The following is a 144,179-nucleotide window of genomic DNA, read 5'->3' as shown; positions in this document are numbered from 1 at the left end:
ATGAATTGACATCATTAGACTGCAAGACAAATGACATATTAGACATTTCCCCCCTGGCCCTAATTTCAGGGTCAGAGGTACTGCAAGGAAACATAGAATTATGAATCATATCAGATTCTACCACAATCAACTTAAGATCCTTACAGTGGCCTGGGTTCTGACCCGGCCCAATTTGCTTTATGATGTTGAGCTGGGACCTGGAGTTGCCCCTAAAAAAGGCTCAGGCTGTTTTCCTGGAGATACCAATTTTCTCACAATGTCACTCAACTGGGCCACTTGTTCTGCCAGCTGATCAAACCTGTTTGGTCTGGGCACATTTTGGTTTTGCTGAGCACCCTGGTTATCGGTAGGTGACCTACTCCTGGGTGAATTTGAGGATTCCTGCCTATCTTCCCTCTGTTGTCTGGGTCTATTATCCCAGCGCCTGTAACCCTGGTAATTCCTATAGTTATAGGGCCCGTACCCCTGGGGGCCTCTATTGTAATAGGGACGGTAGTTAGACCTCCCATTACCTGAATTATTCCCCTCTGATCCATTAGTATTTTGGGGTTTGGTCTGTTTGGGCGGTCCTACCTGTTGTTGCTGGGCTTGTTGAGCAGGTCCTGTAGACTGAGGGAACCTTCGTGGCTGGCTTTCAAATCCCAAACTAGGGTTTACCTTAGTTTCAGCTACCTTTTGCTCTGGGGATTTTTTAAACCTTCTCTCCTCTGTTGCATGGCACTCACTGATATTATACAGCGTGGTGGCAGCCGTCACCAACCAATCCAGGGGGGCATCAATATCCAGATCTCTGGCTAAGTTAAATTTGATCTGGGTTGGCATAGCATCATAGAATAACTGTTTGAATTCTTCAGATTCCCATTTTGGGGATCTATATGCTAACCCATAGGCATTTTTGAGGACAGAGAGGAATTCACGGGGACTCTGATTGGGTCTACATGTAAGGCTATATATGTCCCGTTTTGCAGCAGTGGTGGTTCGGTACGGTCCGAATTCCAATTTAACCTCATGCAAAACACTTGGCCAATCTTGAATGCCTCTCTCCCCAAATGAGGTAAAGTAATGACGATACTTATCATCAAATGCCCATGGAAGGAATCTGATCCGGTCAGCATCAGAGTATAATTTTAAAGAATCCATAGTGGATTCATACAGTTCCAAGTGATTGGCTATCTGAGAAGAACCTTTCTTGGAAAATTTGGATACTGTAGTATTCAAAAACTTAATTATGCTGGAGGAGCTCTGATCCTTATCTGAATATTGGGAATTTTTATTCCTAGAAACCACCTCAGCATATGTTGGTCGCCTATGATCCTGTGGCAAGGAATAAGTCACATGCTTACCCACACCACTGTCAAACTCACATGCACTTTCACAACTTTCATGAGACTTATACGGCACAGGTGATTTAACCCTAACATCTCTTCTCAGGGGAACATGTGGAGAGGAACTTCTAGGGGCTTCCATGTTATTGGCACCTAGTAAGGCGGTTGCAGTTTGGAATGCCCGACTTAATTGGGTGAATGCCTCCCGTGTAACCATGCCAACACTTTCAGGTTGCTGAGTATCTTGGATTGGGTCTGCTTTAAGAGCATGTGATGGCATGTCTGGATAGTGGGGAGTAAGACATGGAGGGTCAGGATATCCCACAGCGTTAGATGGATCCCTTTCATCATTGACTATATTATGGGCTGATCCATCTGTCTGTTTAATTTTGGAATACTGGAGATATAAATCCTCTAAATCACTTTTTGCCTTTTGGTATGCATCATGGCTGTGACTAAGGTTGTACTCTAAGTCTTTGATCTTCGCTTCTGAGGATTGTAGTTCTGATTCTATCTTGGATACATATATTTTTGTACCCATTATAGACTCATACCTAACTTTTGAGAGAGTACTGACTGCCAACAATGCATACAAAACAGGTGGCAATGCACATAAGAGGTGTTGGTCCCTTTTGGTATTATCAGTTGCCAAATCCATATATGTCAGGTATCTATCAACCATGCCACCTAACTTCCATATATCTCCACGTTCTTCATAGGCTCTTGCCTGCAGCTCATTAGTCCATTCATCTATATTTTTATCTAACTTCAAACGGGAATAAACATATTTGATAACCTTAGAGATTATCTTATCTGGGTCAGATGGACTATCTGCTAAAACCTGGCCATTACCTGGGTCGCTGCCTGTTACACTCATGATTTTGATCAATAATCAATAACAACAACAATTTGACTTGCCAATAAGGAATTAAGGAATATTTTCACTAATTGCACAAATTGGTCATAGAAATATCTCAATCAATCTCAGCAGTGCCTCCAAAATATGTCGGGTATTTATTTCATATAAGATATGAAATCATAAAAATTATGATTTCATATTTTTATGAAATATGAAAAATTAAAAATTAAAAATTTAATTGGCGGACATATAAACGCCAGTTCTTTTATTGATGAGATCTAAAGTTAATTTGTGCAGATAATGAAACAGGGTGCAATTAATTATATAAAATATAATTTATTACAAATAAATACATGCAGTAAAAATGGCATACAAATGAATATAAGGATAATATCAAAATTGACCACAAGATGATGCTCACTTAATTTAGTACACCAAGTACAATACAATGTTATTCAAATTATTATCAAATTATTACCGATTATTGAAATATTATAATGTAACAATAACAACAAAACAATAGAAGTGAATCTGTGGAAAATCCCTCATGCTCAATCAAAGAATATGGCAGTAAGAGACACCTTATAAATACGCCCGTTGGCCTAACTACGGATAATAATATCCGATCAGAGATTCTACTCTGATATCAATATTACAGGAATTCTAATGATGTGCACGTTCATTAAAATTTCCCATAAAATTATTGTTTTAACACTATTGACCCACTAATAATGGGGTCTCAACTATATGCCAATTGGAGCGATTTATAATTACTGCAAATGAAATAAATTATACATTACCCCTGGCTTTGGGATAAAGAGCTTTTAGAATGGACCCAGCTTTCCAAGGTTCAGATATGTCCCGTCCTATGGTATGTTCCTGACGTGTGAAGTGATGCTGATGAATGAATCTTTGTAAAGAGTTCCGTTGTGAAGAAGTCCTTGTGAAGTTTTTCTTTTTGTGAAGTTTGTGAAGTGTCTGTGAAGAAGTGTGCTGATCTACCCAAAAACTGGATCAGATATCCCCATCCTTATATATGCCCATCCCCTCTTGGAATAGGGATTACCAATTAGATAAGGTGGGTGTGACGTATGTTAAACATGGGAATGATGTCACTTAACTGACATTCCTCAGAAACTTCTGCCCATCTACCACTTGATGGCACTGTTGTATCATATAACAATTTTGAATATTTTAAGAATTAACATATATACAGATTGTTTTATTACTACTTAAACTTTGCCCTTTCACACCTTAAATCAATTAGGAGGGGTTCTTTCTGACACTTTGCTCAGACTGACTGGCGGTATCAGAAGTTTTCCTAATCCCTGAATTTATGGGGCAGATAGGAGTCAGGATGGTTTTTCTGGTTTGTGTACCTTAACTGTCTTCAGCTATTGAGTGATGATGTTTGAGATAACATCAGCTCCTCTAAAATAAACCCTATTTAAGAAATTTCCACTTAAACACATTTTATATCCCCTGGAATATACCCTCTCAGTGAGATACAGACATATAAAGATACATTAATAATATTTGGTTATAATACATCAATATCACATAGTATATATGAATCATTAATAAGTTCAAACGCTAAATAAATGCACACAGGAATATATCTATATGCGAATATATGAATAGATATCTGTTCCACACCAGATGTGTTTTATGGACGTCTCTTATCAGATCATGGTTTAGCCATGAAACACCCATTGTTCCTCAGACAGACAAGTTTAGAGAAACCTGTGTAGATAAATCCATGTCTCTAAACAATAATAAAAGTATAGTCTTCTCTATATATTCACTTTTAACACATTGAACTTGCTATGAACCCATCTTGGTTTTTTTCAGGTTCATGCTGATCACATGTTGTTAAAGGCAATGATCATCCATATTGAATATGGTATCATCAGATACATTGTACACTTATGAAAATGCACAACAGGTGAAAGATTGATGGACATCGGCTGCAGGTGCCAACTGTGGTCTTTCAGCAGGAGACTGGGTGGGAGACAATGTGAAGGAACTGGATCCACTGTCAGCAACCCAATCTACTATCGCCTGTACTTGTTCAGGCCTCACCATTCGTAGAGCAGCATTAGGCCCCACCAAATACCGCTGCAGGTTTTGTCGCCTACTCACACCTGAGGAAGGGGTTTTACTTGTGCGTGTAGCTGGCACAGATCGACCACATCCTCTCCCTGCAACAGGAGCTCTACCAGCAGCACCACGACCTGGGCCACGTCCCTTATTTGACGCTCTCCTCATATTTTTTTGAATTTAGGATCTTGCCCTAAATGGGTGTTTAATTAATAGTAGAAAAGAACGACAGTATGTAAAGGGTGTATCTCACACGGCCTGAACCAGACTAGGCCTCATTTAAAGATTTCTTTGCACAAAATGGCTGTATTTCAAATGGCTGCATTTCAAATCGCTGTATTTCAAATGGCTGAATCAAACCCCTGTATGTATAGGGGGGAACTCACACGCCCTGAATCAGTGTAGGCCTGAATTAAAGATTTTTTTGCACAAAATGGCTGTATTTCAAATGGCTGAATCAAACCCCTGTAAGTATAGGGGGAATCTCACACGCCCTGAATCAGTGTAGGCCTGAATTAAAGATTTATTTGCACAAAATGGCTGTATTTCAAATAGCTGCATTTCAAATGGCTGAATCAAACCCCTGTATGTATAGGGGGTTTCTCACACGCCCTGAATCAGTGTAGGCCTGAATTAAAGATTTTTTTGCACAAAATGGCTGTATTTCAAATGGCTGTATGTCAAATGCCTAATTCAAACCCCTGTATGTAGAGGGGGTATCTCACACGTTCTGAACCTCTGTAGGACTGAAGTAAATATATCTTTGCACAAAAAGGCTGTATTTAAAATGGCTGAATCAAACCCCTGTATGTATAGGGGGGATATCACACGCCCTGAATCAGTGAAGGCCTGAATTAAATATTTATTTGCACAAAATGGCTGTATTTCAAATGGCTGTATTTCAAATGGCTGAATCAAACCCCTGTATGTAGAGGGGGGATCTCACATGCCCTGAATCAGTGTAGGCCTGAATCAAAGATTTATTTGCACAAAATGGCTGTATTTCAAATGGCTGTATGTCAAATGCCTAATTCAAACCCCTGTATGTAGAGGTAGTATCTCAGAGGGCCTGAACCTCTGTAGGCCTGCAGTAAATATATCTTTGCACAAAATGGCTGTATTTCAAATGCCTAATTAAAACCCCTGTATGTAGAGGGGGGATCTCACAGGGCCTGAACCAGTGTAGGCCTGAATTCAATATTGGTGCACCAATTGGCGGTATTTAAAATCTCGGAATGTAACCCTTATGTATTAAGGGTGTATCTCACAATGACATCTGCATCAAAGGCTGCCAACAAAAAATTTTGTGCCCAAATGAGTGTTTGTTTAAAAACTGAATTTGACAGCAGTATATAAGCCTGTAATTTCACACAAGCTGATGCTGCAAGGCCTGAAAATAGTGGTTTTTGTCAAAAGAGTGTGTTTTTCAAACCCCAGAAAATGATGGGTGTATTTCTACCTTAAATTGCACACTGACTAATCCAGATGTTGTAGATTGCCCAAAAAGTCTTTTTTTGCTAACAGAATATGAAATCTGTATATATCAAACTTGAATTTAACACTTGCAGATCTGGAAAATACAGTTTTTTGTTTTTTTAAAAAGTGTGTTTTTCAAACCCCAGAAAATGGTGGGTATATTTTTACCCTAAATTGCAGACTGACTAATACAGATGTTGTAGATTGGCAAAAAATTATTTTTTTGCTAACAGAATATGAAAGATGTATATATTAAACTTGAATTTAACACTTGCAGATCTGGAAAATACTGTTTTTTGAAAAAAATAGTGTGTTTTTAAAACCCCCAAAAATGATGGGTGTATTTCTACCTTAAATTGCACACTAACTAATCCAGATGTTGTAGTTTGCCCCCAGAAAATGGTGATTTACAATGTCCCAAAAGCTCAGATGCAGTGCTGGTGCACTGAGCATGCATAAAATGGCCGCTGCAGCCACCCACCTAACTAACAGAATTCTAAAAGTTAGTATTTTTTGGTCAATGATCTCATGGCAGGGTAAAACGATAGTGCCCTGCACCCACACAACTATTTGTCTGTAGATCGCTGAGTTAGATTCTCTTCTATGCTCTCCCTGAAATCATAAGTCCAGCAGCATCCTCTCCCTACACTTGTAACAGCAGAGTGACGTGCAGCGCTATGTGACTCAAGCTTATATAGAGCCTTGGTCACATGTAGCTCTGGCCAATCACAGCCATGCCATTAGTAGGCATGGCTGTGATGTCCTCTTGGGGCAAGTAGTATGACGCTTGTTGATTGGCTGCTGTGCAGCCTTTCAAAAAGTGCCAAGAAAGCGGCGAACACTGAACCCGAACTTTTACTGAAATGTTCGGGTCCGGGGTCCAAAAATCCTAAAGTTCTGTACGAACCCGAACTTTACAGTTCAGCTTCGCTCAACCCTACTAATAAGCCCTTTTTCCCACTAATAAAAACCAAAAAAGACTTTAGAACATATAACTGCACCGATGAACGGCAGATAATACTTTTTTTGTTGCCACTAATACTCGCCAAAAAGGGCTGTAATTTTCTCACTTCACCACACAATGGCTAATAACAATGGCTAATAAGATGTAGAATTATTTCCTAGTAATACACCCTATTAAGGGCTGTATCAGACAGCACTTGTACCCCAATAAAAGGAACAGTTTGCTGGAATTACAAAGGTATCATCTTTTGCAAACCTAAAAGCATCAGTATAATAGCAATTTGGATCCCCGGTCAGTGCAGTAAGGTGTAATTGGATTGCTCCTATTACCCAGGCTGTACACTCTCCTATTGGACCCTGTTCTGCTTCAATACTATGGAAAAATTCCTCCCTATCCTTACCCTTCAATTCTAATGCTCTTTCCCTGAACGTCTATTCAGCAAAATAACAGTTTTCAAGTCTTTCCTAGCACTTTCCCTAGCGCCTGCTGACATCTCTCCCTGCACTAAGTACACTGGAAAATGGCTGAATCCAAAATGGCTGAGGCTATTTATAAGGCTGTGACATCACAGGGCTGGCTGGCTGCTGATTGGCTGCATGCATGGCATTGTGGGTGATCCCTCATTCCCAGAGTTCTTTGCTCCATGTCCTAACATGTGCAGCAGCCATTTTAGGAAAAAATGTGATTCGTAACCACGAAGCATGAGGAAATTCGGATTCAGTGCAAAGCAAATTTTTCCCGAAATTCGGATCAAATTTCAACTTCATCAACTTTAATTTGCTCATCTCTAATTTTTGGCTTACACACGCCTATGAAAACACATTGGAAAGAGATTTATTTTACATTAAACCTCACAAAGTCATGGAATTATGCTATAAAACTAGGGGCACACAAATTTTACTTGTTAAGATATATAAAAAAAACTAGCAGAAGGACCCGGCTTTGCATGGGTATATTTGATCTATTTTATTTAATGTTTGTGTGTGTCATTAAAATATATTGACAGTATCCACTATAACAGTGACCTCCACAGCCCCCCACCTCTTATCACTGACCCCCACAGTTCCCCTTCTCCTTAAAATGGGACCTCCACAGAAGCCCACCCCCTTAACTTTGACCTTCACAACATCCTGCCCGTTAACAGTGAGTTCCATAGCATCCCACCCATTGACAGTGACCTCCACAGGGGTCTGCCCCTTAACAGTAACCGTAAATTTTAGACTTGTCCCCTTATCTGACCTCCACCATTCCCGGCCCCCCTTAACAGAGACTTCCACAGCGACTGCCCATTTAACAGCGACTGTAACAGTACCCCGGTTCCTTAACATTGACTTCCACTGTACCCTGCTCAATTAACAGTGACCTCACATCACCCCGCTGCCTTAACAGTAACCTCACAGTACTCTGCTGTCACTTTAATAGTGGCCTCCACAGTCCTCTCCTCCATTAACTGTGACATACACAGCGGCCTGCCCCCTTAACAGTAACATTCACAGCGCCCTCCCTTTTAACAGTGACCTCCGCAGTGGTAGCCCTTTTATTAGTGACCTCCACAGTGCCCCATCTCATTAACAGTGATTTCCACAATAACCCATCCCCTTAACAGTGACCTCCACAAAGCTCTGTTCCCTTAAAATGTGACCTCCACAATACTCCACTCCCTTAACAGTGACCTCTACAGCACCCCACCTCTTAACTTTGACTTCCATAGTGGACCGTCCCCTTAACTGTGACCACCACCTTTCCCTGCCCTGTTAACAGAGACCTTCACAGCACCTGCCTCTTTAACAGAGACCTTCACAGCACCTGCCTCTTTAACAGTGACCTCCACAGCAGCCTGCCTATTTAGCAGTGACCTCCACAGTGGCCGCCCCTTTATTAGTGACCTCCACAGTACCCCATCTCCTTAAAAGTGATTTCTACAGCACCCCGCCCCTTAACGGACAGGGTGCTGTGGGATGGACCATCCCTTTAACTGTCAACTCTATAGCAGTCTGCCCCTAGGGTGGCCAGAGGTCCGGTTTTATGCCGGACAGTCCGGCTTTTAGACTCCCTGTCCTCCATCTGGTGCAGGGCCTGGAGAGACACAGGGATGTCCTTTAGAACAGCTCACTCTTAGACAGCAGCACTTTACTGTCTGAGCGTGAGCTACAGGGAGAAAGTCAACCTCCCTCCCACCCCTGCAGCTGACAGAAGTTGATTTTTTTTCCTTCATTTTTTCAATCCCTGTTGGCTGCAGAGTGGGAGGGGGCGTGACCTAACCGGGTCAGGGCATGACTTAGCTTGACCTGGGGGTGGGGTTTTTAAGTCTGTCTTTTGAGGGTGGCCTAAATGGCCACCCTACCTGCCCCCTTAACTGTGAACTCCACAGCACTCCGCTCCCTTAACAGTGTCATCAACAGCGCCCTTCCCCTTTAAAACTGACCTACAGCAGTGAAGAAAAATGGCTGGGTTGCTATGGAAACCTGGTGTAAAACTGTGTATGTGGAGACTAAGGGCCTGTAAACTTCTATTGGCTGATAAGGGACATGTAATCATGTGTATGGCAGTTGGGATATGAGGAAAAAGACTTGTAGGCTTCTATTGACTAATGTAGGTAATGTGTTGTGCCATATTTGCATTTTTTTTTTCGGGAATATCTCAGGAACGATATGTCCTAGAGAGCTGAGACCTGGTCTAAAACCTTCCCCGACACCTGATGTTCCTATGTGCCAAATTTACATACATACATCCAGTTTTATATATTTGATAATAAAATTAATGGCGGAAGTAATAATATTCAAAAGTGAAGGGAAATGGGAAAGAGATATAGGTGTAAGAGGTTAAATTCAATGGGGAAAGGTATATAAAAATATTAAAGATTATTCTTTGTCAAAAAAACATAGGATGACCCAATTTAATATCCTGCATAGATTTTATTATACCCCTAAATTACTGCACAGGAGTAAGTTGAAGAATAACTCTAAATGTCAGCGTTGTCAACAAGAACTGGCAGACTTCCTATGGGCTTGCCCTAAAATAAGGGAATATTTGAACCAGATTTTTCAGATAGTGGAGAGAAAGATAGGTGTAAAATGTCCTGATACACCAGAAGTAGCAGTGCTTGGTGACGTGGATAAATGTATTAAAGCTGGAAATAAATAAAAATGTATCCTACGAGTGCTTTTAACAGCACAAGTTATTATTACCAGAGTATGGTGCTCAGAAAAATCCCCAGATATAAAGTAATGGTGAGGTGTGTTGAATACGGTTATTATTTTCAGAGTATTAACCAAGAAGTCAAATGGAATAAAATTTGGTGTTGGTGGATGGGTTATGGATAAGAGCCATAAAGGTAGGGAAGTGAGAGAGGAGGATAAAGGAAATGTGTATGTGTTTATGTGTACATACATGTATATGCAACTTTTTTTCTCTCTCCAGATGGCATCCACAGGGGGGGGGGGGGGGGGGGGGGGGCGCGGCAGGGTTGGTGTGGTGTATAAAACTCTTTATAAGGTGTATTATAAATATAGTGCTAACAGTGATTATATGTAAAGTGAAGATTAAAAAAAAAAAGAAAAGAGCAGGGGTCCTAAGACAGAGCCTTGAAGGAGATATGTCGAGCTAAGGCTTAGCTAAACACTGAAATGCCTTCTAAGAAGACAAAAAAAATGATATACATAACAACAAAAAGGGGCCCTGAAACTAAACTGAGGATGATGCAATATACAGTAGACTACCCTTTCACGGCTGTTCTATAGCTGCATCAACATCTCGAACACCGTGATACCTCCATCTCTCTGTCCCTGTACTCTTTCAGTGATTTGCACAAACGTTCTTCTTAAATGAAGGGTTTAACTTATGTTTTATTTTCATGGATTGAGAAACCTCAATTCCCAGGAAAGCACAAAGCAGGGTTTTGGAAAATGAAATGACTAATTGACACTTTTCCTCTCAACATAATGACCATCTCAATTGGTTTCCTATTTTAATGGTTGAGGAGAAAAATTATCAACAGAAATAATATATTGCCAAGGTTTATTGTGTGGGCAAAGTCTTCACACTATATGTTTATATTCAGCTATGGAATGTTCATTTGTTGATTAGAGAATTATAGAATAAATAGATTTTGCTTACTAAAAAAAAAAATGTCAGCACATACAGATTTTTTGTATGCACATTGAAGTCGACATTAAAAGTTGCAACAAATTCATAGTCAAAAACAGACCGAGTTCAGAGTAGGCAGAGTTTGTGCAAATCCATGAAAAAGTCCAAAGGTCAGGCTGCACAGAATCAATACGGAGAACAGGCATGGTTCAGATCAGGTGGCAGAGAGTCAGAATCCGAATATCAGGCAGAAGTTGGTATATGGGCAGATGAATGATTTATAGCATCTTAGCAGGATCTAGCAAGCTACAGAAACCTATTGCTCAGGCATATCTCCCCAGAGAGAAACACCCTAGGTAACCACAGGAGTCCAGCCATTGGCTGCTGCAGATTCTATACAGGTGCTCTGGCCCTTTAAGAGCTGGGGAAGACACATGTGCGTACTTTTGGGACACGGGAAGATACCTTGCAGCTGGGCTGTGTTCTTCAGCATGGGACACAGAGGTCCAGGCCAAAGGTGAATGATGCAGCGCCCATGCCTGCACTGGATATCCAGATGGCTGCGGACACAGAGCGCTGCTATGACAGTGCTGTGGATACAATGATATGCTGCCACATCAAGTTTGTGAAAAGTTATAAAACAAGGGAATATAACTATGAAATGTGTTCTAGTTTAGCTGAGATACTATGCACAGTGCTGCTCCTATTTTCCTTCATCACTGACATCGATGGACAAAGCACCACAGAATCATGAACTAAAGACATAGTTCTTCAAAATCAGAGCGAAGCTTTTAATACAAGAAATAAGTAAAAGGTCATGTGGTGTGAAATCAATAGAAAGCACCGGAATTCATGTTGTGAGGATAAAGAGTAAAAGAGAAAATTCAACAGGTATTTTCATAAAGGAATAGTCATATTGTGTATTTTGTAGACAAGTAATTAAAGATTAGGGTTGATTAAGATGACACATGACTGGAAAAAGCCTTACATAATGATACATTTTATTTTTAGATATCAGATCAAAATCAGTATTGTCATATGTGGCATTTACAGAGTTCACAGGTGCATGAAATGTTTATTAGTTCCAAGTGAAAAATGTCAACTAAAATCCTATTTCTTCCTAAGCTCTAATTAGTTATATGCAACATTATACATTGTTTTCTATAAATTCAGTGGGCAGTCCTAATCAGTGATTGACAGCATTCCCGGTATTCACTGGTAGCGATCAATCACTGTTAGAATCACCCTCTGGACAAGAAATGAGCAATGGTTTAAATGAAAATAAATAGTTATACTGATTATTTTCCCACAAAACTGTATATCAATCTACTCAGCTACCCCATCTCTTTACCATGCTGGACCCGGATAGGACTGCAGGTATAACTTGAGAGTTTCCCTTTAAATGCTCCTGCACATCCCATTTATATAGTGTACTAGCAGAAGGACCCGGATTCGCACGGATATATTTCATCTATTTCATTTTATGTTTCTGTGTGTCTTAAAAAAATATATACAGTTTCCCCCATAACAGTGACCGCTACAGTACTCGCCCCTTTAACAATGACCTCCACAGTGCCCGCTTCTTTAATAGTGATCACAGTGTCTGCCCCTTTAACAGTGACCTACACAGTGGCCGCCCCTTTAACATTGACCTCCACAGTGGCCGCCCCTTTAACAGTGACCTCCACAGTGCCCACCCCTTTAACAGTGACCGCATCTTTAACAGTGACCTCCACAGTGCCCACCCCTTTAACAGTGACCTCCACAGTGCCGGGCCCTTTAACAGTTACTTCCACAGTGTCAGCACCTTTAACAGTGACCTCCACAGTGCCCACCCCTTTAACAGTGGCCACCCCTTTAACAGTGACCTCCACAGTGCTTGCCCCTTTAACATTGACTACCCCTTTAACAGTGACTTTTATAGTAGCTGTCCCTTTAACATTGACCTTCACAGTGCCTGCCCCTTTAACAGTGACTTCCTATCTCCTATTGCTGCTCTGCACAGACCTCCGGCCACTACTTCTCGTATGAATCCCCCTCAGAGCCTCTTCACCTACTTGTTGTGTTCACCCCTCTTGTCCATCCAGGGCCCCGGACCCCTGTCTCACTCCTCTGCCTCTCATTATGGTGGTTTCTAAACCGCATTCACCATAAGGACCTTCTAATGTCTCAGGGTCATGTGACTGTGCCCCCTTATAGACTGTATGGCAATAACTGTATCCACTTCTCTGCCAACGCCACGTTTTTTAGACCTGGCATGAGTGGGGAAAATTTGCAGATTGCGGTGCTAAGGACCTTTGCGCCACAATCTGTGTCAGAAATACGCCTAATATAGATGTAGTTCTGTTTAATAAATGACCCCCTAATTGTATTATTATTCCAGGGTAGGGCTAATATCTTTATAGTATATAGATTCTAGTGTATTATACTGTGCCATGTATTCCCAATAGATAAATGATCTTTGGGAAACAGTCCTCACCCCTGACCACCAGGACCAGGTTGTGCTCTGTGACCCGCTGTGTACTGGTGCTTATTCTGACACTAAGGTTGGGTTCACATCCTATTTTTGCCATCCATTTAATGTATATCTAAAATGTATACATTAACAGATGCCTCAGACTGATGCCGTACTGTGGCGGCCATTCACCACACAGTTTCATTGTAAAAAAAATATATACATTAACGTATGTATTTTTTACTGGACTCTGCAGGATACTAAAATTTTCTGGGCCCAGTCAATTCTAGCTACATCACTGCACAGCTCCTTTTCTCCTTCAGGCCTGGCCCAGTGGTGACGTCATGATGTGCGTCTCACTGCAGCAGCGGACCTGAGGAGAGAAGGAGCACAGGGAGATGAGCTGTGGTTAGTGAATGACAGGACCACCGGCTCCCCAACGCTCCAGCAATGATAGGTATGTGAGGGGGCCACTGGGGGGGTCATTACACTGTGAGGGTCCCTTACATAGTATAATTACCCCCAGTGCCCCCCATTTAGTATAAGGATCCCCAATGACTCTCCATTCAGTATAATGACCCCCAGAGCCCCTATTCAATATAATGAACCCCAATGACCCCCCAGTGTAAGGGAATTCAGTATAATAACCCCTGTTCACCCCCTCCATACAGTATAACCCCCAGTGTGAGGGCCACTGAGGGTCATTATTCTTAACGGGGGGCGACTGGGGGTCATTATTCTGAATGGAGGGCCACTGTGGGGTCATTATACTGTGTGGGGGGCCACTGGGGGTTATTATACAGTGTGGGAGCCACATGGGGATTAGTGATGAGCGGGAGGTGCCATATTCGATTTCGACGAAATTCGGGAATATTCGCTTGAATATTGGCTTGAATATTCGTCGAAATTGAATATTCGTCATTATTCTAGTTATCGCGATTAATATGCGATTTAAATAATTGCGTATTGCGATTTAAACTTAAGGTAACTTTCTTATTGGTTTGATATCTAGAATTAGCGAAGAAGAGGAATATGACGAATGTATTCGTCATATTCCTCAAAACGAAGATAACAAAGTATTCTCCATCTTCGTTTTAGCTCCATATTCGTCAACTTCGCTAATTCTAGCAATCAAATAGGAAAGTTGACTAGAGACGGCTACATTTTTAATTCGCTATGCGATTATATTACTTAGCTTTTTTTTTAATAAAGAAAATAATTATAATACTTGATAATTATAATTATTCTATTTATTAAAAAAAAAAAAATAATAATATAATCGCATAGCGAATTAAACACAGCTGTCTCTATAGTCAACTTTCCTATTTGATTGCTAGAATTAGCGAAGTTGACGAATATGGAGCTAAAATGAAGATGTAGAATACTTCGTTATCTTCGTTTTGAGGAATATGACGAATACATTCGTCATATTCGTCATCTTCGCTAATTCTACCAAGCCAACCATAGTAAACCAGGTCTAAGTTGAAATCGCAATGTGATTACTTCAAGTTATATTAATCGAATTGCGATTTCAACTTAGAGCTGTGTTTCTAATGGGTCTGCTTGCTAGAATTAACGAAGTTAACGAATATGGAATATAGCAGTGCTAAGTTGAAATCGCAATTCGATTAATATAACTTGAAGTAATTGCATTGCGATTTTAACTTAATTCTCACATCCGACAGTACATTCTAGTATGGAGGCGTTCCCATGGTGATGGGGACGCTCCATGAGCACGGAAGTCGGCAGAAGCGGCAAAAGGCACTGACTGGAACAGCCAGGAAGTCAGGAATCCTCAGGACAGGTAAGAACTACTTTTGGGAAGTGGAAAAGAAAAAAATATAACAATAAAAAAAACAAAAAAAACAAATATTCGAAATAGCGAATTTATAGTGCTATATTCGAAATATTCGCGAATTAGCGCAGTGCCAATATTTGTTAAAAAAATTTGCTTTTTGAATATTCGCGCTCAACACTAATGGGGATATGTAAATGTAAAAAAATGCCTCAAGGGGGCCCACTGGAATTTATCGCTCAAGGGCCCACATGAACCTAGAGCCTCCAGGCCCCTCTTGAACTGTGAGTTCCATAGTCTCACTGCTCTTACTGTAAAGAATCCTCTTCTATGTTTGTGTACAAACCTTCTTTCCTCCAGACGCAGAGGATGTCCCCTCGTCACAGTCACAATCCTGGGAATAAATAGATGATGGGATAGATCTCTATACTGACCCCTGATATGTTTATACATAGTTATTAGATCTGCCTTAGGCGCATTTTTTCTAAAGTGAATAAACCTAATTTTGATAATCTTTCTGGATACTGTAGTCCACCCATTCCAGTTATTATTTTAGTTGCCCTTCTCTGAACCCTTCCCAGCTCTGCTATGTCTGCCATACTTATTTTAACCTGAAAAAAAAAAAAAAATTAAGTCTCATTATTTGCGATAAAAAAATAAAAATAAAAGATTACATTGAATCTCTAGCAAAAGGCAATTTATAGATGTGTCAGCCAATCAGAAACTTTAACTCAGAGGAAACATGCCAGCCATTATTATCTCTTTTCATTAAACGCAAGAGCAACATAGCATAATGCTTTACAGAACAGGGCACGCTGAGGGTGCAGGGAATTGAATGAGCATAATAACTCCATATTCACAGCACACACAGTAATTGCTTTCAAGTAATTTGTTAAACTTTCCGCTGACCGTTTTAAATAACAAGGTTTATCAAACTACATTCCCTTTCATCAATAGAAGGCTATCCCTACAGAAATGACGGACCAGCCTTAATGTATCACAAAAAACGTTTCCAGCTTTATTGTGAACAGTCTGAAAGAAAATATTAAAGAGTTGTACTTGGGAACAAGATTTTTTATTTATTTTTTGCCTGGAATAACCCCTTAAAGGGAAGCAGTCACCGGGATTTTGTGTATAGAGCTGAGGACATGGGCTGCTAGATGGCCGCTAGCACATCCGCAATACCCAGTCCCCATAGCTCTGTGTGCTTTTATTGTTGGAAAAAAACGATTTGATACATATGCAAATTAACCTGAGAAGAGTCCTGACTGACTCATCTCACATACAGGACACATCTCAGGTTAATTTGCATATGTATCAAATCAGTTTTTTTACACAATAAAAGCACACAGAGCTATGAGGACTGGGTATTGCGGATGTGCTAGCGGCCATCTAGCAGCCCATGTCCTCAGCTCTATACACAAAATCCAGATGACAGGTTCCCTTTAACAGGTTAGGAAGAGTAGAGGACACTGCACTATTCTCTTCTGCTTTATTCACCATGCAATGCATTCCCCAAACATTGTGCTGTCAGGTTCATGGAGCATGTCGCTGTGCGCACCTTCATCTATAAATGCAACACTTCTTTTACATGAGCGATACGGATTGTGTCAGGATCTGTTCAGGGAAAACATGATGGTTTTGCACGCAAGTATAAACAGTTTTTGGATTGCATGCATTTTTCCATGCGCATGAAGAAAAACTGAAGAATAACATCAACATCTCCTAGAAGCCATCAGTGAAAAACGCATTGCATCCAGATGCCTTCTATTTTTTCATGCAAGAACCAATATATACACTGCGTGCAGAATTATTAGGCAAATTAGTATTTTGACCACATCATCCTCTTTATGCATGTTGTCTTACTCCAAGCTGTATAGGCTCGAAAGCCTACTACCAATTAAGCATATTAGGTGATGTGCATCTCTGTAATGAGAAGGGGTGTGGTCTAATGACATCAACACCCTATATTAGGTGTGCATAATTATTAGGCAACTTCCTTTCCTTTGGCAAAATGGGTCAAAAGAAGGACTTGACAGGCTCAGAAAAGTCAAAAATAGTGAAATATCTTGCAGAGGGATGCAGCACTCTTAAAATTGCAAAGCTTCTGAAGCGTGATCATCGAACAATCAAGCGTTTCATTCAAAATAGTCAACAGGGTCGCAAGAAGCGTGTGGAAAAACCAAGGCGCAAAATAACTGCCCATGAACTGAGAAAAGTCAAGCGTGCAGCTGCCAAGATGCCACTTGCCACCAGTTTGGCCATATTTCAGAGCTGCAACATCACTGGAGTGCCCAAAAGCACAAGGTGTGCAATACTCAGAGACATGGCCAAGGTAAGAAAGGCTGAAAGACGACCACCACTGAACAAGACACACAAGCTGAAACGTCAAGACTGGGCCAAGAAATATCTCAAGACTGATTTTTCTAAGGTTTTATGGACTGATGAAATGAGAGTGAGTCTTGATGGGCCAGATGGATGGGCCCGTGGCTGGATTGGTAAAGGGCAGAGAGCTCCAGTCCGACTCAGACGCCAGCAAGGTGGAGGTGGAGTACTGGTTTGGGCTGGTATCATCAAAGATGAGCTTGTGGGGCCTTTTCGGGTTGAGGATGGAGTCAAGCTCAACTCCCAGTCCTACTGCCAGTTTCTGGAAGACACCTTCTTCAAGCAGTGGTACAGGAAGAAGTCTGCATCCTTCAAGAAAAACATGATTTTCATGCAGGACAATGCTCCATCACACGCGTCCAAGTACTCCACAGCGTGGCTGGCAAGAAAGGGTATAAAAGAAGAAAATCTAATGACATGGCCTCAGTACACCTCTCTGAACAGTGTCTGGGAGGCTGTGGTTGCTGCTGCACGCAATGTTGATGGTGAACAGATCAAAACACTGACAGAATCCATGGATGGCAGGCTTTTGAGTGTCCTTGCAAAGAAAGGTGGCTATATTGGTCACTGATTTGTTTTTGTTTTGTTTTTGAATGTCAGAAATGTATATTTGTGAATGTTGAGATGTTATATTGTTTTCACTGGTAAAAATAAATAATTGAAATGGGTATATATTTGTTTTTTGTTAAGTTGCCTAATAATTATGCACAGTAATAGTCACCTGCACACACAGATATCCCCCTAAAATAGCTAAAACTAAAAACAAACTAAAAACTACTTCCAAAAATATTCAGCTTTGATATTAATGAGTTTTTTGGGTTCATTGAGAACATGGTTGTTGTTCAATAATAAAATTAATCCTCAAAAATACAACTTGCCTAATAATTCTGCACTCCCTGTAGAATGTGCTGCAATTTTTCCTGGACGGAAAGATAAAGCATGAAAAATGAAGGTTATGTGCACTGACCCATTAAAATGAATGGGATTCCGACTGGATGCTATGTGTTCGCTGCAAGTATTGCATCGGGACAGAAAACTCACTTGTGTGAAAGAGCCGTTATTTCATGCGCTCAGGCTGTGGTGTGTTGCCAAACTCTGGGATCCATTACTGTATTATGATTCCATGCACCAGCCAGTGGCGTACTTCCAGTAGAGGAAGACCACACAGTTGCTGTGAGGCCCCTGTAAGTCCATGTCATAAGAACAGTCCGGAGGCTCAGAAAGCTAAAGGACCTATGTTGATGTCATCAAAGGTCCTGCACATCTATTTACCCCTTAAGGACCCAGCCATTTTTCACCTTAAGGACCAGGCCATTTTTAGCAAATCTGACATGTGCCACTTTATTTGGTAATAACTTTAAAACGCTTTTACTTATCCAGGTCATTTTGAGATTGTTTTCTCATCACATATTGTACTTCATGACAGTGGTAAAATTAAGTAAAAAAAAAATCATTTTTATTTATAAAAAAATACCACATTTACCAAAAATTGGGAAAAATTACCAAATTTGCAAATTTCAATTTCTCTACTTTTATAATAGATAGTAATAACTCCAAAAATATTTATTACTTTACATTCCCCATATGTCTACTTCATGTTTAGCTTATTTTGTGAATGACATTTTATTTTTTGGGGACGTTAGAAGGCTTAGTTTAGAAGCAAATCTTGAAATTTTTCTGAAAAGTTCCAAAACCCACTTTTAAGGACAGTTCAGGTCTGAAGGCAGTAGAAAACGTAGGCTACAGCAGCATCTCCAAACAGTTACCTCTTTATTCAGAACTCCATGGCACGGTGATGGAATCACACAGCAGTACCTACTTAATGTGTATACGCCTCTCTGGTTCACCTGTGTAATCTTCACATGATCACGGCTATGTGTCACGACCATGGTTATGGTCGTGACTCCTGACCCGCATGCAGTTGCCTGCGGTTTGGTTTTTGTCAATCACATGGTGAGGGCGGCTGGATTGTTGCCTCACATGTGGTTGCCGCTGACAACATGTTTGTGCTTGGCAGCTTGCTGCAATCTGCATGCGGTTACACCTGGCAACCTGTCTTTGTAGGTGTGCCGTTTTATATGTTTGGTGTGCACGAAGTTTGGGTGTGTGCACTGTGATAGTTTCCCTTCACTTGTGGCTGCCCGAGGTAACGTGTTGTATTCTGTACATGTGGTGGCAGTGTCTCGGCCTTCTGGCTGACTCCCAGGACACGGTTGCCACACAAGTCGTTGCCTGCGGTAACAGCTGCAGTGTGATATGGGTTTGTACACTTCCCCTGTATGTGGCTGTTTTCCCTTGCCTGGTCTAGGAAGGGTTAATTCCCTTCTGTGTGTGTGAACACTGGGTGTGTCTGCGTGGGTGTGGCTACTTGGGCCTATATAGCCTCTGCTGAGAGCAGTAGTCAGAGGGGTACTTCAGCCATGGTCTGCTGGAGTCATCCTCCTACTTTTATACCACCTGCCAGTGAGGGCCACCCTTGTGGTCATAAGCAAATGTTGTTATGTGATGTTAAGTTTATGTTTATGTGGTGTCTGTTATTATTGCAGCTATGGTTCTGGCTTCCTGTGTGTTTATGTGTGCTGTGTCCTTTTATGTCTGTGTGTGGACTTCAGCACTTGTGTCGAGGGATCCAGTCAGTGAGTCTGTGGCAGGTAGGGGTGGAAGTCTTTCACTCTCCTGCCATATCCATGGTCAGTTTATGTTTATATCCCCTTGCAGCTCGGCCAGTTTAGACTCCTGTTTCTCTGCATCCAGGAGGAACAGGTGGTCTACCCAGCTCCTAGTTCAGGGATCGTCGGAGGGTGAGTAGGGATCCGAGGTTCCTGAGCATGAGCCCTCCTACCATCAAGGTCGGTTCAGGCAGCTAGGAGTCAGGGTCAGATTAGGGGTGCGTTAGGAGGTGACCTGCTCCCTAATTCTACTGTTCTGGCCGAGCAGCGACCTACCATCTCCTGACATCGCACGGCTGAGGGTTTTCCCCATCCTCAGCCGTGACACTATGCGAACCTCGGCGTACCTCTCGAGTGACTGCGCATGTCCGAGTACGTAAATTGTCCGCGACAGTGCGAGAGTTAATCAAATCTCGCGGGCTTTGACCAGCGGCGTCAACAACCAATGAGAGACGCCCGCACCGGCGGCATCATAGCCGACGTGCAAGTCACATGACCGGTGATTCCGATCACATGACTGCTGTTTGTATATATGATATCAATAGCCACTCTGCAGTGCTATCGCAAACTGTCACGGAGAATACAAAACTACCCGAACAGGACCACAAAGTATATTAGGTACTCATAAGGAGGGAAAATCAAATGTCATAAGCTGTAATGATGATTGGCACTAATTCTATATCAAAAATGCCCCACACAAGTCGGGCATAGGGATCATTACATAGATTTACCTCGATCAATACAATGATTTAACAGGGGGTGCATCTAAATATCCAATGTAAAAACAAATATATCAATACTTGTAACGGATGAAGGCCTAACTGATCCCAGCAACATTGAACTCAAGGTTGAGTCCAAAGGGTTGCAAGGACCTTAGGGTACATATCCATTTTAATTATTTTTTTCTAAGCGCAGCGTCTGTCTCCCCCCTACGTAAAGCACCCACACTATCTATCACCCTAAAGCGCAATTGATTGACAGAGTGTCCTGCCTCCACAAAATGTTTAGCTTCTGGTTTGTCCAAGTTTGCCTTGCGAATTGTACTTTTGTGTTTATTAATCCATTCACGGATCTCCATCGTAGTCTCACCAACATAGATGAGACTACAAGGGCATTGTATAACATAGACAACATCTCGGGATCTACATGTATAATAGCCATTGATCTTATACTTCTTGCCACTATAAGGATGAAAAAAGTGGTCCCCTTTAGTAACATAGTAACATAGTACATAAGGCCGAAAAAAGACATTTGTCCATCCAGTTCGGCCTGTTATCCTGCAAGTTGATCCAGAGGAAGGCAAAAAACCCTGTGAGGTAGAAGCCAATTTTCTCCACTTTAGGGGAATAAAAAATTCCTTCCCGACTCCAATCAGGCAATCAGAATAACTCCCTGGATCAACGACCCCTCTCTAGTAGCTATAGCCTGTAATATTATTACACTCTAGAAATACATCCAGGCCCCTCTTGAATTCCTTTATTGTACTCACCATGACCACCTCCTCAGGCAGAGAGTTCCATAGTCTCACTGCTCTTACCGTAAAGAATCCTCTTCTATGTTTGTGTACAAACCTTCTTTCCTCCAGACGCAGAGGATGTCCCCTCGTCACAGTCACAGTCCTGGGGATAAATAGCTGATGGGATAGATCTCTGTACTGACCCCTGATATATTTATACATATTAATTAGATCTCCCCTCAGTCGTCTTTTTTCTAAAGTGAATAACCCTAATTTTGATAATCTTTCAGGGTACTGTAGTTGCCCCATTCCAGTTATTACTTAAGTTGCCCTTCTCTGGACCCTCTCCAGCTCTGCTATGTCTGCCTTGTTTACAGGAGCCCAGAACGGTACACAGTACTCCATGTGTGGTCTGACTAGCGATTTGTAAAGTGTTAGGACTATGTTCATATCACGGGAATCTATGCCCCTTTTGATGCAACCCATTATCTTGTTGGCCTTGGCAGCAGCTGCCTGACACTGGTTTTTGCTGCTTAGTTTGCTGTTTATTAAAATTCCTAGATCCTTTTCCATGTCAGTGTTACCGAGTGTTTTACCATTTAGTATGTACGGGTGACTTGCATTTTTCCTTCCCATGTGCATAACCTTACATTTATCAGTGTTAAACCTCATCTGCCACTTATCTGCCCAAGCCTCCAATCTATCCAGATCCCTCTGTAGTAGTATACTGTCCTCTTCAGTGTTAATTACTTTACACAGTTTAGTGTCATCTGCGAAAATTGATACTTTACTATGCAAGCCTTCTACAAGATCATTAATAAATATATTGAAGAGAATAGGGCCCAATACTGACCCCTGAGGTACTCCGCTAGTGACAGTGACCCAATCTGAGTGTGTACCGTTAATAACCACCCTCTGTTTTCTATCACTCAGCCAGTTACTTACCCACATACAGATGTTTTCTCCCAGTCCGAGCATTCTCATTTTATATACTAACCTTTTATGCGGTACAGTGTCAAATGCTTTGGAGAAGTCCAGATATACGACATCCATTGATTCGCCGCTGTCAAGTCTAGAACTTACCTCCTCATAGAAACTGATTAAATTAGTTTGACATGACCGATCCCTCACGAAGCAATGCTGATATGGCGTTATTTGCTTATTTCCGTTGAGATGCTCTAATATAGCATCTCTCAGAAAACCTTCAAACAGTTTACCCACAACAGATGTTAAACTTACCGGCCTATAGTTTCCAGGCTCTGTTTTTGGCCCCTTTTTGAATATTGGCACCACATATGCCACGCGCCAATCCTGTGGGACATTCCCTGTCAGTATAGAGTCTGCAAATATCAGAAATAAGGGTCTGGCTATGACATTACTTAATTCCTTTAGGATACGGGGGTGTATGCCATCCGGTCCTGGCGATTTGTCTATTTTAATCTTTTTAAGCCGCTGATGTACTTCTTCCTGGGTCAGACAGGACACCTTTAATGGGGAATTTATTTTTGCATTCTGCATGTCATCTGACAATTTATTTTCCTCAGTGAATACATTGGAGAAAAAAATATTTAACAGCTTTGCTTTCTCCTCGTCGCTCTCTGCGACTCCCCCCTCATTACTCTTTAAAGGGCCAACACCTTCAGCTTTATACTTTTTAACATTTATATAATTGAAGAACATTTTAGGGTTAGTTTTACTCTCTTTGGCAATTAATCTCTCGGTCTCTAGTTTGGCCGCTTTTATTTGTTTTTTACATGTTCTATTTTTTTCCTTATAGTTTTTCAGTGCTTCCGTGCTACCCTCCTGTTTTAGTGTTTTATATGCTTTCTTTTTGTCATTTATTGCTTTCTTTACAGTTCTGTTTATCCACATTGGTTTCTTTTTGTTCCTTAACCTTTTATTACCATACGGTATGTACCTCTCACAATGAGTTTTTAGGATGTTTTTAAAGATATCCCATTGTGTGTCTGTATTTGTGAGGACTTTGTCCCAGTTAGTTTGGCCTATGGCCTCTCTTAGTTGGCTAAATTTAGCTTTTTTGAAGTTTGGTATTTTTGTTCCTCCCTGTAGAAACGCTCTTTTGAATGATAATTGGAAGGTTATTACTTTATGGTCACTATTTCCCAGGTGTCCCCCGACCTGCACGTCTGTTGTTCTGTCAGGTCTATTGGTTAATACTAAGTCCAGTATGGCCGTCCCTCTAGTCGGGTCCTGAACCAGTTGGGAAAGGTAATTGTCTTTGGTTATAGCCACGAACCTGTTTCCCTTATGAGATATACAAGTTTCAGTTTCCCAGTCTATATCTGGGTAGTTGAAGTCCCCCATAATAACCACCTCATTATGATTTGCCGCCTCGTCTATCTCGTTTAGTAGTAGATTTTCTGTGGACTCTGGTATATTAGGTGGTTTATAGTAAACTCCTATTAGTAATTTATTGTTGTTTTTAGCTCCATGTATCTCTACCCACAGTGACTCCACATGTTCATGTCCCTCACTTATATCTTCTCGGACTGTGGGCTTTAGACAGGACTTTACATAAAGGCAGACCCCTCCCCCTCTCCGGTTTTGACGATCCTTTCTAAACAGACTGTAACCTTGTACATTAACTGCCCAGTCATAGCTATCATCCAGCCATGTCTCAGTTATTCCCACTATGTCATAGTCCTCCTCACACATCACTAATTCCAGTTCACCAGTTTTATTAGTCAGGCTTCTGGCATTAGTATACATACATTTGAGAGGTTTATGTATATTTTTTACCCTACACCTTTCCTTCTGAATTGTTCTAGTCCCTCCTTCCATATTACCTTGCCCCCGGTCTCTATCTGCACTATCTTCCCCTCCTATAACGTAATTACCCTCCCCCCCAGTCCCTAGTTTAAACACTCCTCCAACCTTCTAGCCATCTTTCTCCCCAGCACAGCTGCCCCTTCCCCATTGAGGTGCAGCCCGTCCCTACGATAGAGCCTGTTGCCGATAGAAAAATCGGCCCAGTTCTCCAGGAACCCAAACCCCTCCTTCCTACACCAGTTTTTGAGCCACTTGTTAATCTCCCTAATCTCCCATTGCCTTTCTTGTGTGGCTCGTGGTACAGGCAGTATTTCGGAAAATACTACCTTTGAGGTCCTTGCCCTCAGCTTTTGACCTAAATCCCTGAAATCATTTTTAAGGACTCTCCACCTACCTCTAACTTTGTCATTGGTTCCGATATGGACCATGACCGCTGGATCGTCTCCAGCCCCTCCCAGTAATCTGTCAACCCGATCCGCGATGTGTAGAACTCTAGCGCCAGGAAGACAGCACACTGTTCGGCGATCACGGTCTTTGTGACAGATTTCCCTATCTGTTCCCCTAATAATGGAGTCTCCCACTACCAGCACCTGTCTGGCCTGCCCTGCTCTCCTGGTTCCCTGCTTACTGGAGCTGACATTCCCCTGACTGGCAGAGGAAGTGTCTGGCTGCAGCAGTGCCGTCCCCGGACTGACATCCCCCTCATCTGCCAAACGTGCAAACTTGTTGGGGTGTGTCAGATCAGGGCTAGCCTCCCTGGCACTCTTCCCTCTACCCCGCTTTCTAACTTTTACCCAGCTAGCTACCTCACTTTCCTCAGCCTCCTCTCTGTCACCCTCCCCCTCATCTACCCCAAAGAGTGCTTGCTCGGTGAGAAGCAAACTCTTTTGCAAATTGTCAATGCCTCTCAGTGTTGCAACTTGCCCGTTTAGAGACTCGATCTGCGATTCCAAACGGGTAATTTGCTCACATCTAGAACAAAGATATACACCCTTGAGAATATTACCGCAATTGCAACAAGACAAACAAGCAAAAGTACCATTTCTACGTGGGGCCAGAAGCCTTTGCGTACCCAGACCTGGACTACCAACGTCCGTCTTTATAAGCCTGTCACGCAAATTAGAGTTCCTCTTGTAAGCCATCATCGGCGGGACCCTAAATTCTTCAATGTCTGGCAAACCTCTTTGTAGTATGTGCCACTCCTTTCTAAGGATTTGGGCAATTTCTCCACTGTCCCGACCATACACAGATACAAAAGGAACTCTACCTGTGGCCTTGGCTTTAGATGATTTGTGGAGTGCAGAATCTCTGTCAATCAAAGACACCCTCTTTTTTGTTCTGTCTAGGAGTTTCCTGTGATAGCCCTGTTCAGTGAATTTATCACACATGGCATCCACCCTTTGTGTAAAATTGTGGTCATCGGATACAATCCTTCTAACTCTTAATAGTTGGCTCCAAGGTAAGGAGTCTAACATCCGACGCGGGTGGTAACTGTCATGTGTGAGAAGGGTGTTTCTATCGGTAGGCTTCTGGCGGAGGTCTGTTCTAATTTCACCCCCCCACTATATAGACACGCACATCCAAAAAGTGGAGTTCACTTTCAGAGGACGTGACTGTGAACTGTAACCCAGGTGCACCTGCATTCAGGTGTGAGTGAAAATCTTCCAACTCCTCAATTGTACCGGTCTAGATCATAAAAATGTCGTTGATGTAGCGCCACCAACACAGGACCCTCCCAAAATATTGGGAATGGTATACAAGTCTGTCCTCCACCAAGTCCATGAAGATGTTGGCGTAGGTGGGGGCCACATTGGACCCCATGGCCACACCTCGCCTCTGCTGGTAGAAGGTGTCCCCATAGAGAAAGTAATTCCTCCTCAGGACCACCTCCAAGAGGCGGAGGACAAAAGATGTCCTGGTAAAGACGGTTGTTGGTAGTCCAGGTCTGGGTACGCAAAGGCTTCTGGCCCCACGTAGAAATGGTACTTTTGCTTGTTTGTCTTGTTGCAATTGCGGTAATATTCTTAAAGGGGACCATTTTTTTCATCCTTATAGTGGCAAGAAATATAAGATCAATGGCGACTATACATGTAGATCCCGAGATGTTGTCTATGTTATACAATGCCCTTGTAGTCTCATCTATGTTGGTGAGACTACGATGGAGATCTGTGAATGGATTAACAAACACAAAAGTAAAATTCGCAAGGCAAACTTGGACAAACCAGAAGCTAAACATTTTGTGGAGGCAGGACACTCTGTCAATCAATTGCGCTTTAGGGTGATAAATAGTGTGGGTACTTTACGTAGGGGTGGAGACAGAGACGCTGCGCTTAGAAAAAAAGAATTAAAATGGATATATACCCTAAGGTCCTTGCAACCCTTTGGACTCAGCCTTGAGTTCAATGTTGCTGGGATCAGTTAGGCCTTCATGGGGCATTTTTTATATAGAATTAGTGCCAATCATCATTACAGCTTATGACATTTGATTTTCCCTCCTTATGAGTACCTAATATACTTTGTGGTCCCGTTTGGGTAGTTTTGTATTCTCCGTGACAGTTTGCGATAGCACTGCAGAGTAGCTATTGATATCATATATACAAACAGCAGTCATGTGATCGGAATCGCCGGTCACGTGACTTGCACGTCGGCTATGACGCCGCCGATGCGGGCATCTCTCATTGGTTGTTGACGCCACTGGTCAAAGCCCGCGAGATTTAATTAACTCTCGCACTGTCGCGGACAATTTACATACACGGACATGCGCAGTCACTCGACAGGTACGCCGAGGTTCGCATAGCCGTGATCATGTGAAGATTACACAGGTGAGCCAGAGAGGCGTATACACATTAACCGCCTCCGGACCGCCTAACGCAGGATCGCGTTCGGAGGCGGCAGCCCTGCGCAGAGTCACGCATATATGCGTCATCTCGCGAGACGCGAGATTTCCTGTGAACGCGCGCACACAGGCGCGCGCTTTCACAGGCGCGCGCTTTCACAGGTTCGGAAGGTAAGCGAGTGGATCTCCAGCCTGCCAGCGGCGATCGTTCGCTGGCAGGCTGGAGATGCGATTTTTTTAACCCCTAACAGGCATATTAGATGCTGTTTTGATAACAGCGTCTAATATACCTGCTACCTGGTCCTCTGATGGTCCCTTTTGTTTGGATCGACTACCAGAGGACACAGGTAGCTCAGTAAAGTAGCACCAAACACCACTACACTACACTACACCCCCCCCTGTCACTTATTAACCCCTTATGAACCCCTGATCACCCCTGATCACCCCATATAGACTCCCTGATCACCCCCCTGTCATTGATCATCCCCCTGTCATTGATCACCCCCTTGTAAGGCTCCATTCAGATGTCCGTATGATTTTTACGGATCCACGGATACATGGATCGGATCCGCAAAACGCATACGGACGTCTGAATGGAGCCTTACAGGGGGGTGATCAATGACGGGGGTGATCACCCCATATAGTCTCCCTGATCACTCCCCTGTCATTGATCACCCCCCTGTCATTGATCACCCCCCTGTAGGGTTGCATTCAGATGTCCGTATGTTTTTTACGGATCCACGGATACATGGATCGGATCCGCAAAACACATACAGGCGTCTGAATGGAGCCTTACAGGGGGGTGATCACCCCATATAGACTCCCTAATCACCCCCCTGTCATTGATCACCCCCCTGTAAGGCTGCATTCAGATGTCCGTATGATTTTTACGGATCTACTGATACATGGATCGGATCCGCAAAACACATACGGGCATCTGAATGGAGCCTTATAGGGGGGTGATCAATGAAAGAGGGGGGATCACCCCATATAGACTCCCTGATTACCCCCTGTCATTGATCACCCCCCTGTCATTGATCACCCCCCTGTAAGGCTGCATTCAGATGTCCGTATGATTTTTATGGATCCACTGATACATGGATCGGATCCGCAAAACACATACGGACATCTGAATGGAGCCTTATAGGGGGGTGATCAATGACAGAGGGTGGATCACCCCATATAGACTCCCTGAACACCCCCTGTCATTGATCACCCCCCTGTCATTGATCACCCCCCTGTAAGGCTGCATTCAGATGTCCGTATGATTTTTACGGATCCACTGATACATGGATCGGATCCGCAAAACACATACGGACATCTGAATGGAGCCTTATAGGGGGGTGATCAATGACAGAGGGGTGATCACCCCATATAGACTCCCTGATCACCCCCCTGTCATTGATCACCCCCCTGTCATTGATCACCCCCCTGTAAGGCTGCATTCAGATGTCCGTATGATTTTTACGGATCCACTGATACATGGATCGGATCCGCAAAACACATACGGACATCTGAATGGAGCCTTATAGGGGGGTGATCAATGACAGAGGGGTGATCACTCCATATAGACTCCCTGATCACCCCCCTGTCATTGATCACCCCCCTGTCATTGATCACCCCCCTGTAAGGCTCCAATCAGACATTTTTTTGGCCCAAGTTAGCGGAAATTATTTTATTTTTTCTTACAAAGTCTCATATTCCACTAACCTGTGTCAAAAAATAAAATCTCGCATGAACTCACCATACCCCTCACGGAATCCAAATGCGTAAAAATTTTTAGACATTTATATTCCAGACTTCTTCTCACGCTTTAGGGCCCCTAGAATGCCAGGGCAGTATAAATACCCCACATGTGACCCTATTTCGGAAAGAAGACACCCCAAGGTATTCGCTGAGGGGCATATTGAGTCCATGAAAGATTGAAATTTTTGTCCCAAGTTAGCGGAAAGGGAGACTTTGTGAGAAAAAATAATAAAAAATCAATTTCCGCTAACTTGTGCCAAAATTTATTTTTTCGATGAACTCGCCATGCCCCTCATTGAATACCTTGGGGTGTCTTCTTTCCAAAATGGGGTCACATGTGGGGTATTTATACTGCCCTGGCTTTTTAGGGGCCCTAAAGCGTGAGAAGAAGTCTGGGATCCAAATGTCTAAAAATGCCCTCATAAAAAGAATGTGGGCCCCTTTGCACACCTAGGCTGCAAAAAAGTGTCACACATCTGGTATTGCCGTACTCAGGAGAAGTTGGGCAATGTGTTTTGGGGTGTCATTTTACATATACCCATGCTGGGTGAGATAAATATCTTGGTAAAATGCCAACTTTGTATAAAAAATGGGAAAAGTTGTCTTTTGCCGAGATATTTATCTCACCCAGCATGGGTATATGTAAAAAGACACCCCAAAACACATTGCCCAACTTCTCCTGAATACAGCGACACCACATGTGTGACACTTTTTTGCAGCCTAGGTGGGCAAAGGGGCCCACATTCCAAAGAGCACCTTTCAGATTTCACAGGTCATTTACCTACTTACCACACATTTAGGGCCCCTAGAATACCAGGGCAGTATAACTACCCCACAAGTGACCCCATTTTGGAAAGAAGACACCCCAAGGTATTCCGTGAGGGGCATGGCGAGTTCCTAGAATTTTTTATTTTTTGTCACAAGTTAGCGGAAAATGATGATTTTTTTTTTCTTACAAAGTCTCATATTCCACTAACTTGTGACAAAAAATAAAACTTCCATGAACTCACTATGCCCATCACGAAATACCTTGGGGTGTCTTCTTTCCAAAATGGGGTCACTTGTTGGGTAGTTATACTGCCCTGGCATTTTAGGGGCCGAATGTGTGAGAAGTGGTTTGAAATCAAAATCTGTAAAAAATGGCAGGTGAAATCCGAAAGGTGCTCTTTGGAATGTGGGCCCCTTTGCCCACCTAGGCTGCAAAAAAGTGTCACACATCTGGTATCCCCGTACTCAGGAGAAGTTGGGCAATGTGTTTTGGGGTGTCTTTTTACATATACCCATGCTGGATGAGAGAAATATCTTGGCAAAAGACAACTTTTCAATTTTTTTTATACAAAGTTGGCATTTGACCGAGATATTTATCTCACCCAGCATGGGTATATGTAAAATGACACCCCAAAACACATTGCCCAACTTCTCCTGAGTACGGGGATACCAGATGTGTGACACTTTTTTGCAGCCTTTGTGAGGCATTCATAAACAGAAACTACCCAAACATGACACCCTTTTAGAAACTACACCCCTCAAGGTATTCAACACTGATTTTACAAACTTTATTAACCCTTTAGGTGTTCCACAAGAATTAATGGAAAATGGAGATGAAATTTCAGAATTTGACTTTTTTGGCAGATTTTCCATTTTAATCAAATTTTTTCCACTAACAAAGCAAGGGTTAACAGCCAAACAAAACTCAATATTTATTGCTCTGATTCTGTAGTTTACACAAATACCCCATATGTGTTTGTAAAATGCTGTACGGGCACACGGCATTGCGCAGAAGGAAAGGTACACCATATGGTTTTTGGAAGGCAGATTTCACTGGGATAATTTTAAGCTGCCGTGTCACATTTGAAGACATGCACCTCTAGAGTAGAAACTCCCAAAAAATTACCCCATTTTGGAAACTACGGGATAAGGTGGCAGTTTTGTTGGTACTATTTTAGGGTACATATGATTTTTGGTTGCTCTATATTGCACTTTTTGTGAGGCAAGGTAACAAAAATAGCTGTTTTGGCACCGTTTTCATTTTTTGTCATTTACAATGTTTATCTGACAGGTTAGATCATGTGGTATTTTTATAGAGCAGGTTTTTACGGACGTGACAATACCAAATATTTTTGAAAAAAATGATTTTTTTAGTGTCTCCATATTCTGAAAGCCATATTTTTATTTTATTTTTTGGGCAACTGTCTTATGTAGGGGCTCATGTTTTTCGGTATGAGATGACAGTTTGATTGGTACTATTTTAGGGTGCATATGACTTTTTGATTGCTTGCTATTACACTTTTTGTAATGTAAGGTGACAAAAAATGGCTTTTTTTATGGTGTTCATCTGAGGGGTTAGGTCATGTGATATTTTTATAGAGCAGGTTGTTATGGACGTGTCAATACCTAATATATGACCATCAGCAACATGTGACCTATGTTGTCACACCTCCTTTTACCCACTCCATTCTACCTACCAGAAGGCTCTCTCCCTCCAACTCCAGCCTTACAGCTCCTGTCTTGTTGAGACATTAATTAGGCGCTGTTGTGGAGGCATTTTGAGTTTTATTATGGCATATGTTGCTGTTGGGGGAGGTAATGCATGTCCTTGACTATGTGATTAGGCATTTTTGTGGACCATTTTTATTTCCTTTCTTGTATTGATGGTTTACATAGGAACATCACCAAGTAAAGAAAAATTCACTTCTGCAGTATTCATTGCACGTCATTATTTTTATGCAATATCACATGTGGGGTTTGTGTGTCAGGGCTGTTTTGTAAACCCAATCTAGCCCTGATGGCACACTATATAACATGCAGCAGCAAGAACCATTCTTGGAGCAAGGAGAGGAGCCAGGAATGGGTAATGGGAGCGGTGAATGGGCATGGGGGCCCAATTTAGATTTTTGCTATGAGGCCCAATGATTTCTAGGTAGGCTCCAGCCATGAGCCACATATTTATTTCCAAAGACAAGATTGGATCTCATTCTGGGAAATTAGGAAGGCCTTTCCCAAGTCTTTCTGAGGGTTTACTAATCTTCTGGTAAGGAGAGCAATCCCAGGTTTGACGCTATACAGCATATGCATGACACTAAAATATGGCTTGTTCATGTGTCTTCACATATTATTTTTCAATATGTTAAGTACAGGTCTAATTATACTTGTGGAATTTTGTTATTGTATATATCTCTCTGAGTACTTCCAAATAGAGAGTGCTGGTCTATTTTAATAATTAACGTTTTGTTTTTTGTTTTGTGACTGGGTGAGTCAGTTTGACATTAAGCACCTCATACATGAGAGCTGACAGGTGAGCCACCTCAATCTTTGTATCTAATTAGAACTAGTGTTGGGCGCGAATATTCGAATTGAGAATTTTAATCGCAAATATCGCCACTTTGAGAATTCGCAAAGTTTTAGGATATAGTGCTATATATTCGTATTCTCAAATATTCTAGATTTTTTTTTTCATCAGTAATCTTCCTTCTTGATTGTGGGCCAAGGAGAAGGCTGCAATGTCTTTGTCTGAGCTTAGCAACATCCCTAGCAACCAATAGGAAAGTTGCCTACCCCTTACTATATAAGAACCTCCCCAGCAGCCATTTTCTGCTGTATTATGGAGTTCTGAGAGAGACAGCAGTGTCATTGCTGTGCTCTGTGCTTTGTTGTGTCATTACATTAGATTGTTAGTTAGCTCATATATATAATACAGATAGTTAGTGGGAGATAGTCAGTGTAGGTTAGATAGTGATATAGTGTAGCTGATATGTTCTGCTGTCCATACATACATGCTACAGACATAGTGCTGTGATGTCACAAGTTCACAACAATACTTAGTGCACCAATCACTAATAAGTAGTCAGACCTGCTAGAATGTGAAGTTGCACATATTGAGCAAAAATATGTGCATCATTAATTACCGATTTGCGCAATCGCGAATATATTGGAGCACTCTATCTGCATATAAAGCTATTGTAATGTTCTGCCGTGCCAACCATTTTCTCCAGTCTCAGGAAACTTCTAGCAGCTTGAAAAATGTAGCAACAGTGACCCACACCTGTATTGCTCGCCCAATACGCGCATATTACATTGCCGATTTTCACAATCAAGAAAATAATCTTGAATTTGCGAATATATGATGAATATTCACCCAAATATTGCAAATTTGAATATTGCCCCTGCCGCTCATCACTAATTAGAGCGGAATGTCATGTTCCTTGTGAATTTGCTCTCAGCTATCTCCAGCATCCTCATAGAGTTGAATGGAGTGGCAAATGCACATGCATGCCTGGTGCTCTATTCAAACATGGAACAGGGACTGTCACTCTCATGCAGGTTCTCAACTTCGGTCCTCAGGACCCACCTACTGGTCAGGATTTGAGAATATCCCACAGAATGAATTCCTGTGGTAAGTCCTGATGCATGGATACTAATCACCTGCTCAATACTAAGGAAATCCTGAAAACATGACTGGTACGTGAGTCCGGAGGACCGGAGTTGAGAAACCCTGCTCTAGTAATTGGCACGGGCCCCCAGCAATTGGACCAATCAGACACTTATACCCTATCCTGTGGGATACATTGGTGTTGTAGGTCAGCCCCTTTAATGACATGTCATTCCCAATTCTGCTTAAATTATTTTGAGTATAGGGGGGCGTGTCCAGAAGTGGAGTTGAGTGGTCGGACATCTGCTTAGCTCCAAGTCTGAAAGACAATCTACTCACATCTGCCCGTTCAGAGTGCTGGGACCCGAATAATTTCATCCTAGACATGTAGCAAATATTGTGAGCTACATTTTGAGTTAACTCTCAAGCGGCCAGACCAAGTGTATCCAAAGTTAAGGTTTGGGCCTACACAAGAGGAAAAGCCACGGACGGAGTGAAGGTGAAGGTGGTCACCAGACCAAACAACGAGACTCACCCGTAAAAGCCTTGCATGCTAGTAGCGGGTCCCCGGACAGCCGTAAAGAGACTACCCCATCACCACAGAAAACATATAGCTCGCAGTGAATTCCGGAGCACCCCCGCCTCCTCTCCCCTTTTCTGTCTGACACCTCCAGGCAGTCCAAAAACATACTTACAACTCCACAGATGTGACCTGAATTTTTCTGGATCCCCTGCCTCTAGGTTGAGGTCTGCTCTATATTGCTGCTTCATTCCTTGAAGGGCCATTGATCCAATTTTTATTTGACCTCTTTACAAGTATCCAGAGGTTTGACAGCACTATTATTCACTAAGGGCCTCAGACCCAATTTTTAATGAAGACGCTAGACTTCTTTACCTATAATTAGAGATTCGCCCAGTTACTTCCACTTAAAGGGCCACTGACCCAATATTTTTTTACAAACGGAAAATGCAAATGTGATCGCACACTACATCCAGCACTCTGCCCTCCATGCTGGATGAGACATTGGTTTATATTTTGGCCAAAGCATAGTAAGCCACTCACCGCGTCAAGGCTGTCTCATGAGTGGTCCCTAACTCTTGTTCCTACCTGTTCATGGGCCATGACAGCCACATAAAATCCAGGGAATGCAGGTCAGCATGCAAGCCAAGTACACTTTGCTTGTAACCCCGTCCGGTGCCATTACAGCTTTCATCGGATCCAGGGATGCAAGTACCAACATGCATGCTGAACCTACCATATACTTCTCCTGGAGCCAGATGGCCAATGGTAGGTTCTATACAAGCAGACTCAGTTTTATACTGACTTTAAAACCAGCCTCAAGGACAGATTAACTGGTCAGGTGTGCAATGACTCCAAGGAGATCGCCACGCCTCCAATATATACTACAAAGAAAAAAATAAGGGGTTGGGTCAGCACAACCTGCTGCAGGTGCAGATCACTATGGCGAAATACATATACAAACGGAAAATGCAAATGTGATCGCACAATACATCCAGCACTCTGCCCTCCATGCTGGATGAGACATTGGTTTATATTTTGGCCAAAGCATAGTAAGCCACTCACCGCGTCAAGGCTGTCTCATGAGTGGTCCCTAACTCTTGTTCCTACCTGTTCATGGGCCATGACAGCCACATAAAATCCAGGGAATGCAGGTCAGCATGCAAGCCAAGTACACTTTGCTTGTAACCCCGTCCGGTGCCATTACAGCTTTCATCGGATCCAGGGATGCAAGTACCAACATGCATGCTGAACCTACCATATACTTCTCCTGGAGCCAGATGGCCAATGGTAGGTTCTATACAAGCAGACTCAGTTTTATACTGACTTTAAAACCAGCCTCAAGGACAGATTAACTGGTCAGGTGTGCAATGACTCCAAGGAGATCGCCACGCCTCCAATATATACTACAAAGAAAAAAATAAGGGGTTGGGTCAGCACAACCTGCTGCAGGTGCAGATCACTATGGCGAAATACATATACAAACGGAAAATGCAAATGTGATCGCACACTACATCCAGCACTCTGCCCTCCATGCTGGATGAGACATTGGTTTATATTTTGGCCAAAGCATAGTAAGCCACTCACCGCGTCAAGGCTGTCTCATGAGTGGTCCCTAACTCTTGTTCCTACCTGTTCATGGGCCATGACAGCCACATAAAATCCAGGGAATGCAGGTCAGCATGCAAGCCAAGTACACTTTGCTTGTAACCCCGTCCGGTGCCATTACAGCTTTCATCGGATCCAGGGATGCAAGTACCAACATGCATGCTGAACCTACCATATACTTCTCCTGGAGCCAGATGGCCAATGGTAGGTTCTATACAAGCAGACTCAGTTTTATACTGACTTTAAAACCAGCCTCAAGGACAGATTAACTGGTCAGGTGTGCAATGACTCCAAGGAGATCGCCACGCCTCCAATATATACTACAAAGAAAAAAATAAGGGGTTGGGTCAGCACAACCTGCTGCAGGTGCAGATCACTATGGCGAAATACATATACAAACGGAAAATGCAAATGTGATCGCACACTACATCCAGCACTCTGCCCTCCATGCTGGATGAGACATTGGTTTATATTTTGGCCAAAGCATAGTAAGCCACTCACCGCGTCAAGGCTGTCTCATGAGTGGTCCCTAACTCTTGTTCCTACCTGTTCATGGGCCATGACAGCCACATAAAATCCAGGGAATGCAGGTCAGCATGCAAGCCAAGTACACTTTGCTTGTAACCCCGTCCGGTGCCATTACAGCTTTCATCGGATCCAGGGATGCAAGTACCAACATGCATGCTGAACCTACCATATACTTCTCCTGGAGCCAGATGGCCAATGGTAGGTTCTATACAAGCAGACTCAGTTTTATACTGACTTTAAAACCAGCCTCAAGGACAGATTAACTGGTCAGGTGTGCAATGACTCCAAGGAGATCGCCACGCCTCCAATATATACTACAAAGAAAAAAATAAGGGGTTGGGTCAGCACAACCTGCTGCAGGTGCAGATCACTATGGCGAAATACATATACAAACGGAAAATGCAAATGTGATCGCACACTACATCCAGCACTCTGCCCTCCATGCTGGATGAGACATTGGTTTATATTTTGGCCAAAGCATAGTAAGCCACTCACCGCGTCAAGGCTGTCTCATGAGTGGTCCCTAACTCTTGTTCCTACCTGTTCATGGGCCATGACAGCCACATAAAATCCAGGGACTTGGCTTGCATGCTGACCTGCATTCCCTGGATTTTATGTGGCTGTCATGGCCCATGAACAGGTAGGAACAAGAGTTAGGGACCACTCATGAGACAGCCTTGACGCGGTGAGTGGCTTACTATGCTTTGGCCAAAATATAAACCAATGTCTCATCCAGCATGGAGGGCAGAGTGCTGGATGTAGTGTGCGATCACATTTGCATTTTCCGTTTGTATATGTATTTCGCCATAGTGATCTGCACCTGCAGCAGGTTGTGCTGACCCAACCCCTTATTTTTTTCTTTGTAGTATATATTGGAGGCGTGGCGATCTCCTTGGAGTCATTGCACACCTGACCAGTTAATCTGTCCTTGAGGCTGGTTTTAAAGTCAGTATAAAACTGAGTCTGCTTGTATAGAACCTACCATTGGCCATCTGGCTCCAGGAGAAGTATATGGTAGGTTCAGCATGCATGTTGGTACTTGCATCCCTGGATCCGATGAAAGCTGTAATGGCACCGGACGGGGTTACAAGCAAAGTGTACTTGGCTTGCATGCTGACCTGCATTCCCTGGATTTTATGTGGCTGTCATGGCCCATGAACAGGTAGGAACAAGAGTTAGGGACCACTCATGAGACAGCCTTGACGCGGTGAGTGGCTTACTATGCTTTGGCCAAAATATAAACCAATGTCTCATCCAGCATGGAGGGCAGAGTGCTGGATGTAGTGTGCGATCACATTTGCATTTTCCGTTTGTATATGTATTTCGCCATAGTGATCTGCACCTGCAGCAGGTTGTGCTGACCCAACCCCTTATTTTTTTCTTTGTAGTATATATTGGAGGCGTGGCGATCTCCTTGGAGTCATTGCACACCTGACCAGTTAATCTGTCCTTGAGGCTGGTTTTAAAGTCAGTATAAAACTGAGTCTGCTTGTATAGAACCTACCATTGGCCATCTGGCTCCAGGAGAAGTATATGGTAGGTTCAGCATGCATGTTGGTACTTGCATCCCTGGATCCGATGAAAGCTGTAATGGCACCGGACGGGGTTACAAGCAAAGTGTACTTGGCTTGCATGCTGACCTGCATTCCCTGGATTTTATGTGGCTGTCATGGCCCATGAACAGGTAGGAACAAGAGTTAGGGACCACTCATGAGACAGCCTTGACGCGGTGAGTGGCTTACTATGCTTTGGCCAAAATATAAACCAATGTCTCATCCAGCATGGAGGGCAGAGTGCTGGATGTAGTGTGCGATCACATTTGCATTTTCCGTTTGTATATGTATTTCGCCATAGTGATCTGCACCTGCAGCAGGTTGTGCTGACCCAACCCCTTATTTTTTTCCAATATTTTTTTGTCCACCAGGCAGATCTCAATGTGCAATTTTTAACCTCAATAAGAGTGACTGGTGAACCGCTTCTTTCCAGCTCTGGTAGACCACCCAGACAAGACTATGCTATAAAAACACAAAGTTTGAAGGGGTAATCAAGGGGTAACCGGAGTTTGTACCCCCAGCACATATAGTGAAAGTAGGAAGATATAAGGGCTACAGCCAGGAATAGTAAAAGCCCTCTAAAAACCTGACTCTAGAACAGTCAGACCTAAACAAATATATCATGAAAAAGGCTCAACTACAGCCTGGAATGCAGTCTGTCACATCAAAAAGCTCTTTGACGAGTCAAAGGCCAGAACTACAAGAAAGAGACAGTGAAGAAGATGAAACTAAAGACACTGCATCAGATCTTCCCATTTTGAGGTCTTTCATATCGCAAGCTCTATCAAAAGCCCTGAATCCAGTTCTGGAAAAATTGTCAGAAATCAAAAAAGAGATGAGACAGATAGGTCACAGAGTAAAAGCACTGTAAGCTACCCAGACTGTGGTATCAAATTACACGAAACAGAACACGGACGCACTAGCTACTTACCAACAACACATCAACCATCTATACGATAACATCGAGGATCAAGACAATAGAGGCAGAAGAAATACCATCCGCCTAAGAGGATTTCCAGAATCGGTAGCAGCTGATGTGATAACAAAAGTAATTTGCTAAACGCTACTGGGAGATGACTACACTGACCCTATAATCATAGAAAGGGCACCTAAATAAAAATCCAGTGAACCACCAAGAGACATCATATGCAAACTCCTTAATTTTGCTCAAAAGGAAATTGTAATGAGAAAAGCCAGAGAAGGAGGCCAGGTTGAATATGAAGGATCAACTATACAACTGATTCAAGACCTCGCTCCCTCCACTCTAACTAAAAGGCGTATCCTTAAACCACTGACAGACTACCTGAGACACAAACGCATCCCTTACCGGTGGCTGATCCCATTTGTGATGTTAATCACTTGGAGAGAGAAAAAATACATAATCAGAACACATAAGGACCTTCCGAATATACTTACTGCCATAGGAATTGAAGATGTGGACATACCAGATTGGTCCGCAACAAATGATGTTAACATCCCTACCGAAATCAACACCATGGGAGACAGTTACCACGAGCAAAGCACAGAGGATCAAAAAGAAGCAAGGCAGACTGACGTCACGCCGTATCATCACAGAAGAGGAGTAAAGGTCTAGATTGAACTAGTTTTGGTTAGTTCCCTACTTGGAAATAGACAGACCTATTTACTGTCACGGCCTTTTAAGGCCGTGGTGGGCGTCCCTGTTTCTCCTAGTCGTTATTGTATTCTGTTTACACTGAGCCTGATGGATTTTCATCCTAGGTTGGGAGACGCGGCCGCGGACCTAATTCATATGTTCTTTAAATGCTTAATTGCAAATGTTCTAATTTAGTTAGCCAAAATTACTTATTTGAGGTTACTTGAAATGCAGTACCCCTTCATACTTTATTATGTACATTCAGTGCTCTGTATTTTCAGTGTGCTGCCCTCTTCTGACTAGACTCTGAAGGGCATACCTAAGTTGGTACATGATAGAACTAAACAAACCTCCTTGGGTTACAGTACATTGGAGGATTATTTGCAATAATGTTTATGATTGTTTCATGTGTGCTTCTCCACTCAAAAGACAACTAAGAAAGGAATACCCACACTGGGGTATGTATGCAATTTACCTTATACCACTTGTAACAGGTCATGGCTGAGCTACTTATAGCCTCATATAACATAAGAGACTTCAAAACACCTGCTAAGAGGAGCCAAATCTTACATCAACTACATAAAGAAAAAAATAATATTATTTTCATTCAGGAAACCCATTATAAACACAATAGGATTCCCAAACTTTCCCGTTCCCACTACAACTTATGGTTCCACAGCTCCTCAATACATTACAACAGATTAGGTGTGTTAGATGTGAGTATGGGATTTCACAAATACACAGATTTCTCCTTGACAGATCTAAGAACAGATAGTGGGGGTTGTTTCCTACTAGTGAAAGGGAACACACACAATTATATACCTTTGCAAACATATATGCCCCGAACTCAGCACAGAAACAGTGATTTGTAAAATTTTGGGAGCACCTAGAAGAGTTTAGAGAGGGTGTATTGGTCCTGGTGAGAGATTTCTATGTATCTCTTAACCCTCAGATAGACGCTTCTTCTGGCCAATCCAATGTACCGAAGAAAACACTGAAAGATATAAAAAAAATTGATGAATAAAAACGCACTCAAAGATGTTTGCCGCACACTCAACCCCAATATGAGGGATTATACACACTTCTCTTCACCCCACAACTCTTATCATAGATTGGACTATGTTTTTCTCCCGACAGACCGAATACTTTTCAGTACAGAGGCACAAATTGGCCCGATAATCCACTCAGACCATGCCCCAATATTCCTCACCTTTAAACCACCAGACTCCTCTCCCAAGGTATTTAGCTGGAGATTAAACGAGACCTTATTAGACAGATCAGATATCAAAGAAAAAATAAATAGCAAACTGAAAGAATTATTTTCTATAAATGCTACGGATGATATATCACTTCATACAGTCTGGGAAGCGCATAAATCGGTCATTAGAGGGGAATTTATCTCACTAGTTTCTCACTTAAATGAGAAGAGAAAACAGATAATAGCGCACCTATACTATAAAATCTCTATACTAGAAAGGGCTCATAAATGGTCACAATAAATAAAAAGAGGCTCAAAGATCTACTGACAGCTAGAAATGAACTAAAGAATGTGCTAAACACACAATCCGCCAAATTATATTTATCGCTAAAACAAAAATTATTCGCCCATGGGAATAAACCCACAAAATTCATGCTAGCAATACTGCGCCAACGTAAGCGGAAATCGAGAGTACCAGCTATCCTTCAACCAGTGCACACATTACTAAAAGACGATGATAGTATTGCAACTGCCTTTTGAAACTTCTATTCCGACCTTTATAACATAAACGCAACAGACACGGGACACACCATAGCCAACAAGCTAGAACTTACACAAGAATTTTAAAAGAAAGTTAATCTCCCTGCCATAATCAAAGATCAAGCAGCCAGGCTCGTCCTACCAATCACTATAGAAGAATTTACTTCTACCATGAAACAAATAGCTAAAGGGAACTCCTGGACGGCCTCCCAGCTCTTTACTATACTACCTTCAAGGACTCACTATTCCCATATATGCCTAAAAAATTGAATACAGCCATATCTAGCTCCCCATTTTCACCCCAAACTCTGAATGCCCATAATACACTTATTCACAAATCACAAACAGAAAGACCCGACATTATGCTCCAGTTTCAGGCCTATCTCCCTATTAAACCTAGACCTAAAAATTTATGCCCGGATTCTATCAGCTAGGATAAAACCCCTGCTTAAAGACCTGACTCACCCTGATCAATCAGGATTTATACCAGGGAGAAAAGGGCAAAGACAATACATATAAAATAGTAAATTCCATTGCTCTGGTAAAAAAAAGGAATGATTCTATGGTCTTACTAGGAACAGATGCCGAAAAAGCCTTTGATAGAGTGACTTGGCCCTTCATTAAATGTATGATGTCCCAGATGGGGTTTCCAGCTCCCTTTATCAGAGCAATATTCATGATGTATGAGAAACCAAGCGCCTATATCCGAGCCAATGACGCCCTTTCATTAGCAGTGAACATTAACAATGGTACCAGACAGGGCTGCCCCTTATCCCCAATTCTCTTTATACTGACAGTAGAACCCCTCTTACAATTCATAAGACAATTCTAAGAGATAAGAGCCTTAAAGTGTAATGGGCTTGAATTTAGACAAGCTGCATATGCAGATGATTTGTTACTGATGGTTACAAATCCCCTACAAGCCTTTCCAGCTATCGTGGACATATTCCGGGAATTTGGTTATATATCCCATTTTAAAATTAACATAGTTAAATCCCAGGACTTAGGGATAAATCTGACACCTAACGAAATGCAAGCCCTACGCGCCAACTCACCGTTTAAACGGACCACAAACTCTCTAAAATTCCTGGGCGTTAATATACCTTCAGATACCAACAAATTATATGATCTCAGCTACCTACCGCTACTAAAATCTATCCCAGAGACACTTAGCTCCTGGTCAACTACTTTCATTTCATGGATAGGACGTAAGAACGTATTTAACTCTCTCATAGTCCCCAAAATAACATAACTACTACAAGTGCTCCCAATTAAACTCCCCCGCAGTTTCTTTGATTTATTCAGCAAAATCTGCTCCTCCTACATTTGGGGTCCAACAAAACCAAGGATTTCACACAAGATCCTCCTACTCCCTTTCCATAAAGGAGGAATTGGCCTTCCATCTTTAAAAAAAATATTACAGAGCAGTACATCTTAGCAGAATAGTAGACTGGATCAGAGAAGCAAAACACAAACACTGGATTGTATTAGATGAATGCTTAGCGACGCACTCTTTGAGGAGGCTAGTCCTGTCTGACCTGACGGACAATATACAGATATTTTGAAACTCCCAGAAGTAAGAGAATTATGCTCCAAACTCCCCTCCCCTTTATTAACTATAGGAAACTGTTTGAGTAGATCTACAACTCCGAAAATCAGAGGCCTCACCAGCAGAGCTCCTAGACTCAGATGGAGCAATATTAAGTAAACAGGCTATTAGAGACAAGTTTCACTTAGTAGCCCTCAACGAGCTGCAATACGCTAATATTCACATCTCCATTAAGACAGCCCTAACGCACAAAACACGGTCAAACAAGCTCACTTGGTTTAAGGAGTTATTGACACAAACGAAACAACCTACTAAACTGGTCTCTGTTATTTTCAAAAATTTACTTACAATAGAATCCCCAGCTTCTCTATACTTCCTAAGAGAGTGGCAAAGAGACTTAGAGATGAAATTCTCCATTACAGAAATAAATAACATTCTGATATCACCCAAACTCTCATCGAGATGCACAACTATCCAGGAGAATACATATAAAGTAATCTCCAGATGGTACTTAACCCCTGCAAAACTAAAGATGATGTATGGATCTCCCTCAGACCTCTGCTGGAGATGCCAAACTAACAAGGGTTCCTTTCTACAAATATGGTGGTCATGCACAGCGATACATAGCTTCTGGGAACAAATTTTCGAAAATATAAATAAAGTGTTTGAATTTGAGCCCAACAAATTACCTTTATGCCCGAAAACATCGCTACTAAATTTAATTCCAGACATCCTCACGCACACACAAAAGTGTTTGATGAGGACTTTGTTAGCAGCAGCAATACTTCTGATTGCCGCAAACTGGAAATCTAAGGTGTCCCCTACTATCACCAGTTGGATTGACAAGGTCGAATCCCTTTCCAGACTTGAGGAGCTCTCGCACTGGTAGCACAGGTCTCATCATAAATACTCAGCCTTTTGGACCACTTGGTCAGATTGGAGAAATGATAACAAAGTATGATATAAGCTTTCTTATACATATTTACTCATACATGGACCCTCCTCTCCACCTCTACTCAGAGTCCCGGAGATGCATAACTACCCAATTGAGCTAGAGTGAAGTCGATAAGCAGCTCGCTATGCATTTATGCAAACAGCCACAGAAACTTATGATGTGTTATTTCATCCCCCCCAGACTTCATTACATTTGTTGTTCTGCTTCCCCTCCACACCTACCCCCTATACCCCTTTCTCTTTGTCTTCTCCCCAGTTAAATTGTTCTTGTTTAGTGTTCATGTACAATCCCTGCCTGCCCATTCTGAGACACAGCAGTTGCTACTAGGAGCATTTCTGGTCCTCCCAGGAACTACAACTACAGTAGATACTTTCAACTCGCTACTGGAATTCCATGTTTATTATTATTTCTCTTTCTCTGCAGAATATGTGATCAATCACCATATTGTATTGTGACATCTACATTTCCATCTCATGCTCCTGTTCGAGAGCATCATAGGATGCTATTGTAATATGTTATTGTAAAACGTGATTGCAATTTGTTATTGTAATTTGTATACATTTAAAATTAATAAAAATATTTAAAAAATAAATAATTTTAAGTATAGTAGTTTTATAGCCATAATTCAACACATTTCACTCTTATAATGTGCATCAGCAAGACAGCTTTCTTTCTGCACTATCATCCTTTAGTCTATCTCCCTCTGGCATGTTCTGTTACAGTAAACTGCAAATACGCGTCGTAATGTTATACGATACATCCAAGGAATGATTTACTACAGGATATTCTTTCTCTTTTGTTACATTTTAATCTAAAATAATTTTGTTCTGTATCAGAGCTTGTCGTAAAACTGAAGGAAAAGTTACAAAAACTACAAATAAAAAAAGATAAATTGTGCAGTCCCGAAAGCGATTTCGAAATTGATAGATCTGCAACTTACTTTCTGTCAGACAACAGAAGACATATATCTGTGCCTTATGCATTCACTGCCATTGTTTATAATTATAAGTTAGGCTTCTATTACTTTAAGTAGATAAAGTTCTGTACATTTGGTCATTTTTCTTTTTTCTTTTCTATTTTTTAATTGACTCACTAAATTTACTGTATTTTAAGAATGTAACCATATTGATCATGGGGCAACTTATGAAAAGTTCAGCTAACTTTACACATGAGCAGTATATCAAAATTTAAATATACTTGTGAGCTCACTAGTCCTGTTTCCGCAAATACAGTGGCGGAAATAATTATTTGACCCCTCACTGATTTTGTAAGTTTGTCCAATGACAAAGAAATGAAAAGTCTCAGAACAGTATCATTTCAATGGTAGGTTTATTGTAACAGTGGCAGATAGCACATCAAAAGGAAAATCGAAAAAATAACTTTAAATAAAAGATAGCAACTGATTTGCATTTCATTGAGTGAAATAAGTATTTGAACCCTCTAACAAAAAAAGACTTAATACTTGGTGGAAAAACCCTTGTTTGCAAGCACAGAGGTCAAACGTTTCTTGTAATTGATGACCAAGTTTGCGCACATTTTAGGAGGAATGTTGGTCCACTCCTCTTTGCAGATCATCTCTAAATCCCTAAGGTTTCGAGGCTGTCTCTGTGCAACTCTGAGCTTGAGCTCCCTCCATAGGTTTTCGATTGGATTAAGGTCCGGAGACTGACTAGGCCACTCCATGACCTTAATGTGCTTCTTCTTGAGCCACTCCTTTGTTGCCTTTGCTGTATGTTTTGGGTCATTGTCGTGCTGGAACACCCATCCACGACCCATTTTCAGTTTCCTGGCAGAGGGAAGGAGGTTGTCGCTCAGGATTTCACGATACATGGCTCCGTCCATTTTCCCGTTTATGCGAATAAGTTGTCCTGTGCCCTTAGCAGAAAAACACCCCCAAAGCAAAATGTTTCCACCCCCATGCTTGACGGTGGGGACGGTGTTTTGGGGGTCATAGGCAGCATTTTTCTTCCTCCAAACACAGCGAGTTGAGTTAATGCCAAAGAGCTCTATTTTGGTCTCATCAGACCACAGCACCTTCTCCCAGTCACTCTCTGAATCATTCAGGTGTTCATTGGCAAACTTCAGACGGGCCTGCACATGTGCCTTCCTGAGCAGGGGGACCTTGCGAGCCCTGCAGGATTTTAATCCATTGCGGTGTAATGTGTTTCCAATGGTTTTCTTGGTGACTGTGGTCCCTGCTAATTTGAGGTCATTAACTAACTCCTCCCGTGTAGTTCTAGGATGCTTTTTCACCTTTCTCAGAACCATTGACACCCCACGAGGTGAGATCTTGCGTGGAGCCCCAGAGCGAGGTCGATTGATGGTCATTTTGTGCTCCTTCCATTTTCGAACAATCGCACCAACAGTTGTCACCTTCTCTCCCAGCTTCTTGCTAATGGTTTTGTAGCCCATTCCAGCCTTGTGCAGGTCTACAATTTTGTCTCTGACATCCTTGGACAGCTCTTTGGTCTTTCCCATGTTGGAGAGTTTGGAGTCTGCTTGATTGATTGATTCTGTGGACAGGTGTCTTTTATACAGGTGACTAGTTAAGACAGGTGTCCTTAATGAGGGTGACTAATTGAGTAGAAGTGTCTAACCACTCTGTGGGAGCCAGAACTCTTAATGGTTGGTAGGGGTTCAAATACTTATTTCACTCAATGAAATGCAAATCAGTTGCTATCTTTTATTTAAAGTTATTTTTTCGATCTTCCTTTTGATGTGCTATCTGCCACTGTTACAATAAACCTACCATTGAAATGATACTGTTCTGAGACTTTTCATTTCTTTGTCATTGGACAAACTTACAAAATCAGTGAGGGGTCAAATAATTATTTCCGCCACTGTAAGTTGCATCACTCTTATATGCATGCCCTTTTCACAGTAGTTTTTCACTGTTGTGAGAACACATTTTTTGCAAACTGATGAAAAAAACAACCCACCACAGCCGCATTGTGTGAACACAGCCTCGAAGATTTAATACAATAATCCCCCTGGCTGATTGCCATCAAGTACTCATTCATAAGAATCGACTTTAATTTTGAAAGGAGAATCACAAGACATACAGACCATAGTATGACAAAGGATCCAAGGCCATGCAAGGGGCAAGATAAAAATGATTGCCAAATCCCAAATCAAAAGTAATGTAAGGTTGATTAAAAAAATAAATTACCCCAACCCTATACACTGACCCATGACAATCTCAATGCCCACTACTACATAGTATTATTGGTTGTATTTGGTTTAGGTGACACAGTTATAATAGAAATGTGACCATTCAATGTACAGCACACTTGGCCAACATTGTTGCAAAGCTTTAAGCCCAAAGGGTTAAGTGCAAATGCCCATATGCAATTCAGAGTCGGTGGACCATTTACCATTCAGTGGAAAATCAACCATTATATTGTTGTAGAATTGATGAGTCAAAACTCTACAGAGGAAAATTGGTTCTGCTTCTTAAAATAGGTGACCCAGACATCTATAAATTCAGGCTTCAACGAGAAAGCTTGTAAAATGCTCCATAGTTGTTACCCAGTGCCTGAAATAATTTCTAAAATATTTTGTAACCTTCTAGGAGATTGTTTTAGAGATGCCATAAAATGTCATTCCTCAAGAATGAATATAGATGCTCAAAGGCTGCTAGGTTGAAAGTGTGATAAATCTACAAACCAAGTAGCTGTTATGCTTGACTTCCTGAGAGGTCAAAAGCTATACAGAAGTATAGCTTTTCGAAGTAAAGCACAGTATCAATATACACAATGTAGGTACTATAGGAAATGCAGGTTGCTTCTTCTGAAATGTTTAATTATGAAAAATGTAGTTATGCCGGGAATAGATTGTGTTTCCTATTACTAAATTAAGAAAATTATAAGATGCCTCCAAATGTTCTGTCAGGATTCTGAAATTATTCTATCAATGTGATATTCCCTATATTAACCAAGTAATCACAGAATGTCTGCTGTTTAGTCCTCGCATTCTTTTCTAAGGCAGTGAGACTTTCTAAGGGCTCTTTCACACTTGCGTTGTTCTGTTCCGGCATAGAGTTCCGTCGTCGGGGCTCTATGCCGGAAGAATCCTGATCAGGATTATCCCCATGCATTCTGAATGGAGAGAAATCCGTTCAGAATGCATCAGGATGCATCAGGATGTATTCAGTTCCGGAACGGAACGTTTTTTGGCCGGAGAAAATACCGCAGCATGCTACGCTTTTTGCTCCGGTCAAAAATCCTGAACACTTGCCGCAAGGCCGGATCCAGAATTAATGCCCATTGAAAAGCATTAATCCGGATCCGGCCTTAAGCTAAACGTAGTTTCGGCGCATTACCGGATCCGACGTTTAGCTTTTTCTGAATGGTTACCATGGCTGCCAGGACACTAAAGTCCTGTTTGCCATGGTAAAGTGTAGTGGGGAGCGGGGGAGCAGTATATTTACCGTCCGTGCGGCTCCCAGGGCGCTTCAGAGTGACGTCAGGGCGCCCCACGCTCCTGGATGACGTGTCGCATGGATCACGTCATCCATGCGCATGGGGCGCCCTGACGTCATTCTGGAGCGCCCCGGGAGCCGCACGGACTGTAAGTATACTGCTCCCCCGCTCCCCACTACTACTATGGCAACCAGGACTTTAATAGCATCCTGGGTGCCAAAGTAACACTGAACGCATTTTGAAGACGGATCCGTCTTCAAATGCTTTCAGTTCACTTGCGGTGTTACGGATCCGGCGGGCACTTCCGGCAAATGGAGTACACGACGGATCCGGACAACGCAAGTGTGAAAGAGGCCTAAGGGTACTTTCACACATAGAGTTCCATCCTAGGAGCTCTATACCGGAAAATAACTGATCAGTTTTATCCTAATGCATTCTGAATGGAGATTATTCCGTTCAGGATGCATCAGGATTTCTTCAGTTCAGTCTTTTTGACTGTTCAGGACGGAGATAATACCACAGCATGCTACGGTTTTATCCCCGGCCAAAAATCCGGCATTTTTTTCTATAGGAATGTATTAGTGCCGGCAGTGCCGGCAGGCATTCAAAATACCGCAATGACGGATCCGTCCTTCGCAGACCGAAAAAAATGTGACAAAAATAAATGCCAGATCCGTTTTTCCGGATGACACCGGAAAGACGGATCCGGCATTTCAATGCATTTGTAAGACGGATCAGGATCCTGATCAGTCTTACAAATGCCATCAGTTGGCATACGTTTTGACGGATCCTAAATTTACCAGTAATAAAAGTGAAAAGGCTCCTGAATAGTGGGACCTGAAGCAAGAAGTAGTGACTCTGACTTAACAATCACAAGAAATTCAACCCTGCTACACTGAAATATTTAGTCACACAATGTGTCAAGGCCAAAGACTCCATGTAGCCCCAGCCTTAGTGGTGGATGTGTTTGTGACCAAACTAACAGAATATAGAACATGGAGATAACCTTTATGCAGTTAATACACATACAGTTGCAAGAAAATGTATATGTGAACCCTTTGGAATGATATGGATTTCTGCACAAATTGGTCATAAAATGTGATCTGATCTTCTTCTAAGTCACAACAATAGACAATCACAGTCTGCTTAAACTAATAACACACAAAGAATTAAATGTTACCATGTTTTTATTGAACATACCATGTAAACATTGACAGTGCTGGTGGAAAAAGTATGTGAACCCCTAGACTAATGACATCTCCAAGAGCTAATTGGAGTGAGGTGTCAGCCAATTGGAGTCCAATCAATGAGATGAAATTGGAGGTGTTGGTTACAGCTGCCCTGCCCTATAAAAAACACACACCATTTCTGGGTTTGCTTTTCACAAGAAGCATTGCCTGATGTCAATGATGCCTTGCACAAAAGAGCTCTCAGAAGACCTACGATTAAGAATTGTTGACTTGCATAAAGCTGGAAATGGTTATAAAAGTATCTCCAAAAGCCTTGCTGTTCATCTGTCCACGGTAAGACAAATTGTCTATAAATGGAGAAAGTTCAGCACTGCTGCTACTCTCCCTAGGAGTGGCCGTCCTGTAAAGATGACTGCAAAAGCACAGCTCAGACTGCTCAATGAGGTGAAGAAGAATCCTAGACTGTCAGCTAAAGACTTACAAAAGTCTCTGGCATATGCTAACATCCCTGTTAGCCGAATCTATGATACGTAAAACACTAAACAAGAATGGATTTCATGGGAGGATACCACAGAGGAAGCCACTGCTGTCCAAAAAAAACGTTGCTGCATGTTTACAGTTTGCAGAAGAGCACCTGGATGTTCCACAGCAGTACTGGCAAAATATTCTGTGGACAGAGGAAACCAAAGTTGAGTTGTTTGGAAGAAACACACAACACTATGTTTGGAGAAAAAGAGGCACAGCACACCAGCATCAAAACCTCATCCCAACTGTGAAGTATGGTGGTGGGGGCATCATGGTTTGGGGCTGCTTTGCTCTGTCAGGGCCTGGACAGATTGCTATCATCGAAGGAAAAATGAATTCCCAAATTTATAAAGACATTTTGCAGGAGAACTTAAGGCCATCTGTCCACCAGCTGAAGCTCAACAGAAGATGGGTGTTGCAACAGGACAACGACCCAAAGCATAGAAGTAAATCAACAACAGAATGGCTTAAACAGAAGAAAATACGCCTTCTGGAGTGGCCCAGTCAGAGTCCTGACCTCAACCCGATGTAGATGCTGTGGCATGACCTCAAGAAAGCGATTCACACCAGACATCCCAAGAATATTGCTGAACTGAAACAGTTCTGTAAAGAGGAATGGTCAAGAATTACTACTGATCGTTGTGCACGTCTGATCTACAACTACAGGAAACGTTTGGTGGAAGTTATTGCTGCCAAAAGAGGTTCAACCAGTTATTAAATCCAAGGGTTCACATACTTTTTCCACCTGCACTGTGAATGTTTACATGGTGTGTTCAATAAATACATGGTAACATTTAATTCTTTGTGTGTTTATTAGTTTAAGCAGACTGTGATTGTCTATTGTTGTGACCTAAATGAAGATCAGATCACATTTTATGACCAATTTGTGCAGAAATCCATATCATTCCAAAGGGTTCACATACTTTTTCTTGCAACTGTATTCCCCAAACCATGAAGACAAAAGAATCTCTCAAACAAATGTGTTATTATTAAGTACCAGAAAGAACATGGATACCAAATAATATCCTGGTTATATCCTTTAGAGCAGGCGTAAGGAACCTCTGGCCCACGGGCCGTATGCGGCACGTGGGACCATTTCATGTGGCCCCCTGCCAGAACATATAGTCAAAATGCTAATGACCGCTTCCATTATGGGGTGGCGCAGGAAGGTGAGAACAGCGCATTGCTAGCTCTACTTACCTTCCCTAATTGCTAGCTCTACTTACCTTCCCTGGTCTTCATCCGGTCCACGCTGTGTCCTGACACATAATGTGTCAGGACGTAGTCAGTGGCGGATTACAATAGGGACGTTCGGGTCGGCAGCCCCGGGCCCAGCACCACTGGGGGGCCCAACGCTGACCCGAACGCCCACATACTGAGGCGGGCACGGGAGCGCATAGCTCCCTGTCCCGTCGCCGATCACCGCCTTAGGCTTCAGGCCTTGTAGGCCTGAGGCCTATGCGGTAGTGAAATCCCAGCGCAGGCGTTCGTGATGACGTCATCGCGCGCCTGTGCCGGGACGCAGCACTGTGACGCTCCTGACTCATCCCGCCTTCCTCTGCGAGCAAGCGCCTGGCCCTGGACATAGGTGAGTATTTATCTTTTCAATTTTTGTTCATTTTTTTTTTTTTTATTTCATGTGCCCACTTTGGGGGGGACACACAGGAGGACATATTAGGGAAGATAAATCGAGTACAGGGGGGGAATGTGGGGGCTGTATGGGGACAAATAATTATGAGAGGGACTACTATGTGGGGGCAAATTACTTGATGGGGCAGTGTGGGGGCAAATTGCTATGTGGGGGCAGTGTGTGGGCAAATTGCTATGTGGGGGCAGTGTGGGGGCAAATTATTATGGGAGGGAATACTATGTGGGGGCAAATTACTATGTGGGGGCAAATTATTATGTGGGGGCAAATTATTATGAGAGGGACTACTATGTGGGGGCAAATTACTATGTGGGGGCAAATAATTATGAGAGGGACTACTATGTGGGGGCAAATTACTAGATGGGGCTGTGTGGGGGCAAATTGCTATGTGGGGGCAGTGTGGGGGCAAATTGCTATGAGAGAGACTACTATGTGGGGGCAAATTACTAGATGGGGCAGTGTGGGGGCAAATTGATATGTGGGGGCAGTGTGGGGGCACATTATTATGGGAGGGACTACTATGTGGGGGCAAATTTCTATATGGGGGCAGTGTTGGGGAAACTATTGTGTGGGGGCAGTGTGGGGGAAATTGCCATGTGGGGACAGTGTGGGGTAATTTCTATGTGGGGACAGTGTGGGCAAATTACTATGTGGGGACAGTGTGGGGAAATTGCTATGTGGGGGAAAATTACTATGTGGGGGCAGTGTGGGGAAAACTATTGTGTGGGGAAATTGCTATGTGGGAACAGTGTGGGGAAATTGCTATGTGGGGCAAATTACTATGTGGGGGCAGTGTGTGGGCAAATTACTATGTGGGGGCAGTGTGGTGGAAATTACTATGTGGGGGAAGTGTGGTGGAAATTACTATGTGGGGCGGGGCAGTGTGGGGCAAATTACTGTGTGGGGGCAAACTACTATATGGGGCAGTTTGGGGGAAATTACTGTGTGGGGGGAAATTACTATGGGGGGATTACTATGTGGGGGCAGTGTGGTAGAAATTACTATATGGGGGTGTTGCTATTGGGGAGGCACTGTAGGGACAATTCTATTATTTCTGGGGACACTATACAGGGATTATTACCTGGAGCACAATATAAGGTGTTATTATTACTGGGGGCACTCTAGGGGACATTATAGCTGCTGTGGACACTATAGGAACATTTTGGGGTAATTTATCAAACTGGTGTAACGCAGAACTGGCTTAGTTGCCCACAGTAGCCAATCAGATTCCACCTTTCATATTTGACAGCTCTTTTGGAAATCCAGTTCTACTTTACACCAGTTTGATAAATTACCCCAATTATGTCTATTAGGGTCACTATTTTTTCAGCAGTATAGTTCCTGGGGCATTGCGGGGCACAACGGGCACAGTATTGGGGGTGGCAGGATGACACTGTGGGGACACCAGGATGAGGAGGTTGATGGAAAAATTTAGAAATCTAACGTGTCTGTGTTACAAACTGTAGAGACGAGATGCGGCTAAAAGAATTTGCCATGGTGGTCTTGGTCAAATGGAGGAGAAGAGGAAAGAGAAGGTCTACATGACAGGAGATGTCCCTGGATGTAAGAGGTATGTGGTGCTGTATTCTCCTCCATGTCTTTTTTATTACAATTATATGTATTTTAAATTTGGCGACCAAATTTTTCAGTTTAGGACCCAATTTGGGGTATTTTTTTTTAGTCTGAAGATGTCATATGGCCTAAGAAGAGACTGTGGCGCTCATGAAGCACCGCAGCCTCTTCATACAAAAAAAATAAAAATAAACTAAAATGGAGGGTGAAGGGGGGGCCCAAGTTGGGTAGACAGCCCCGGGCCTATCATGCACTTAATCCGCCCCTGGACGTAGTGCACGTACATGCACACTATGACCTGAAGATGTGCACTGTCAGGTCACAGTACAGCGCAGCAGGAAGAAGACCAGGGAGGGTAAGGGAATCTGCCAAATGGCAGCACCGTCCAAAGCTGGAGAGGTAAGTTTATCGTTTTATTTAGTTATTTTAAATGTCTGATGGGGGATGATCTGAGGCTGGGAGTCTGATAGGGATATGATCTAAGCCTGGGGCCTATTGGGGGTCTGATCTGAAGCTGGGGGTCTGATCTGAGGCTTGGGGGTCTGATGGGGCTGATTTGAGGTTGGGAGGTATGATGGGGGTCTGAACTAAGGCTGGGGAGGGTCTGATGAAGGTCTGATCTGAAGATGATGTAGGCTGGGGGGTCTGATAGGAGGCTGATTTGAGGCTGATGGAGTTGGGAGGCATATCTGTGGCTGAGAAAGGGACAAAGGCAGGGACAGTTGCAAATAAAGAGGCAGGGACAGTGGCAGTTTAGCTTGGCTGCCATTAATGCCAAATAAAGAACTAAATATATAACATTCTCAACTTAAAAATTAGACTGCTATATGTGGTCAAAATGGTGCCCGTACTATTTGTAATAAATAGTGCAGGAAATACAACGCTCTAGATTTTTTAAATTGAAGTGCAATTTCTGTAACTTACCTCTAAGTCACTTTTATGTTTGACCAAATATAGCCGTCAAATTTTGAATTTGAGAATTTTGTATGGCCCCCAAACGATGTTACAAATATCCAAATGGTAAAAAGTAAAAAGGTTCCCCACCCCTGCTTTAGAGTATAGCGGAGGCTGTGTGTGCAGCACACAGTAGAGATCAGCTCTCCCATATTTTTATATTTTTTTTAAATAAGCCAAGATTTGGTCCTCTATTAAATTTTAAATCACATATGGGGAAACAGATCTCCCAAACTTGATGAAAAATGGGCCTTAGTCAATCATAAACATCATGGCAGCACTCTGAGTCTGTTAACAATAGGCTGTCCTCAAAGGTAAGCATTATTGAAAGAGGTCATTAGGAGACCACTGAAAAATAGGGAGGAGTTCCAAATTTACCTAGTAAAGATCTGGTCTCCATTACTAGAGATGGCCTTGCGGTTTGCCTGGTGGTCGATTTGCGGCGAATTTTGCTCGTTCGCGATTCGCCGAACATGCGAACATATAAAGATGTCCGCCAGCGCCATATTCTTTTACATTCTGAAGAACTTTGACCCATGACACATCCATCAGGTGGTACAGGAAAGCCAATTGAGACGTTTCAGCACATGGACATACCCCCTACCTTATAAATAAACCTGATCTGGCCGCCATTTTACATTCAGTCTTTGGCCAGTGTAGGGAGAGGTTGCTGTGTGGAGCAGGGACAGACTGTTATGGACACCAAATGCTAGCTAATAGGGCCACAAAAGTCCTTTTAAGAACTGGTATAGGTGTGCTATCGATAGGTGTGACTTACTGAGGGGTGTAATATACTTATAATATACTTTCTAAGGCTACATTCACACGTCAGTATTTTTCTATATTCCGATTTTCGGTCCGTTTTATGCGGATCCGTTGTTCCTGAAAATGTTTCCGTATGTCATCCGTTTTTTGCGGATCCGCAAAAAACGGAAACATGTCCAAATTTCAAAAGGCAAATAAAGTTGTTTGGATTTCTTTGAAAAAAAAATAAAAAAAAATTTAAATGTAATTTCCAGGAACGGAATCCGCATAAAACGGATGACATACGTAATGACATCCGAATGTCTTCCGTTTTTTGCGGATCCATTGACTTTGTATTGTACCAGGATCCGAATTTTGCGGAAAAGAATAGGACATGTTTTATATTTAAACGGACATGTGGAACGGAACAACGGAAACGGACAGCACACATTGTGCTGTCCGATTTTTTCCAGGACCTATTGAAAATGAATGGGTCCAGATCTGGTCCAGATCTGTTCCGCAAAAAACGGAACAGATCAGGAAAGAAAAAACGGACGTGTGAATGGACCCTAACATAGAAAGTATATTATAGTGCATTTGTATTGTGAAGCACTATAATATAATATACTGAGTGCCAAACGCTATTGGAACAAATAATTTCTACTAGTGTGATATACCAGTTGCCCCCCAAAAAACCTGATTGAAGGGGTGTTATATACCAATAATATACTTTCTACAGTATTTAGCTAGTGCAGCATTTGTTTGCGGTTTTGCTGCGTTACCTCAGCTGCAGATAGTGACAAACGCCATTGGAGCAAATAATTTCTACTGGTGTGATATAATAAAAATCACTGCAATTGAAGATTTCTTTAGTTTGCGATTTATTTTGTGATGATTAAATGCGACAATAACGTGTTAACGCGTTTTCGGCTGAATTAGCCTTCATCAGACACTATAAGAAGAAAAGCAGTAGTGTCATTTATACATATACAGATAAATCAGTGAGATCAAATATTATATGTAAAGCTACAATCCTGTAGCTGCAAAGCGTCACTCAAATGCCCACAATCGGATTGGCCCTTGAATTGTATAGTTAAGGAGAACGACCTACATAGATTCGTATAGTTCCAGTGAAATATCAATTTGTGCTCGGATCGGCTCATGATGAGAGGGTCCCCTACCTAAGCCTATACTCCCCCTTCCCTACCTAGAAGCAGCAGAGTTATGCCGGAACTGCTTATCGAAGGGTAGCCTAAAGGGGCCAAAAGAACCATGCATAGGAGTTTGAAAAAACTTGATAACAGAAACTACAAAACCAAAACTCGAAAGCCAGTGATATTTCGTATAAGGATCCGGGATATAACGCATGGAACACACGGAACTGCGACGACCCAACCGTTTGATGACATGTACTGGCACCTTATGCATGGACGCCGCAGCTGCCGCGTCCATGCGGAAGGAATGTCCTGTGATCCAGAGAGGACCGACCCCTGAACCTGTCAACTAAACCTGAATGTACATAAGAAAGGCCGCGGTGGTTAGCCGGGCATTGCCTAGTTAGAGTACGGGAGAACATACCGCTTGGACTAAATACTACGCAGCCAAGCCTCCAAGGCCTGCACCGGACACCATCTGCTGTCCGCGGGAAAGTATCTGACCGCCACCGATTCCCCCGGCCGTGACGTCTTGGACGAGGCCAAGGTGAGGCCATAGATGGACCCGCGCCGTATGAGCTGACCTTTCCGCAAGCACCCAGCCAGCGTATTGGTGCCCATGAGCTCGCCTGACCTGAATAATCTGTTTCTACCAGAGCGCTAACCTGCGGCCCGAACGGTTTACCCTGTAGTTTGTCTGTCACGGCCTGAACAAGCTACCGGTAAATGGCTGACGCACATGTCGTTTCACAACAGACATCTTGCGCAAACCCTTCAACGCCGCTTTGATCGGGTGGGCGGAGAAGAGTGACGGTAGGTCCGGATGTAGCATGTACCAATGGTGCTGAATACCTGCCATGTATAGTTAACAATGCTATAGGACAGGTTTAATTGAGAGTGGCAAAACCCTGACGAAGCCCAATAGGTGAGTGATAGGCCCCCGGGTAGGTGTTCTCATATCTCTGAAACAGGCGCCAAGCTGTCTTGTAAGCCCTCAGAGTATTACTGGCCAAGGAATTGGCCATCAGTCTCTTAGCTATGGTGAGATAGATGAGAGACTAGTCCCAGCGCAGGAATCTTTTTTTTTTATGCATGAGAGACTCTAATGGCGGATAATGGCGGAGTCATGTGTGTAAACCTAAAGCGGAGAAGCCATGCGCGAGACACTAATGGCTGAGTCATATGTGTAAAACTAAAACGGAGAAGATCTGCGTGAGAGACTCTAATGGCGGAGTCATATATGTAAAACTAAAACTGAGAAGCCATGCGTGAGAGACTCAGATGGCGGAGTCATATGTGTAACCTAAAACGGAGAAGCCATGCGTGAGAGACTCTAATGGCGGAGTCATATGTGTAACCTAAAACGGAGAAGCCATGCGTGAGAGATTCTAATAGCGGAGTCATATGTGCAAACCTAAATGGAGAAGCCATGCGTGAGAGACTCTAATGGCGGAGTCGTATGTGTAAAACTAACACGGAGAAGCCATGCGTGAGAGACTCTAATGGCGGAGTCATATGTGTAACTTAAAACGGAGAAGCCATGCGTGAGAGACTCTAATGGCAGAGTCAAATGTGTAACCTAAAACGGAGAAGCCATGCGTGAGAGATTCTAATGGCGGAGTCATATGTGTAAACCTAAAACGGAGAAGCCATGCGTGAGAGACTCTAATGGCGGAGTCGTATGTGTAAAACTCACACGGAGAAGCCATGCGTGAGAGACTCTAATGGCGGAGTCATATGTGTAACCTAAAACGGGGAAGCCATGCGTGAGAGACTCTAATGGCGGAGACATATGTGTAAACCTAAAACGGAGAAGCCATGCGTGAGAGACTCTAATGGCGGAGTCATATGTGTAACCTAAAACGGAGAAGCCATGCGTGAGAGACTCTAATGGCGGAGTCATATGTGTAAACCTAAAACGGAGAAGCCATGCGTGAGAGACTCTAATGGCGGAGTCATATGTGTAACCTAAAACGGAGAAGCCATGCGTGAGAGATTCTAATGGCAGAGTCATATGTGTAAACCTAAAACGGAGAAGCCATGCGTGAGAGACTCTAATGGCGGAGTCGTATGTGTAAAACTCACACGGAGAAGCCATGCGTGAGAGACTCTAATGGCGGAGTCATATGTGTAAACCTAAAACGGAGAAGCCATGCGTGAGAGACTCTAATGGCGGAGTCATATGTGTAAACCTATAACGGAGAAACCATGCGTGAGAGACTCTAATGGCGGAGTCGTATGTGTAAAACTAACACGGAGAAGCCATGCGTGAGAGACTCAGATGACGGAGTCATATGTGTAAACCTAAAACGGAGAAGCCATGCGTGAGAGACTCTAATGGAGGAGTCATATGTGTAACCTAAAACGGAGAAGCCATGCGTGAGAGACTCAAAATGTATTATTTTTTTTTAAACTATAAACCACTTAAGCAGCTCCCGTATGGGCACAGCTCTGAGTACGAGCATGAAGAGCATGGTATAACGCAGATCACCTGCACGGACTAACTAACATCCTGTGCCTAAATAACCCCCTTGGAACCTTATGTACGGCCGGCAGCAGGAAGCCAGCCACCGCCTATGATCTGCTCCCCCTGACCGAGCCTAGTACTCCTTCCCCTGATCCCTGCCTACCTAACGGCACGGCGGCCCATGCCAGACTTTATTGAAGATGAGGAGCCTTTACCCCCCAGCCGCGTGAGGAGCTCACGCTGCTCCCTGGCAGAATGCACCAGTGAGGGGGAGCCCCCCTCCTCAGCTAGGGCCGACCCACCGCCGGCTGGACACTCGTACCGCGTGGGGAGCAGCGCCACTCCCTGGCAATGTGCACCGGATCAGAGGGAGCCCTTCCTTTACCGTGGGCCCCAGCCCCCGCTGGTTTGAACCGTGTGCCGCGTGAGGAGCCGCACAGCTCCCTGGCATTGTGCGCCGGTGCGGGAGTGCCCCCCCCTCACCTAGGGGCTGGTTATTGTGACTGAAACCCGCTGGGAGACTGAAGCCTGACCGGACCTACCTGTGACCGTGAAGGCTGACCTCCCAGGCCGTGGATGACCCGCGTGCGTAGTCGTGACGCAACTACCCGTAGATGCCCACCCAGTGCCTGTAGTCAACGGGAGTGCGACCGAGTCTGTGGATGTGACCGACTAGCCCCTGTAGTCGTGAGGGGACCCTACATCGAGAGTAGCGGTAACGGACCATCGCCTGTAGACGTGGTAGTATTACCTCACGAGTCTGTTGACATGAGACTAATGCCTGCAGTCGTGGCAGGCCTATATAATGAGTCTGTAGTCGTAACAGATTTGTGCCTGCAGTCGTGGCAGGGCTTTAGAGCGGGTCTGTAGTTGTGACAGACTGATGCCTGCAGTCGTGGCAGGGCTTTATAACGGGTCTGTAGTCGTGACAGACTGATGCCTGCAGTCGTGGCAGGACTTTATAACGAGTCTGTAGTCGTGACAGACTGATGCCTGCAGTCGTGGAAGGGCTTTATAACGAGTCTGTAGTCGTGACAGACTGATGCCTGCAGTCGTGGCAGGGCTTTAGGCTGGGTTCACACCTGAGCGTTTTACAGCGCGTTCAAACGCGCTGTAAAACGCTCAACACATGAAAACCAATGCTTCCCTATGGCCCTGGTTCTCACATGAGCGTTTTACAGCGCATTTGAACGCGCTGAAAAACGCCCTACGCTCAAACAAGTTCTTGAGCTTCTTTGGGGCGTTTTGACGCGCGTTTGTGGCCATAGGACACTGCAGTCAATCACACAAACGCGCGTCAAACGCGCGTTTACTATTGCAAAAAACGCGCATAAAAACGTGCGAAAAAATGCGCATATCAAATACGCTCAGGTCTGAACCCAGCCTTAGAGCGGGTCTGTAGTCGTGACAGACTGATGCCCGCATTCGTGGCAGGACTTTATAACGAGTCTGTAGTTGTGACAGACTGATGCCTGCAGTCGTGGCAGGGCTTTATAACGAGTCTGTAGTCGTGACAGACCTGGCAAAACAAAATTTATATCTCTATATATATATATATTTTTTTTTATTTAAACTTCCCACCAAAGGCCACGACTGTAGGCGCCACCCTGCAAGACATGAGCCAGTGGCCTGAGCATTGATAGGCCACCATACCCAGTCCCCCAAGCCCACGCAGGAGTGAAAAGGGGGGTGGCCCACGCATGCGCACCACACCTGACTCACCTGGCGGCCATAACAGCCACAAACCCCACAGTATCGCAAAGTAACCAACCACCTGTGGACCTGAGTAAACAAGGACAGACATGTGAGTGAGCGAACCCCAGCTGAGTGACCCTTCACCCACGCAACCGCTCCCTAGCTAACCACCGGCTTGTCGCGGCTGCGCCCGAAACCGACCCACTGACTCCCGACATACCGTATGGGCTATGGGCGGCCAGGCTGCGTGCGCAAGGCGTAGTGGCCATCCCCCTTCCTTGAACCCTCTTTTATTTATACGTAAAAAATTTTATTTTTTATTTTTTTTTAACTGACGCCTGCCTTAGTGCCTAGCCACTGGTGCTGAGCAAGGAGCCCAGTACCTGGACTGCAGTACCAGCATGGCCTGTAGGTGTCGCCCTCTCTCAGACCAGGACCTGCTAGAGTGCCGAAGGGCAGTGAGCCGCACTGTGGAGCCGATGGCCGGCGTGACCGATGTGCTGCGTGCGATGGTATGAGAGCGGGAGTGTGACTCACCGCAACGGAGTCACAGGTGAGGAAGCTGTTGTACAGTTTAGCCTGGGGGACGCTGCATGTGGGAGCGGGATGCCTGGAGCGGATCGGAAGTGCGGGCAGTCACAGGTGCGGCTGAGGACCGGCGGGCACACCCGGCAGCATGACATGACATAAATAACGAGACGGGTGTGCAGCCACCTGGCCTACCTATTCTCCGCAGCGATGAGCCCGACGCCGCCGACCACACGAACTAACAACGAGACACGCGACCTCTCTGGAAGGACAGCCAACCCACGCGCCGATTCGAAAGCATTCGAACCGACAAGTGGGGGCAGGAGAGCGAGGTTTAAATAATTAAAGCCCCGCCTCCCCTCACACAAACACGGCACTCTTAATTGCCTACCATTTAATCCTTGCAAATCACGGATCAGCAGTTCAAAATCTGGTAATACTTATAACAATACTTATATAATGCATATATAATATATAGTATAAAGTGCAAATAAGGGGGCCTCATCCCCACTCAGGAGGACCTACCATTGCTGCTTGATGGTGGAAGTCAGACACATAAATAGATAGGGTGCTGTCAGCACCAGTGGTTTCTGTGTGTGCCCATAGCAATGTGTCACACTGCTTTTAAAAGGTGTCGGGAAGCGCGCCAAGACGATGGGCGGGCCTGGAGGCTGTAACAGGTTTTGCTGCGTTACCTCAGCTACAGATAGCGGCAAACGACATTGGAACAATGTATTCCCGTGGCCTAAAATTAAAAAAATTCTAGGCTCCAGCAGGGCACAAGTCAGAGAATTTCACTTTAAGACGCATAAAAATGTCCCCTGATTAAGATACATATTTTTTGTGGGAATTTTTGTCATTAATCCCCCTCTAGCAGGGCTTTTTTTCTGGCGGAACGCACCGGAACGGCGTTCCGCCACCTTTTGACATCGCAGCCTGCCGTGCTCCAGCATCGCAGGCTGGATGTATCAGCGGGGAGGGACTGGGAGGAGGAGCTGGGGGCCGGTGCGTTCACTGTGCTCCGGCCCCCAGCTCCAGTACAGTTATAGAATGTGTAAAATGAATAATGATTCTATTTATGAGGCCCCCTCTGTAGTAGAACATTCAATATATCCATGATCCTACTCACAGGGCTGTTATATCGTAATCCAGGCCGGCCGGGCAGACGAGTGGCAGCGTCACTGACTGACGTCACCTGCCTGCGCCGCCTGCTTCATTCATAAAGTAGGCCGGGCACATGACGTCAGTCAGTGACGCTGCCGCTCGTCTGCCCGGCCGGCCTGGATTACGATATAACAGCCCTGTGAGTAGGATCATGGATATATTGAATGTTCTACTACAGAGGGGGCCTCATAAATAGAATCATTATTCATTTTACACATTCTATAACTGTACTGGAACGGCAATGGGGGGGTCTGTGGATGGCACTGTTAAGGGGGGGGGTCTGTGGATGGCACTGTTATGGGGTGGGGGGGTCTGTGGATGGCACTGTTAAGGGGTGGGGGGAGGTCTGTGGATGGCACTGTTAAGGGGTGGGGGGGTCTGTGGATGGCACTGTTATGGGGTAGGGGGTCTGTAAATGGCACTGTTAAGGGGGGGTCTGTGGATGGCACTGTAAAGGGGGGGGGGTCTGTGGATGGCACTGTTATGGGGTGGGGGGTCTGTGGATGGCACTGTAAAGGGGGGGGGGGTCTGTGGATGGCACTGTTATGGGGTGGGGGGTCTGTGGATGGCACTGTTAAGGGGGGGGTCTGTGGATGGCACTGTTATGGGGTGAGGGGGTGTCTGTGGATGGCACTGTTATAGGGTGGGGGGGTCTGTGGATGGCACTGTTATGGGGTGGGGGGGGTCTGTGGATAGCACTGTTAAGGGGGGGGTCTGTGGATGGCACTGTTAAGGGGGGGGTCTGTGGATGGCACTGTTAAGGGGGGGTCTGTGGATGGCACTGTTATGGGGTGGGGGGGTCTGTGGATGGCACTGTTATGGGGTGGGGGGTCTGTGGATGGCACTGTTATGGGGTGGGGGGGTCTGTGGATAGCACTGTTAAGGGGGGGGGTCTGTGGATGGCACTGTTAAGGGGGGTCTGTGGATGGCACTGTTATGGGGTGGGGGGGTCTGTGGATGCCACTGTTATGGGGTGGGGGGTCTGTGGATTGCACTGTTATGGGGTGGGGGGTCTGTGGATGGCACTGTTATGGGGTGGGGGGGTCTGTGGATAGCACTGTTAAGGGGGGGGGGTCTGTGGATGGCACTGTTAAGGGGGGGTCTGTGGATGGCACTGTTAAGGGGGGGTCTGTGGATGGCACTGTTAAGGGGTGAGGGGGTGTCTGTGGATGGCACTGTTATGGGGTGGGGGGTCTGTGGATGGCACTGTTATGGGGTGGGGGGTCTGTGGATTGCACTGTTATAGGATGGGGGGTCTGTGGATGGCACTGTTATAGGATGGGGGGGTCTGTGGATGGCACTGTTATAGGATGGGGGGGTCTGTGGATTGCACTGTTATAGGATGGGGGGGTCTGTGGATGGCACTGTTATGGGGTGGGGGGGTCTGTGGATTGCACTGTTATAGGATGGGGGGGTCTGTGGATGGCACTGTTATAGGATGGGGGATCTGCGGATGCCATCCCCAGATCCCCCATTAACAGTGCCATCCCCAGATCCCCCATTAACAGTGCCATCCCCAGATCCCCCATTAACAGTGCCATCCCCATCTGGGGGGTTTCTTTGCTGGGCTGGACTTTTATAGCCCCCCCAAATTTTACTTGCATCCCTGTTCTCTAAAGGGGCGGGTTTAGGGGGCGGTCCTAGGGGTGGGTAGGGGCGGTCCTAGGGGTGGGTAGGGGCGTGGCCAGGGGAGGGGGGCTGAGTTCCACCACCTTTTCTCTGAGAAAAAAAGCCCTGCCCTCTAGTATGTCACTGTCGATGTTGTGGGACTATTTGTATACTTCTGCTAAATATTTGGTGGCTGCAAATATGAGCTGAAGGTTTTTCAGGTTCACCTGCCATTATAAGTGAATGGGGCCCGCCACGAACTTGTGGTTTGCGAACATTTGATTGCGTTTGCGTGATCACGTTCGCGAACCGTCCCGGCAGATGTTCGTCCATCACTGTCCATGACCCTACACTTCTTGATAAATGACATCACCAGCCTCCACCTGCCCGTTCTGTAAATGAGATTATACTGTTGTTTAATATTGAGTGACAGCAATAGTCTCTGGAAGTGGTTTCAGACTATCCACCCCCCCTTGTCCCTATCCACCACCCCCATGTCCCATGCAAATAAGCAATTATCAAAGAATATGACATCTATCACCATAACTACTGTTCTTATAGTGGCAACAGGAAATAAATAATAATTAGCAAATAAGCTAATAATAATTCCTAGAAAATGTTAATTCATACTTATAATGCAACTCCCTTAATTTTGTATAGAAAATGTTCAAAAATTTCAGAAGAAGCCAACGCAAAGTGAGAACTGCTGCCAAAGGGGCTTCTGAAGGATGTGAATTATAATTCATTTAATTATTTTGTGTCTAAAACTGTCTATTCTAAGAGATTTATTTTCATTTTTCCTCTTCATCAAAATGCCAATGGAACTCATCTGTGCTTCCTTGTTGATACACAATAAAATAGGAAAAGTCCAAGGACAGTGAATATTTTTTTAGTCGGTGTATTTTAACTATAATAATTTTGAGTTTTAGAACGTGGGGTTTGGAATACTGTTTAGGCACAGGGGTAACCAAGCTGCAAACCATTTTAGTATTCACATGTTTTATTTAAATAAATAAGCCATGAAAAATTCAAGCTGAGAAAAAAGTAGGGTATCTTTTTGTTTTAACTTTTCTCTTAGTAGATTCTGCAAAAGTGAATATTTACTCCCACTGTGACTGTTATTAAGTGGAGTATTCTCCCTCTGGAAAAGTAAATTACGGCTCCAAAACATAAGGAATGCAACAAAAAGATGAAAGAACAGCACTTAGCAGTGTATTCTTTATATAACAGGTACGACTGTATCTGAGCAGCAATTCCCTGTATAATAAGCCATGTTTACAATGAAATGGAACAGAGAATTTTGACAGTGCAGATCACGGTGGATACGCTAAAGAAAACCTATCAGGAAAATATGTTTTTATTGTCTGGCAGACTTTGAACGTGTGCTAGCTCACAAAGCCAGGGAAACAAATGTGTTCTTTTTCAAAGGATAATTAGGCCCAGAAAACGTGCAGTGCAAAGAGCTAATAACATTCCCATGCATTGTTTTGATAACTTTTGAGAAATTTGCAGACTTAAAGAATGTTGAATGTTCGCCAGTTTATATTATTATCTGAATATGGCGGAAGAATTTTGATTTCAATGAATCAAAAAGAAACTTTATTGTGTATGATTTTTTTATATGAAATAAATGGCCTGTATGTAATACTTCATAAACAAATGCAATTTCTTTGATTGTCTTTTTTATCCCTACTGTTTATATATTTACTGACTATCATTCTCATTTTAAATATTCTAAGACATGTCTGAAAGTGCGAGGATGGTAAAAATTCTGTATTGGCCTCATGCACACGACAGTATTTTTTTGCGGTCCGCAAAACGGGGTTCCGTTGTTCCGTTTCCGTTTTTGTTTCCGTGTGTCTTCCTTGATTTTTGGAGGATCACCAGACATGAAAAGTGAAAAATAAATCTAAGTCAAGTTTGCCTTGCAAATGATAGGAAAAAAAAGGACGCAGACGCACGGACGCGGATGACAATCTTGTGTGCCTCCGTGTTTTTTCACGGACCCATTGACTTGAATGGGTCCACGAAACGTTGTCCGTGAAAAAAATAGGACAGGTCGTATTTTTTGGACGGACTGGAAACACGGATTACGGACGCGGATGACAAACGGTGCATTATCCGAGTTTTCAACGGACCCATTGAAAGTCAATGGGTCCGCAGAAAATCACGGAAAATGGAACAACGGACACGGAACACAACAACGGTCGTGTGCATGAGGCCTTAGGCCTCATGCACACGACCGTTTTTTTTTAAGGTCCGCAAAAACGGGGTCCGTAGGTCCGTGATCCGTGACCGTTTTTTCGTCCATAGGTCTTCCTTGATTTTTGGAGGATCCACGGACATGAAAAAAAAGTTGTTTTGGTGTCCGCCTGGCCGTGCGGAGCCAAACGGATCCGTCCTGAATTATAATGCAAGTCAATGGGGACGGATCCGTTTGACGTTGACACAATATGGTGCAATTGCAAATGGATCTGTCCCCCATTGACTTTCAATGTAAAGTCAGGCGTCCCTTTTATACCATCGGATCAGAGTTTTCTCCAATCCGATGGTATATTTTAACTTGAAGCGTCCCCATCACCATGGGAACGCCTCTATGTTAGAATATACTATCGGATTTGAGTTAGATCATGAAACTCAGATCCGACAGTATATTCTAACACAGAGGCGTTCCCATGGTGATGGGGACGCTTCAGGTTAGAATATACTAAAAGAACTGTGTACATGACTGCCCCCTGCTGCCTGGCAGGTGCTTATACTTAGCTGCGAGCTGCGATGTCTGTGACCGGTCGGGCGCTCTTCCTACTGGTAAGTGACAGGTCTGTGCTATAAGCAATGCGCCGCACAGACCTTTCACTTACCAGTCGGAGGAGCGCCCGGCCGGTCACAGACATCACAGCTCGCAGGTAAGTATAATGCTTCTAAAAATTGCTAAGTAACCATGGCAACCAGGACTGCAGTAGCGTCCTAGTTGCCATGGTTACCGATCGGAGCCCCAGCGATTCAACTGGGACTCCGATCGGAACTCTCCGCTGCCACCAATGATAGAGGGGGAGATTTTAATTAGGAGGGGGAGGGAGGGTGGTGTGCCCCCTCCTGCCTGGCAGCACATGATCTCTTACAGGGGGCTATGATACGCACAATTAACCCCTCAGGTGTAGCACCTGAGGGGTTAATTGTGCGGATCACAGCCCCCTTTAAGAGATCGGGTGCTGCCAGGCAGCAGGGGGCAGTCATGTACACAGTTCAAAGTATATTCTAACTAGAAGCGTCCCCATCACTATGGGAACGCCTCTGTGTTAGAATATACTGTCGGATCTGAGTTTTCACGAAGTGAAAACTGAGCCCTGAAAAAGCTTTTATGCAGACGGATCTGCGGATCCGTCTGTGTGAAAGTAGCCTACGGCCACGGACCATGGACGCGGATGCCAATCTTGTGTGCATCTGTGTTTTTTCACAGACCCATTGACTTGAATGGGTCCGTGAACCGTTGTCCGTCTAAAAAATAGGACAGGTCATATTTTTTTGACGGACAGGAAACACGGATCACGGATGCAGCTGCAAAACGGTGCATTTTCAGATTTTTCCACGGACCCATTGAAAGTTAATGGGTCCGCGGAAAAAAAACGAAAACGGCACAAAGGCCACGGATGCACACAACGATCGTGTGCATGAGGCCTAAAACACAGTTCAGTGACTGAACTGAAGACATCTTGATGCATCCTGAACGGATTTCTCTCCATTCAGAATGCATGGGGATATATCTGATCAGTTCTTTTCAGGTATTGAGCCCCTAGGACGGAACCCTAGAAAAACGCTAGTGTGAAAGTACCCTAAGTCTAGCACTTCTGTCTTGAAATGTTACTCCACTTTCTACATCACTCCTTTACTAGAGTAAAGGCTGTATTAGGCTGCATTCACACGTCCGTGGTGTGTTGCGGACCCGCAAATTGCGGGTCCGCAACACACCAGCCCGGCACCCCCATTGAAATGCCTATTCTTATCCGCAAGCTGCGGACAAGAATAGGACATGCTCTATCTTTTTGCGGAGCTGCGGACCCAAAGATCGGGGCCGCGCACCGCAAATGCGGATGCGGACAGCACACTGTGTGCTGTCCGCATCCATTCCGTCCCCATAGAGAATGAATGGGTCCGCACCCGTTCCGCAAAATTGCGGAAAGGATGCGGACCCATTTTGCGGACGTGTGAATGGAGCCTTATATTAGCAAATGAGGCTGATGATTGTCTGGAAAAAATTGTTCCTTCCTGACAGTCGCCAGGTCATCAGTGAAGGAGAACACTGCAATTACATGCAGCGATTTCATCAACTCTACTCAATTTTTTGCATAAAAAAAAATAATTATTTGCAACACCATATTCTAACCACTCTAACTATTTTACAGTTATGTCTATGGAGTAGTTTCAGGGCTGATTTTTGGTGGAGTGATCTGTAGTTTTTATTGATACCATTTTGGAGTGTTTTTTAATCACTTTTTATTAAAAAATTTTGAGAGGTGAGCCATTTTGATTTATTTTCCGTTACAGTGTTTGCTGTACGGGATGAATACATTTACATTTTAATAGTACAGGCATTTTGGGACATGGTGATACCTTAGGCTACTTTCACACTCACGTTTTGTGCGGATCCGTCATGGACGGATCCTTTCAGATAATACAACCGTCTGCATCCATTCAGAACGGATCCGTTTGTATTATCTTTAACATAGCCAAGGCGGCTCCGTCTTGAACACCATTGAAAGTTAATGGAGAACAGATCCGTTTTCTATTGTGCCAGATTGTGTCAGTGAAAATCTGCAAGCAGCGTTTTGGTGTCCGTCTCCAAAGCGGAATGGAGACTGAACTGATGCAAACTGATGCATTCTGAGCGGATCCTTTTCCATTCAGAATGCATTAGAATACAAACTGATCAGTTTTGGACCGCTTGTGAGTGCTCTGAACGGATCTCACAAACGGAAAGCCAAAACGCGTGTGAAAGTAGAATTATTTTCAATTGCATAATTTTATTTTTATCATGGGGAAAGGGAGGGTGATTTGTATTTTAATATTTTTTATTTTTTAAATATTGTTCAAAACTTATTTTTAATTATGTAACAGATCGCTTCTCCTATAGACTACAATGAATCACCATTGCAGCCTTTGAAAGATTAAGGCCTCTTGCACATGAACGTATTTTCTTTCCGTGTCCGTTCCGTTTTTTTGCGGACCATATGTGGAACAATTCACTTCAAATGGTCAGCAAAAAAAACTGAAGTTACTCTGTGTGCATTCCATTTCTGTATGTCCATATTTCTGTTCCGCCAAAAAAATAGAACATGTCCTATTATTGTCCACATTACAGACAAGGATAGTACTCTTTTATCAGGGGCCAGCTGTTCTGTTCCACAAAATACGGATTGCACACGGATGTCATCCACATTTTTTGCGGATCTGTTTTTTGTGGACCGCAAAATTTGATCCGAATTTCAGGATAAATTTGATTCGCCTAGAAGCCGAATTTACTCGTGCTTTGTGTCAGCGAATCGATTTAATCTCAAATAGTATAAAAAAGAAAAAAAAAATCTAACTTACCTTCTCCATTTGCTCGCGACGAGCAGTCAGCCTCCATCTTGCTTGAAGATCTCGGCCGAAATCCCGTGCAGCGCAAGGTTACATCATCACACCGGCCGGCGTGATGATGTCATACGTCACCAGGCCAGCCGGCGTAATTACGTAATCTCGAGCCGCATAGGATTTCGGCCGAGACCTTCAAGCAAGATGGCGGCAGCCAACCCATCGTGAGCAAATGAAAAAGGTAAGTTTAAAAAAATATATATATATTATTAATTTTACACTCGGATGCCGCAATTATGTATGAACGCGGCATCTGATGGGTACAATGACGGGGGCGATGCTATCACAGCTCCCTGTCATTGCACCCGCTACTTACAAAAAAATACGGTTCGTGACGAAGTAATTCGTCATGAAGCAAAAAAAAATTTGAAATTCGCCGAATCAGCCGAATCGAACTTTTAAGAAATTTGCTCATCTCTACTCAAGACTAGAATAAGGAATGAACGGCTTCCCCAATCTCAACATGGGGGAGTCATTCAGATCCCGGCAGTGCAATGCTTCCAAGGAAAAGCCATTCAGATACCATGGTCACTACTGATCATGGCATCTGAGAGAAAAAATATTTGTTAAATATTTGTAATTGGTGTTATCACTGGCCACAGATATTAGCTCTGGGTGTCTGCTGTTTAAAAAAGCAGTAACCAGGGGACTATGACTCATGCTCACTTTCTGACTGAGCTCTATGTTTAAATGCCGGACTTCTGCTGTATGAATAAATGCCACCTGGATCATTTTTTAGATTGCAATGAAAAATCCCGTATGACAGTCTGGGGTCTTTAAGGACTGTATCCGCCCCCTTTCAACCCTTTAACACCAAAATTTTAGTAAAGTCAAAGTGACAGCTACATATATGGCTATGGCTAAACGGTGGTAACAAACAGCCTGTTTAACCACCTCCGGACCGCCTAACGCAGGATCGCGTTCCGGAGGTGGCAGCCCTGCGCAGAGTCACGCATATATGCGTCATCTCGCGATGGGCGAGATTTCCTGTGAACGCGCGCACACAGGCGCGCGCGCTCACAGGAACGGAAGGTAAGAGAGTTGATCTCCAGCCTGCCAGCGGCGATCGTTCGCTGGCAGGCTGGAGATGTGTTTTTTTTAACCCCTAACAGGTATATTAGACGCTGTTTTGATAACAGCGTCTAATATACCTGCTACCTGGTCCTCTGGTGGTCCCATTTGTTTGGATCGACCACCAGAGGACACAGGTAGCTCAGTAAAGTCCCACCAAGCACCACTACACTACACTACACCCCCCCCGTCACTTATTAACCCCTTATTAGCCCCTGATCACCCCTGATCACCCCATATAGACTCCCTGATCACCCCCCTGTCATTGATCACCCCCCTGTCATTGATTACCCCCCTGTAAAGCTCCATTCAGATGTCCGCATGATTTTTACGGATCCACTGATAGATGGATCGGATCCGCAAAACGCATCCGGACGTCTAAATGAAGCCTTACAGGGGCGTGATCAATGACTGTGGTTATCACCCCATATAGACTCCCTGATCACCCCCCTGTCATTGATTACACCCCTGTCATTGATCAACCCCCTGTAAAGCTCCATTCAGACGTCCGCATGATTTTTACGGATCCACTGATGGATAGATCGGATCCGCAAAACGCATCCGGACGTCTGAATGAAGCCTTACAGGGGCGTGATCAATGACTGTGGTGATCACCCCATATAGACTCCCTGATCACCCCCCTGTAAAGCTCCATTCAGATGTCCGCATGATTTTTACGGATGCACTGATAGATGGATCCGATCCGCAAAACGCATCCGGACGTCTGAATGAAGCCTTACAGGGGCATGATCAATGACTGTGGTGATCACCCCATATAGACTCCCTGATCACCCCCCTGTCATTGATCACCCCCCTGTAAAGCTCCATTCAGATGTCCGCATGATTTTTACGGATGCACTGATAGATGGATCGGATCCGCAAAACGCATCCGGACGTCTGAATGAAGCCTTACAGGGGAGTGATCAATGACTGTGGTGATCACCCCATATAGACTCCCTGATCACCCCCCTGTCATTGATTACCCCCCTGTAAAGCTCCATTCAGATGTCCGCATGATTTTTACGGATGCACTGATAGATGGATCGGATCCGCAAAACGCATCCGGACGTCTGAATGAAGCCTTACAGGGGCGTGATCAATGACTGTGGTGATCACCCCATATAGACTCCCTGATCAACCCCCCTGTCATTGATCAACCCCCCTGTCATTGATCACCCCCCTGTCATTGATCACCCCCCTGTCATTGATCACCCCCCTGTAAGGCTCCATTCAGATATTTTTTTGGCCCAAGTTAGCAGAATTTTTTTTTTTTTTTCTTACAAAGTCTCATATTCCACTAACTTGTGTCAAAAAATAAAATCTCACATGAACTCCCCATACCCCTCACGGAATCCAAATGCGTAAAATTTTTTAGACATTTATATTCCAGACTTCTTCTCACGCTTTAGGGCCCCTAGAATGCCAGGGCAGTATAAATACCCCACATGTGACCCCATTTCGGAAAGAAGACACCCCCAGGTATTCCGTGAGGGGCATATTGAGTCCATGAAAGATTGAAATTTTTGTCCCAAGTTAGCGGAACGGGAGACTTTGTGAGAAAAAAATTAAAAATATCAATTTCCACTAACTTGTGCCAAAAAAAAAAAAATTTCTATGAACTCGCCATGCCCCTCATTGAATACCTTGGGGTGTCTTCTTTCCAAAATGGGGTCACATGTGGGGTATTTATACTGCTCTGGCATTCTAGGGGCCCCAAAGCGTGAGAAGAAGTCTGGTATCCAAATGTCTAAAAATGCCCTCCTAAAAGGAATTTGGGCACCTTTGCGCATCTAGGCTGCAAAAAAGTGTCACACATCTGGTATCGCCGTACTCAGGAGAAGTTGGGGAATGTGTTTTGGGGTGTCATTTTACATATACCCATGCTGGGTGAGAAAAATATCTTGGTCAAATGCCAACTTTGTATAAAAAAATGGGAAAAGTTGTCTTTTGCCAAGATATTTCTCTCACCCAGCATGGGTATATGTAAAATGACACCCCAAAACACATTCCCCAACTTCTCCTGAATACGGCGATACCACATGTGTGACACTTTTTTGCAGCCTAGGTGGGCAAAGGGGCCCATATTCCAAAGAGCACCTTTAGGATTTCACAGGTCATTTACCTACTTACCACACATTAGGGCCCCTGGAAAATGCCAGGGCAGTATAACTACCCCACAAGTGACCCCATTTTTGAAAGAAGACACCCCAAGGTATTCCGTGAGGGGCATGGCGAGTTCCTAGAATTTTTTATTTTTTGTCACAAGTTAGTGGAAAATGCTTTTTTTTTTTTTTTTTTTTTTTTTTTCATACAAAGTCTCATATTCCACTAACTTGTGACAAAAAATAAAAAGTTCCATGAACTCACTATGCCCATCAGCGAATACCTTGGGGTCTCTTCTTTCCAAAATGGGGTCACTTGTGGGGTAGTTATACTGCCCTGGCATTCTAGGGGCCCAAATGTGTGGTAAGGAGTTTGAAATCAAATTCTGTAAAAAATGACCTGTGAAATCCGAAAGGTGCTCTTTTGAATATGGGCCCCTTTGCCCACCTAGGCTGCAAAAAAGTGTCACACATCTGGTATCTCCGTAATCGGGAGAAGTTGGGGAATGTGTTTTGGGGTGTCATTTTACATATACCCATGCTGGGTGAGAGAAATATCTTGGCAAAAGACAACTTTTCCCATTTTTTTATACAAAGTTGGCATTTGACCAAGATATTTATCTCACCCAGCATGGGTATATGTAAAAAGACACCCCAAAACACATTCCTCAACTTCTCCTGAATACAGAGATACCAGATGTGTGACACTTTTTTGCAGCCTAGGTGGGCAAAGGGGCCCACATTCCAAAGAGCACCTTTCAGATTTCACAGGTCATTTACCTACTTACCACACATTTGGGCCCCTAGAATGCCAGGGCAGTATAACTACCCCACAAGTGACCCCATTTTGGAAAGAAGAGACCCCAAGGTATTCGCTAATGGGCATAGTGAGTTCATGGAAGTTTATATTTTTTGTCACAAGTTAGTGGAATATGAGACTTTGTAAGAAAAAAAATAAATAAAAGAATCATAATTTTCCGCTAACTTGTGACAAAAAATAAAAAGTTCTATGAACTCACTATGCCCATCAGCGAATACCTTAGGGTGTGTACTTTCAGAAATGGGGTCATTTGTGGGGTGTTTGTACTGTCTGGGCATTGTAGAACCTCAGGAAACATGACAGGTGCTCAGAAAGTCAGAGCTGCTTCAAAAAGCGGAAATTCACATTTTTGTACCATAGTTTGTAAACGCTATAACTTTTACCCAAACCATTTTTTTTTTACCCAAACATTTTTTTTTTATCAAAGACATGTAGAACTATAAATTTAGAGCAAAATTTCTATATGGATGTCGTTTTTTTTGCAAAATTTTACAACTGAAAGTGGAAAATGTCATTTTTTTGCAAAAAAATCGTTAAATTTCGATTAATAACAAAAAAAGTAAAAATGTCAGCAGCAATGAAATACCACCAAATGAAAGCTCTATTAGTGAGAAGAAAAGGAGGTAAAATTCATTTGGGTGGTAAGTTGCATGACCGAGCAATAAACGGTGAAAGTAGTGTAGGTCAGAAGTGTAAAAAGTGGCCTGGTCTTTCAGGGTGTTTAAGCACTGGGGGCTGAAGTGGTTAATACCATAATGCACTGTTGGATTTTTTTATTTTATTAAAACACAGTCCACAAACTATACCTTTTGGCAGCAGATGCCTTCTTCTCTGTCTTTTGATCTGTAAAATGGCGGTTGTCATTTTGAGTAGATCAGCTTGAAACAGAATTTTTGGGAAATTTTAAACAAATTTGATTTCGTTATTATCGATTCCCTCATCTCTAATGCACATTCATTTTTTTTTTTTATGTAAATTATGTAAAATCTAATATATAAAGCTGAGTGTATGTGTGTGTGTGTGTGTGTATGTGTGTGTATGTCCGCTAAAGGAATCTGCACCATCGCATTTACAATCACAAAATTTGGCACACAGGTACACAGGCGTCCGGGATGGTTTGAGACCAGGTCTCAGCTCTCTAGGACATACCATTCCTGAGATATTCCCAAAAAATGCATTAGCCAATAGAAGCTTGGTCACTAGTGTTGATCAGGAATATCCGAATTGCGAATTTTTATCGTGAATATAGGTACTTCGAAAATTTGAGAATTTTTCAATTGCCAAATAAAAACATGATTCCTCCCTGCTTCTTGCTTGTGGGCTAATGACTCATTGGCCCACAAGCAAGAAGCGGTGTGAATCATGACTTTAAATGGGAAAAATGATGAATATTTAAAAAAAACAAATATATAACACTATATCGAATATATTAGCTTTTTCGAATATTCTAAAACAAGAATATATAGCAATATAGTGAATATTCAAAAAAAAACGAATATAGAGCAATTTAGCTAATATAGTGCTATATTCTTCTTTGTCTAATAGCTGTAATTTTTTTCTCATCTAAAGCTCAGATTGGAAAAAAATTTCAAGTATTTAAAAAAAATGATAGCACTAGATTAGCTAAATTGTTCTATATTAGTTTTTGTTTTTTTTCGAATATTCGCTATATTGCTATATATTCTTGTTTTAGAATATTACGAATATTCGAAAAACAAATATATTATTATTTTCGAATATTCGTAATACTCTAAAACAACAATATATAGCAATATAGCGAATATTAAAAAAAACGAATATCGAGCAATTTAGCTAATATAGTGCTATATTCTTCTTTGTCTAATAGTTGTAATTTTTTTCTCATCTGAGGTCCAGATTGGGAAAAAATTACAACTGTAAAAAAAAATATTATAGCACTATATTAGCTAAATTGCTCTACATTCGTTTTTTTTTTCGAATATTCGCTGTATTGCTATATATTCTTGTTTTAGAGTATTACGAATATTAGAAAAAACGAATATATTCGATATAGTGCTATGACTCATTGGCCCACAAGGAAGAAGCAGGAAGGAATCATGTTTTTGCTCGGCAATTGAAAAATTTACAATAAAAATCCGCATTACAAAAAAAATGTGCATTACGAAAATTCGCATATTACGCGATCATTACCTTGTCGATTTTTCGAGTAAAAAAATCGTACAATATAACGAATTCGCGAATATTCGCCGAATATTCTACAAAATATTCGCGAAATATCACAAATTCGAATATGACCCCTGCCGCATATCACTATTGGTCACATGACCCTTATCAGCCAATAGAAGCTCGCAGGTCCTCCAGTCTCCACATACACAGTTTTACTCCAGGTTTCCATAACAACCAAGTCATTTATCTTTACTGCTGTAGGAGAGCTTTAAGGAAAACTGTCACAAGGATAATTGCTATTGCAGTAAACCCATGGCCTAATAGCACTTAGTACCTTATTTCAAGATGTGCCTTTGTTCCATCAATAGATGTTTTTATCATCTGAAAATCCAGTTTATTTGGTATGCAAATGAGCCAGTAAGGTTCCCAGAGGGGTGTCACTCTTGCAGGATGGAGCCCAGACACGCCCCCTGCCACAATGTGTCCACCCTCAAAATATTTAAAACCCCACCCCCAGGTCCCACTAAGCCACGCCCCTGTTCTGGTTAGGCCATGCCCCTCATACTCCTGAGCCAACGGAGATTGAAAAAATGAAGGTAAAAGTCAACTTCTATCAGCTGCAGGGGTGTGAGGGAGGGTGACTTTCTCCCTGCAGCTTACACTCAGACAGCACAGTGCTGATGTCTTAGTGAGCTGTTCAAAAGGACACGTCCCCGATCCGGTTAGGCCACGCCCCCTCCCACTCCTCAGCCGAATGAGATTGAAAAAATGTAGTTAAAAATCAACTTCTAGGTCCTGCTAAGCCACGCCCAGATCTGGTTAGGCCACGCCCCTCCCACTTCTGAGCCAACGGGGATTGAAAAAATGAAGGTAAAAATCAACTTCTATCAGCTGCACGGGTGGAAGGGAGGGTGACTTTATCCCTGTAGCTCACATTCAGACAGCACAGTGCTGCTGTCTTAGAGTGAGCTGTTCAAAAGAAGACGCCCCCGAACCAATTAGACCACGCCCCCTCCCACTCAGCCGACCGAGATTGAAAAAATTAAGTTAAAAATCAACTTCTAGGTCCCACTATGCCACGCCCCTGATCTGGCTAGGCCACTCCACCTCCACTCCTCAGCTGACAGGGATTGAAAAAATGAAGGTAAAAATCAACTTCTGTCAGTGCAGGGGTGGGAGGTTTTTCCTTATGTATACAGCTTCTATGCAGATATTACACTCCCTAATCCCTACCATCTATACCCTACTTCTTACTAATACAGATTTGTTATGCCAGCAAGATGTTTAGGACAGATGGAAGTTTGTCTGTCTGATATCACAGAGGCTAATGTGTACGCACCAAAAATGCAGAGAGCAAATTGATGCAGTTTTGGCACAATTTGGTGCATATGGGTTTCTACACATTTTTCTGATTTGTTTGACAAGGGGGAAGAGCTTAATTAAAAGTGGGTGCGCTGAGTTATAGTGTGCAGGCCTAAGATGCCCGATTTTGCACTAAAAATGCACCACAAGTCTGGCGTAAAAAATATGTCTCAAGTAAGCAAACTAGTTGGTATAGAGTCCGAGAAAAATGTCTTTCCAAATTTATCATCCAGCCTGAGCCACTTTGATAAATCTGTTGCAGGTCTACACAGTCGGTCTAAGCTTACGCTATGTTTAGGATTAGTAAATTTGAGACCGAGTTTGTTTGAAGTCTCAATAGGAGCTGAAGACACAAAATGAAAGGTCTTTATTAAAGACAATTTGCAAAGTTGGTTTATGTTTTATTTTATTCATGCATTTTTTTAAATAAAAAGGAATGGTTGCTAAGGGTACTTTCACACTAGCGTTAAAGTTTTCCGGTATTGAGTTCCGTCACTTCAGTTTTATCCTAATGCATTCTGAATGGAAAGCATTCCGTTCAGTATGCATCAGGATGTCTTTAGTTCAGTTACTCTTACGGTATTTGGTCGGAGAAAATACAGCAGCATGCTGCTGTATTTTCTCTGGCCAAATATCCGGAACACTTGCCGGAATGCCGGATCCTGCATTAATTTCCATTGAAATGTATCAATGCCGGATCCGGTGCCAAGTGTTCCGGAAAAGCTGATCCGGTTTCCTAGTTTGCGCATCCGCAGACCTTTAAAAATGTAAAAAAAAAAAATACCGGAACCGTTTTTCCGGAGAGACGGATCCGGTGTTTCAATGCATTTGTCAGACGGATCTGCATCCGAATTCATAAACAAATGTTATCCTTTTGCATACGGATTTCCGGATATGGCAGGCAGTTCCGGCAACGGAACTGCCTGCCGGAATCCTCTAACGCAAGTGTGAAAGTACCCTAAGGTCAACATGATGTATTTTTTACTTTTCATTTATTTTATTAATTTGTATAGTACTTACGTATTACACAGCACAGTGTAGATATTCTGTTCACTATTAAGTCCCTGCCTATGCACATTGGAGCTCAGAATGTGACAACCAGTTCCGGCAGACGCACTCTTCTGTAGCGATGTCAGAGTCTAGTTGCTCAGGAGATGGTCAGGATTTTCCTGTGAAGGAGCACTGACCAATCGGGATCGGCACTCGCTCGTGTTTTGACCTTGGCTTGGTATTGTATTGCTCTTTGTATTTTTATTTGGCTCTGATTGCATTTTCCTGGTCTTGACCTGGTCCATCCAATTTTGTGTATTCTGGTTCTGTTTCTCTATTTGTTCTTATGTGCCTGCCTGTCACTTAATTTATTGTTTTCTCCCTGGTTTTGTCCCCTAGCACTATCAATTAAGGAGGGACTGCCATCCAGTTGTGGTTCTTCGTTTAGGGTGATCATGCAAGTAGACAGCCACAGGGACATGGGTAGATTCTAGGGTTCACTTTCCTCCCCCCGTAATACAGAATCTAAATTCCTAACTAACCTACAGTATGTATTTGGAGTTTAGGAGGAAACTGGAGCTCCCAAAGCAAACCCACACAAACCCAGGGTGATAATATACAAACACCATACAGATGTTGCCCTTGGTTGGATTTGAATCTTGGACCCCAGAACCAATGGTCAAGAGTACTAATCACTTAAACACCATGCATTATTGTTATGGTACAACCAGATTGTTATCAATGAGACATTCAACTCAGTTGAAAGCTGCTGTTAAGTATTTTTAGTTCAGAATTGCAGCAGATCATGTTGTGATGAAAATGTATGCCATTCATTTACATGTACTCATTGGAGGTCAAGAACTAGAAAAGTCACATTTTGTTGTAAGTGCCGTTTTCTAACAAAATTCGCGACTTTTTAGCTATGTCCAACACCCTCACCACTTTTCCAAAAAGTGATCTAGTTGTGGGTGGGAGTTCTGCATCTTGATTCATTTACCAACATGTGTGTCAGAAAACTGGAGCACATTACCCCAGAAATCTACTCCTGTACTTGGCTGGAGTAGATTTCTGTTCTGGTGAATGGACAGCAGAAGATGCCACACATTTATTAAGAGGTGTTAACAGTCATCGCTCACAAACAATTAAATTAATATGGTAACTTTTCAATGACAAAACCTGAGTAGAACACTCAGTAGAAAGTTACATAATAATTCTGAACTATAGAATAGCATACAGTCCAGGGTAAAACCAAAGACCACCACCAATAGTTTATAATTAACAATCCATTACAGTTTTTGCACATTTTTATTCTACAGAGTGTAAAGACCAAGTTTTCATTCTGCGTGCAGTATGAAATGCCAATCCTTGCACCAGGGGCGATTCCTCACAGTGCAGAAAGCAGAGTATGATTGGACGTGACATGTTTCAATAAGGGAAGCTCGTACCCTTCTGCTGATTGGTAGCAGATGTTCCAGCAGAGATCTTTCAGCTACATAGAATATTTTAATAAGACTGGATAATGTCAGCATATAAATTAATTACTGTTTGTAAAACAAAAAGAGAACAGAAACATATAAATTTAATCAGAATGAAAGGTTATAAATCAAGATGTGTTCATCTATTAGTGCACAGCAACATGTGCAGCAGCTGAGAAAGAGATGTTATTGCTTAAAGGGATCCTTTCATTTCAGAAAAAATTTGGAGCGATACAAATTAATTTGTGGCGAATCGCGTTAGAAAAAGGCTATTTTCTGGATGCCGAGAGCCTTTATAGTGGTGTAGAACACTGTGCCTTGCAGTAACACGCATAGGGAGTCTGCTGTGGTAGTGAAATTATACTGTCAGTATGACATGCAGATGACAGGCGTCGCTCTTAGAATCACTGCACACTTCAGTTATTTGGGCTGTCACGGGACAGCTTATTTAGGAGGAAGGAAGCAAAAAATGAAAAAATAATACGATGTATAGGTACCTTTGATTCTCAACATCAAAGAGTATATGGGATTCTCAAAAGATATTGGCATATCCTTAGATCGGATAAGGACTTGAAGGAAGTATTACCAAATAACTCAAGTATTAACTCAGCCTTACAGGTCGATGTTAGCTCCAAGAAGAAGAACACTCCTTTTACACCATCATCAGCTGATTCCACATAGATGTCTACAGACCCTGTTCTATTAAACGCTTATATAAGTAGAGTTCCCCCGTCAGAGTGGAGATTGTGTCAGCAGAAAGTTTGTGTCGGCTTCACTAATTATTTTGCCCTTCCTCTGATCCGTCAGAACAAGAACCCACAAAAAACGGATTCTGTCTGTGGAGCATACGCCTTCACTCGGTCAGCATTTGGTCAGTAATCCATCACTATTGCTAATGCCCAATGAAAAAAACAGGAGTGGAACCAAAACAGAAATGACACATGAACAGAATAATTGCATGTCTTCTATGTTTTGTGCCCACTCCTGCTTTTGGCTACCAAATCATATGCCAATTCTGATGGAACCATACAGGCCTTACAGCTGCTACAAAGACAGGATCCATTGTGCGTCTCATTTTTTTTACCTTCTGACAGATCAGAGGAAGGGTCAAATAAATGTTGATGTTAGCAAAGCCAAAAAGGATAAATAGTGGCCCAGTCATGAAGTGGGGAGGGTGAGAACAGCATAAGAAGTCCATAGAGTGGCCCTATGACATAGTGGTGAGGTGTAAGCAGCATGAGGAGACCACAGAGTGGTCAATGACACAGTCTGTAGGTGACGGCAGTATCAGGAGGCTAAAAGTGGCACAGTGACAGAGTGTGGTGGTGGCGGCAGCATCAGGAAGCCACAGAGTGGCTAATTGACAGAATGTGGAGGTGGCAGCAGCATTAGGAGGCTACAGAGTGGCACAATGGCAGAGTCTAAAGTTGGCAGCAGCAGCATTAGGAAGCCACAGAGTGGCACAATGACATAATCTGAAGGAGGCGGTAGCATCAGGAGGCCACAGAGTGGCACAATGACAGAGTCTGGAGGTGACAGCAGCATGAGGAGACCACAGAGTGGCCCAATGACAGAGTCTAAAGCTGGTGGCAGCATCAGGAGGCAACCGAGTGGCACAATGACAGAGTCTGGAGGTGGCGACAGCATCAGGAAGCCAGAGAGTAGCACGGTGACATTGTGTGAAGGTGGGTGGCAATAGCAGCTCACGATGAAGATGGTGGGAGAAAGAAGGAGCACTTGGCATCAGATGTGTGGCATCAGCTGGGTGGCAGCATCAGAATAGTAGCTGAGGCAGGTAGCCAGAAGAAACCGGTCTCTTTTGTCAGTGTTGGTGTGGCACCATGATTGATCTAGTCTGATGCATCTGGCATTGGTGGGTGGAAATCCTGTCTGATCCACGCCTGATTTATCTTGACAAAGGTCAGTCTCTCCACATTTTGGGTGGACAGGCGAGTTCTTCTTTGGTAACTATGGCCCGCTGCACTAAACACCCACACTACTGGCCAGGCAGGACAGCTTTTACAGGGCAAATTTGGCCAGTTGCAGCCACAAATCCAGTTTGGCTGCCCAGTAGTCCAGTGGATCTTCAATGTGGGTTGGCAGGGTGCTGTACACATTTTGCTACACATTGCTTGTGCTAAAATGTCCTCCTCTTCCAGTTCAGCCCCCACAGGTGTCACACCCCTGACAGGTGGTAGAAGATCTGAAAGACTGGCTGCACATCAGTGATCTGACAGCTTCTTTTGGCTTCACTTTGTCTATGTGTTGCTGGGATGTACACACCTTCTTTTCAGGTGTAGATTAGTGATGAGCGGCAGGGGCAATATTCGAATTTGTGATATTTCGCAGATATTTGGGCGAATATTCGCCATATTTTCATGAATTCGAGAATTCACTATCTATCTCCAGTCATTATTTTCTTGATTGCGGAAATCGTCAATTGGAAAATTAGCATTACGAAAATTCACAATCAACACTACTCCTAAAGATCTTTGCCTTCTTATTGGCCCGCAAACAAAAAGCAGGGAGGCATCATGTGTACTGATTAAATGTTTATATTATTATTTATTCTAGTACAGTGATGGCGAACCTATGGCACGGGTGCCAGAGGCAGCACTCAGAGCCCTCTCTGTGGGCACCCACACCCTGGAAAAAGTATATGGTGTACCAATATGCCTTAGACTTTTCCTGCCATTCAGCAGCGCAGGGCGCACTATGAACAGCACAGGCAGCACACTGATTGTAGGCAGGATATTGTAAATAAATGATAAAGTACATGGAAGATATTCTATTGGACTGTAGTATTCAAGGTAAATTGCTGTGTTGGCACTTTGCGATAAATAAGTGTGTTTATGTTGCAGTTTGGGCACTCGGTCTGTAAAAGGTTCGTCATCACTGTTCTAGTATGATAGTGTTTTGATATTCTCATTTTTTTTTCTTTTTTACTGTTACAGTGTACTACAAAAATGTAGAGAAGGTGAACCCCTCATTTATTCCAATTGGTGACAGAGATTTCAACCAGTATATCCATTTAGCCTCCTCCTGTTGCAGTCTATTATCTACGTCTCCCTGTCTCAGGCCTGACTTTACCTTCTGTATTCCCCAGATTTCTAGGCCTGAAGGGCTACCTTTGTGATATTTGTTGATGTGTCTTACTAAGGGTGTATCATCATTAGTGTTTAGAGTGCTGAGATGTTTGGAGATCCTCCTTCTCAATTCCTGTATCGTCTTGCCTACATAGATTTTAAGACACCTACATTGTATGGCATAGACTACACCAGTAGTTCTACAGTTAATGTAACCCTTAATAATGATTTTTTTCCCATCATGTGGGTTTACAAATTCTTTTTTTGGCACCATATACTTACAGAATGCACATCCTCCACATGGGTATGATCCCTGTGTGGATAGCCAGTTTTCTGTGCATTTCTTTTTTTGGAAATGGCTGTGTACCATAATGTCTTAAGGTTTTTTCCCCTCCTATAAGTTACTGATGGACTGCTAGGTAATACTTCCTTCAAGTCCTTATCCGATCTAAGGATATGCCAATATCTTTTGAGAATCCCATATACTCTTTGATGTTGAGAATCAAAGGTACCTATACATCGTATTATTTTTTCATTTTTTGCTTCCTTCCTCCTAAATAAGCTGTCTCTCTCCATCTTTTTAACTCTATTATAGGCCCTATATAGTGTCTTTCTAGGATATCCCCTAGCCAAGAATCTTTGGTACAGTATTTTACATTCCTCCTCAAAGGCTGACTCATTTGTGCTATTTCTCTTGGCTCTCAAATATTGAGCTAGTGGTATGCCTTTTTTGAGAGGTTTTGGGTGACAGCTCTCCCAGTGGAGGAGGCTGTTGGTTGCCGTTGACTTCCTATATATTTCAGTAGTAACTTCTTCATTATTTTCTATATTTATCTTTAAATCGAGAAAATGTAGACTTTTTTCCTGGATTTCTGCTGTAAATGCTAGGTCTACGTCGTTCTTGTTGAGGTCCTTTGTGAATTGTTCAAATTTTAATCTAGTGCCATTCCAAAAAAATCTAAATGTTGTCTATATACCTACCCCAGTACATTATGTGATCAGTGTACAGTGAATTCTGTTCCGTGAAGACATATTTATCTTCCCACCACCCCAAAAATAAATTTGCAAAACTTGGTGCACAAACCTTGGTCCCCATCGCGGTGCCAGTGGTCTGTAAATAGTATTGCCCATTAAAAACAAATAAATTGTGTGAGGAGAAATCGTAATAGTGTAATAACAGAATTGTTGTGCTCGTGAAATTGTGTACCTTTAGTGTATAGATAGGATTCTACCACTTTTATGCCTAATTTGTGATGTATACTAGTGTATAAAGCCTCGACGTCTAGGCTTGCTATCAGAGTATTCTCGTTTACATGTATTTCCTGTAACTTAAGAACTGTATCACTAGTATCCTTAAGGTATGAGGGAAGAGTCTGTACAAATGGTTTAATAATGGCATCTACATATGTACTGATACCTTCACATATGTTATTACCTGAAACTATTGGTCTTCCAGGTATGGGTTCTTGTTTCTTGTGGATTTTTGGCAAAGCGTAGAATGTCGCTATTGTCGGATGTGATCTATACAGGACTTTATATTCTTCTTTGGCAATTAATTCTTTCACTCTAGCTTCCATCAGTATCTTTTGTAGATCTTTATTATATTTTTCTGTTGGATTACTTTCTAATTTTTTGTAGGTGGTCTTATCATCCAATAGAACTACAATGCCCCCCTTGTCTGAGGGTTTTATTATAAGATCTTCTCTCTCTGTAATTTCACCAATAGCCCTCCTCTATTCACAAATGTTTGAATATTAGCGAATCCTGCAATAGGTGGGGTATATTTTGATTTGGGATGTATATTACTGAAGGGAGCAATAGGTCTAATTAATTTGCCCGCTCCTTCTCTATGCAGCTCTTCTAGCATTTCCAATGCATGTTTCTCTCTACTTCCTATCTCATTTCCCTGATCTTCCTTATTTTTGAAGTCCTTGTGTAATGCAAGTTTCCGGGCAAATAGGGTGATATCCTTCACCCACGAGAAACAGTCGAATCTTGGAGTTGGAGTATATGATAATCCCTTCTGTATTAGGGATTTATGCTCTGGTTTTAGTATTACAGAGGACATATTTATAATTTGCATTGCTGTTTTGGTCTTTACATTTTCTGACTGTACCCCCTTTTGTCTCGGTCCCTTAGTTGTATACCCAGCATTAAAAAAGGAACCTGGGTATTGGATATCGTTGTTTGAGGTACAGACTGTAAGCAGGGCAATGATGTTCGTGGGTTTGTATTTGGTCCTTGGAAATCTTGGACCTGATATTGATTTTGTTGCCATTCTTGGTTGGTATTCCTGAATAGAGGATTTCTCCTTTGTTGGTACCCCCCCTCTATATCTGGCTTTTCCTCTCTTATTAGCTTTTGGTATACTGCCTTCAGACTCTGACGCTTCAGATTCTGAAATGTCAGTATATTGTTTATACTCTGTCCTCCCACTCGATGATGGTTGATTAGTGGGTTTATTATATATCTGACCTGTTTCAAAATCTCTCTTATCCCTAATATATTTACGGTGCTTCCTCTTTTTTACCTCTGTTTGTAAATTTTCAACGTTCTTTTGTAACTTAGTTTCTAAAACACTGAATTCGGGCTGGGACCTCAATATCTGAATTTCTTGTGTTTCTTTTTCTAGTTGGGCTGACACCTTAGTTAACAATTTCTTCTCGTATTCTAGGATGTATGCTTGCATGCGAAGTGAATTGTCAGTTAATAGTGATTCCCAGCCTCTAATGAACTCAGTGTCTTCCTGATGTGAATTTGGGGTAATGTTAATTTTCATGCCCCTATATACAATTTTTTGTTAAAGATATATTTCCAGACTGGTGATTTCCCAAAAAGATCTGATATATTTTTTATATAGTCAAAAGTAAAGAATAGGCAGGCACTCTATATCTGGTTTTAATAGGATATTTATTTATTTGTTGTTGGTTATTTTACAAAGGTTATTATTAAAAGTTTATTAGGGTTGTCACATTGGTTGCTTTCTTATTGGTTTAAAATGTGAATTAGGGTATTATAGTGTGAACTAAGTATGTTTAAAAGTATTAGTTCATAGGAGAAAGGGCATGGTGATTATGTGTAGTGCTTGGAAATAATCCCGGATGGTGATGGTTGGGGGTGGGGGGGATGGTGAGGTATAGGTGTATTAAATAAAATTATGTAAAATCGATGAAAAAATCTACGAAAATAATCGATGAGAATAAATAATCAATGGGAATAAATAATCGATGAGAATAAATAATCAATAATCAGTGAAACGATATATATAGTCAGTGGAAAATACAAAATACAAAGGTTATAGTTGATGAGAATAATCAATGAAAATAATCTATGTAATTAATCGATGAAGAAAATGATAAAAATAATGAAAATAGTCTGAGAATGTCCAAGAAATACAACGATGATTGTCCAAAATAAGGATAAAATGTAAAAAAATATATAGGATAAAAAATTATATTTATGAATATATATATATAAAAAATATATACAGTACAGACCAAAAGTTGGACACACCTTCTCATTCAAAGAGTTTTCTTTATTTTCATGACTATGAAAATTGTAGATTCACACTGAAGGCATCAAAACTATAAATTAACACATGTGGAATTATATACATAACAAACAAGTATGAAACAACTGAAAATATGTCATATTCTAGGTTCTTCAAAGTAGCCACCTTTTGCTTTGATTACTGCTTTGCACACTCTTGGCATTCTCTTGATGAGCTTCAAGAGGTAGTCCCCTGAAATGGTATTTACTTCATAGGTGTGCCCTGTCAGGTTTAATAAGTGGGATTTCTTACCTTATAAATGGGGTTGGGACCATCAGTGGCGTTGATGAGAAGTCAGGTGGATACACAGCTGATAGTCCTTCTGAATAGACTGTTAGAATTTGTATTATGGCAAGAAAAAAGCAGCTAAGTAAAGAAAAACGAGTGGCTATCATTACTTTAAGAAATGAAGGTCAGTCAGTCAGCCGAAAAATTGGGAAAACTTTGAAAGTAAGGGCTATTTGACCATGAAGGAGAGTGATGGGGTGCTGCGCCAGATGACCTGGCCTCCACAGTCACCGGACCTGAACCCAATCGAGATGGTTTGGGGTGAGCTGGACCACAGAGTTAAGGCAAAAGGGACAACAAGTGCTAAGCATCTCTGGCAACTCCTTCAAGACTGTTGGAAGACCATTTCAGGGGACTAGCTCTTGAAGCTCATCAAGAGAATGCCAAGAGTGTGCAAAGCAGTAATTAAAGCAAAAGGTGGCTATTTTGAAGAACCTAGAATATGACACATTTTCAGTTGTTTCACACTTGTTTGTTATGTATATAATTCCACATGTGTTAATTCATAGTTTTGATGCCTTCATAGTCATGAAAATAAAGAAAACTCTTTGAATGAGAAGGTGTGTCCAAACTTTTGGTCTGTACTGTATGTATAGAAAAATATATAAAAAACAATTGGAGGATAGTGGTCCAGAAGGTGGTAAGTTGGTCCAATATCGCTAGGTAGTGTTGTCAGGTACAGTAGCGCTCATTAATACACGTGGTGTTTGTATGCCGTCGAGGGATTTTTGTACAATGTCCAATTTTAGTATTTGTCTATTGCCGGTGGCGTCCCACACAGCAAGTATTTAGTACTCACCCTGCGTCCAAGCTTGATTCGTGTATTGGTGAAGCAGTAGCCGGTATAATGCTCCGGGGGTTTGCTTGTTCGCGCTGTATATTGCGCGCTCTTTCTTGCTGGGTCGTCAAGGATGATGCCAGATTTCCATACGCGTTTCGAGGTAGGAACACCTCGAAACGCATATGGCAATCTGGCATCATCCTTGCGACTACCCACCAATACCCACACCTTGCTAAAAAGACCTTGTATTATCGCAATAACATACGAAATCTTATGCGAGTAAAAGTATAGGATACAAAGAAAAGGTACCAGCTGATCGTCAACACAACTACCACGTGCTAGATCACGTGAGCAGCCGACCCAGCAAGAAAGAGCGCGCAATATACAGCGCGAACAAGCAAACCCCCGGAGGATTATATTGGCAACTGCTTCACCAATACACGAATCAAGCTTGGACCGCAGGGTGAGTACTAAATATTTGCTGTGTGGGACGCCACCGGCAATAGACAAATACTAAAATTAGACATTGTACAAAAATCCCTCGACGGCATACAAACACCACGTGTATTAATGAGCGCTACTGTACCTGACAACACTACCTAGCGATATTGGACCAACTTACCACCTTCTGGACCACTATCCTCCAATTGTTTTTTATATATTTTTCTATACATATATATTTTTTAGATATATATTCATATATAATTTTTTATCCTATATATTTTTTTACATTTTATCCTTATTTTGGACAATCATTGTTGTATTTCTTGGACATTCTCGGACTATTTTCATTATTTTTATCATTTTCTTCATCGATTCATTACATTGATTATTTTCATTGATTATTCTCATTAACTATAACCTTTGTATTTTGTATTTTCCACTGACTATATATATTGTTTCACTGATTATTGATTATTTATTCTCATCGGTTATTTATTCCCATCGATTATTTATTCTCATCAGTTATTTTCGCAGATTTTTTCATCGATTTTATATAATTTTATTTAATACACCTATACCTCACCATCCCCCCCACCACCATCCGGGATTATTTCCCAGCACTACACATAATCACCATGCCCTTTCTCCTATGAACTAATACTTTTAAACATACTTAGTTCACACTATAATACCCTAATTCACATTTTAAACCAAAAGGAAAGCAACCAACGTGACAACCCTAATAAACTTTTAATAATAACCTTTGTAAAATAACCAACAACAAATAAATAAATATCCTATTAAAACCAGATATAGAGTGCCTGCCTATTCTTTACTTTTGACTATTCCTATACCTATTAGTGGTTGGGTGAACCACTTTAGACAAGAGCACCAACCCAGAGAGTGATCTGGGAGAGCCACTATTACCTTTCCATATATTTTTTATATGTTCTATTAATTTCTCTAAAGGCCTGTGTGATATCTTGGGTATTGATAGGGAGATTTTCAGTGGAAAATACCTTGTTAGCTTCCAGAAGGTAATTTTGGCTATTGGGTTGATTAGATAGAAATCCTGCCATATCACCTTAGTGACTTTACAATGGTAACAGCGAATAAGGAGGTCTACAATCTATTGGGATTTGTCCCATTCATAATTTCCAGCTATGTATCAACTGACCTCACAGTACATGTCAACGTTTACTATTTTAGAAAACTAACTGATGGTCACTTAGGACCTATATACGTCTTTGGATCATGTACTGCTTTTATTAATTAAAACTTCACTTTTATTATTTTAATTTTTTAATACACATTGTCATCTCTTATCTCTACATATACATCGACACTACATAGACGATTTAAAACTATCAGTGGTGCGAGCTAGCTCTGTCTAACTATTTATATTTGTCACTTTTCTTACTAGCTACTGTTTGTTGCCACAGTTATTTATGGCCTGTATTTACTTCTGACATTTCTTCTATTGTCGCCTGTATAGCTATTTGTGCACTCCTGTTAGTGGGGTTCCCTCACTACCTTCTTATAGGGGATCAGTGGGGTAAACTTTTCTATATTGCTTTTCACTATTTTCACTGCTATTAGACACCTGTTATTTCTTACCACTGGTATTCCTGACCTATATTATGGCTGTGTTTGTTGCCACCTGTGTAGCTATACACTCGCTCATATATTTAGAGCTCCCCCACTACCACTGTCTAAAACTTAACACTCAAACACCCTGCATCCCGACATGTTTCTCTGGATAACCAGCGTCTTCATGGAATAGAGCAGGTGTGAGTGTTGGGGCGGAGACCATCTCTTAAAGACTCGTATTTAGTCACATGTTCATAGGTACCAGTAATATGCCTATTCGTCATCTCTCTTTTTCATATTACCACACCTTTTTTTTTCTGATAGGTCCATAATCATCGAGGTTAGATGGCTCATCATCATGCGTCGTGACGTTGAAACTTTGCGCATGCGTCCGGACTTAGCTAAACTTTCTCATACCTCCCGGTCCCGTTCTCGCGATGTCTTTAGTATACTCACGCATGCGCGCAGACTTTAAAAGTCTTTTAACTAAATTTGTACCCTGCTGGCATCGGTTTTTACATTGTGCCAGCGTAGGGGTGACACTTTACTATTCAATTTATAATGTATCTAACTTGTCACTTTACATAATTGGAGGTTACTTCCCAGTTTTTATCTTCTTCACACTCCTAGATACTTTTTCACTCTAGGGTGTATCTATATGGGGCTTGGATGTTTCCTTCTTCTTGGGAGATTTCCATATCTTCAATCAGTTCTTGTAGCTTCATTGGATGACTCTATTACTTTTCATAGATGATAATTTATTTCCTCTATGTACAGTTTCTAATTTGTCTTCCATCGTTTCTAATTTGCATATTTTTCAGGTTTTATTTATTTTTTACACTTATCGACAGATCTCTGATTGGTTATATGGGACTTACTTATTCTTCCCGCCCCCTCAGGGGAAGATAACCTCACAGTCCAGGAAAGATGCACGCATCACTCGCCATGGTGAGTATTTTATTTTTCCATTATATGGTTCTTACTTTAATTTATGTATTATATGGTTAGTCTCTTCTCTATCTACACTATTCATGTCTATTTTCTATTATTATTTATTCTAGTATGATAGTGTTTTGATATTCAGATTTTTTCTTTTCTTTTCTTTTTTCCTGTTACATTGTACTATAAAAATGGAGAGAAGGTGAACCCCTCATTTATTCCAATTGGTGACAGAGATTTCAACCAGTATATCCATTTAGCCTCCTCCTCTTGCTTATTATCTACGTCTCCCTGTCTCGGGCCTGACTTTACCTTCTGTATTTCCCAGATTTCTAGGCCTGAAGGGCTACCTTTGTGATATTTGTTGATGTGTCTTACTAGGGGTGTATCATCATTAGTGTTGAGAGTGCTGAGATGTTTGGAGATCCTCCTTCTCAATTCCTGTATCGTCTTGCCTACATAGATTTTAGGACATGTACATTGTATGGCATAGACTACACCAGTAGTTCTACAGTTAATTTAATCTTTAATAATGGATTTTTTTCCCATCATGTGGGTATACAAATTCTTTTTTTGGCACCATATACTTACAGAATGCACATCCTCCACATGGGTATGATCCCTGTGTGGATAGCCAGTTTTTTGTGCATTTCTTTTTTTTTGGAAATGGCTGTGTACCATAATGTCTTTACAGTACATAATGTCTTTAAGGTTTTTCCCTCCTATAAGTTACTGATGGACTGCTAGGTAATTCTTCCTTCAAGTCCTTATCTGATCTAAGGATATGGCAATATCTTTTGAGAATCCCATATACTCTTTGATGTTGAGAATCAAAGGTACCTATACATCATAGTACATAACATAGTAACATAGTACATAAGGCCGAAAAAAGACATTTGTCCATCCAGTTCGGCCTGTCATCCTGCAAGTTGATCCAGAGGAAGGCAAAAAAAAACCTGTGAGGTAGAAGCCAATTTTCCTCACTTTAGGGGAATAAAAAATTCCTTCCCGACTCCAATCAGGCAATCAGAATAACTCCCTGGATCAATGACCCATCTCTAGTAGCTATATCCTGTAATATTATTACAATCCAGAAATACATCCAGGCCCCTCTTTAATTCCTTTATTGTACTCACTATCACCACCTCTTCATGCAGAGAGTTCCATAGTCTCACTGCTCTTACCGTAAAGAATCCTCTTCTATGTTTGTGTACAAACCTTTTTTCCTCCAGACGCAGAGGATGTCCCCTCGTCACAGTCACAGTCCTGGGGATAAATAGATGATGGGATAGATCTCTGTACTGACCCCTGATATATTTATACATAGTAATTAGATCTCCCCTCAGTCGTCTTTTTTCTAACGTGAATAACCCTGATTTTGATAATCTTTCAGGGTACTGTAGTTGCCCCATTCCAGTTATTACTTTAGTTGCCCTCCTCTGGACCCTCTCCAGCTCTGCTATGTCTGCCTTGTTCACTGGAGCCCAGAACTGTACACAGTACTCCATGTGCGGTCTGACTAGTGATTTGTAAAGTGGTAGGACTATGTTCTTATCACGGGCATCTATGCCCCTTTTGATGCAACCCATTATCTTATTGGCCTTGGCAGCAGCTGCCTGACACTGGTTTTTGCAGCTTAGTTTGCTGTTTATTAAAATTCCTAGATCCTTTTCCATGTCAGTGTTACCGAATGTTTTACCATTTAGTATGTAAGGGTGACTTGCATTATTCCTTCCCATGTGCATAACTTTACATTTGTCAGTGTTAAACCTCATCTGCCACTTATCTGCCCAAGCCTGCAATCTATCCAGATCCCTCTGTAGTAGTATACTGTCCTCTTCAGTGTTAATTACTTTACACAGTTTAGTGTCATCTGCGAAAATTGATATTTTACTATGCAAGCCTTCTACAAGATCATTAATAAATATATTGAAGAGAATAGGGCCCAATATTGACCCCTGAGGTATTCCACTAGTGACAGTGACCCAATCTGAGTATGTACCGTTAATAACCACCCTCTGTTTTCTATCATTGAGCCAGTTACTTACCCACTTACAGATGATTTCTCCCAGTCCGAGCATTCTCATTTTATATACTAGCCTTTTATGTGGTACAGTGTCAAATGCTTTGGAGAAGTCCAGATACACGACATCCATTGATTCGCCGCTGTCAAGTCTAGAACTTACCTCCTCATAGAAACTGATTAAATTAGTTTGACATGACCGATCCCTCTCGAAGCCATGCTGATATGGCGTTATTTGCTTATTTCCGTTAAGATGCTCTAACATAGCATCTCTCAGAAAACCTTTAAACAGTTTACCCACAACAGATTTAAACTTACCGGCCTATAGTTTCCAGGCTCTGTTTTTGGACCCTTTTTGGATATTGGCACCACATTTGCCATGCGTCAATCCTGTGGGACATTCCCTGTCAGTATAGAATCTGCAAATATCAGAAATAAGGGTCTGACTATGACATTACTTAACCACTTCAGCCCCCCTAGCTTAAACACCCTTAATGACCAGACCACTTTTTACACTTCTGCACTATTTTTTCCATAGTATTGAAGCAGAACAGGGTCCAATAGGAGAGTGTACAGCCTGGGTAATAGGAGCAATCCAATTACACCTTACTGCACTGACCGGGGATCCAAATTGCTATTATACTGATGCTTTCAGGTTTGCAATAGATGATACCTTTGTAATTCCAGCAAACTGTTCCTTTTATTGGGATACACTTCTGCACTACACTACTTTCACCGTTTATTGCTCGGTCATGCAACTTCCCACCCAAATGAATTTTACCTCCTTTTCTTCTCACTAATAGAGCTTTCATTTGGTGGTATTTCATTGCTGCTGACATTTTGACTTTTTTTGTTATTAATCGAAATTTAACGATTTTTTTGCAAAAAAATGTCATTTTTCATTTTCAGTTGTAAAATTTTGCAAAAAAAACGACATCCATATATAAATTTTTCTCTAAATCTATTGTTCTACATGTCATTGATAAAAGAAAAATGTTTGGGTAAAAAAAAAAAAATGGTTTGGGTAAAAGTTATAGCGTTTACAAACTATGGTACAAAAATGTGAATTTCCGCTTTTTGAAGCAGCTCTGACTTTCTGAGCACCTGTCATGTTTCCTGAGGTTCTACAATGTCCAGACTGTACAAACACCCCACAAAGGATCCCATTTCGGAAAGTAGACACCCTAAGGTATTCGCTGATGGGCACAGTGAGTTCATAGAACTTTTTATTTTTTGTCACAAGTTAGCGGAAAATGATGATTTTTTTTTTTGTTTTCTTACAAAGTCTCATATTCCACTAACTTGTGACAAAAAATAAAAACTTCCATGAACTCACTATGCCCATCACGAAATACCTTGGGGTGTCTTCTTTCCAAAATGGGGTTACTTGTGGGGTAGTTATACTGCCCTGGCATTTTAGGGGCCCAAATGCGTGCAAAGTAGTTTGAAATCAAAATCTGTAAAAAATGGCCGGTGAAATCCGAAAGGTGCTGTTTGGAATGTGGGCCCCTTTGCCCACCTAGGCTGCAAAAAAGTGTCACACATGTGGTATTGCCGTACTCAGGAGAAGTTGGGCAATGTGTTTTGGGGTGTCATTTTACATATACCCATGCTGGGTGAGAGAAATATCTTGTCAAAAGACAACTTTTCCCATTTTTTTATACAAAGTTGGCATTTGACCATTATCTCACCCAGCATGGGTATATGTAAAATGACACCCCAAAACACATTGCCCAACTTCTCCTGAGTACGGCAATACCACATGTGTGACACTTTTTTGCAGCCTAGGTGGGCAAAGGGCCCCACATTCCAAAGAGCACCTTTAGGATTTCACAGGTCATTTTTTACACATTTTGATTTTAAACTACTTACCACACATTAGGGCCCCTAGAATGCCAGGGCAGTATAACTACCCCACAAGTGACCCCATTTTGGAAAGAAGACACCCCAAGGTATTCCGTGAGGGGCATGGCGAGTTCCTAGAACTTTTTATTTTTTGTCACAAGTTAGCGGAAAATGATGATTTTTTTTTTTTTCTTACAAAGTCTCATATTCCACTAACTTGTGACAAAAAATAAAAACTTCCATGAACTTACTATGCCCATCACGAAAAACCTGGGGGTGTCTTCTTTCCAAAATGGTGTCACATGTGGGGTATTTATACTGCCCTGGCATTTTAGGGGCCCTAAAGCGTGAAAAGAAGTCTGGGATCCAAATGTCTAAAAATGCCCTCCTAAAAGGAATTTGGGCCCCTTTGCGCATCTAGGCTGCAAAAAAGTGTCACACATGTGGTATCGCCGTACTCAGGAGAAGTTGGGCAATGTGTTTTGGGGTGTCTTTTTACATATACTCATGCTGGGTGAGAGAAATATCTCGGCAAAAGACAACTTTTCCCATTTTTTATACAAAGTTGGCATTTGACCAAGATATTTATCTCACCCAGCATGGGTATATGTAAAATGACACCCCAAAACACATTGCCCAACTTCTCCTGAGTACGGCAATACCACATGTGTGACACTTTTTTGTAGCCTAGATGCGCAAAGGGGCCCACATTCCTTTTATGAGGGCATTTTTAGACATTTGGATCCCAGACTTCTTCTCACGCTTTAGGGCCCCTAAAATGCCAGGGCAGTATAAATACCCCACATGTGACCCCATTTTGGAAAGAAGACACCCCAAGGTATTCAATGAGGGGCATGGCGAGTTCATAGAATTTTTTTTTTTTTTCCACAAGTTAGCGGAAATTTATATATTTTTTTCTCACAAAGTCTCCCTTTCCGCTAACTTGGGACAAAAATTTCAATCTTTCATGGACTCAATATGCTTCTCAGCGAATACCTTGGGGTGTCTACTTTCCAAGTCTGGAATATAAATGTCTAAAAAATTTTACGCATTTGGATTCCGTGAGGGGAATGGTGAGTTCATGTGAGATTTTATTTTTTGACACAAGTTAGTGGAATATGAGACTTTGTAAGAAAAAAAAAAAAAAAAAAACATTCCGCTAACTTGGGCCAAAAAAATGTCTGAATGGAGCCTTACAGGGGGATGATCAATGACAGGGGGGTGATCAGGGAGTGTATATGGGGTTATCACCCCCCTGTCATTGATCACCCCCCTGTAAGGCTCCATTCAGATGTCTGTCTGTTTTTTACGGATCCACGGATACATGGATCGGATCCGCAAAACACATACGGACATCTGAATGGACGGACATCTGAATGGAGCCTTACAGGGGGATGATCAATGACAGGGGGGTGATCAGGGAGTCTATATGGGGTGATCACCCCCCTGTCATTGATCACCCCCCTGTCAGGCTCCATTCAGATGTCTGTATGTGTTTTGCGGATCCGATCCATATATCCGTGGATCCGTAAAAAACAGACGGACGTCTGAATGGAGCCTTACAGGGGGGTGTTTAATGACAGGGGGGTGATCAATGACAGGGGGGGTGATCAGGGAGTCTATATGGGGTGATCACCCCCCTGTCATTGACCACCCCCTGTAAGGCTCCATTCAGATGTCCGTATGTGTTTTGCGGATCCGATCAATGTATCCGTGGATCCGTAAAAAACAGACGGACGTCTGAATGGAGCCTTACAGGGGGTGATCAATGACAGGGGGGTGATCAATGACAGGGGGGTGATCAGGGAGTCTATATGGGGTGATCACCCCCCTGTCATTGATCACCCCCCTGTAAGGCTCCATTCAGATGTCCGTATGTGTTTTGCGGATCCGATCCATGTATCCGTGGATCCGTAAAAAACAGACGGACGTCTGAATGGAGCCTTACAGGGGGGTGATCAATGACAGGGGGGTGAATAATGACAGGGGGGTGATCAGGGAGTCTATATGGGGTGATCACCCCCCTGTAAGGCTCCTACAGATGTCTGTATGTGTTTTGCGGATCCGATCCATGTATCCGTGGATCCGTAAAAAACATACGGACTTCTGAATGGAGCCTTACAGGGGGTGATCAATGACAGGGGGGTGATCAGGGAGTCTATATGGGGTGATCAGGGGTTAATAAGGGGTTAATAAGTGACAGGGGGGGTGTAGTGTAGTGGTGTTTGGTGCTACTTATTACTGAGCTGCCTGTGTCCTCTGGTGGTCGATCCAAGTAAAGGGGACCACCAGAGGACCAGGTAGCAGGTATATTAGACGCTGTTATCAAAACAGCATCTAATATACCTGTTAGGGGTTAAAAAAATCGCATCTCCAGCCTGCCAGCGAATGATCGCCGCTGGCAGGCTGGAGATCCACTCGCTTACCTTCCGATCCTGTGAACGTGCGCGCCTGTGTGCGAGCGTTCACAGGAAATCTCGCCTCTCGCGAGAGGACGCGTATATGCGTCCACCCAGAGTAGCAGGGCCGCCGCCAGGATGCAATCCTGCGTACGGCGGTCCTGAGGCGGTGAATTCCCTTAGGATACAGGGGTGTATGCCATCTGGTCCTGGCGATTTGTCTATTTTAATCTTTTTAAGTCGCTGTTGTACTTCTTCCTGGGTCAGACAGGACACTTTTAATGGGGAATTTATTTCAACATTCAGCATTTCATCTGACAGTTTATTTTCCTCAGTGAATACATTGGAGAAAAAAATACTTAACAGCTTTTCTTTCTCCTCGTCGCTCTCTGCGACTCCCCCCTCATTACTCTTTAAAGGTCCGACACCTTCAGATTTATACTTTTTAACATTTATATACTTGAAGAACATTTTAGGGTTAGTTTTACTCTCTTTGGCAATTAATCTCTCGGTCTCTAGTTTAGCCGCTTTTATTTGTTTTTTACATGTTCTATTTTTTTCCTTATAGTTTTTCAGTGCTTCCGTGCTACCCTCCTGTTTTAGTGTTTTATATGCTTTCTTTTTGTCATTTATTGCTTTCTTTACAGTTCTGTTTATCCACATTGGTTTCTTTTTGTTCCTTAACCTTTTATTCCCATACGGTATGTTCCTCTTACAATGAGCTTTTAGGATGCTTTTAAAGATATCCCATTTTGTGGCTGTATTTTTATTTGTGATGAGTTTATCCCATTTAGTTAGGCCTATGGCCTCTCTTAGTTCGCTAAATTTAGCTTTTTTGAAGTTTGGTATTTTTGTTCCTCCCTGTAGAAACGCTCTTTTGATCGATAATTGGAAGGTTATTACTTTATGGTCACTATTTCCCAGGTGTCCCCCAACCTGCACGTCTGTTGTTCTGTCAGGTCTATTGGTTAATACTAAGTCCAGTATGGCCGTCCCTCTAGTCGGGTCCTGAACCAGTTGGGAGAGGTAATTGTCTTTGGTTATTGCCAAGAACCTGTTTCCTTTATGAGATATACAAGTTTCAGTTTCCCAGTCTATAACTGGGTAGTTGAAGTCCCCCATAATAACCACCTCATTATGATTTGCCGCCTTGTCTATCTCATTTAGTAGTAGATTTTCTGTGGACTCTGGTATATTAGGGGGTTTATATTAAACTCCTATTAGTAATTCATTGTTCTTTTTAGCTCCATATATCTCTACCCACAGTGCCTCCACATGTTCATGTCCCTCACTTATATCTTCATGGAGTATGGGCTTTAGACAGGACTTTACATAAAGGCAGACCCCTCCCCCTCTCCAGTCTTGACAATCCTTTCTAAACAGACTGTAACCTTGTACATTAACTGCCCAGTCATAGCTATCATCCAGCCATGTCTCAGTTATTCCCACTATGTCATAGTCCTCCTCACACATCACTAATTCCAGTTCACCAGTTTTATTAGTCAGGCTTCTGGCATTAGTATACATACATTTGAGAGGTTTATGTATATTTTTTACCCTACACCTTTCCTTCTGAACTGTTCTACTACCTTTGAGGTCCTTGCCCTAAGCTTTTGACCTAAATCCCTGAAATAATTTTTAAGGACTCTCCACCTACCCCTAACTTTGTCATTGTTTCCGATATGGACCATGACTGCTGGATCTTCTCCAGCCCCTCCCAGTAATCTGTCAACCCGATCTGCGATGTGTCGAACTCTAGCGCCAGGAAGACAGCACACTGTTCGGCGATCACGGTCTTTGTGACAGATTTCCCTATCTGTTCCCCTAATAATTGAGTCTCCCACTACCAGCACCTGTCTGGCCTGCCCTGCTCTCCTGGTCCCCTGCTTACCGGAGCTGACATTCCCCTGACTGGCAGAGGAAGTGTCCGGCTGCGGCAGTGCCATCCCTGGACTGATATCCCCCTCATCTGCCAAACGTGCAAACTTGTTGGGGTGTGTCAGATCAGGGCTAGCCTCCCTGGCACTCTTCCCTCTACCCTGCTTTCTAACTGTTACCCAGCTAGCTACCTCACTTTCCTCAGCCTCCTCTCTGTCACCCTCCCCCTCATCTACCCCATAGAGTGCTTGCTCGGTGAGAAGCAAACTCTTTTGCAAATTGTCAATGCCTCTCAGTGTTGCAACTTGCCCATTTAGAGACTCGATTTGCGATTCCAAACGGGTAATTTGCTCACATCTTGAACAAAGATATACACCCTTGAACGGCTGTTCCAGGACTGCATACATCATGCAAGATGTGCACTGGACTGCGTTGTCAATTGTGCAACACATACTAAATGGGGATTACACCACAAAAGTGAAAAATACAATATAATGTAGTACTAAGAAACTGGCTAATTGCAGTCCCCCACTGAAATCCCTGAATCTAAAGTCACTTAATCTTAAATCACACACTTACTCAACCACACTTAATCAACCATGTGTCGCGGTCAAACTCGCGTTATATATCTCCTTATATAAATATAAATGCAGCTCACTACACCAGCCTGGTTTGTTTTCCCTCTGGATTCAAAAAGGCTGCGCTGCTCTCACTGCTGAGTTTTTATAGTCTCCTAATTAGACAGCCACACCCTAATTAGACAGCCACACCCTAATTACTCACCTGTGCAACCCCTGGAGAAGGAAAAAAAAAGTGTTATCACAGCACACAATACAGTCAAACACAGCCACTCATCAATGTCCACAAATAATTTAGCTCTCAGATACTCCCTCACTTAATCTTAAGTCACACACTTACGCAACCACACTTAATCAACCACGCGTTGCGGTCAAACTCGCGTTATATATTTCCTTATATAAATATAAATGCAGCTCACTACACCAGCCTGCTTTTTTTTCCCTCTGGACTCAAAAAGGCTGCGCTGCTCTCACTGCTGAGTTTTTATAGTCTCCTAATTCGACAGCCACACCCTAATTAGACAGCCACACCCTAATTACTCACCTGTGCAACCCCTGGAGAAGGAAAAAAAAAAGTGTTATCACAGCACAAAATACAGTCAAACACAGCCACTCATCAATGTCCACAAATAATTTAGCTCTCAGATACTCCCTCACTTAATCTTAAGTCACACACTTATGCAACCACACTTAATCAACCACGCGTCGCGGTCAAACTCGCGTTATATATCTCCTTATATAAATATAAATGCAGCTCACTACACCAGCCTGGTTTGTTTTCCCTCTGGATTCAAAAATAGTATTTTTTTTTATTCCATCTTTTTAACTCTATTATTGGCCCTATATAGTGTCTTTCTAGGATACCCCCTAGCCAAGAATCTTTGGTACAGTATTTTACATTCCTCCTCAAAGGCTGACTCATTTGTGCTATTCCTCTTGGCTCTCAAATATTGAGCTAGTGGTATGCCTTTTTTGAGAGGTTTTGGGTGACAGCTCTCCCAGTGGAGGAGGCTGTTGGTTGCCGTTGACTTCCTATATATTTCAGTAGGGACTTCTCCATTATTTTCTATATTTATCTTTAAATCGAGAAAATTGAGACTTTTTTACTGGATCTCTGCTGTGAATGCTAGGCCTTCGTCGTTCTCGTTGAGGTCCTTTGTGAATTGTTCAAATTGTAATCTAGTGCCATTCCAAAAAAATCTAAATGTTGTCTATATACCTACCCCAGTACATTATGTGATCAGTGTACAGTGAATTTTGTTCCGTGAAGACATATTTATCTTCCCACCACCCCAAAAATAAATTTGCAAAACTTGGTGCACAAACTGTCCCCATCGCGGTGCCAGTGGTCTGTAAATAATATTGCCCATTAAAAACAAAAAAATTATGTGTGAGGAGAAATCGTAATAGTGTAATAAAAAATTTGTTGTGCTCATGAAATTGTGTACCTTTAGTGTATAGATAGGATTCTACCGCTTTTATGCCTAATTCGTGATGTATACTAGTGTATAAAGCCTCGACGTCTAGGCTCGCTATCAGAGTATTCTCATTTACATGTATTTCCTGTAACTTAAGAACTGTATCACTAGTATCCTTAAGGTATGAGGGAAGAGTCTGTACAAATGGTTTAATAATGGTGTCTACATATGTACAGGTACTGATACCTTCACATATGTTATTATTACCTGAAACTATAGGTCTTCCAAATATGGGTTCTCGTTTCTTGTGGATTTTTGGCAAAGCGTAGAATGTCGCTATTTCTCGGATATATACAGGACTTTATATTCTTCTTTGGTAATTAATTCTTTCCCTCTAGCTTCCATAAGTATCTTTTTTAGATCTTTGTTATATTTTTCTGTTGGATTACTTTCAAATTTTTTGTAGGTGGTCTTATCATCCAATAATCTCATCACCATCCCAATGCACTCATCTGTGTTCATCAGAACTACATTGCCCCCCTTGTCTGAGGGTTCTATTATAAGATCTTCTCTCTCTGTAATTTCACCAATAGCCCTCCTCTCTTCGGGGGGGTAGATTCTCCCCCATTTCATTCTTTTTCTTTTTTATCTTTTCCAGATCCTCTGTCACAAAATTCACAAATGTTTGGATATTAGCGAATAGGTGGGGTATAATTTGATTTAGGACGTATATTACTGAAGGGGGACATTAGGTCTTATTAATTCGCCCGCTCTTTCTCTATGCAGCTCTTCTAGCATTTCCAGTGCTTGTTTCTCTCTACTTCCTACCTCATTTCCCTGATCTTCCTTTTTTTTGAAGTCCTTGTGTAATGCAAGTTTCCGGGAAAATAAGGACCGAGACAAATGGGGGTACAGTCAGAAAATGACCAAAACAGCAATGCAAATTATAAATATGTCCTCTGTAATACTAAAACCAGAGCATAAATCCCTAATACAGAAGGGATTATCATATACTCCAACTCCATGATTCGACTGTTTCTCGTGGGTGAAGGATATCAACCTATTTGCCCGGAAACTTGCATTACACAAGGACTTCAAAAATAAGGAAGATTAGGGAAATGAGGTAGGAAGTAGAGAAGGGGGCAATAGAAAGTCCCATGTAAGTAAGTCCCATTTAATATCAGAGATATGTAGATAAAAAAATGCACAAAAATCTGGCTATCCACACAGGGATCATACCCATGTGGAGGATGTGCATTCTGTAAGTAAACCCACATGATGGGAAAAAATTAATTATTAAGGATTACTTTAACTGTAGAACTACTGGTGTAGTCTATGCCATACAATGTAGGTGTCCTAAAATCTATGTAGGCAAGACGATACAGGAATTGAGAAGGATGTTCTCCAAACTTCTCAGCACTCTCAACGCTAATGATGATACACCCCTAGTAAGACACATCAGCAAATATCACAAAGGTAGCCTTTCAGGGAGACGTAGATAATAAACTGCAACAAGAGGAGGCTAAATGGATATACTGGTTGAAATCTCTGTAAACAATTGGAATAAATGAAGGGTTCACCTTCTCTCCATTTTTGTAGTACAATGTAACAGGAAAAAAGAAAAGAAAAAAATGAGAATATCAAAACACTATCATGCTAGAAAAAAAAAATAGAAAATAGACACGAATAGTGTAGACAGAGAAGAGACAAACCAAATAATACATAACTTAAAGTAAGAACCATATAATGGAAAAATAAAATACTCACCATGGCGACTGATGTGTGCATCTTTCCTGGACTGTGAGGTTATCTTCCCCTGAGGGGGCGGGAAGAATAAGTAAGTCCCATATAATATCAGAGATATGTAGATAAGTGTAAAAAAAAAAAAAAAAACTGAAAAATATGGCAAACTAGAAACGTTGGAAGACAAATTAGAAACTGTACATAGAGGAAATAGATTATCATCTAGGAAAAGTAATAGAGTCATCCAATGAAGCTACAAGAACTGATTGAAGATATGGGAATCTTCCAAGAAGAAGGAAACATCCAAGCCCCATATAGATACATCCTAGAGTGAAAAAAGTATCTAGGAGTGTGAAGAAAAAAAAAACTGGTAAGTAACCTCCAATTATGTAAAGTGACAAGTTAGATACATTATAAATTGAATAGTAAAATGTCACCCCTACGCTGGCACAATGTAAAAACCGATGCCAGCAGTAAATAGACAGAATAGAGGCACACTAATCAGAAGTTCTCGTTTCAATTGTAAATTTACACTCTCGTTCCAAATGGCAATTAGTTCATCCTCTTTTTTCTGACATAAAATAAAAATAATCGCAGGCTGTTACTTAGGCCCCTTTCACACGGGCGAGATTTTTGCGCGGGTGCAATGCGTGAGGTGAACGCATTGCACCCGCACTGAACCCGGATCCATTCATTTCTATGGGGCTGTGCACATGAGCGGTGATTTTCACGCATCACTTGTGTGTTGCGTGAAAATTGCAGCATGCTTCTCTTTGTGCGTTTTTCACGTAACGCAGGCCCCATAGAAATGAATGGGGTTGCGTGAAAATCGCAAGCATCCGCAAGCAAGTGCGGATGCGGTGCGATTTTCACGCACGGTTGCTAGGTGACAATCGGGATGGGGACCCGATCATTATTATTTTTGGTTATAAGGGAAAATAATAGCATTCTGAATTCAGAATGCATAGTACAATAGGGCTGGAGGGGTTAAAATATATATATATATATATATATTTTAACTCAGCTTAATCCACTTGTTCACGCAGCCGGCATCTCTTCTGTCTTCTTTCTTCAGGACCTGGGTAAAGGACCTGTGGTGATGTCACTGCGCTCGTCACATGGTCCATCACACGATCCATCACCATGGTGATGGATCATGTGAATGACCATGTGATGAGCGTAGTGACGTCATCATAGGTCCTTTTCCTCACAGATGAAGACAGAAGAGATGCCGGCTGCGCGAACAAGTGGATTAAGTTGAGTTAAATTTTTATTTTATTTTTTAACCCCTCCAGCCCTATTTTACTATGCATTCTGTATTCAGAATGCTATTATTTCCCCTTATAACCATGTTATAAGGGAAAATAATACAATCTACACAACCTTGAACCCAAACCTGAACTTCTGTGAAGAAATTTGGGTCTGGGTACCATAGTCGGTTTTTTATCACGCACGTGCAAAACACATTGCACCCGCGCGATAAAAACTGAACAGCGGAACGCAATCACAGTCAAAACTGACTGCAATTGCGTACCTACTCGCGCGGGTTTGCCGCAATGCACCAGGACGCATCCGGACCTAATCCGGACACGCTCGTGTGAAAGAGGCCTTACAGTTCCGAAGGTTCGGTGTGAGAAGCAGGGTATTTTGTCCCTCGGCGTGGTGTCCCACGTGGTCTCCGGCACTTGTTTCACTTACCTTTGCTACTCCGGGATTCAGCCTACCGTCTGATATGTTCCGGCTGCAAGTGCATTGAAGGTGTTTGCTTAGATTAGATAACACAACTCAGAAACCTCAGAAAACAAGAGTGTTAACTCTACTTCATCCGTATATGGAGACGAAGATGAGGAGGCATTGGGATAGCCAGTCCCACGTGCCGTCCCCCTTCTGCCCCCACCCCCATCTCTTTGCCATCTTCCACCCCCCCCCCCGTCTCCTAGACCCAAAGGAGCCTCTATTGGATACACTACCGTATAGCCTATGATAGGAGTCTGTATCCGAGGAGTCAACGTCTTTAGTTTATAAACTGGTGCCTTTTTCTGGATTGTCCTCTTTTATGTACTGCCAGGCCCTATGTAATTTTGAATACCCTTAAACTGGCCAGATGCGGGAAGTGTCTGAATCTAAGTATCATTATAACCAAGGAACATGACCTTTTGTTGGATAATATTACATCCTCTATATATTTTTTAGGCTGCTTGATGGTTTTCGGTGAAGGTTTCATTCACCACATTTGATTTATACCTTTGTCTCCTCTCCACCGTGTATTTCTTTGCCCATAGATATGTGACCATTCTTGGATGCTTTAAATGGGTATCTATGTGTCTTACCCTGTTGGGATAATTGCGACTAGACATGGGTCTGTATATATTGTTTTGTATAGGAGGTTGGTGAATATGCGGCTAGAGAGCATTGTACAGCGCATTGTGGCATCCCATACTTTCGCTACATGCCTTTGATGTCATAGAAACCACATTGACCCGATGTGATCACGTGACTGCGTTCCAATGCATTCCACCGGCCGGAAGCATGTGACCGGAACTGAGCGCGCTGAACTGAGCACTGAGCTGCGTTCCACCGGCCGGAAGATGAGCACATCTTACGACCGGAAGTGACAGTATCGCGGAAGTGACGTAGTCGCGTTTTATCGATGCATGGTGGTCATTTTGAATGTGGTGAGCATATAAATAGGGGGCACCTGGTAAACACAGGGATGGGCTGAATGAGGAGTTTGGGACGATCGGATCCTAAGACAACAGACTGTAAGTTGGGGAATTCCTTCCCCCTTGTCTTTACTAACTAGACCGCGATTGTTGACCATTAGCGTCTGTTCTTTGCAGTATGGGTCATCTATGTTCATTGAAGGAATTCATTAACTGCACCATTGGACCTATGATGTTTAAAGTGAGTGTACAGAGACTGTGAGTTCCTTTCTATTGCTTTGGGTATTGTTGGAGGCTTTTCGTAGGATATATTTTGCCCTCTACCATGTATCTTTCTTCCACAGGTGTCTGCAATGAACTCCGGCTAAGCTATACTGTGGTCCTGGTGCCCTGACTAAACTGTCTGCATTGAGTCCGAGTGATTGAGATCCCCTCCAGCCACTGACAAATGGTCCTCTTTTTTATCTTCTGGGTATCATTTATATAACTACGGATATCTCACTATCCATATTGATATCTGTCACCCAAATCCTACTGACCCCCTGATGATCCAATAAAGTGTGGGAAACATGTCGAGGTATTTTCAATGACGTATATTTGATGGTGGACTGTGCACCTAGCTAATTGTCTGACCTCAGGACTAGGAGTGTATACACAGTCCACCAATAGATCCTATATGATAGGGTAGGGTGTATCTGTTGTTTATGTATTTGTATCATCTGTCCATCTTTAAGCACATATTTAGGATATCACGTATCTTCATACCCTCTTTAACCACCCCGGTAGGGTCGTGTGAGGGTTGGAATAGCCCAGGTTCGAGGACAGGGAGTCCCCACCATCAGAAGTCGTCTCTGGGCTGAGGAATAGACCAGGGAGAGATAACAGGGACAGATTCCCTACATTCCCTGGTGTTCTAAAGGTGCTTACTGTGGACTGTATCTGAGTGGACCCTCAGTGATTACTGTCTTTATTAGAGATGGCCTTGCGGTTCGCCCAGCGGTCGTTTCGCGGCGAACATTGCGTGTTCGCGATTTGCCAAACATGCGAACATATGGAGAAATTTGAGCCTGCCATATTCTTTTACATCATGAAGAACTTTGACCCATGACTCATCCATCAGGTGGTACAGGACAGCCAATTGAGACATTTCAGCACACGGACATTGAGCATATTAGCTAGCGTTTGGTATATCTAACAGCCTGTCCCTGCTCCACACAGCAACCTCTCCCTACACTGGCAAAACACTGAATGTAAAATGGCGTCCAAATCAGGTTTATTTATAAGGTAGGGGTTTATTTACCTTATAAATAAACCTGATTTGGCCACCATTTTACATTCAGTGTTTTGCCAGTGTAGGGAGAGGTTGCTGTGTGGAGCAGGGACAGGCTGTTAGGGACACCAAACGCTAGCTAATATGCTCAATGTCCGTGTGCTGAAATGTCTCAATTGGCTGTCCTGTACCACCTGATGGATGTGTCATGGGTCAAAGGTACCCCCTACCTTATAAATAAACCTGATTTGGCCGCCATTTTACAATCAGTGTTTTGCCAGTGTAGGGAGAGGTTGCTGTGTGGAGCAGGGACAGGCTGTTACGGACACCAAACGCTAGCTAATAGGGCCACAAAAGTCATTTTAAGGACTAGTATAGGTGTGCTATCGATAGGTGTGATACACAGAGGGGTGTGATATACTTATACTTTTATAATGAGTCAAAAACACATAGATCTATATAGTGATCACCTGGAAGTCAGGGGCCGAGGGGCTAGGGGCTTACTAGGGCCATTTTTATAAAGGGTAAGGTTCCGGACGGGGTCGCTCTTATCAGGGCGGGTGGTCTGTGGTTAGGCTATCAGGGCCAGAATAGCACCCCCCTGTAGGGCAATATCAGGGACAGTTCTTTGCCCACCCTGTCCTTCATTACCACATCATCATCTAGCCCAGGGATAGATGGTTTTTGCTTTCCCTTCGGGATTCATGGATGTGCACTGGAACCCCCCGGATTGTGGTAGGATATATGGTTTCTGATTTGGTGCCGCCGAGCACCTGATTTAGTGCCGCCGAGCACTTGTTATTGCCTACCACATCTATGCTTTTTTCTTAAAGGGGTTCAGCACTTTGTTTTAACTGATGATCTATCCTCTGGTTAGATCATCAGCATCTGATCGGCGGGGGACCCACACCCGGGACCCCCGCCGATCAGCTGTTTGAGAAGGCAGCGGCGCTTCAGCAGCGCCGCTGCCTTCTCGCTGTTTACCGCTGGCCCAGTGACTTCACGACTAGTATCAACTAGCATGGGCGGGCTAAGCTCTGTTCACTTGAATAGAGCTTAGCCCCGCCCACGCTAGTTGATACTAGTCGTGACGTCACTGGGCCAGCAGTAAACAGTGAGAAGGCTGCGCCACTGCTGGAGCGCCGCTGCCTTCTCAAACAGCTAATCGGACCCCCGCCGATCAGATGCTGATGATCTATCCAGAGGATAGATCATCAGTTAAAATAAAGTGCAGAACCCCTTTTGACTTTCATAATTTTATTTATTTTCATTTTGAGGGATATCTTTTCCATTCACACGTCCGCAAAATGGGTCCGCATCCGTTCCGCAATTTTGCGGAACGGGTGCAGACCCATTCATGTTCAATGGGGCTGGAATGTGCTGTCCGCATCCGCATTTGCAGATCCGCATTTGCGGATCCGCACTTCCGCATCTGTGCTTCCGTTTCCGCAAAAAAATACATGTCCTATTCTTGTCCACAATTGCAGACAAGATTAGGCATATTCGATTATAGTGCCAGCGATATGCGGTCCACAAATTGCGGAATGCACATTGCCGGTGTCCGTGTTTTGCGGATCCGCAAAACACTTACGGACGTGTGAATGGACCCTCATAGTAAAATTATTAAAGGTTACGTTTTATCTTTTTGTATATTCTAATGGGTTGCCTTCCTTGTACAATGTTAGAATATACTTTCTATGTTAGAAAGTATATTATAGTGCATTTGTATTGTGCGGCAGTTGTGTGCGGTTCTGCTGCGATACTGCAGGTATATAAAGGGACAAGCGTTATTTGAACAAACAATTTCTACTGGTGTGATATACCAGTCGCCCCCCAAAAAAAATGATTGAAGCGAGGTGTTATATACCAATACACTTTCTTTATAGTGCATTTGGGTACTGTATAGTGCATTTGCGCTTGCGCGTACGCGAAAAATATATTGCCGATATTTTGCATTCAAAAAAATAATAAATGGAGATCGCAAATTCGAATAATACATCTGGTATGTCACTGTCAATGTTGTGGGACTATTTGTGCAATTCTAGTAATTATTTCTTGGCTGCAAATATGAGCTGAATTTTTTCCACGTTCGCCTGCCATTAAAATAAATGGGACCCGCCGCAAAATTGTGGTTCGTCAACATTTGATCGCGATCGCGTTCGCGAACCGTCCCGGCAGATGTTCGTCCATCACTAGTCTTTATGTTATAATAAAATGTATTAATTTTAAGGGTTATATTATTTGCTGGATTTTTTTATTTTACTATTCTGCTTCACATTATCGAACTGTTGTATAACACTAGTCAGACAGTCTAACAATAATTAGAAGTCAAGAAACGTGAGACATCAGATCTGTATGTATTCTTTGATCAGAATGACTTAGTAAAACTACAACATAAGCACAAACAAAACATATGTTTCAGCACATTAAACATTATACAGCATTACACAGTCTGATTGCATTAGTGAGAGTACTCAGGGACAATTCCACCATAAGTCAGGGAATAGCTCAGAGCTCCACTGAATGCTGCTTGCCAGATCCAGAAGCAATCACGAAATGGAGGATAGAGAGTTTCAGGTTAAAGGTTACTGTCTCTCTCTCTCAGTGAAAATTACCACTTCCTGTCAGGTCCTGGCATAATAATAACTAACTCTGACCACTAGATGGCAGCAATGTCAAATTAACATCACAGTATAATCTATAACAGTACATTACATACATTTGCTATAACAATATGGGCAGAACACCCACACCTTTTTGACATTTACGGCACATCCTAGCAATATACCATAAATGTTGAGATGGAAATATCCCTTTAAGTGGATATAGTGTACATGTACATAAGAAATTGCTCACTCAGATAAAAATAACTGTAATAATTAGTGTTGAGCAGATTGATCTCCGCGACGTGGAATTCGATCTAAATTTCAGGGAAAATGTGATTGACTGCCAAGCTGAATTTCCTCAGGCTTCGTGGTAACGAAAAAATAAAAATTATACTTACCTTTTCCATTTGAGCGTGAAGAGACGGCCGCTGCCATTTTGATTGAGGATCTGGTATGAAATCCCCTGCGCAGTGACTTATGATGTCACCATGCTGGCTGACGTTATGACGTCATCACAGGCCACGTGAGATTTTGCGCTAGATCTTCAATCAAGATGGCGGCGGCCGGCTCTTTACAATCAAATGGATGATGGTAAGTATGATTTTTAAATTTTTTTTATTTAACACCAGATTATTTCCACAATCATGTATAAACGCAGCATCTGAGGGGTACAATGATGGAGGGTGGTGCAATCGCCGCTTCCTGTCAGTGCACCCACTACTTACAAAGAAATGCGCTTTGTGACGAAGTAATTCGTCACAAAGCAAATTTTGTTATAAAATTTGGTGAAGCAAACAAATTAAATTTTTCAATACTTCACTCATCTCCAGTAATAATAACACTCTTCTATTCACAAAGTGCCAACATATTGCACAGAACTCTTCTACCGGGGTATGCAGTAAACATACAACATGATATCATGGGTTTGATGTTTCACTTTTGAGACAGTCTAACACATTATGATTATGCATTCAATTAAATGTAGTAAAACTGTGTATTATAATCTGTCAAGACTGCTAGTGACGGAGTGTCATTGTAACAGTGTTTAAGTGAAGCAACAGAGTTTGTCAAAGCTTTTAATAAGGATGTCCGACCTACCACATACATGTTAGAGACCACAACATCCACAACTTACTACTACTCATTTCTTTACAGCATTTTGCACAACTATTTCACTTCCAGTCATTATATACTGAATAAATAATAAAGAGAACAAGCTCTAAATTGCCTCGTTTTGCATTAATTATCAGAATGGGTTATCAGTTGTCTGCATTAATATTTCAAAAGATTATTTTGGCATGAATTTATAATATTCTCCAAAGAGCTTTTCAGGTTTTATTAAATCACAATTTGTCTAAATGACTAATTATTTTGTAGATTATTAATGTGATTCCTCATACATAAGGACACTGCATGGCTCACATCATCACAGGGCAGTGTTTTTTCTCTCCTATGAATAGCATTTAAAGGAAATTAAATGATAAGAAGATGTAATGAAAAATAGAAAAATGTTAATGATAAAATGTTGATCAAAGTTAAAGGGGTTTTCCGGGATTTAATATCCTCAGGATAGGTCATCAATATCAGATTAGCAGGGGTCTATCATCCGACTCCCCCGCCGATCATCTGGTTGAAGAGAAGTCCGTGCTTCGTGCGAGCGCAGCCTTCCCTTCTTTGTTTACCTGCTCGCCAGTGACATCACAGTGGTGAGCAGATGTAATGACAAGCCATCCCATTCACTTCAATGGGATTGCTGTTTCTTATTCAAGTGTACAGAAACAAGCCATCCCATAGAAGTGAATGAGGTGGCTTGTAATTACACCTGCTCACCACTGTGATATCAATGGCAAGCAGGTAAAGAAAAAAGGGAAGGCAGCGCTCGCACAGAGCAGAGTCTTATCTTAAACCAGCTGATCAGTGGGGGCCGTGTGTCTGACCTCTGCCGATCTGATATTGATGACCTTTCCTGAGGATAGGTCATTAGTATTACAATCCTAGAAAACCTCCAAGTATATATGGAACATGCTTCTCAGACTAGTATTGTCTCATCTTAAAAATTGAAGGAGTTGTTTTATGGACACATCTTTTTCAATTGAGGCTGGTCTGGCATGTAGCTGATTACTACAGTTCCATTTTCAGAAGCTGCCAGGGATCAGCAGTAATAGTTTAATAATTAATAATAATTTTGTTAAAAAACGGCTATTTCCTGGCTGCAGAAAACCTTTATAGTGGTGTAGAACACTGTGCCTTGCAGTAACACGCATAGGGAGTCGGCCTTGGAAGTGAAATAATACTGTGAGTCCGTATGACAAGCAGATCACAGGCGTCGCTCTTAGAATCACTGCACACGTCACTTATTTGGGCAGTCATAGTGCCAAAACTGACCAAATAACTCAAGTATGAACTTAGCCTTACAGGTAGATGTTAGCACCAAGAAGAAGCGCACCCCTTTTACACCGTCGTCAGCTGATTCCAGATAGATGTCTACAGAACTTGTTCTATTAAACGCTTATACAAGTAGAGCCCCCCCGACAGTGTGGAGAGGGTGTCAGCAGTAAGCTTGTGTTGACTTCACTGATTATTTTGCCCTTCCTCTGATCCTTCAGAACAATAACCCACAAAAAAATGGATCCTGACTGTGGAGCATCCGCCTTCACTCGGTCAGCATTTGGTCAGTACTAGATCAGTATTGCTAAAGCCAAAAAAAAACTGGAATGGATCCAAAACAGAGATGACACGTGAATAAAATATTTGCATGTCTTCTGTGTTTTGTACCCACTCCTGCTTTTGGCTACCAAATCATAAGCCAATTTTGATTGGACCATATAGGCCTTACACCTGCTACACAGAGAGTACCCATTGTGCGGCTCATTTTTCCTTTCTTCTGACAGATAAGTAGAAGGGTCAAATAAATTAAGATGTCAGCCAAGCCAAAAAGCTTAAAAAGTGGCCCAGTCATGAAGAGCGGAGTGTGAGAACAGCATCAGAAGTCCACAGAATGGCCCTATGACATAGTGGTGAGGTGGAAGCAGCATGAGGAGACCACAGAGTGGCCCAATGACAGAGTGTGGAGGTGGGTGGCATTAACAGTACCCTCTAACGATAGTGGGTGTAAGAAGCAGCACTTGGCATCAGATGTGTGGCATCAGGCAGGTGCTACCATCACAATAGTAGCTGAGGCAGGTAGCCAGAAGAAACCGGTCTCTTTTGTCAAAGTGTTGGTGCGGCTAGTCTGATGAATCAGGAATTGGTTTGTGGAAATTCTGGCTGATCCATGCATGATTTATCTTGACAAAGATCAGTCTCTCAACATTTAGGGTGGACAGGCGAGTTCTTCTTGGGGTAACTATGGCCCCCGCCACACTAAACACCCACTGTGATGACACACTACTGGCTGGGCAGGACAGCTTTTCAAGGTAAATCTCAGCCAGTTGCGGCCACAAATCCAGTTTGGCTGTCCAGTAGTCCAGCTAATCTTCAATCTGGGTTGGCAGGGTGCTGTCCAAGTATGCCACCACCTACTGGTTCAGGTTCTGCTCTATGTCTAGCTGCTGGTGAGTAGTTTCTTCACTAGGCAGGTGAATAAAGCTGCTCAACAGCGACTCTAGACTCAGTCTGCTGCTGATGGATCTGGTACTGCTCCTGCCACCCCTTTCCAGCTGCCATGGAAGTGCAATGTTAGCGCAGAGGGTCCCCCCGGTCACACCTGTGAGAGTAAGGATGATTGCGCAGCTAGGCAGCAGCCAACTGATTACATAGGATTTCTCTATAGTAGTTCAGTTCGTCCTCCCTCTCAGCGGGTGTAAAAAAGGCCCCCATTTTGGACCAGTAATGAGGGTCCAACAAGGTGGAGAGCCAGAAATCATCCCTCTGCCGAATGCTGACAATTCGGCTGTCACTACGCAAGCAAGTGAGCATACAGTAGGACATTTGCGCACGTGACTTGGAGGGACTTTCTGCCTTCATCTCCACTGCATACTGCCATGGTGTATCTGGGTCCTCTGCCTTATCTTCCTCATCGCACTGTAGCTCTTCCGGCTGCTCCTGCTCCTCCTCTCCTGTCACTTGTGTAGAAAAATGACCCATTTCGCTACACATTGCTTGTGCTCCAATTTCCTTCTCCTCCTCCTCCAGTTCAGCCCCCACAGGGCTCATGTGGCCGTGAGATGTAGGCACCACATCTCCAGTTCCCTGACCAGACAGATTTACCATCATCTGTTTCTGGACATAAAGCAGTGGAATGATGTTGTTTATCCCATATTCCTGGTGACTGACAAATAAAGTGACCTCTTCAAAGGGCCCGAGCAAACGGCAGGTGCATGAGCTGCCACTGGCTGACATCGAAGTTACACAGGGGAGTACTCCTGTCCGCTTGGATCATCAAAATTGTTGATGGCCTTTCTCTGTTCTTATAGTCGGTCTAACATATGAAGGGTGGAATTCCAATGGGTGGAAATGTCACATATCAGAGTATGTTGGGGGATGCCGTTCTGCCGCTGCAGCTCAAGGAGGGTGTGCTTTGCGGTATACAAGTGGCTGAAGTGCATGCAAATTTTCTTGGCCATTTTTAGGAGGTCTTGAAGATGGGTGGAAGACTTCAGGAACCGCTTGACAACCAGATTAAACACGTTTGCCATGCAGGGCACATGACTCAGCCCTCCTTGACACAGATCCGACACCATGTTCTTCCCGTTGTCGGTCACCATGGTTCCGATTTTGAGTTCTTGCGGAAAAAGCCAGGATTCGATTTCTTACTGAAGGACACGGAGCAGTTCCTCCCCTGTGTGACTCCGTTCACACAGGCAAACCAGGTGCATAACAGCGTGATGAGAGGGGTCTCACATGGCTTGCATACACTGCATGCCTCCAACATAATTCTTGGATCTCTACATGAAAATAATGTAATTGCTATAAATCGCAAGAGGGACATAGTTGGAGACATTGACTTCACAAGAGATACAGAGCAGCTGAGTTCTGCCACCTCTATTTGCTTCCCGCTGTTTACTGCTCCTGTATTAAAATTGGGGCAACCAGCTTCAGATTCCTCAGATGTGTATTCCTATGGAGTAGAGTTGAGCGGACACCTGGATGTTCGGGTTCGGCAGGTTCGGCCGAACTTGAGAAAAAGTTTGGGTTCGGTACCCGAACTTGACCCGAACTTGAACCCAAACCCAAACCCTATTGAAGTCAATGGGGACCCGAACTTTTGGCCACTAAAGTTGCTCTAAAATAGCCCTGGAAAGAGCTAGAGGGCTGCAAAAGGCATCAAAATGTGCTTAAGAGCATGGCAAATGCTCTGCAAACAAATGTGGATAGGGAAATGAATTTAAAAAACCTAAAAGACTTAAAAAAATAAATAGGAATGATGTAGGAGGAAGAGGTTGAGGAGGCGGTGAATGGGTGGATGTGGCCGTGTAGGCTCACGTGGCAGTCTAGGTGTAAGGAGGAATAGGTAGCCAACACAGATGAGTGTTATTTTGCATTTTTACATAGAGGTATCCCCCAAAATATTGGGACATATAAAAAAAAAAAAAAGGAATAAGTGCACTTGAGTACAAGGATGGATGGTTGAGGCTGTTAGAACTGTCTATTCTGCACAAGGTACAGACCTGGTTCATTTTAATGAACGTGAGCTTGTCCACATTGGCTGTAGACAGGCGGCTGCGTCTGTCTGTAATGACGCCTCCTGCCATGCTAAATACACGTTCAGAGAGTACACTGGCTGCAGGGCAGGCCAGCACCTCCAAGTCATACAGGGCAAGCTCTGGCCATGTGGACAATTTGGAGACCCAGAAGTTGAATGGGGCAGAACAATCAGTCAGTACGTGTAGTCGTGTGCACAGGTACTGTTCTACCATGTTGGTCAAATGCTGCCTCCTGCTAACACGCTCCATATCAGCAGTTGGGGCTGGTTGTTGCGGCGAGGTGACAAAGCTTTTCAACATGTCGGCCATGCTAACCCTGCCTTCTGAGGTGCTGGCGCTGACACAGCTGCGTTGACGACCTCTTCCTCCTCCCCTGCCTTCACCTTGTGCTTCCACTTGTCCCCCGGCGTCAGTCGGGAATGCTCTCAGGAGCGCATCTACCAGCGTGAGCCTGTAGTCGCGCATCTTTCGATCACGCTCCAGTGAGGGAATTAAGGACGGCACATTGTCTTTGTAACGGGGATCCAGCAGGGTGGCCACCCAGTAGTCAGCACACGTTAAAATGTGGGCAACTCTGCAGTCGTTGAGCAGGCACTGCAGCATGTAGTCGCTCATGTGTGCCAGGCTGCCCAGAGGTAAGGACAAGCTTTCCTATGTGGGAGGCGTATCGTCTGCGTCCTGCGTATCCCCCCAGCCACGCACCAGTGATGGGCCCGAGCTGCATTGGGTGCCACCCCGCTGTGAACATGCTTCATCCCCATCCTCCTCCTCATCCTCCTCCTCCTCGTCCTCCAGTAATGGGCCCTGGCTGGCCAAATTTGTACCTGGCCTCTGCTGTTGCAAAAAACCTCCCTCTGAGCCACTTCTAAAAGACTGGCCTAAAAGTGTTAGAGATGACCCCTCTTCCTCCTCCTTGTCCTGGGCCAAATCCTCTTCCATCATCGCCCTGAGTGTTTTCTCAAGGAGACATAGAAGTGGTATTGTAACGCTGATAATGGCGTCATCGCCACTGGCCATGTTGGTGGAGTACTCGAAACAGCGCAACAGGGCACACAGGTTTCGCATGGAGGCCCAGTCATTGGTGGTGAAGTGGTGCTGTTCCGCAGTGCGACTCACCCGTACGTGCTGCAGCTGAAACTCCACTATGGCCTGCTGCTGCTCGCACAGTCTGTCCAGCATGTGCAAGGTGGAGTTCCACCTGGTGGGAACGTCGCATATGAGACGGTGAGCGGGAAGGCCGAAGTTACGCTGTAGAGCAGACAGACGAGCGGCGGCAGGATGAGAACGCCATAACCGCGCACAGACGGCCCGCAATTTATGCAGCAGCTCTGACATGTCGGGGTAGTTGTGAATGAATTTCCCATGCGCCAGGCAAGGGATGTGCGTCAAACCGGCTAGTCCCAGAGCTGCATTGAGATTTCGCCCATTATCGCACACCACCAGGCCAGGCTTGAGGCTCACTGGCTCAACTGGTCTGTTGTTCTATACCCCGCCACAACTCCTGCGCGGTGTGGGGCCTGTCCCCCAAACACATCAGTTTCAGAACGACCTGCTGACGTTTACCCCTGGCTGTGCTGAAGTTGGTGGTGAAGGTCTGTCGCTGACCGGATGAGGAGGTGGTAGAAGAGGAGGAGGAAGCCGAGTAGAAAGAGGAGGCAACAGGGGGCAAAGAATGATGCCCTGCGATCCTTGGCGGCGGAAGGACATGCGCCAAACAGCTCTCCGCCTGGGGCCCAGCAGCCACTACATTTACCCAGTGTGCAGTTAGGGAAATATAGCATCCCTGGCCATGCTTACTGGTCCACGTATCTGTGGTTAGATGGACCTTGCCACAGATGGCGTTGCGCAGTTCACACTTGATTTTATCCGATACTTGGTTGTACAGGGAGGGCACGGCTCTCCTGGAGTAGTAGTGGCGGCTGGGAACGACGTACTGTGGGACAGCAAGCGACATGAGCTGTTTGGAGCTGTCCATCTTCACCAGCCTGAATGACAGCATTTCAAAGGCCAGTAGTTTAGAAATGCTGGCATTCAGGGCCAGGGATCGAGGGTGGCTAGGTGGGAATTTACGCTTTCTCTCCAGGGTTTGTGAGATGGAGAGCTGAACGTTTCCATGTGACATGGTGGAGATGCTTGGTGACGGAGGTGGTGGTACACAAATGTTCGCGAACGGGCGAACCTGGCAAACAGCCATAGACTTCAATAGACAGGCGAATTTTAAAACCCACAGGGACTCTTTCTGGCCACAATAGTGATGGAAAAGTTGTTTAAAAGGGACTAACACCTGGACTGTGGCATGCTGGAGGGAGATCCATGGAAAAACTCCCATGGAAAATTACGTAGTTGACGCAGAGTCGGGTTTTAATCCATAAAGGGCATAAATCACCTAACATTCCTAAATTGTTTGGAATAACATGCTTTAAAACATCCAGTGTGTGTATACGATCAGGTATGATGTTGTATCGATCAGGTAGTGTAAGGGTTACGCACGCTTCACAGTGACAGACCAAACTCTGACAGACCAAACTCCCTGTTTAACGCACCGCAAAGTGTTCTCAATAGTTGACACACTCCTGTCATAAATTTTATTCCTCTATGCGTCAATCTTGGTGTAGTGATGACTGTGCTCGTGCGCACGTTTGGGAGATTGCAGGCGATGGCGGTTTTTCAAAGCCTATGGTCGTGCTGAAGTAGTTAAGTGACAGTTAAGTGACCCAGAAAACAATGATTCTGCAGTGTGGGCCCATTGTTGGCCTAGTAGGCTTTAATGATCACCTTAGATGATCACAAAGAGAATTTATGTTTTTTCTATGAAAAATTATCCAGCCGATCGCTTTTGGTCTGTTCACAATGAAGCAACGACCTTATCATCTGGGGTGTGCCAACATTGCCAACACACTCATAGAGGTGATCGCTTCATTGTGATACGCAAGCCCCTTCACCACAATAAGGTAACGATCACGAAGGGGAATTGACATATGTATGTGCCTTTTTTTTTGTTTTGTTTTTTGCAGCCACAGTGCAGCACCAGAGGCCAGAAAAATTAGGCATGTACACATGCCTGAAAAATTTGGTATTGTTGCAGCCGCAGCTGTAGCAGCGGCCGGAAAAATTGATATTTTCCAGGCAGAAAGTGTACTAAAACATTGCGGCTTTGGTGGCGGAGAAGTCACGCAAGTCATCCGGCATGCAGAGATTAAATACAGCAGTGTGTGGACCATTTTTAGCCCAAGGCTAAATGCATCCCCCACTGTCAGTCCCTTCGGGATCCATGCCTCATTCATCTTAATAAAGGTGAGGTAATCTAGACTTTTTTGACCTAGGCGACTTCTCCTCTCAGTGACAATACCTTCTGCTGCGCTGAAGGTCCTTTCTGACAGGACACTGGAAGTGGGGCAGGCCAGAAGTTCTATCGCAAATTGGGATAGCTCAGGCCACAGGTCAAGCCTGCACACCCAGTAGTCAAGGGGTTCATCGCTCCTCAGAGTGTCGATATCTGCAGTTAAGGCGAGGTAGTCTGCTACCTGTCGGTCGAGTCGTTCTCTAAGGCTGGATCCCGAAGTCTGTGGCGATGCGTAGGACTTAAAAAGCTCTGCATGTCCTCCATCAACAACACATCTGTAAAGCGTCCTGTCCTTGCCGGCGTGGTCGTGGTAGCAGGAGGATTACTTTCACCTCTTCCCCTGTTAGATTCCCGTTGTGCTGTGACATCACCCTTATACGCTGTGTAAAGCATACTTTTTAACTTGTTTTGGAACTGCTGCATCCTTTCCGACTTCCAGTAATTCGGTAACATTTCAGCCACTTTCTGCTTATAACGGGGGTCTAGTAGTTTGGCCAACCAGTACAGGTCATTCTCCTTCAGCCTTTTTATACGAGGGTCCCTCAACAGGCATGACAGCATGAAAGACCCCATTTGCACAAGGTTGGATGCCGAGCTACTCATGTCCCGTTCCTCGTCCTCACTGATCTCATTGAAGGTCTGTTCTTCCCCCCAGCCACATACAACACCATGGGTCCCAGATAGGTAACAATGAGCACCCTGGGATGCCTGCTGTGGTTGGTCTTCCTCCTCCTCAAAGCCACATTCCTCCTCTGACTCCTCTTCCTCAGACTCCTCCTCCAGCGTTGCCGCGGGTCCAGCAAACGATGATGATAAGGCTGTTTCTGGTGGTGATGGTGACCACAACTCTTCCTCTTCCTCTTCACGCTTATCTACGGCCTGATACAGCACTCTTTGCAGGGCACGCTCCAGGAAGAAAACAAATGGGATGAGGTCGCTAATGGTGCCTTCGGTGCGACTGACTAGGTTTGTCACCTCCTCAAAAGGACGCATGAGCCTACAGGCATTGCGCGTGAGCGTCCAGTAGCGTGGCAAAAAAAATACCCAGCTCCGCAGAGGCTGTCCTAGCACCCAGGTCATACAAATACTAGTTGACGGCATTTTCTTGTTGGAGCAGGCGGTCGAACATTAGGAGTGTTGAATTCCAACATGTCGGGCTGTCGCAAATCAAGCGCCTCACTGGCATGTTGTTTCGCCGCTGAATTTCGGAAAAGTGCTCCATGGCCATGTAGGAACGCCTGCAATGGCCACACACCTTCCTGGCCTGCTTGAGGACGTCCTATAAACCTGGGTACTTATACACAAAGCGTTGTACGATCAGATTCAACTCATGTGCCATGCACGGCACATGTGACAACTTGCCCAAATTGAATGCAGCTAACAGATTGCTTCCATTGTCACACACCACTTTGCCGATCTCCAGTTGGTGCGGAGTCAGCCACTGATCCACCTGTGCGTTCAGAGCGGACAGAAGTGCTGGTCCGGTGTGACTTTCTGCTTTCAGGCAAGTCAACCCCAAGACGGCGTGACACTGTCGTATCCGGGATGTGGAATAGCCCCTGGGGAGCTGAAGGGGGTGCAGTTGATGTGGAGAAAGACGCAGCAGCAGAAAAGGACTCAGCCGAGGAGGTTAGCGAAGAGGATGGAGTAGGAGGAGTAGAGGAGGTGGCAGCAGGCCTGCCTGCAAGTCGTGGCGGTGTCACCAACTCCGCTGCAGAGCCACGCATTCCATGCTTGGCAGCCGTCAGCAGGTTTACCCAATGCGCAGTGTACGTGATATACCTGCCCTGACCGTGCTTTGCAGACCAGGTATCAGTGGTCAGATGGACCCTTGCCCCAACACTGTGTGCCAGACATGCCATGACTTCCTTTTCCACAATAGAGTACAGGTTGGGGATTGCCTTTTGTGAAAAAAATATTCGGCTGAGTACCTTCCACTGCGGTGTCCCAATAGCTACAAATTTTTGGAAGGCCTCAGACTCCATCAGCTGGTATGGTAAAAGCTGGCGGGCTAAGAGTTCCGACAAGCCAGCTGTCAGACGCCGGGCAAGGGGGTGACTCTGTGACATTGGCTTCTTACGCTCAAACATTTCCTTGACAGACACCTGACTGTGGGCAGATGAGCAGGAACTGCTGAAGGTGAGAGGCGGAGTGGCGGGTGGTTGAGAGGGGGCAAGGAGGACAGCAGTGGTTGACGTGGCTGAAGATGCTGGACCAGGAGGAGGATGGTGGCTTTGAGTTTGTGTGCTGCTTGTACTCATGTGTTGATCCCATAGGCGTTTGTGATGTGAGATCATGTGCCTTCGCAAAGCAGTTGTACCTAGGTGGGTGTTGGACTTCCCACGACTCCGTTTCTTTTGGCACAAGTTGCAAATGGCATCGCTGTTATCAGAGGCAGACACACAAAAAAACCACACTGCTGAGCTTTGCAATGACGGCATTTTGGTGGTGGCAACAGCATGCGTTGATTGGCGTGCTGTCTGGCTGACCCCGGGTGCCGATACATGCTGTCTGACTGTGCCACTAGCTCCTTGCGACGACCTTCCCCTGCTTCCAACTCGTCTCCTCCTTCTCTCTGTCTCCCCATCTGAACTTTACCCCTGTTCTTCTTCTCTTCGAGCGGGCACCCACGTGACATCCACAGACACATCGTCATCATCAACCGCTTCACTTGTATCTGACAACTCAGCAAAGGAAGCAGCAACGAGTATAACATCATCATCATCACACCGTACGTCCATGTGTGTAATGCTGCCTGACTGAGACATATCCCTGTTATCTAAATCCTCTGGCAATTATGGTTGCGCATCACTCATTTCTTCCAACTGATGTGTAAATAACTCCTCTGACAGATCAAATGAAGCGGCTGTGGTGCTAGTGTTGGTGGTGGCGGCGGGCGGGCGAGTGGTAACTTGATGTGCCGCAAGCTAAACTGGGGGAGGATGGTGCGTCAAGGTTCCGAGCGGAAGCTGTAGAAGATTGGGTGTCCTGTGTAAGCCAGTCAACTATGGCCTCAGAATTTTTCGAGTTCAGGGTATGTGGCCTCTGAACACTGGCCATTATTCTAGGGCCATAGGAAATCACAGCACCACGACCACGACGGCTCTTGTGTCACGGCGGACAGGATACAAGATACACAGAATGTCAACAAACAAGTGTCTAGGCAAGAAGCTGGGGATCAAGGTCACCTCCTGACAAATCCCTACCAGCTCTCCCTAGACTTCTATGCCCACGTTCAGACCCTGAAGGTGGGAATGAGCATGTCCTCGTGCCTAGGCTGAAGATTCCCTAAAATCCCTAAGATGGGGAAAGAGGCAGCCTGCTCCCTCAGACCTGGAGGGGGCAGGCGTCTCTCTAACAGCCTAGACAGACAACCACAAGATAAACAAAACCAACTTATCTTTCTGAGCAGGAACAGCAAATCCTTCCTTTCTTCTTTCCTCTGAGCCAGACAAAAGCTATAACCCGCACAGGACACTGGCAGTGGGCGTAATTTAAACTCAAACCAACAACCCCACCCAGTGCACCTGAAGGGAGGCGGATATAGCTCAACTCCAAAACAAAAACAAAAGGCTACACACGTGCTGCTAACCTGGCAGACCTCCGCACATAGTCTGAGCAGGGCATGACACCCTGCGGGGTGGCCTGCCTCTGCCTGTCATTTTTTTTTTGATTAGTGGTACTATGCGTGCAAGGTACTGTGCCACCCTATATGAGTGGTGGGCAGTGGGCACAGTACAGTCTGTGGGGCTGACACTCACTGGCAGGCAACAGCAATTATATTACAGAGGAAAAATTAAATGACTTTTTTTATCTGCAAGGTACTGTGCCACCCTATATGAGTGGTGGGCAGTGGGCACAGTACAGTCTGTGGGGCTGACACTCACTGGCAGGCAACTGCAATTATATTACAGAGGAAAAATTTAATGATTTTTTTAACAGCAAGGTGCTGTGCCTCCCTATATGAGTGGTGCGCAGTGGGCACAGTACAGTCTGTGGGCCTGACACTCACTGGCAGGCAACTGCAATTATATTACAGAGGAAAATTTAAATGACTTTTTTATCTGCAAGGTACTGTGCCACCCAATATGAGTGGTGGGCAGTGGGCACAGTACAGTCTGTGGGCCTGACACTCACTGGCAGGCTACTGCAATTATATTACAGAGGAAAAATTAAATGACTTTTTTATCTGCAAGGTACTGTGCCACCCTATATGAGTGGTGTGCACACAGTACAGTCTGTGGGCCTGTGGCCTCTCACACACGGGCAGGCAACTGCAATATATATATAGAAAAAATAAAATAAAAGCAGACTGATTTACCAGCCCTAAAAAGGGCTTTTTGGGGTGCTGTCAGGGCGCTGTCCTTACAGCAGATGAGTCTTTGAGGACTGGAGTGGACACAGAACACTGGCCTAGCTAACGCTTTCCCTATTAATTCAGCAGCAGCAGCACTCTCCCTGCTCTAACTAACACTGCAGCTTCAGAATGAATCTAAGGGCTGCCATCCTTGCTTTTTTTAGAGGAGGGTCTGGGGAGGGGGGGGGGGGGTATGCTGATTGGCTGGAATGTGTCTGCTGACTGTGAGGTACAGGGTCAAAGTTTGCTCAATGATGACGTATAGGGGGCGGACCGAACATCGCATATGTTCGCCCGCCGCTGCGAACGCGAACAAGCGATGTTCGCCGGGAACAGTTCGCCGGCGAATAGTTTGGGACATCTCTAGTGCCAACCTTCCTCCAGAGGCGGAGGAAGAGGCCGAGGCAGCAGCAGAAGAGGGAGCAGGAGGGGCCTGAGCCCTTTCTTGGTTTTGAAGGTGCTTACTCCACTGCAGCCCGGGTCTCGCATGTAGATGCCTGGTCATGCAGGTTGTGCTAAGGTTCAGAACGTTAATGCCTCGCTTCAGGCTCTGATGGCACAGCGTGCAAACCACTCGGGTCTTGTCGTCAGCACATTGTGTGAAGAAGTGCCATGCCAGGGAACTCCTTGAAGCTGCCTTTGGTGTGCTCGGTCCCTGGTGACAGGGGCCAGTAGCAGGCGAATTGTTTTGGCGTTGGCTGCTCTGCTTTTGCACCCTGCTCCCTCTTTTGCTACGCTGTTGGCTCAGTCTCACCACTGCCTCTTCCTCCGAACTCTGAAAGTCAGTGGCACGACCTTCATTCTATGTGGGGTCTAGGACCTCATTGTCCCCTGCATCGTCTTCCACCCAGTCTTCCTCCCTGACCTCCTTTTCGGTCTGCACACTGAGAAAGACGCAGCAGTTGGCACCTGTGTTTCGTCATCATCAGAGACGTGCTGAGGTGGTATCCCCATGTCCTCATCAGGAAACATAAGTGGTTGTGCATTCTATGTCTTTCACCCTTGGGGAAGGGCTAGGTGGATGCCCTTGGGAAACCCTGCCAGCAGAGTCTTCAAACAGCATAAGAGACTGCTGCATGACTTGAGGCTCAGACAGGTTCCCCGATATGCACGGGGGTGATGTGACAGACTGATGGGCATGGGTTTCAGGTGCCACCTGTGTGCTTTGTGCAGAAGACTGGGTGGGAGATAATGTGAACCTGCTGGATCCACTGTCGGCCACACTAAATCGAATAGCGCCTGTACTTGCTCAGGCCTTACCATTAGAGTTCAGCGAACCCGAACTGTAAAGTTCGGGTTCGTACCGAACTTTAGGTTTTTCGGCACCCGGAACCAAACCCGAACATTTACGTAAAAGTTCAGGTTCGGTGTTCGGCGATTTTTATGGCGCTTTTTGAAAGGCTGCAAAGCAGTCAATCAACAATCGTCATACTACTTGCCCCAAAAGGCCATCACAGCCATGCCTACTATTGGCATGGCTGTGATTGGCCAACTGCAGCATGTGACCCAGCCTATATTTAAGCTGGAGTCACTTAGCGCCGCCCGTCACTCTGCTCGGATTAGTGTAGGGAGAGGCTGCAGCTGCTGTGAGGGAAAGATCAGTGAGCGATCTTATCAAGAACTGGTTTATGTACTCAGCGATCTACAGAAAAAGTGTTTTGTGGGTGCAGAGCACAATTTTTTTAAGCCTGCCCTGAGCCAACTACTCCTGAAAACGAACTTTTTTTTCTTCATTTCATCAATATCAATACCTGATCGGCAGCCATTTTATGCAACGATAGTGCATCAGCATAGGCTATTTGCAAGTCCAGAAATACAGCTTTGGCATACTGGGGTGAAAAAACCCTCTAATATACTGCACATCTGGGATTAGACAAGCATAAGTGACTGTCACATTTAGGACAGAAATACAGCTTTTTGGTTACTGGGGTGAAAAAAGCCTCTAATAAACTGCACATCTGTGATTACACGAGCATAAGTCACTTTCACATTTAGGACGGAAATACAGCTTTTTTCTTACTGAGGTGAAAAAACCCTCTGATATACTATATATCTGTGATTACACGTGCATAAGTCACTGTCACATTTAGGACAGAAATACAGCTTTTTGGTTAGGGTGAAAAAAACCTCTGATATACTGCACATCTGTGATTACACGTGCATAAGTGTTTGTCACATTAAGGCCAGAAATCCTGCTTTGGCATACTGGGGTGAAAAACCCCTCTGATATACTGCACATCTCTGATTACACGTTGCATAAGTTATTGTCACATTAAGGCCAGAAATGCAGCTTTTTTCTTACTAGGGTGAAAAAACCCTCTGATATACTGCACATCTGTGATTACACGTGCATAAGTCACTGTCACATTTAGGACAGAAATACAGCTTTTTGGTTAGGGTGAAAAAAACCTCTGATATACTGCACATCTGTGATTACATGTGCATAAGTGATTGTCACTAGTGATGTCCCGAACTAATCGCCGGCGAACAGTTCACGGCGAACATAGCTTGTTTGCGGCCCCTATTCGTCATCATTGTGTAAACTTTGACCCTGTACCTCACAGTCAGCAGACACATTCCAGCCAATCAGCAGCAGACCCTCCCTCCCAGACCCTCCCACCTCCTGGACAGCATCCATTTTAGATTCATTTGGAAGCTGCATTCTTAGTGAGAGGAGGGACAGTATATATATATTGCAGTTGCCTGCCCGTGTATGAGAGGCTGCAGGCTCACAGACTGTACTGTGTGCACACCATTCATACAGGGTGTCACAGACAGTACCTTGCAGATAAAAAAAAGTTTTTTTTTTGTTTTTTTTATATAATCGCAGTTGCCAGACAGTGAGAGGCTGCACGCTCACAGACTGTACTGTGTGCACACCATTCATACATGGTGTCACAGACAGTACCTTGCAGATAAAAAAAAGTCATATTATTATTTTTTTTTTTATATAGTCGCAGTTGCCAGACAGTGAGAGGCTGCAGGCTCACAGACTGTACTGTGTGCACACCATTCATACAGGGTGTCACTATACCTTGCAGATAAAAAAAAGTTAATTTATTTTTTCTCTGTGATATAATCGCAGTTGCAAGCCAGTGTGTGTCTGGCCCACAGACTGTACTGTGTCCACTGGCCAGGCCACCACTCATACCGTTACAGGGTGTCACAATACCTTGCAGATAAAAAAAAGTCAATTTATTTTTTCTCTGTGATATAATCGCAGTTGCCAGACAGTGAGAGGCTGCAGGCTCACAGACTGTACTGTGTGCACACCATTCATACAGGGTGTCACAATACCTTGCAGATAAAAAAAAATCTATTTATTTTTTCTCTGTGATATAATCGCAGTTGCAAGCCAGTGAGTGTCTGGCCCACAGACTGTACTGTGGCCAGTGGCCAGGCCACCACTCATACCATTACAGGGTGTCACAATACCTTGCAGATAAAAAAAAGTCAATTTATTTTTTCTCTGTGATATAATCGCAGTTGCCAGACAGTGAGAGGCTGCAGGCTCACAGACTGTACTGTGGCCACTGGCCAGGCCACCACTCATACCGTTACAGGGTGTCACAATACCTTGCAGATAAAACTAAAGTCAATTTATTATTTCTCTGTAATAAATATAATCGCAGTTGCAAGCCAGTGTGTGTCAGGCCCACACAGACTTTACTGTGCCCACTGCCCACCACTTATATAGGGTGGCACAGTACCTTGCACGCATAGTACCACTTATCTAAAAAAAAATGACAGGCAGAGGCAGGCCACCCCGTAGGGGCCGTCGTGGTCGTGGTGCTGTGATTTCCACTGGCCCTGGAATAAAGCCCAGTGTTCAGAGGCCACGTACCCTAAACCCGAAAAATTCGGAGAAAATAGCTGACTGGCTTACACAGGACACCCAATCTTCAACAGCTTCCACTAAGAACCTTGACGCACCATCCTCTTCCAGCTCAGCTTCGGTCACCTGCTCTCAAGTTACCACTCTCCCGCCCGCCGCCACCACCACCACTACCACCACAGCCGCTTCGCTTGATCCGTCAGAGGAGTTATTTACACATCAGTTGGATGAAATTAGTGATGCGCAACCATTATTGCCAGAGGATGTAGATAACAGGGATATGTCTCAGTCAGGCAGGATTACACACATGGACGTACAGTGTGATGATGATGATGTTGTACCCGCTGCTGCTTCCTTTACTGAGGTGTCAGATACAAGTGAAGTGGTTGATGACGACGATGTGTCCGTGGATGCCACGTGGGTGCCTGCTCGAAGAGAAGAAGAAGGGGAAAGTTCAGAAGGGGAGACAGAGAGAAGGAGGAGACGAGTTGGAAGCAGGGGGAGGTCATCGCAAGGAGCTAGTGGCACAGTCAGACAGCATGCATCGGCACCCGGGGTCAGCCAGACAGCACGCCAATTAACGCATGCTGTTGCCACCACCAGAATGCTGTCATTGCAAAGCTCAGCAGTGTGGCATTTGTTTTGTGTGTCTGCCTCTGATAACAGCAATGCCATTTGCAACCTGTGCCAAAATAAACTGAGTCGTGGGAAGTCCAACACCCACCTCGGTACAACTGCTTTGCGAAGGCACATGATCTCACATCACAAACGCCAATGGGATTAACACATGAGTACAAGCAGCACACAAACTCAAAGCCACCATCCTCCTCCTGGTCCAGCATCTTTAGCCACGTCAACCACTGCTGTCCTCCTTGCCCCCTCTCAACCATCCCTCACTCCGCCTCTCACCTTCAGCAGTTCCATCCAGTGTCGGACTGGGGTGCCTAGGGCCCACCAGTGGAATTGATTTTGGGGGCCCACCCTAGAGCTGGAGATATAACTTGTTCATTTTTCAGTCTCGCACACATGAATGTATGCATTTTAGCACACAATACAGTAACAGTATGCTAAACAGAACAGTATTGTGCACTGCACTATATCAAATAGTTTCTCTTTAAAGGGAGTCTGTCATCACAGTTTCACCTTTTTAACCCTTCCCATAGCTTTCGAGCAGCACTACAGTTGATAAAAACGTTACCTTTATTATAAGCAATCGTGGACTTATATAACTTGCAAAAATCATCTTAGTAGGATATGCAAATGAGGGCTCGCAAGTGCCCAGGGGCGGCGTCAACCTCGTAGGTGCCCAGGCAGCTCTGCCTTATCGTCGCTTCCCCCCGCCCAGTCTTTCCCTCTGCCCGCCCACCTTCTTACTTCTTCTTTCGCCGAGAGCCCGCGCCTGCACACTGAGTCCGTTAGCCGGCGCATGCGCATTAATTACTGTGATGCCGTACCAGGAATGGACATCACAGTGCGCATGCGCCGGCCGATGGACTCAGTGCGCAGGCGCGGGATCTCGGCACCTACGAGGTTGACGCCGCCCCTGGGCACTTGCGGGCCCTCATTTGCATATCCTACTAAGATGATTTTTGCCAGTTTTATAAGTCCACGATTGCTTATAATAAAGGTAACGTTTTTATCAACTGTAATGCTGCTCGAAAGCTATGGGAAGGGTTAAAAAGGTGAAACTGTGATGACAGACTCCCTTTAAGCAACTCATTTAGTTGATAACTGTGTCTGTTATTTACAGTCAGTAGTGTGGACAGCAGTCACACGTGGACATTCCATGTCCTAGATGAACCACCCAGTCCTCCAGCCTAAACAATATCCAAAATGAAGGAAATGTTTCCTGCATATTCAAAAGGATAAGTTTATTGAAGTGCTGGCAGTAGTGCCCCGGCCTCCTCACAGCTCACCAAGCTCAGCGCAGTACATCGTATAGCAGCAGTGCTTGGTATCATGTTCAGCCCCTTTCACCTCTATGGGACTGAGCTGCTCCTAGGCCACTTGATCAATGAACACATGGCCCAGAAAATTCACAGAGAAGAGCACAGCGCTCACAGGAGCCCCGGTGCCTTCTGAAACAGCTGATCGGCAGTGGTCCCAGGTAGGGATCGACCGATTATCGGATTTACCGATATTATCGGCCGATATTCAGGATTTTCAAAGTTATCGGTATCAGCATCTAACCTTGCCGATATGCCGATAACGAATCGCGAACATGGATCGCGCTGCTATCAACGCGATCAATGTTCCCTCAGCAGCACAGGGGAGAAGGAAGCAGTCCCTCCCCCGTGTCGCTGCTGCCACCAGTGAGAGGCAAGAGGGGAGGAGGAGGTAAGGGGCTGTGGCCATTGCGCCACCAATGATGTTAACTCAGTTATTAATTCAAATATAGGAGGCGGGTGAATCATATAGCTGCACCTGAGGGGTTAACTGCCGTGGATCGCAGCTACCTCTCATAGAGGTCAGGTGTCGCTATATTTGAATTAATGGGCAAGTTATCTTCATTGGTGGCAGTGGCAGCTTCTGATCAGAGCCCAAGCAGTGTAATTGCGGGGCTCTGATCGGTTACCATGGCAGCCAGGACGCTACTGACGCCCTGGCTGCCATAGTCAGCTCCCTGCTGACATGTGTACTATGCACAGGGCAGCAGGGAGAGTGTGAAGTCCTATTCACCCTGATAGAGCTCTATTAGGGTGAATAGGACAAGGGATCCAGGTTTTAGCCCCTAAGGGGGAAATAGTTATTAAATAAAAAAACACCAAAATATTAAGTATAAATATTTAATCTTAGATATATAATGGCATCTCTTCATTTAACAACAGATTTGTGTAGGAATTTTTCTTTTTTTTTCAAACATGAAAATGCACAAAATATTGGTATAAATTATCGGCTATCGGCCTGAAAGTTCACAGGTTATCAGCTCTAAAAAAATCAATATCGGTCGATCCCTAGTCCCGGGTATCAGACCCCCACCAATCAGATACTGATGACCTATCCACAGTCATATGTGACTGATATCAGCCGCTCCTCTTATAACGCTCCAGCACTGATATAACCTCCAGAGACATTACATCACATGTGACTGATATCAGCCGCTCCTCTTATAACGCTCTAGTACTGATATACCGTATTTTTCGGCCCATAAGACGCACCTAGGTTTTTGGGGAGGAAAATAAGAAAAAAAAGATTTTTAACCAAAAGGTGTGCTTTTGGTGTGTTTGGAACTAATGGTGGTCTGTGGATGGCACTATTACTGGGGATCTGTGAAGGAGACTGTTATGGGGGGGATCTGTGATGGACACTTATGGGGGGATCTGGGGATGGCACTGTTATGGGGGATCTGTGGATGACGCACAGTTATGGGGGATCTGTGGATGACGCACTGTTAGGCCTCATGCACACGACTGTTTTATTCCGTGTCCGTTGTTCCGTTTTTCATGATTTTCTGCGGACCCTTTGACTTTCAATGGGTTTGTTGAAAATTCGGCTAATGCACCGTTTGTCATCCGCGTCCGTGATCCGTGGTTCCAGTCCGTCAAAAAAATATAACCTGTCCTATTTTTTCCACGGAAAACGGTTTGCGGACCCATTCAAGTCAATGGGACTGTGAAAAAACGCGAAGGCACACAGGATTGTAATCCACGTCCGCGTGTCCGCGTCCGTTTTTTTCCTATCGTTTGCATGGCAAACTTGACTTAGATTTTTTTTTTACTTTCCTTCATGTCTGGTGATCCTCCAAAAATAAAGGAAGACACACGGAAACAAAAACGGAAACGGATCACGGAACAACGGAACCCCATTTTGCGGAACGGAACACAACAACGGTCGTGTGCATGAGGCCTTATGGGGGGATCTGTGGATGACGCACTGTTATGGGGGGATCTGTGGATGACGCGCTGTTATGGGGGGGTATCTGTGGATGGCATTGTTATGGGGGGGTATCTGTGGATGGCACTGTTATGGGGGGGTATCTGTGGATGGCACTGTTATGGGGGGGATCTGTGGATGGCACTGTTATGGGGGGGGATCTGTGGATGGCACTGTTATGGGGGATCTGTGGATGGCACTGTTATGGGGGATCTGTGGATAGCACTGTTATGGGGGATCTGTGGATGGCACTGTTATGGGGGATCTGTGGATGGCACTGTTATATATGTGCCATCACAGACCCCCCCACCCCATAACAGTGCCATCCACAGACCCCCAACCCCTTAACAGTGCCATCCACAGATGTCCCCCATAAAACTGTCATCCACAGATTCCCCCCTTCCCCCACCGCTCCAGTGCTGCAGTATATAAATATAAAATGTCTCATTCAATTAAAAGTGATTAAACATGCCCCCTCACTCCTAATATTACCGTACACCCTAACAGCTTCTGTACAACGCAGGCAGGCAGGCCGGGCGGCCAGCGCGTCACTCACTGACGTCACGTGCCTGCGCCGCCTGCTTGATTCATAAAGTAGGTGGCGCAGGCACATGACATCAGGGAGTTATGCTGCCGGCCGCCTGGCCTGCATTCTACAGAAGCTGTTAGGGTGTATGGTAATATTAAAAATGGGGGGGGGGCATGTTTAATCACTTTTAATTGAATGAGACATTTTATATTTGAATATTGCAGCACTGGAGCGGCGGGGCCGGAGTACAGTGACTGCACCAGCCCTGCCGCTATTGCCGGCCCCCAGCTCCTCCTCCCAGTCCCTCCCCGCTCTCGCATACATCGCAGCCTGCGATGTAAAAATTTCAGTATTCGCCACATAAGACGCAGGGGCACTTTCCCCCCATTTTGGGGGGGGAAGTGCGTCTTGTGGGGCGAAAAATACGGTAACCTCCAGAGACATTACATCATATGTGACTGATATCAGCCGCTCCTCTTATAACGCTCCAATGCTGATATATCCTTCAGAGACATTACATCCTATGTGACTGATATCAGCCGCTCCTCTTATATCGCTCCAGTACTGATATAACCTCCAGAGCAGGGGCATACATACAGGGGTCGCAGTTGCCTGTGGACCCCTGGCCCAGCCCTGCAGTAGTGCTGTGCCTGCCTGTATAAGGGCTGTTTCACACGAGTGAGTCCATTGCGGGAATCATGCTCCGTGTGTGAGTGTGAACCTCCGCTCTGGACATAGCGACATAAAGCTCTCAGTATGATTCTGTGGAAAAAAGGCCATGCAGAGACACATAGCATTATAAATCATGATAATGCCGTGCGCTCCTGCAAGTCTAGAGCGGAGGATCACACTCACACACGGAGCGTGATTCCCGCAATGGACTCGCTCGTGTGAAACAGCCTTAACCCGGGCGGCCGACCTAGGGCCTGCCGACCAGTGTTGCGTTTCTGCGCTGCAGTGCCAGGCCAGGCCAGCCCTACCCTCCTTGAGTGAGAGTCTCCTCCCCCTGATTCTACTCCCCGTGCGGGTGTGGCGTGCCTAGTCATTTCCTGTTGGGCGGCCGCACCGGACATGACGTTTCCCTAGGCTGCGCAGGCGCACAACAACGCCGAGACGCAGCAGGGAGAAGGCGCCAGAAAAGCTTTCGGGAGAGCGTGAAGAAGCCGGTGCCGGTCCGGAAGTGAAGATAAGATTTGTTAAAAAAAAAAAAAGGTCTTCATAATTGCTCACCACATTTATGGTGAGTGAGTTCAGAGTAGGGTCTGATGGGGGCTGGCTTTATAACTAGCTCTGCTATATTTCTGTAGCCTGCAACCTCTGACTGCCCAGTTGGGCTGAAACTACTACACCCAGCATGTTCTGGCAGTAATAGTAAATGGATATTGGTGCAATTCTGAGCTACTAGTCTATATAATACAATATAATATTATATAGACTAGTAGCTCAGAATTGCACCAATATCCATTTACTATTACTGCCAGAACATGCTGGGTGTAGTAGTTTCAGCCCAACTGGGCAGTCAGAGGTTGCAGGCTACAGAAATATAGCAGAGTTATAGGCTACTTTCACACCTGCGTTTCAGGGTCCGCCTGTGAGATTCGTTCAGGGCTCAGCGGTCCAAAACTGATCAGTTTAGCCCCAATGCATTCTGAATGGATAAGGATCCGCTCAGAATGCATCAGTTTGCCTCCATTCCGCTCCGGAGGTGGACACCAAAACGCTGCTTGCAGCCAAACGTATCTGTTCTGGACGGATACAAGCATTTGCATTATAGGTGCGGATCCGTCTGTGCAGATTCGTTTTGGTGTCCGCCTGACGATGCGGAGCCAAACGGATCCGTCCTGACTTACAATGTAAGTCAATGAGGACGGATCCGTTTTCACTGACACAATATGGTGCAATTGAAAACGGATCCGCCTCCCATTGACTTTTAGTGTAAGTCAAAACGGATCGGTTTGCATTATCTTTTTTTTTTTGTTCGTGGTAATGCAAACAGATCCGTTCTGAACGGATACAGGCGTTTTCATTATAGGTGCGGATCCGTCTGTGCAGATACCAGACGGATCCACACCTAACGCAGGTGTGAAAGTAGTCTAACTCTGCTGCTGGTGGAGGGAGGTTGGGGGGGGGGGGGGCGGCAACGGTGAGGGGGGCCCCATGGTTCAGTTTTGCACCGGGGCCCCATGGATTGTGTGTACGCCACTGCTCCAGAGACATTACATATTATGTGGGGGTGAGGGGCTGGGAAAGTGTGAAATGCCACTGATGAGAGGGAAGAGGGGGACACTGGGAGAACTTCTTGCCCAGTATAAAGTATAGGTGAGATAGTTGGTGGGAAAGGTCTGTGAGGGGCTGGAACAGGGACACAAGATGTGCAGGGGCAGCAGCTTCAGGACTCTCATAACTTCCAGGTTCCCTCCCACAGTAACTTACCCCAGTGCTGCTGTGTGGAGTAGTGGGACCAGTGAGAGAAGAGAACTTTACACTGGAGGGAGGCACAGTGACAGAGAGAGCAGCGTCTCCATTATCTCCTGCTGCTGTCTCCTTGGCTCCTCTGGCTCCGCCCCCTCCTCACACATGATGGAATATCACACTGCAGAGAGGAGGGGGGGGCTGTCTGCTCATGTCGGGTCGGTGAAGTTTACTTTGGAGAAAGGAACAAGGCTGCAAGGTATTGTGCTGTCCCTTTCACCAAAGTAAAATGATATGTGTGCCAGTGCTGCAGTCCAGCACATGATAGCAGCCAGGCGCCTGAAACTGAAAGTATAGTAACTGCCCTGCCCCTGCTAGTGGCTCTGGCTGTAGTATAAGCAGACAGGCAAGGGGCCCACCGGGCATTTCACCGGCTTCCCGGTGAGCCAGTCCGAGCCTGGTTCCATCTCATCTGCCTACAGTCAGGTGTCTGTCAAGGAAATGTTTGAGCGTAAGAAGCCAATGTCACAGAGTCACCCCCTTGCCCGGAGTCTGACAGCTGGCTTGACGGAACTCTTAGCCCGCCAGCTTTCACCATACCAGCTGGTGGAGACTGAGGCCTTCAAAAAAATTGTCGCTATTGGGACACCACAGTGGAAGGTACCCAGCCGAATATTTTTTTCAAAAAGGCAATCCCAAACCTCTACTCAGTTATTGAAAAGGAAGTCATTGGATCTCTGGCATACAGTGTTGGGGCAAGGGTCCATCTGACCACTGATACCTGGTCTGCAAAGCACGGTCAGGGCAGGTATATCACCTACACTGCGCATTGGGTCAACCTGCTGACGGCTGACAAGCATGGAATGCGTGGCTCTGCAGCGGAGTTGGTGACTTGCAGGCAGGCCTACTGCCACCTTCTCTACTCCTCCTACTCCATCCTCTTCGATAACCTCCTCGGCTGAGTCCTCTTCTGCTGTGGCGTCTGGCTGCACATCAACTGAATCCCCCCAGCTCCCCAGGGGCTATTCCACATCCCAGATACGACAGTGTCACGCCGTCTTGGGGTTGACTTGCCTGAAAGCAGAGAGCCACACTGGACCAGCACTCCTGTCTGCCCTGAACGCACAGGTGGATCAGTGGCTGACCCCGCACCAACTGGAGATCAGCAAAGTGGTGTGTGACAATGGAAGCAATTTGTTGGCGGCATTGAATTTGGGCAAGTTGTCACATGTGCCGTGCATGACACATGTGTTGAATCTCATCGTACAACGCTTTGTGTCTAAGTACCAAGGCTTATAGGACGTCCTCAAGCAGGCCAGGAACAACATGCCAGTGAGGCACTTGATTTGCGACAGCCCGACACGTTGGAATTCAACACTCCTAATGTTCGACCGCCTGCTCCAACAAGAAAAAGCTGTCAAGGAGTATTTGTATGACCGGGGTGCTAGGACAGCCTCTGCGGAGCTGGGAATTTTTTTGCCACGTTACTGGACGTTCATACGCAATGCCTGTAGGCTCATGCGTCCTTTTGAGGAGGTGACAAACCTAGTCAGTCGCACCGAAGGCACCATCAGCGACCTCATTCCATTTGTTTTCTTCCTGGAGCGTGCCCTGCAAAGAGTGCTGGATCAAGCTGTAGATGAGCGTGAAGAGTAAGAGGAAGAGTTGTGGTCACCATCACCACCAGAAACAGCCTTGTCATCATCGCTTGCCGGACCTGCGGTAACACTGCAAGAGGAGTATGAGGAAGAGGAGTCAGAGGAGGAATGTGGCTTTGAGGAGGAGGAAGACCAACCACAGCAGGCATCCCAGGGTGCTCGATGTTGTCACCTATCTGGGACCCGTGGTGTTGTACGTGGCTGGGGGGAAGAACAGACCGTCAATGACATCAGTGAGGACGAGGAACGGGAAATAAGTAGCTCGGCATCCAACCTTGTGCAAATGGGGTCTTTCATGCTGTCATGTCTGTTGAAGGACCCTCGTATAAAAAGGATGAAGGAGAACGACCTGTACTGGGTGGTCACGCTACTAGACCCCCGGTATAAGCAGAAAGTGGCGGAACTGTTACCAAATTACCGAAAGTCAGAAAGGATGCAGCAGTTCAAAACCAAACAAAAAAATATGCTTTACACAGCTTATAAGGGGGATGTCACAGCACAATGAAAATCTAACTGGGGAAGAGGTGAAAGTAATCCTCCTCCTTATACGATGGCGGCAAGGACAGGACGCTTTACAGATGTGTTGTTGATGGAGGACATGCAGAGCTTTTTCAGTCCTACACATCGCCACAGCCCTTCGGGATCCAGCCTTAGAGAACGACTCGACCGACAGGTAGCAGACTACCTCGCTTTAACTGCAGATATCGACACTCTGAAGAGCGATGAACCCCTTGACTACTGAGTGTGCAGGCTTGACCTGTGGCCTGAGCTATCCCAGTTTGCGATAGAACTTCTGACCTGCCCCGCTTCAAGTGTCCTGTCAGAAAGGACCTTCAGTGCAGCAGGAGGCATTGTCACTGACAAAAGAAGTCGCCTCGGTCAAAAAAGTGTTGATTACCTCATCTTCATTAAGATGAATGAGGCATGGATCCCGAAGGGACTGACAGTGGGGGATACGTTTGACTAACAAAAGGCCTGATGACATGCCTTGGCCTCAAAATGGTCCCCACGCTGCTGTATTTAATGTCTGCATACCGGATGACTTTCGTGAATTCTCCGCCACCAACTAGAGTTCAAGCCGCAATGTTTTAGTCACCTTTCTGCCTGAAAAACATTATTTTTCAGGCATGTGTACATGCCTAATTTTTCTGGCCTCTGGTGCTGCACTGTGGCTGCAAAAACAAACAAAAAAAAAAGGCACATACAAGTGTCAATTCCCCTTCGTGATCGTTACCTTGTTGTGGTGAAGGGGCTTGCGTATCACAATGAAGCGATCATCACCTCTATGAGTGTGTTGGCAATGTTGCCACACCCCAAATGATAAGGCCGTTGCTTCATTATGATCAGACCAAAAGCGATCAGCTGGATAATTTTTCATAGAAAAAACACATTCATTTTCTTCTTCTTTTTTTTTTTTAAGTTGTATGGGTTTTTAATACATAAAATAAAAAAATCATAATAAAGTCTCTTAATAGTTTATTAGAAATAATGCAGACAATTTAAAAAATCCCCATCAATTCCAATACAAAGCAAGTACAGAGCTCAGAACTAAATTATTTCAGGATGTCGTAATGGTTCGTTAATTCGACAATGGTTAATCAATTCGCCACATGTCCCCGGATAGGGGACGTAACAGGGATTAAACTGATAGAAATAGTACTAGTTAAGACACCACTCATATAGGGTGTCATAGCACATTGCTCTGTGCACGCGCATTGCCCCAACTTGGGAGTAAGAGGACCGACCAAGCTGCTTTTTCCATCTCCCGGTTCCTAAAATCAATTCAGTTTGGTGTATCAGAGTTTGGTCTGTCACTGTGAAGGCAGTCGAAGGTACCCGGCCTAATTTTTTTTTCACAAAAGGCAATCCCTGATATGGGACGTAACAGGGATTAAACTGATGAGAATAGTACTACAGAAAATACCACTCATATCGGGTGTGAGAGTAAATTGCACGGCGCAGACGCAGTGACCGTGGATTCAAACAAAGGGGAGGGAGCCAGCGTTTTTTTTAACCATCTCCCCGTTCAAAAAATCAATTCAATTGACCTTTCGGGGACCCTTGGTGTTGTACGTTGCTGGGTGGAGAAAGAAACCTTCAATGACATCAACGGGACATGGCTAGCTTGGTATCCAACCTTGTGCAAATGGGGAGTTTGCGGTTGGGTAAATGGACTGTTTGCTGTTGTTTGCGGTGCATTAAAAGGGGAGTTTGGTCTGTCAATGTCTGTGAAGCGGGGGTAACCCTTACACTACCTGATCGATACAACATCATACCTGATCGTATACACACACTGGATGTTTTAAACCACATTGTTAAAAATTTTTTGGGATTGTTAGGTGATTTATGCCCTTTATGGATTAAAACCCAACTCTGCGTCAACTATGTAATTTTCCATGGGAGTTTTGCCATGGATCCCCCTCCGGCATGCCACAGTCCAGGTGTTAGTCCCCTTAAAACAACTTTTACATCACTACTGTGGCTAGAAAGAGTCCCTGTGGGTTTTAAAATTTGCCTGCCTATTGAAGTCAATGGCGGTTCGCCCGGATCGCCCGTTCGCGAACATTTTCAAAAATTTGCGTTCGCCGTTCGCGAACGGAAAATTTTATGTTCGCAACATCTCTAATTGTCACATTAAGGCCAGAAATACAGCTTTTTTCTTACTGGGGTGCAAAAACCCTCTGATATACTGCACATCTGTGATTACATGTGCATAAGTCACTGTCACATTTAGGACAGAAATACAGCTTTTTGGATAGGGTGAAAAAACCCTCTCATATACTGCACATCTGTGATTACACGTGCATAAGTCACTGTTACATTTAGGACAGAAATACAGCTTTTTGGTTAGGGTGAAAAAACCCTCTGATATATTGCACATCTGGGATTACACGTGCATAAGTGAGTGTCATATTTAGGCCAGAAATACGCCTTTTTGGTTACTGGGGTGAAAAAAGCCACTTTTTACTTTGCTTTGTAAACGCTAACTATGAGGCAAACATCTAATAAGGGACGCGGTCATGGTCGTGGTGGTGGTGTTGGTGGAGCCTTTGGTGCAGGGAGAGGACGTGGCCGTTCTGCCACAGCTACACGTCCTACTGAACCTACTACCTCAGGTCCCAGTAGCCGCCAGAATCTACAGCGATATTTGGTCGGGCCTAATGCCGTTCTAAGGATGGTAAGGCCTGAGCAAGTACAGGTCAATTGGGTGGCCGACAGTGGATCTAGCACGTTCACATTATCTCCCACCCAGTCTTCTGCAGAAAGCGCACAGGTGGCGCCTGAAACCCATTCCCATCAGTCTGTCACATCACCCCCATGCATATCGGGGAACCTGTCTGAGCCTCAAGTCATGCAGCAGTCTCTTATGCTGTTTGAAGACTCTGCTGGCAGTGTTTCCCAAGGGCATCCACCTAGCCCTTCACCAGGGGTGGAAGACATAGAATGCACTGACGCACAACCACTTATGTTTCCTGATGAGGACATGGGAATACCACCTCAGCACGTCTTTGATGATGACGAAACACAGGTGCCAACTGCTGCGTCTTTCTGCAGTGTGCAGATCGAAAAGGAGGTCAGGGAGGAAGACTGGGTGGAAGAAGATGCAGGGGACTATATGGTCCTAGACCCCACATGGAATGAAGGTCGTGCCACTGACTTTCAGAGTTCGGAGGAAGAGGCAGTGGTGAGACCGAGCCAACAGCGTAGCAAAAGCGGGAGCAGGGTGCAAAAGCAGAGCAGCCGTCGCCAAAACAGTTCGCCTGCTACTGGCCACCATCACCAGGGACCGAGCACACCATAGGCAGCTTCAATGAGTTCCCTGGCATGGCACTTCTTCACACAATGTGCTGACGACAAGACCCGAGTGGTTTGCACGTTGTGCCATCAGAGCCTGAAGCGAGGCATTAACGTTCTGAACCTTAGCACAACCTGCATGACCAGGAATCTACATGCGAGACTCGGGCTGCAGTGGAGTAAGCACCTTAAAAACCAAGAAAGGGCTCAGGCCCCTCCTGCTCCCTCTTCTGCTGCTGCCTCGGCCTCTTCCTCCACCTCTGGAGGAATGTTGGGACCTGCCGCCCAGCAAACAGAGGATGTGCCACCAACAACACCACCTCCGTCACCAAGCATCTCCCTCTTGTCACACGGAAGCATTCAGCTCTCCATCTCACAAACCTTTGAGAGAAAGCGTAAATTCCCACCTAGCCACCCTCGATCCCTGGCCCTGAATGCCAGCATTTCTAAACTACTGGCCTTTGAAATGCTGTCATTCAGGCTGGTGGAGACGGACAGCTTCAAACAGCTCATGCCGCTTGCTGTCCCACAGTACGTCGTTCCCAGCCGCCACTACTTCTCCAGGAGAGCCGTGCCCTCCCTGCACAACCAAGTATCGGATAAAATCAAGTGTGCACTGTGCAACGCCATCTGTGGCAAGGTCCACCTAACCACAGATACGTGGACCAGTAAGCACGACCAGGGACGCTATATCTCCCTAACTGCACACTGGGTAAATGTAGTGGCGGCTGGGCCCCAGGCGGAGAGCTGTTTGACGCATGTCCTTCCGCCGCCAAGGATCGCAGGGCATCATTCTTTGCCTCCTGTTGCCTCCTCTTCCTACTCGGCTTCCTCCTCCTCTTCTTCCACCTCCTCATCCGGTCAGCGACAGACCTTCACCACCAACTTCAGCACAGCCAGGGGTAAACGTCAGCAGGCCATTCTGAAACTGATGTGTTTGGTGGACAGGCCCCACACTGCACAGGAGTTGTGGCGGGTTATAGAACAACAGACCGACGAGTGGTTGCAGCCAGTGGGCCTCAAGCCTGGCCTGGTGGTGTGCGATAATTGGCAAAATCTCGTTGCAGCTCTGGGACTAGCCGGTTTGACGCACATCCCTTGCCTGGCGCATGTGCTGAATTTGGTGGTGCAGAAATTCATCTTCGGCCTTCCCGCCCATTGCCTCATATGCGACATGCCCACCAGGTGGTACTCCACCTTGCACATGCTGGAGAGACTGTGCGAGCAGCAGCAGGCCATAGTGGAGTTTCAGCTGCAGCACGCACGGGTGAATCGCACTGCGGAACAGCACCACTTCACCACCAATGAGTGGGCCTCCATGCGAGACCTGTGTGCCCTGTTGCACTGTTTCGAGTACTCCACCAACATGGCCAGTGGCGATGACGCCGTTATCAGCGTTACAATACCACTTCTATGTCTCCTTGAGAAAACACTGGTGGAAGAGGATGTGGCCCAGGACGAAGAGGAGGTAGAGGGGTCATCTCTAACACTTTCAGGCCAGTCTTTTACAAGTGGCTCAGAAAGAGGATTTTTGCAACAGCAGAGGCCAGGTACAAATTTGGCCAGCCAGGGCCCACTACTGGAGGATGAGGAGGAGGAGGATGAGGAGGAGAAGGAGGATGGGGATAAAGCATGTTCACAGCGGGGTGGCATCCAAAGCAGCTCGGGCCCATCACTGGTGCGTGGCTGGGGGGATACGGAGGAACGCAGACGATAAGCCTCCCACAGAGGACAGCTTGACCTTACCTCTCAGCAGCCTGGCACACATGAGCGACTACATGCTGCAGTGCCTGCGCAACGACTGCAGAGTTGCCCACATTTTAACGTGTGCTGACTATTGGGTGGCCACCCTGCTGGATCCCCGTTACAAAGACAATGTGCCGTCCTTAATTCCCTCACTGGAATTCCCTCACGTGATCGGAAGATGCGCGACTACAGGCGCACGCTGTTAGATGCGCTCCTGAGAGCATTCCCGACTGACGTTGGGGGACAAGTGAAAGCACAAGACGAAGGCAGGGGAGGAGGAAGAGGTCGCCAACGCAGCTCTGTCAGCGCCAGCACCTCAGAAGGCAAGGTTAGCATGGCCGACATGTGGAAAAGCTTTGTCACCTCGCCGCAACAACCGGCCCCAACTGCTGATATGGAGCGTGTTAGCAGGAGGCAGCATTTGAACAACATGGTGGAACAGTACCTGTGCACACGACAACACATACTGACTGATGGTTCTGCCCCATTCAACTTCTGGGTCTCCAAATTGTCCACATGGCCAGAGCATGCCCTGTATGCCTTGCAGGTGCTGGCCTGCCCTGCAGCCAGTGTACTCTCTGAACATGTATTTAGCACGGCAGGAGGCGTCATTACAAACAGACGCAGCCGCCTGTCCACAGCCAACATGGACAAGCTCGCGTTCATTAAAATGAACCAGGCCTGGATCCCACAAGACTAGTCTGTACAGGGCCGTCTTTAATATTGATTGGACCCTGGGCAAGAATTTACCTGGGCCCCCTGGATCCCACCTTCCCACACCCTAGCAGGCAATCACACCCTCCACCACAATACACATACAACCTCATCAATACAATGCACAGGAATGTGCAGTGTGTGAGTATATCATAGCCAACCCACTGCTTTCCCATAGAGAAGCATTGGGAGGCTATTGCGCATGTGCGGCTTCATAGAGATGCTTTGAAGCAATGCATTTCTATGAGGAGTGTTTAGCGTGAATGCCAGTGTTGCAAATTGTACAACACTGGACTAGGAAGCACCTCTAGTGGTCGTCTGATGAGTGACCACTAGACGTGTTCCTTGGCAGTAAATGTAAATACTGCCTTTTTTTCTGAAAAGGCAGTGTTTACATTAAAAAGCTTGCAGAGACATGCTATAGACACCGGAACTACTACGTTTAGCTGTTGTGGTTCTGGTGACTATAGTGTCCCTTAATATAGAGGGGAAAAAAGAATCAGCACAAAAGTATCAACTAATATGGCTGTATCATTATTCTAAAAATTTAAAAAGCACAACTTCTGACACAAATATATAGTATATTTTTTTTACAATATTCAGATAATACTGTACTACTAACCCCTCCATCCACTCCTCCCCCCCCCTCACCCACCTTCTCCAACCACCCAGTACCCTTACTCACATAAAACAAGTAATATATATAATATAGCTTACAGTGAAGACTCCAGTGGCTCAGGATCGGTGCTCTGGGCAGTGGGCTCAGGCTGGAAGTGGGCACCGCTCTGCAGGAAGGAGACCGGGGCTCAGGTCACCCTAGTGTTGCAGTGCCTCTGTGCAGTGTGGGACTGGGGTACTTAGGGCCCACCAGTGTAACTGATTCTGGGGGCCCACCTTAGGGCTCCTGAACACTAACTTATTTTTTTTTTCCCCATGTCTGTACCGTTCAATTCACTTCAATGGGGCTGAAAAAAAAAAAAAAGACTCAGTGTGCATTCTGTGTCTGTAAGTCTTTTCCATCACATTATACACAGCACGTATTCGTGGTTATTACCACTGTGTAATCCAGCAGCGGTGGCTGTGCTTACACACTATAGGTAAAGGTGTTCGCCTATGAGCACTTCCAGCCTTTCCCTATAGTGTGTAAGCACGGCCACCGCTGATGGATTACATGATGGTAATAACCACGGATAAGTGCTGTGTATAATGTGATGGAAAGGAGGCAATATGGAGTATCACAATACATTAGTAAGTGCCTTTTATTAACTGCATGATAAATGCCATTTACTGAAGTGAGACAAACCCTTTAACCCATTTAAAGAGGACCTTTTATGGGTCCAGACATTATAAAATAAGTGGCACGTTAGGTAGGCATCAAACAGGGATCTAATAGAGCTTACTATTATTCCTGGGCGCGGCTCCGTTCGCCCGCTGTGCCCCTGTTTAATTTTCGCACCTGTTATGCAAATTACTAGCATCGGAACAGGGAGCAGACGCCAGGGTTTCTCAATTTGTGTCTCCTTCTCCCTGGCTGTAGCGATGTCCAATCACAGCCAGAGCGTCACAGCCAGGGAAAAAAATACCTTCAGAGACATTACATCACATGTGACTCATATCAGATGCTCCAGTTATAATGCTCCAGTGCTGATATAACCTCCAGAGACATTAAATCCTATGTGACTGATATCAGCCGCTCCTCTTATAACGCTCCAGCGCTGATATAACCTCCAGAGACATTACATCATATGTGACTGATATCAGCCGCTCCTCTTATAACGCTCCAGCACTGATATAACCTCCAGAGACATTACATCACATGTGACTGATATCAGACGCTCCTCTTATAATGCTCCAGTGCTGATATAACCTCCAGAGACATTACATCATATGTGACTGATATCAGATGCTCCAGTTATAACGCTCCAGCGCTGATATAACCTCCAGAGACATTACATCCTATGTGACTGATATCAGCCGCTCCTCTTATAACGCTCCAGCACTGATATAACCTCCAGAGACATTACATCACATGTGACTGATATCAGCCGCTCCTCTTATAACGCTCCAGCACTGATATAACCTCCAGAGACATTACATCACATGTGACTGATATCAGACGCTCCTCTTATAATGCTCCAGTGCTGATATAACCTCCAGAGACATTACATCATATGTGACTGATATCAGATGCTCCAGTTATAACGCTCCAGCGCTGATATAACCTCCAGAGACATTACATCCTATGTGACTGATATCAGCCGCTCCTCTTATAACGCTCCAGCGCTGATATAACCTCCAGAGACATTACATCATATGTGACTGATATCAGCCGCTCCTCTTATAACGCTCCAGCACTGATATAACCTCCAGAGACATTACATCACATGTGACTGATATCAGACGCTCCTCTTATAATGCTCCAGTGCTGATATAACCTCCAGAGACATTACATCATATGTGACTGATATCAGATGCTCCAGTTATAACGCTCCAGCGCTGATATAACCTCCAGAGACATTACATCCTATGTGACTGATATCAGCCGCTCCTCTTATAACGCTCCAGCACTGATATAACCTCCAGAGACATTACATCACATGTGACTGATATCAGCCGCTCCTCTTATAATGCTCCAGTGCTGATATAACCTCCAGAGACATTAAATCCTATGTGACTGATATCAGCCTCTCCTCTTATAACGCTCCAGCGCTGATATAACCTCCAGAGACATTACATCATATGTGACTGATATCAGCCGCTCCTCTTATAACGCTCCAGCACTGATATAACCTCCAGAGACATTACATCACATGTGACTGATATCAGACGCTCCTCTTATAATGCTCCAGTGCTGATATAACCTCCAGAGACATTACATCATATGTGACTGATATCAGATGCTCCAATTATAACGCTCCAGCGCTGATATAACCTCCAGAGACATTAAATCCTATGTGACTGATATCAGCCGCTCCTCTTATAACGCTCCAGCGCTGATATAACCTCCAGAGACATTACATCATATGTGACTGATATCAGCCGCTCCTCTTATAACGCTCCAGCACTGATATAACCTCCAGAGACATTACATCACATGTGACTGATATCAGACGCTCCTCTTATAATGCTCCAGTGCTGATATAACCTCCAGAGACATTACATCATATGTGACTGATATCAGATGCTCCAGTTATAACGCTCCAGCGCTGATATAACCTCCAGAGACATTACATCCTATGTGACTGATATCAGCCGCTCCTCTTATAACGCTCCAGCACTGATATAACCTCCAGAGACATTACATCACATGTGACTGATATCAGCCGCTCCTCTTATAATGCTCCAGTGCTGATATAACCTCCAGAGACATTAAATCCTATGTGACTGATATCAGCCTCTCCTCTTATAACGCTCCAGCGCTGATATAACCTCCAGAGACATTACATCATATGTGACTGATATCAGCCGCTCCTCTTATAACGCTCCAGCACTGATATAACCTCCAGAGACATTACATCACATGTGACTGATATCAGACGCTCCTCTTATAATGCTCCAGTGCTGATATAACCTCCAGAGACATTACATCATATGTGACTGATATCAGATGCTCCAGTTATAACGCTCCAGCGCTGATATAACCTCCAGAGACATTAAATCCTATGTGACTGATATCAGCCGCTCCTCTTATAACGCTCCAGCGCTGATATAACCTCCAGAGACATTACATCACATGTGACTGATATCAGCCGCTCCTCTTATAACGCTCCAGCACTGATATAACCTCCAGAGACATTACATCACATGTGACTGATATCAGCCGCTCCTCTTATGATGCTCCAGTGCTGATATAACCTCCAGAGACATTAAATCCTATGTGACTGATATCAGCCGCTCCTCTTATAACGCTCCAGCGCTGATATAACCTCCAGAGACATTACATCATATGTGACTGATATCAGCCGCTCCTCTTATAACGCTCCAGCACTGATATAACCTCCAGAGACATTACATCACATGTGACTGATATCAGACGCTCCTCTTATAATGCTCCAGTGCTGATATAACCTCCAGAGACATTACATCATATGTGACTGATATCAGATGCTCCAGTTATAACGCTCCAGCGCTGATATAACCTCCAGAGACATTACATCCTATGTGACTGATATCAGCCGCTCCTCTTATAACGCTCCAGCACTGATATAACCTCCAGAGACATTACATCACATGTGACTGATATCAGCCGCTCCTCTTATAATGCTCCAGTGCTGATATAACCTCCAGAGACATTAAATCCTATGTGACTGATATCAGCCTCTCCTCTTATAACGCTCCAGCGCTGATATAACCTCCAGAGACATTACATCATATGTGACTGATATCAGCCGCTCCTCTTATAACGCTCCAGCACTGATATAACCTCCAGAGACATTACATCACATGTGACTGATATCAGACGCTCCTCTTATAATGCTCCAGTGCTGATATAACCTCCAAAGACATTACATCATATGTGACTGATATC

The sequence above is a fragment of the Bufo bufo genome, chromosome 4 (assembly GCF_905171765.1).
Source record: "Bufo bufo chromosome 4, aBufBuf1.1, whole genome shotgun sequence".
In the NCBI taxonomy this organism is placed as follows: domain Eukaryota; kingdom Metazoa; phylum Chordata; class Amphibia; order Anura; family Bufonidae; genus Bufo; species Bufo bufo.
This window is presented reverse-complemented; position numbering follows the sequence as displayed.